This window comes from Chrysemys picta, chromosome 3 (assembly GCF_011386835.1).
Source record: "Chrysemys picta bellii isolate R12L10 chromosome 3, ASM1138683v2, whole genome shotgun sequence".
NCBI classification, from domain to species: domain Eukaryota; kingdom Metazoa; phylum Chordata; order Testudines; family Emydidae; genus Chrysemys; species Chrysemys picta.
In genome coordinates this window covers 94557845-94682151 of record NC_088793.1, presented here as the reverse complement: position 1 = coordinate 94682151, position 124307 = coordinate 94557845, and the positions used below count along the sequence as shown (strand labels likewise).

At 42.0% G+C, this 124307-nt stretch overlaps 2 protein-coding genes across 5 annotated transcripts; both read right to left on the bottom strand.

Moving 5' to 3' along the window:
• Positions 1-3283: 3283 nt before the first annotated feature.
• Positions 3284-7858, bottom strand: FABP7 (fatty acid binding protein 7). Its single transcript, XM_005280184.4, has 4 exons — positions 7560-7858; positions 6601-6773; positions 5863-5964; positions 3284-3639 (listed from the first exon to the last, which is right to left on the bottom strand). Exons 1-4 carry the CDS (start codon positions 7630-7632, stop codon positions 3589-3591), a joined length of 399 nt encoding a protein of 132 aa, XP_005280241.1. The 5' UTR covers positions 7633-7858; the 3' UTR covers positions 3284-3588.
• Positions 7859-32185: 24327 nt separating this feature from the next.
• PKIB (cAMP-dependent protein kinase inhibitor beta) lies at positions 32186-118937 on the bottom strand. 4 transcript variants are annotated; one of them, XM_005280185.5, is made up of 4 exons: positions 118532-118937; positions 42502-42566; positions 40349-40529; positions 32186-33124 (listed from the first exon to the last, which is right to left on the bottom strand). In XM_005280185.5, exons 3-4 carry the CDS (start codon positions 40500-40502, stop codon positions 33042-33044), a joined length of 237 nt encoding a protein of 78 aa, XP_005280242.1. In that variant the 5' UTR covers positions 40503-40529; positions 42502-42566; positions 118532-118937; the 3' UTR covers positions 32186-33041. The 4 variants fall into 4 exon arrangements, with proteins under 4 accessions (XP_005280242.1, XP_065444544.1, XP_065444543.1 ...); XM_065588472.1 differs by lacking the exon at positions 118532-118937 and adding an exon at positions 117976-118273; XM_065588471.1 differs by lacking the exon at positions 118532-118937 and adding an exon at positions 87934-88063.
• Between the last annotated feature and the right edge of the window lie 5370 nt (positions 118938-124307).

The window sequence follows — 124307 nt, the reverse complement described above, 5'->3', positions numbered from 1 at the left end:
TCCTAATATCTAACCTAAATCTCTCACTGTAGATTAAGCCCTTTACTTCTTTTCCTACCTTCAGTGGATGTGGAGAACAAATGATCACCGTCCTCTTTATAAAGCCCTCAACATATTTGAAAACTTATCAGGTTCCCCCCCAGCTTCCTCAAGACTAAACATGCCCAGTTTTTTGCACTTTTCCTCAAAGGTCAGGTTTTCTTATGCTCCAATACGTCTGTTAGTCTATAAAGTGCCACAGGACTCTTTGTCGCTTTTTACAGATCCAGACTAACACGGCTACGCCTCTGATACTTGACTCCTGTTAATACAACTCATAATGATGTATGAGCTTGCATGTATGAACTTGCAGGATCAGGGCCTAAATGTCTGCAGAATTGGGACCCAGTTTTGCATTGCTCCATTTTCCAAAGCAGAGTTATGGCCAAAGGACTAATCTATTGGTAATGTAGTATAGCAGTTTTAATTCTAAATCTTAATATGCCTTGGAAAGGATAGTCTGAAGCATCTTACATTCCAGAATGAATAAAACTCCAGTAATTATAGAAATACTAAAATTAAGCTAAAACCTAATAAGATGTGAGAGTTGAGATGTGTATTCGTGACATAAGATAAAGAGTGAGTAAATACAAATGCCTATCTGTTCATACTACAGGAGGGCTGTGATGCCATTTATAGACAGAAAAGTGAAAATTGTTTTCCACAAGGGAGAACATGAAGTTCCAAGGTTAGCTAACCCAGTGATATCGTAATAGCAGAAGATCAGAGAATTATGCTTTCCACTTCTAGGTCCTCTCTGTCTCTGTTCTCTAAATATTCAGTTACTCTCCAACCAGTGGATGTATTTATCTTTCTGTGTATTTTTCAGTGGTTTGCATTTCTATGGTTTGCCTAACTATATTATGAAATATTTACATCCATCCACAGTTGCAAGTCCCTCATGTCTGACTTTTCTCCTTTCCCTTCCCCACTCAGGATAACCCCACAGGCATTTCGCAAATGCCACTTCTCCTAGCCCTAATTTCCTTTGACATTCATAGTATTTGTTTGCCTTTGAGATGGCAAAAGCCTCCATCAGTAAAGTTGTATTGGGTAGCTGTTACATGTAAAACATATGCATACGGGGCATGAAGTGAAGGGGGAGGGGGAGTTGCCTTTGTTTAAATGTGTTTGTAATGCATATAAGGAGAGTAAACAACAGAAGGGATGGAGAGTTCCCTTGTTAAATATTTACCATTCAGGCCTTATGTGTACTCCAGAGCCTTTTCTATCCATCACCTCATTCCTTTCTGCACCAGTAATAAAGACTTTATTCTTTTACTTCGTGACACTATAAATCAGTTGTCATGGATATTAATGCCACTAGTAGAGAATCATGACTTCTTTCCATGGAGATGAAGCAAAAGCATCTGCTCCCAATTCTCTGGGAAAGGGATGGGTGGGAAAGGGGATCATGTGATTTGCATACATAAGAAGACAGCTGTGATGTGAGCCATACTGATGGATGACAGACATAATCTGTATTATTACACTGAAACTGAGGTTTAAATCAACCAATGCAAGCTCTGTAGTGCAGAGAAGAGGCTCTTTATAGCTGCACACATGGACAACAGAGGCTGAAGCAAACCAGAATCCAGTTCCACAAGCCACGAAAACAAGTACTACTTTTTCACTCCTGTTGGCCTAAAAGATCACTTTTTTAGAACTTAGTGCTAGTGCATTATGCTTATGAAAAGAATGCTCAGACTAATGTTCCTAAGGGACATTAACAACTTTAACTGAAGTCCATCGCAGATCCAGGAGCTCTGCACCTCTGTAGGTCAGGCCCCCAGTTTTTAAAGTGATTTATAGCTATCAAACCAAATATATTCATGATGGTTGAGAATTAAGGGGGCTTTCTCCTCTGCACCTAGATTTACAGTGTTAAGTCCCTTCAAAGAGCACTTCCCTGTAAAAGGATATTAGAAAACAAGATCTTGCATTCGTGTCTTTTTTAGGGCCAATTTGTGTCTAGACCCTTATCAATTGAGGTGTTCTTGTGCTCCCTGCACAGAAGGACCAGCCATAGTCGCAGTCGCTGAGACCAAGCACTAGTCCTCCATCAGTGTCCTTATGAAAGAGAGACACTATGGTGGGGAGGAACCAGAACTACTTCCACCACACCAGCTAGCAGATCTAAGGAATACCATGGTCCAGCATCAGGCCTGGGAGCTCAGGTGCAATTCCCCTCCTGAAACGCCTTTCTGGCCATATGCCTTTGCAGCATCCCCAATGTGGCCCACTGGTTAAATATCACAACCGTGTCACTGTTAAAAAAAGGTCTTAATCAACCAAAAGCAGATATGGCCCATGGATGCAATGTCCTAACAGAAGGGGGATTCTCTTTATATCTTTTCGTCCTAGTTACATATATGATGCCATGTAACTCTTTTTGGTTTTATTTGGCTCAGAAAACTGGGGTATAGAGCCAGTTCACACCAATTCTGCTTTTAAGATGTTTTATTAAAACAATTTTGATTTCTGTAAAATGCAATACGGCTCTTAGAAGAGATTACTGCCCCTCCATACAAATTAAGGTCCATAATGCACCATTGTGTGATAAAACGTACAAGAAGGGACTCCAGGAGGAGGTTCACATCATGGTGTTTCCACTCTATGCTCCCCTCAAGGAGCAAAGCTTCCTAACCCTGTGGCATCTGAGGGAAAGGCAAGCTATAACCCTGAGGGTGATCAGGGCCTGCTACATTCCTACTGCCCTCCCACCCCAATCTATGGAGCATTTCTGCCTTTTGGTTCTGATTTATTTCCCTCTGCACTGAAGATCATAGAACTCTCACCCACTTCCTCCATTAGCCACATTAACACACACACACACAAAATAGTAAAGGATTGATTCAAAACCCACTGAAGTCAGTGGAAGTGTTCTCATTGATGTCAGTGAGTTTTGGATCAGGCTGTCAGTAAAGATTATTATTATCAGAGAGGAAGGGGACTGTCAGTGGTTTGAGCCAGGGAGATAGTACCCATGTTTCCTATCACCTCTCTGCCCCCACTGCAGCACTACAAAGATGCTGCTCCTGAGTTTCTCAAGCAAAGAGAAGCCACTAAATTGGAGTGAAGTCACACCTGGTTTCCTGTTTGACCAAAGTGACCCCATATAGCCCAGCCTACTGTAGCATCTTGCCACCACCCCTCCTTGCAGTATTAACCCCATTTAGGAAATGTTTTTATATCACCTCCTCCAAAGCACTGAAACACTAGTCCATTAAATGCAAAACCAGCATGAGTTTAAAAACATTTTAATTTTAAGTTTGAATTGCATTTCATAACATGTCAAATATGTTCCATTTATTGTAAAAAACGAAGACAAGTGTTTCAGAGATTTAATGCAAAGTTCTACCTGTTGCATTTTACTGAACAAGAGTTTGCCAATTGATGGTATAAAGTAAAAATAAAAAACCAACAACCCGCAAGCTCTTCATTAACCTTTCATGCCAGTAATGTTCATGTCACTTAGCTACGTTCAGTTTTGGATGGCAGTTAAATGCATCCAGCAGGAGTAACACCTGGACAGGGGACAGGTAGGTTCTATGCTTTCTCATAGTGGCGAACAGCAACCACATCACCAAAGGTGAGAGTCTGCAAGTTGGAGAAGAAATAGAGAAGTTAAAACACCATACCACGTTTCATAACCATTTTCTACTTATTGCTAAATCTAAAGAGGTTGTTCTAATGCAAGGGTTCTCAAACTGAGGGTTGGGACCCCTCAGTGGGTTGCAAGGTTATTACATGGTGGGGGTCGCAAGCTGTCAACATCCACCCCAAACCCTGCTTTGCCTCCAGCATTTATAATGGTGTTAAATATATAAAAAAGTGTTTTTAAATTATAAAGGGGGGTCGCACTCAGAGGCTTGCTATGTGAAAGGGGTCACCAGTAAAAAAGTTTGAGAGCCACTGTTCTAGTGGATGTAAATCATATAAAAGTAAACAAAACATGATCGTGCACCCTTAATATTGAGTGAAAATATTCAGAGTTGTGGTTCCCACAGCAACCATACCTTTCTTATTGCTGTTTTCAATACAGAGTAACTCATGATACACTAGATCAGAAAGGGGACCAAAATAAAGGATGTCTGGGAACCAAAACAGAATTTCCTAACTTTTGTGCATTTAAACTCTCAGCCATAACATTGAACCTATATTAAAAAAAATTATGAAAACAAAAACAAACAGACAAAAACCATACTGATCCCATATCAGAATGTGCAATACACTATGTGTATATTTCAATGTTCATATGCAATACTTATTATATGTAGGGGGTATATGTAAAGGGAATCAAGTGTTCAAATAAATGTACCATGTCCACTGATTGTATATGTAATCACTGAATATGGCTGGTAATTCTAATGTATGGAACTCCCAATATATTGCCTCTTGGAGGTGCCAATCGTGAAGAGTGAAATTTTCCCAAGTTACTGGGTGGGGGCTCGAGCCGGTTTTGGTTACATTGTTGAAAAGGAACGCCCTAGATATTAAACCCTTCTTGCTGCCCACTCCCACTGGCAGAAGGGATAGCTGTTTGCATATCTGCAATTTTGCATCCCAAATTCCTGTTCAGATTTCTTGTAAGATAGTTTGCTGCACACGGGCCAATACCATCGTTACTTGCTTTATAACAAGCAAACTTAAGAACACATATTTCTCATTGACCAACTACATATTATGTCTGCACTTTTAAGTTTAAACTATCTGGAATTCTCCACACACAAAGAGAGAGAGAGAGTGTATCTGAACAAAAACAAGAGTTAAAGACTGATTCTCCAATGGCCAAGTAACAGAAAGTGAAGTAGCTGAACACACTTCTTTTTCATGCCAAGAACAAACATGAAAAATTTCAGCCCAGAGGCTACATTTCCAAACCCCCTTCCTCCCAGTATTATAAAGGTTTAGAACGTGTGCACTTTTCAGCCGTAGCTTTAGTATCACTGCCACCAGGGCCGTCTGTAGACTTCCCGCCGCCTGGTGAGTGCAGGGCACACCAGACCCCTGCTGCAGTGCCCAGGGACATAGCTCATGGGAAGGGGTGGAGTGGGAGCATGGCTGGGGATGGAGCAGGGGCGGGGGCTATGAGGAAGGGGTGGAGTGAGCATGGGGTGGGAGTGGCGGCAGCTTTCCTGGCCAGATCAGGCTGGCCATTGGAGCAGCACGCAGGTGTGTAGTTTGTGTATGGATAAGGATGGCCCTGACTGCCACAACATTATAATCCTGTTCCCAAAGCATCACTGGAGGTAGGTGGGTTAAAAGCATAAAATATTACTCTTTATGTGAACCTCTTCCCCTGGTCATCATTTTGGAAAATAATCTAAGCAGGAATACTCCATTCATTATGAAATGCAAAAATCCTCAAGATATATTACCCCAGAGAAATATTATTCTAAATAACTAGTTGCACATGGAAGTATAAAACAATTTTATTTTAGTGATCTAAAGTACCACCTGTTTAAAATGGATTGATGCACATTTAATCAAATAGTTCATATTTTTGCAGTTCCAGAAGTGTATTTTGTTTCATTTGGGATTAGTACAATGCTGTATTTTAATCCCCTCCCTTCAAAAGTCTAAAATGTCATTGACTTTCTGAAGACCGTTAACTAGAGCTGGTTGAAAAATGCTGAAAGTTTTCCATTGTCCATAAACAGATTCAGAGCAGCAATATATATATATATATGAACTTTTAAAAATTCTCAACCAGCTTTACAGATAACTAGCTCTAGATTTTAAATAAAAATAGCATGCTCTCGATAGATCTAAACAAATAGTTAATCTGATACATATGAGCTCAGTGATCATTTTACTTACCATTACCATTTTGCCATCCTTAATTTCTCTAACAAAGTTTGTCTCTTTGCCGTCCCATTTCTGTACATGAACTAGTTTGTCTCCATCCAGGGTCACAACTGACTGGGATATCAAAATATACAAAGAGAAGGATTAATTTAAAACAGTAGCAGATACTATTCAGATTTCTAGGGAATGTATTCAATAGCCTCTACTAGATTCTCTTCAGCAAACTTACTCAAACCTGACATAATAAACGAGTTCTAGGCATTTTAAATCCAAACCCATGAACCCTCCTTGTTTAAAATGAAAAGTCCATTTGATTCTTGTTTGTACAAAAAGGATTAAATAAATCCTGCTTTGTGTGTCCCAGTGACATTTAAATGATAATTTCACATTTGCTCTGGTTTAGCAACTTTTTAAAGCCCCCAAAGTTCAGGAAAGATGTACTTCCTCATTTCAGTTGAGAATGATGTCTCCTAAACTGATTTTTGGATTAAAGTGACTGGTACAAAAATATGGATGGGGCATCTAGCAGAATTCCTTCATACTGGAAGGCCAAAACATATGTCATAACATCCAGACATAATTTTGTGTCTCTAGATGGGTAAAATGTGGTCTTGTCTTTCCTTACACTCCCTTTCTGTGCTACAAAACTAAACTAACTGTGGCAAAGAAGTTGAATCATTCTCCCTAGTCCCTCCCCCACCAAAAGATAAGACTTTTCAAATGCTACAGCCTGAGAGGGTGTTCACTTACTTTGCAGTTTCTGTCATCTGGGGTAGTTTCCTCAAACTCTTCTCCAAGCTTGAAGCTGATTTCAGTGTTCTTGAAAGTGCTCTGGGTCCTGATCACTACTTTGTCCCCTTCATTGCTGATTATCACCGTGGGCTTAGTGACGTTCCCCACCTGCCGAGTAGCAAAGCCCACTCCTAACCCGCCAAATGAAAACAAAAATCCATCAGACCCTGATTTCTTTTACACCCTGTTTGCCAAACAATAAGGTGAAACCTCCTATCCTGTTCTGCTCCTTTCACGATCACACTACACTTTACACTTCTCTGCCCAGTCATCCATACCTCATCTATCCACCCTCCTACACTCTAGCTCACTGTATATATTTCTGAGTCCTCAGGTATCCACTTAAGAAACACAATATATTGCAACAATGACCCCTTAGGTCAACAGTGTAGTACATCAGCTTCTTGTCACTGAATTAGTGACAGTTACTTTTTGCTTATTTAGATGGCAATCTTTATCATTCCTGTACAATGAGAGGGACCTGTTTGTTTATTTGCAAGCAACTTTTGTTGATTCAGTTGATCTCATTGTCTTTTCCTAAAATAAAGTTTTAAAACAGGCTCAATGCATTACCACTCTGTTCCCCCGCCTTCCCCGCCCCGCCCCTTACAAACTCACCATGCAAATTATATCTATTTCACGTTAACTTTGATAAAGAATGAAACAATGATGGAAATAACAGAGCCGGCAAAGCCACGGCACTTTCACATTCACATTCTCTGCAGCAACATTCAGCTCAGCTAGACAATGATTCTTTTTTTGGTTCTACTCAGAAATCATTCAGATGCTTTAATCCAGTGCAAAATCCCAAATCCCACGATCACTCTCCAACCTATCTGTGCTGGAAAACATCATCAAAACTTCAGGAACAATTTCAGCATCTCAGTGGGTGATTAGCAATAGCTCCTTTTACCTACCCAGCGCCTTCATGTATTCATCAAAATTCTGGCTGTCAATCAGCTTCCAGGTAGCACAGAATGCCTCAACCATTGTGGCCGCAGGAAGGGTTAGACAGTTGGAATGAAGCTGGCAGGTGGGAGGCTGTGTCTAGTCCTGTTGGGATTTTAAACCTAAGAGAATGTCCTGCACCTCAACTACAGCTCAGCCCGCTTCTTATTGGGACTCGGAGAAGAGGCGGACAAAGAAGAAAGGACCTACATTGCCACCCTCGCCTCCTCCCCCCGCCCTCTCCCTCTTCCTTTGAAGTAAAGGCGAGGAGGGGCTGAAGGGTTTCAGTCCTCTCTGTGATTGGATCAGGCCACTGGGTCAGCAGAGCAAGTCTTGTGCCGCCCACCCTTTACCCTGAAGCCCTCTCCTGTCTAGGAGGGGGACGGGGGAGGGCTCTGCTGCTGCTGGGGGAGCTGAGTTGGGGGGGGGGGGAGAGCGAGAGAGGGCGTCATTCAAGTCCTACTTGAAAACTTGGCAAGAGCAATTTCAGCCTCAAAGAAAAGATGCACAATAAGAAATTCAGCTTCTCTTCCGTTGCACTCTAAACTGGTGACAATTTAAAAAGACACTAAGGAAACCGAAGTCTTATCCTCTTGCAAAGAAAACTCAGTATTTTCTCTTCCACATTCAAATAGCAAGGCATAAAAGGGAAGTGTAACAGGCAGGGATTCAGCAAAGAGGCTCTACAAAAGGGAGGGACCACACTCATGTACCGCCAGAATTATGTGTGCCAAGTCTACCCCAGAAGACATCCCAGTTAAGAGAGGAGACTATTTGAAACGGAAAACCAGATACTGAAAACAAAATAAGATGCTTGACTGAATACCCACAGCAGGACGAAAAAAGGGGTTCTGGCTGCATTTCACTTTATCTTTGTTTGGCAATTTTTGTATTAGGATCAGAGCTTAAATTTTCAAGCCCATTTTTACCCCCCAGTGCATCCCCCACATGAAATTGTGCCAGTGCTATCCCAGTTACATAGCAATCACTCCCCTTCGTTGTCACTGCCTGAAAACATCTCCTCTACTAAACTGACAGCGTTTGGAAACTATTTTTAAAAACTGATCTTAAAATTATTTCAGTTTAGCACTTTTTTGTTTGTTCAAGATACTAGGTGGTGACCTAATCTCCTGCAGGTTTCTCATAAAGCAGCCTGGTTCTGTCGGCCAAGATGATGTCAGCCGGTCAGACAGACCTAAAACTTGGAGGGATTCCAGAGCCCCCTGGACTAACACCTTACAACTTGTTAGGAAAACTCAGGGACTGAAAGAATGAGCTATTCTGTAATTCAAGGAAGTAAAGCTCGGGGACCCTCTGCCTTGTCCAGGGTTAAGAGCTTGTACCTTTATTGAGGTATAAACAGATTGGGAACAAATGGGGAGATAAGTTTGAATTCTCTGTAAATGGATTCTTTGTAAATGATTGGCATTTGTGTTACTTTCAGGCACTTGAAATACCGCATCGTCCTTGGGGCTAGGATCCCTAATTTGGTAAGTCTCTGTCATTCGGTGATCAGGTGTGTCACCCTTAGGGTATGTCTTCACTGCAGAGTTCCAGTATACAGAGTGCAAAGATGGCCTTAAGCCACCTTTGCCTTCCCACCCATTCCATTCCTGCCCCACATGCAGGACTAGAGTAACTGAGAACCAGGCCCTCAGCCTGGGGAGACAGACTTCAATCCCCCATTCACATGTCAGCTCTTGCAACAACATTTCAGGTGTTGAGACAGTGGGGCAGGGGTGCAGTACTGGGCAGCTCAATATGACTATCAGATTCACATGGTCAGGAGGGTTGAGAAAGAGGTCCACTGCCTTGGGTTCTTGCTTAATTACCTTGTTGGGAACTTGATCTATTTGGCCAGTTGCTTAATATTCAGGTTGCTGAATATATTTAGATTGGAACAGTCACTGTCCAAGATTAGGCTTACTCACCTTCTGCAGCATCTGCCTCTAGAGTCTAAACCAGGGGCGGGCAAACTTTTTGGCCTCAGGGTCACATCGGGGCTCCCCAGGCTGTGCCTCCCCAAACAGCCAGGCGTGGCCCATCCCCCGCCCCTTATCCCATCCCCCTCTGCTTCTCGCCCCCTGATGGTCCCCCGGGACCCTGCCCCATCTACCCTTCCCTGTCCACTGACCGCCCCTGGAACTCCTGCCCCTGACTGCCCCTGCCACCCCATCCACCCCTCCCTCCTTCCTGACTGCCCCCCCGGAACCCCTGCCCCCATTCAACCCCCCAGTTCCCCGCCCCCTGATCGCCCCAACCCCTATCCACACCCCCACCCCCTGACAACCACCCCAAACTCCACTACCCTCTATCCAACCCCCCCTGCTCCCTGCCTCCTTACTGTGCTGCCTGGAGCACCAGTGGCTGGGCGCTACAGCCACACTGCCCAGAGCACCAGGACAGGCAGCCGTGCTGCCCGCTGGAGCCAGCCACACCACCACGCAGAACAGAGCACTGGGTCAGGCCGCGGCTCTGCAGCTGCGCTGCCTGGCAAGAGCTCGCAGCCCTGCTGCCCAGAGCATTGCACCGGCAGCGCAGTGAGCTGAGGCTGCGGGGGAGGAGGGACAGCCTCCCGGGACAGGAGCTCAGGGGCCAGGCAGGACGGGCCCATGGCCAGATGTGGCCCATGGGCCGTAGTTTGCCCACCTCTGGTCTAAACCAAAGATTGCAGAGAAATTCTAGCTGGAGCTGACTTGAAGGCAATGACCTACAGTAACTCCTCGCTTAACATTGTAGTTATGTTCCTGAAAAATACAACTTTAAGTGAAACGATGTTAAGCAAATCCAATTTCCCCAAAAGAATTAATGTAAATGGGGGGGTTAGGTTCCAGGGGAAATTTTTTCACCAGACAAAAAACTATATATTATATAGATATATACACAGTATACGTTTTAAACAAACAATTTAATACTGTTCACAGCTATGATGATTGTGAAGCTTGGTTGAGGTGGTGAAGTTAGAGGGTGGAAGCGGGGGGGATATTTCCCAGGGAATGCCTTGCTGCTAAATGATGAACTAGCACTTGACTGAGCCCTCAAGGGTTAACACACTGTTGTTAATGTAGCCTCTCAGACAAGACAGCACGAACACGAAGGAGGGGAGACAGCATAGCAGACAGAGACAGACACACACCTTGTGTGTGGGAGAGAGAGAGAGATGCACACTGCCCCTTTAAGTAAGCTGACCCACTGTTAAGTGTATTGTCTTTTTAAGTGGATCAGGAAGTTGAGACAGCAGCTGCTGCCCCAGGCTCTCTCTGTCTCTCTCTGTCCGTGTCCCCTCCCTGCTCTATATGGAGAAGGGGTAAGCGGGGTGCAGGAGCAGGGGGGAGAGGGACACCCTGACATTAGCCTCCACACTTCCCTCCCTGCACAGCAAGCAGGAGTCTCTGAGAGCAGCTCCAAGGCAGAGGGCAGGAGCAGCACATGACAGTGGGGGGAGGGACAGCTAAACTGCCCAGCAATTGATAGCCTGCTGGGCAGCTGCTGCACAGGGAACTTAGGAGAGCGGGGAGCTGAGAGGGGGGCTGCTGGTCCACTCTGGTTACAAGCCCCCACCAGCTAGCTCCAACGGGCTGCTCTTCCTGCAAGCAGTGGACAAAGCAGGTGGCTGCCAAACGACGATAGAAGGGAGCATTGCACAACTTTAAACGAGCATGTTCTCCAATTGATCAGCAACATAACAACAAAAAAATGTTAACTGAGACGACTTTAAATGAGGAGTTACTGTACCTGGTTACCTTCCCTGCCTTCTCAGCAGGACAATAGCCCCAATAAAACAGAATCATTTCACTAGTTGGGGTCAGACCATCCTTTGTAGGTGGTATTTTTTTAATTATTTGGGTATCTTTACATGTTGTAAGACACTTTGATAGGACAGTGATGGCTGCATTATCTAAACGCATCCATTATACAAAAAATTTACTCCATTTTTCCTGTTTAAATTCTGCTGTTAATGTGTTGTTTAAAGCATAGCAAAGCCTGCCTAAAATGAGACATCCTGGGACAAAGAAATATGCTTTCAATTCAGATTAAAATTTGATGCATTCAGGAGAATGACACATATTTTCTATTCCCTTTTGTCTTGGGCATGCTGCCAGACTCTCACTCTGCAGCATTTCTAGCACACATTTTATGACTGGAATTTTTTCAAACTCTTACTTGAAAAGAGGAAAATGTATTTTTAGATTATTATTAATGTAACCCATAAAGAGCCCAGTTCAGATCAGCGCCTCATTGGTACCTCAGTCACCAGAGATGCAGAAACAAGGGATGGATTAAGACAGGAGCTGTGGATTCATGGAGTTGTGCTTTGGGCTGTGAGGATGTCTGTGTATCCACAAAGCATCCTGCAACTTGTGCTATATGCGCACAGGAGTCTGCCTATGTCAAGGTTCCTTCCCCACTCTGAACTCTAGGGTACAGATGTGGGGACCTGCATGAGAACCTCTAAGCTTAACTACCAGCTTAGATCTGGTTTTGCTGCCACCACCCAAATTATTTATGAGTTATTTGGGAAACTCTGTCTACCTCCCACCCAGAGTATCTCCCTCCCAAGTACTATAACCCTTCCCTGGGTAGCCTTGAGAGACTTCTCCACCAATTTCCAGGTGAACATTGATTCAAACCCTTGGATCTTAAAACAAGGACAAATCAAGCAGGTTCTTAAAAAGAAGGCTTTTAATTAAAGAAAGAAAGGTAAAAATAACCTCTGTAAAATCAGGATGGAAAATAACTTTACAGGGTAATCAGTTTCAAAGAGCCCAGAGGAACCACCTCTAGCCTTAGGTTCAAAGTTACAGCAAACAGAGGTAAACCCTCTAGCAAAAGGAACATTTACAAGTTGAGAAAACAAAGATAAAACTAATACGCCTTGCCTGGCTGTTACTTACAAGTTTGAAATATGAGAGACTTGTTCAGAAAGATTTGGAGAGCCTGGATTGATGTCTGGTCCTTCTTAGTCCCAAGAGCGAACAACCCCCAAAACAAAGAGCACAAACAAAAGCCTCCCCCACACCAAGATTTGAAAGTATCTTGTCCCCTTATTGGTCCTTAGGTCAGGTGTCAGTCAGGTTACCTGAGCTTCTTAACCCTTTACAGGTAAAAGGATTTTGGTGTCTCTGGCCAGGAGGGATTTTATAGTATTGTACACAGGAGGGTTGTTACCCTTCCCTTTATAGTTATGACAGCCTGCATGGAACATTTTCAAAACAGACTTAGGCTCAGATCCTCAAAGGTCCTTAGGTACCTAATTCCCATGGAGAGTGAATAGAATTTCGGAACCTATGTAACTTAGGCACATCTGAAAATTTTAATTTTAGTCCTTTTGAAAATGACCCAGCCATAATTGAATTGCTTACTCCTCTGATCCGTATGTTGAAACACATAATGGGTTTTCTTTTGAATTAAGGTGTGTGAAAACATTCTGCATGGCTGAATACATGATATAGTTCATATCTTTTATTGTCTCCTTGTTCAATGGCTCAGCCCATTTTCAATACTTTCAAACCTGGTTTGAATCTCTGTTGTGAATCTCAGTATAGTTTTATTGTGAGTAAAGAATGCACATAAACTGATTTTAACAGCAAGTTTGGAGCATACACCCATACAATAGGAGGACAGAATTGTGTTACCTGAGTGCTGAATCTTATTCGATCTCATGTTCTGCTTTTCACTTTGGTTGCAGACAGAGAATCTTGTGAAAATCCAGGCAGTAAAAGTGTCCTCGACTGAAATTATCTCAAGTACCTTCCAGTTGCCTAAGCGATTGGCTGATTCCATTAATAAAGATAAATTATTTCATTGCTGCTGATGAGTCATAGAAAATAACACGGTCTAGCTTACTGATGTGCTGCTCTTTTGAAATCCAAATTTAAACACAGACAAAAATGACTTATGGACAAGGCAATATGTGCTGTGCAATTATACAGCTGCACAAGTGATCATATAATGCTCCCGTTTATAAAACTGCTGCATAAATCCATTTTTGTGCTGCATAAATGCCAGCCAAGGGGTGTGGTAGAAAGAGGACCAGACAGAGGCCAAAGATGCTGAAGAAAATGCAGATGGAATGGGAGTAAGGCGGGCGGGGAGGTACTTGCTTTGCAGAACCCTGACAGAGCAGAGTCATAGCTAAGGAATTTTGCAGGAGAGGAGAGGAGCTATCTCTTACCCACCATAGGCGTTCCCCTGTAGTGATGCCAAGGGAGATTAGCAGGAGCGCCGCCATCTTTTTTGCCGCCCTAGGTGGCGGAAGGTCCCGCCTCCGAAATACCGACGAAGACCATGGTGGCCGAAGATCCGGCTGCTGCGGTCGCCGTCCCCCAAATGTTAGCACCCAAGGCGACCGCCTAGGTCGCCTAATGGATTGCACTGGCCCTGGGGATTAGCTAGGAGTAGGACAGGCTGATCCTTATCTTTTGCACTATAATTCTGGGTCTTGCTAACTCTTGCTGAACCAAATTGGTTAATGATGATGGTATGACCTCTAAGCATCCTGTGAGGTTACAAGTTAAATGGCACTAGGAATTCCTTGAAAAGGAAAGAAATGGCATATATGAACTTCCAGACATTTGTTTTGCTCAGTCAAACTAATGGGACAGTAAGGGTTGACCATGCCTCTTCCAGATATTTTAAAGAGGGAAGCATAATGGGATGTTTAACATCTTGAGGATCTTAGAGTCCTGGAGGTCCTCATTTCATCCAACAATTAAGCAGCATCGCCTTCCTGGCTCTCTACACCACCTTCCTGAGATCCAGATATTTTACCATCATAGCACTGGGCCTTCTTTTTGCCTCATCCTGAAAGCTGTTCTGACAAGACCAAATGAGGCAAGAGAACCAGATGATACCATCACCACCACCACCATTAGGTTGGCTGAATCCTAAGAAGCTTGTAGGATGTAGTATTTTAATTTCCTGTCAGGCCCTTCCACTATGTGTCACCTTCATCGTCTTCCTGTTCTGTGAAAGAAAGAGGAACTTTCCCAGAATTAATGATCATTTAACTTTTGAATTCCAAGTATTTTAATGTTTTGTTTTGCTCTTCTTTTCCTGTGTTTAAATTGAAAGCAGTAATATTTTTTTAATCTAACAAATGGAGAAAAGGGAAAATGGATAACAATGGATATAAATTGGAAGCTAGGAATTATAGAAAATTGATAAGGGAGCAGAAGGACACTAGGAGAAATATGTGGCCAGCAGAGTTAAGGACAATAAGAAGGCATTCTTTTAAGTATATCAGGAACAAAAAGAACATAACAATGGTATTGGGCCACTACTAGATGGAAATGTTAGAATTGTCAATAATGCAGAAAAAGCAAAAGTGTTCAATAAGTATATCTGTTCTGTATTTTGAAATAAAGCCAAATGATTATTAAATATTTTCCATGCCAACAGTAACTAAGTAAGATGTTAATCAGCAGCTACTAAAGTTAGACATTTTTAAATCAGTAGGTCCAGATAATTTGCATCCAGGAGTTTTTTAAAAGCGGGCTACAGAGCTCACTGGACCATGAATGTTGATTTTTTTAAAGAAGTCTTGGAACACTGATAAAGTTCCAGAGGACTGGCAAAAAACCCATGTTGTGCCAATATTTAAAATGGTAAATGGGATGACACAGATAATTATACTCCTGTAAGCATGACAACAATCCCAGGCAACGTAATGGAATAGATGATACAGGACTTCCTTAATAGATAATTAAAAGAAAGTGATATAATTAATGCCAATCAACATAGACTTATGGAAAATAAACCCTATCAAAATAACTCGGTATCTTTTTTTGATGAGATTACAAGTTTGGTTGGTAATAGTGTTGATAGGATATATCTACGCTCCTGTCAGACATTTGACTTGGGACCACACAACATTTTAGTCAAGAAACTAGAACAATATAAAAATCAACATGGCACACATTAACTTGATTAAAAAGTGGTTAATGGATAAGGCTCAAAATGTAATTGTAAATGGAGAATCATCAAACTGATGTGTTTCTAGTTGGATCACACCTGGATTGGTTGGTTCTTGGCCCTACTCTATTTAGCATTTTTATCAATAGCCTGGAAGAAAACAAAGTCATCACTGATAAAGTTTTCAGATGGCAAAGATTGGGAGTGGTAAATAATGAAGAGAACAGGTCACTGATACAGAGTGACCTGGATCACTTGGAAAGCTGGGCACAAGCTAATTATATAAATTGCAGTGGAGCCAAATGTAAAGTCTTATGTCTAGGAAGAATGGATGTAGGCCAGTGAGCCTACCTTACCGGAGGGGGTACTCTGATGTGGGAAGAAGTGACTTAAAACTTGGGGGTCAGAGTGAATAATCAGCTGAACATGAGCTCCCAGTGCAATACCTTGGCCAAAAGACTAATGTGATCCTCAGACACAGGAACGGAATCTCAAGTAAGGCCTGGTCTACACTATGACTTTAATTCGGATTTAGCAGCGTTAAATCGAATTAACCCTGCACCCATCCACACAACAAAGCCATTTATTTTGAAATAAAGGGCTCTTAAAATTGATTTCTGGACTCCACCCCGACGAGCGGAGTAGCGCCAAAATCGATATTGTCATTTCGAATTAGGGTTAGTGTGGCCGCAATTCGATGGTATTGGCCTCTGGGAGCTATCCCACAATGCACCATTGTGACCGCTCTGGACAGCAATCTGAACTCGGATGCACTGGCCAGGTAGACAGGAAAAGCCCCGCGAACATTTGAATTTTATTTCCTGTTTGCCCAGCGTGGAGAGCACAGGTGACCACAGATAGCTCATCAGCACAGGTAACCATGCAGGCCGATAATCGAAAAAGAGCACCAGCATGGACCGTACGGGAGGTACTGGGTCTGATTGCTATATGGGGAGAGGATTCTGTGCTAGCAGAACTTCGTTCGAAAAGACGAAATGCCAAAACTTTTGAAAAAATCTCCAAGGGCATGATGGAGAGAGGCCACAATAGGGACTCAGATCGGTGCTGCGTGAAAGTCAAGGAGCTCAGACAAGCCTATCAAAAAACAAAGGAGGCAAACGGTTGACCCGGGTCAGAGCCGCGGACATGCCGCTTCTACGCCAAGCTGCATGCAGTTCTAGGGGGGGGCGCCACCACTACCCCACCTCTGACCGTGGATTCCGAGGCGGGGGTAATCTCATCAGCTACACCTGAGGATTCTGCGGACGGGGAAGAGGAGGAGGAGGAGGAGGAGGACGAGCTTGCAGAGAGCACCCAGCACTCCGTTCTCCCCAACAGCCAGGATCTTTTTCTCAGCCTGACTGAAGTACCCTCCCAACCCTCCCAAGCCAGTATCCAAGACCATGACTCCATGGAAGGGACCTCAGGTGAGTTTACCTTTTAAAATATAAAACTTGTTTTAAAAGCAAGCGTTTTTTAATGATTACTTTGCCCTGAGGACTTGGGATGCATTCACGGCCAGTACAGCTACCGGAAAAGTCTATTAACGTGTCTGGGGATGGAGCGGAAATCCTCCAGGGACATCTCCATGAAGCTCTCCTGGAGGTACTCCGAAAGCCTTGCCACAAGGTTTCTGGGCAGTGCAGCCTTATTCCGTCCTCCATGGTAGGACACTTGACTGCGCCATGTTTGCAGCAAGTAATCTGGTATCATTGCATGACAAAGCCTGGCAGCGTATGGTCCCGGTGTTTGCTGGCATTCAAGCAACATCCGTTCTTTATCTTGCTGTGTAATCCTCAGGAGAGTGATATCGCTCATGGTAACCTGGTTGAAATATGGGAATTTAATTAAGGGGACAGAGGTGGCCGTTCCTACTGGGCTGTTTGCCTGTGGCTGAAAAGAAATCCTTCCCTGCAGTTAGCCAACCGCAGGGGGGGGAGGGAATTGGCCCTGAGCTTTTCGCGTTTGGCTAGCAGGGATCTTCCCTAATACCAGCCACGCGGTGTGGGGAGGGGTAAAGCGATCATCCCAGAGAATTCATGGTGGGGTGGGGGTTGTCAGTTTGGTTCCTGCAGGGATCTTCCCTGATACCAGCCACGCGGTGGGGAGAGGGATAAAGGATCATCCAGAGAATGGGGGTGGCGGTTAGTTTGTCTTCTGCAGAGGGCGCAGAAGCCAAAAGACAATGGCTTACCATGGCCGCATGCAAGCCGAATTCTGTTGCCCGGACCTGCGTTTGTGATCTCTAGCAGCAAAGCCACAGGCACTCAATTTTAAGAGGCAAAATGTGACCTTGCACAGAAATCACATGTGCTATGTAATGTGAATAGTGTTGGTCACCATGAAAGAGTATAAGCATTGTTCTGCAAAATGTATCTTTTAAAAAAATTCTCTCCTTTTTTCCCTCCCTCCAGCAGCTGTAAATGTTTCAAGCCTCCCTCCTCCGTCCCGAAGGTTATCTCAGATAAGGCGTCGGAAAAAGAAGACGCGAGACGAGATGTTCGCAGAAATCATGGAATCCACCCGCAGTGAAAGAGCTCATCTGAATGAGTGGAAGGACACGGTTTCAAAGTATAGGAAAGAAGCCAGTGAACGTGAGGACAGGAGGGACCAACGTGAGGACATGAGGGACCAACGTGAGGAGAAGAGAGACGCTCGAGATGAGAGGTGGCGGCAGGAAGATCAGAGGAGGCAGGATGCAACGCTGGGGCTGCTGCGTGAGCAAACAGACATGCTCCGGCGTCTGGTGGAGCTTCAGGAACAGCAGCAGGATAACAGAGTGGCGCTACAGCCCCTGTATAATCCCCCTCCCCCCTCCCCATGTTCCATAGCCTCCTCACCCAGACGTGTAAGAACGCGGGGGGGGGGGGAAGGCTCCGTACACCCTCCCATTCCACCCCAGTGGACAGCCCAAGCAAAAGGCTGTCATTTTTTTAACCTTGTTTTAGTGGCCTTTTCCTTCCCGCCGATCCTCCTCCCAAACCCCACCCGGGTTCTCTCCCTCTTTTTATAATCAATTAATAAAGAATAAATGATTTTTAAACGATAGTGACTTTATTTCCTTTGAAAGCAAGCTGGGGGAAGGGGAAGGGTGGATTCCTTACAGAGAATGAGTCAATAAAGGGGTGGGTTTTCATGAAGGAGAAACAAACAGAAATTTCATGCTGTAGCCTGGCCAGTCATGAAACTGGTTTTCAAAGCTTCTCTGATGCGCAGCGCTTCCTGGTGTGCTCTTCTAATCGCCCTGGTGTCTGGCTGCGCGTAATCAGCAGCCAGGCAATTTGCCTCAGCCTCCCACCCCGCCATAAAGGTCTCCCCTTTACTTTCACAGAGATCGTGGAGCACACAGCAAGCAGCAATAACAATGGGGATATTGGTTTGGCTGAGGTCTGAGCGAGTCAGTAACGATCACCAGCGACCGGTTATTTTCTGGTCCGGGAAGTAAGTCCCTTGCTGCAGCTGTTTAAACAGATTAGTGTTCCTGAAGACGCGAGCGTCATGAATCCTTCCCGGCCAGCCCACGCTGATGTTGGTGAAACGTCCCTTGTGATCCACAAGTGATTGCAGCACCACTGAAAAGTACCCCTTGCAGTTTATGTACTGGGTACCCTGGTGCTCCGGTGCCAAGATAGGGATATGGGTTCCATCTATCGCCCCACCACAGTTAGGGAATCCCATTGCAGCAAAGCCATCCACTATGACCTGCACATTCCAAGCCTTTCGTAGCAGCAGCTCAGTGATTGCTTTGGCTACTTGCATCACAGTGGCCCTCACAGTAGATTTGCCCACTCCAAATTGATTCCCGACCGACCGTTAGCTGTCTGGCATTGCAAGCTTCCACAGGGCTATCGCCACTCGCTTCTCAACTGTGAGGGCTGCTCTCATCTTGGTATTCTGGCGCTTCAGGGCAGGGGAAAGCAAGTCACAAATTTCCATAAAAGTGCCCTTACGCATGCGAAAGTTTCGCAGCCACTGGGAATCCTCCCACACCTGCAACACTACGCGGTCCCACCAGTCTGTGCTTGTTTCCCGGGCTCAGAATCGGCATTCCACGGATAGAACCTGCCCCATTAACAACATGATCTCCAAAGTACCGGGGCCCGCAGTTTGAGAGAATTCTGTGTCCATGTCCATGTCCTCATCACTCTTGTCGCTGTGCTGCCGTCGCCGCCTTCTCCTCTCCTCGTTTTTCTGGTCCTGGCTCAGCATAAACTGCACGAGAACTTGTGAGGTGTTTACAATGTTCATGACTGCTGTCTTGAGCTGAGCGGGCTCCATGCTTGCCGTGGTATGGAGTCTGCAGTGTTCACCCAGGAAAAAAGGTGCGAAATGGTTGTCTGCCATAGCTTTCATGGAGGGAGCGGTGAGGCTGTACCCAGAACCACCTGCGACAATGTTTTTTGCCCCATCAGGCACTGGGATCTCAACCCAGAATTCCAATGGGCGGGGGAGACTGCGGGAACTATGGGATAGCTATGGGACAACTACCCACAGTGGAACGCTCTGGAAATCGACGCTAGCCCTGGTACATGGACGCACACCGCCGAATTAATGTGCTTAGTGTGGCCGCATACATTTGACTTTATACAATCTGTTTCCAAAATTCGAATTATGTAAATTCGGATTAATCCCGTAGTGTAGACATACCCCAAGAATAGGGAGGGAGGGTGTATTGCCTCTGTATTTGGCACTGGTGCTACCACTGTTGGAGTTACTGTGTCAACTTCTGGCACCTACACTTCATGAAATATTTTGAAAAATTGGAGAGGGTTCAGAGAAAAGCCACAAGAATAATTAAAGGATTGGAAAAACTGCCTTATAGTGAGAGACTCAAGGAGCTCATTCTATTTAGCTTATCAAAGAGAATATTAAGGGATAACTTGATCACAGTCTATAAGCATCAACATGGGGAACAAAAATTTAACAACAGAGGATTCGTCAATCTATCAGAAAAAGGAGTAACGTGATCCAATGGGTAGAAGTTGAAGCTAGACAAATTCAGATTAGAAATAAGGTGCACATTTTTAACAAGGAAGGTAATTAATCCTTGGAACAATTTAACCACTGGAAATTTTGAATCAATCTAGTTCAACCAGAGCCATTGGACTTGAAGCAGGAATTAATTCAGGGAAGTTCTATGGCCTGTGTTATATAGGAGGTCAGACTAGATGATCACAATGCTGCCTTCTGGCCTTGGAATCTCTATATAAATGTTTAAATGGGTTTCCTAGTGATGTGCTTGCTATGGTAAAAGCAGGCTAAAGTCTCCCGACACCAAGTGAGATGTTTAATGAATGTTGTATTAGTAAAATGAGGCTTCTAGTAACATCTTCACACCTTGGAGCCAATTACCCCTTCATCAGTACAGCATCTTAAGAGATCTACGGCTGACATTTGCTTGGTCTGCAGAGTTTCTAAGCTCTACCAGAGCAGGCAATCTGTTATGGCAGAGCTCTGAAGCTTTGCAGTACAGGAGCCTATTCCTGCAAACCTCCCCCATGCCTAATTTTAACAGCTCCTAAACTCTGACTCCTTTCGTAGGCTTCCTTGCATCTGACTATTGGCCTGATCCAAAGCTCACTGAAGCCAATGGGAGCCTTTCATTTCACTTCAGTGGACCAAAAGTCGTGTGAAACAAGGAAGGTCCTCAAAACAAAGAACTAATAATTAATAATGGAATAAAGCAGAAAAAGTCTTTCATGTGTTCATTATGCCAAAAAGGTATATGCTCAGTGGTTTAAAAATCCTGGCTCAGCTGCTCCTTGCTGCCCCTAGAGAAGACCAAGTTGCCCATCTTCTCCACTACAGAGCAGACGACTGCTCACTTCCCCTGCCCAGGAAGAGAATGTCCTTCTTCAAGTCCTAGTCGAGCCCTGTTGCTGGGCATAATTTATTAGTACAATTCCAAACCTTAGAAGATCCCTCCAAGTAAAATAAACACCCAACCCAAAGTAAAACAAGTAAAAAGGCAGTAGTTCTTCATCCTCACTCCTGGGACATCATCTCCCAGTCACCTACCCAAAAGTCTACAGGTGGTTTGTTCCCTAGTTCTTCTGCCATTATTCCAGGGCCCATTCTCCAAACCATCTACCTGAGTGTGAGCAAGCCCATCCTGTAATTCCTGTCCCCCTGTTCCAGGCTTTCCACACCACTGGCCATTCTTCTAATTGCTGTTCCAACCACAACCCTCCCCTCAGAGCTATTACAAGAGGGCTCCCTATATGATTCCACTCCCCAGACCCCTTTGTCTATGAGTCCTCTGAGCTCATCCAGAATTACCATCTTCATTTTAGGGTCAGCTAGCCTGTGGCTGAGCCACTTCTTCCCCTGAACCTAGTGGCCTCTGCACAAACCTTCTGCTTGACAGGGTTCCTCAGCTCTGGCTAGTACTGTCCCACCAACACTTTTCACTGTTGTCTTTGTGCCAGCTCTTTTCATCAGCAGCTCCCAGCTACTGTTCACTGGTGCTGTTCATGCAGATCTCCCACGGAACTCTCACTAGTGCCCTGCTACTGCTTCCTGTTCCTCCATTTACCACCTGGCTCTTTATAGAGGCCATTGGCCTTTATCAGGGCCCATTGGGAAGCAGCTAATTAGTCACCGGTGAGCTGGACCTATTATCTCTGAAGGGGCCAGGCAACTGTGACACTGATCCTTCCACAGTTCATCTGAAAGGAATCCAACTCTGACTCATCAGTGAATTGGGTATCACTGGTGAACCTCCTCAGGTTTGCTGGAGGTGGGGAGAAGGATATGGGAAGTTGAAGGTTGGGGGGAAGACCGGGTGAGAAGCACGGCTGGAGAATGATGGATATGGCGATATCTGTGTAAAAGGAAAGGGTTGTGATTAGAGGTACATAGAGGATGGAAGTTCTGTTTCACAAAATATTTTGAGATTTCAAAATCTGTCTTCATTCCAAATCAGAGCAAAAACTGAAAATTTGGAATTCTCCATGAAGGAAAATTCCAAAGTATTTTCATTTCACATTGAAAGAAACATTTTGTTTTGACAAAAATCAAAACATTTAGTTTCACTTTAGACTTTTTAAAATTTTGTATTATGATATATAATAAAAAACAAAATTTTAAAAATTCAGAAATAATGTAATTTCAAAACAAAGAATTGGAACATTTCAACACTACCAAAACTTTTTCCAATGATTTTTGTACTAAACAAAATTCCAGTAAAATTGACACCATTTTGCAGAGCATTTTGATTTTAATAGAATCCCATATTCTGATGTAATTAGCTGCCATCGAAATTCCTCCAACCAGCTGTAATTGTAATGAAAAAAAGTGAGTAACTTTCTTCCATTCAATTTTAAAATCTCTATCGTGACCTGTGTTAGAGACATGATGATCATGTCTGGGTGATTTGACTTGAGGTTGTGTTACTGTTGGTTAGTTACAGAGAGAAAAGGAAGAAGGTGAAATTCTCTGTGATGGACACATTTCAAATCTGACTGATCAGTCATTGTTTTTTGTTGCAAACGTAATCATTATTTTTTGAAAAACTAATAGAAAATTAAATTGTCTTGGACCAGAAATTGTAGTAAATTTAGAGATTAAATTCAATCCCTGAACTGTGAAATTGAGGGATTTTAAATCCTGCTTTAGGTGAAAAAATTAATATGATTAAACTGTGAAGTCAATAATTAATGTCTCCTTCATATGTACTCCTGGCACATGTAAGATGTGTTAGAGTGCCCTCTGCAGACAGCTGTATTGCATTTCTTACCTTAAATTCCTAGCCAAAATAAAAGAAGAGAATCTAGCTGCTCTCTCTCATTTATTCTCTGCCATACTATGAGTTCATTCTTTCTTGGTTTTAAACTCATACAAAAGGAGTTTCAAACAAATGAGAGAGACAATGTGTGTGAGGTAATATCTTGTATTGGACCAACTTCTGTTGGTGAGAGAAACAAGCTTTCGAGCCTACACAGAGCTCTTCATGTCTGAAGAAGAGCTTTGTGTAAACATTACCTCATCCACCTTGTCTCGTTAATATCCTGGTACCAAAATGATTACAACAACACTGCATACGTTCAAACAAATTGTCACTTGATAAGTCATCTCAGACATTGGAATAAGATTCCCTAGTCTGGATGTGAAAAACATTTGGATCACAGATGTAGGTAAATTGCGGTGTAGCCATCCTGCTGCTTGAAATGTGCTTGGAGTGCCACCTAGTGTTTGCTGTCATGTATTCTCCTGGTGCATTGGGCACTGGTTCTGCAAATCAAATACAGCTTCATCGTTAGAGCATTCCTGATTACAATGCAAATGTGATACTTTCATTTCAGAAAGAGCATAACCACATATGTCAATCAGACAGTAATGAACTGTGGAAGAAAGATATTAATATGGAGAAGGGATCTACTGTGGTTTTGTTTGTTTGTTTGTTTGTTTGTTTGCTCTGGTTTATGGTAGTTGCTCATTATGGCATTGCAAGAGCAGATCCATGAGGATACATATATGGATATCCATGGGTGTACACAGAGACACACACACACAGACCAGCACCAACAGCACCAGCATTAGATTCACAAGGCTATGATGTAGCTGTGATAGCACTTAGAATCGACTACCATCTTGAATGGTCCCTTGCAAGTGTTCTTTCTTCAGAAAGAATCAGTATGGGAGAATTTAGGTTTCTCAAAATTGCATCTTCCAATCTCATTCATGGTTGGCCTGGTGTGCTACTACCTTCCACCTCAGTTCTATACAGCTTCTGTAAAAGGGTACCTTCTTCTACATGTTGGACATGAATCCTACCATTGCAGTTGTCTTGTTCTCAACAGATGCAAGACTGGAATTTGCCAAGATCATCTAAATATCTCTTTGTGACAAACTCAAACCAACAGATGTTAAGAATACACCATAACTTTTAACACTGAAAAATGTTTAGTTTCCTCACTTAAACTGTTTTTAATGACCATGTTTCGGCTCCATATAACAGGCTTGTCATCACCACCACAATGAAAACTTGTATATTAGTTGTCACACAGACCTGTCACTATCCAAACAGAGGCCTTTCAAGATGCTGAAATGCCATTGACACAAAACCAATCTGATATGACTTCTTCATATTTAGAACCTCCTACTATCAACCGACTACTCAGATAGATAAAACTATTCACCCATTCAATGCCACTGCTTTCTACGTGCAGTGTCAGCATGCCATTTGTTTCTGATTTATAGGAGGCATGCACAGCTTTGATTTTATCATCATTGATCTTAAGTCCCACGGAATCTGCAGTCTTTCACAGTTCTTCCAGCATTAGCTGTAGTTGGTCGGCAGCTTCCAAGAAAGGCAATAATCCATATACTTGAGATCCTCTAAAGATGAATCTTTAAATTTCACACCTCCTACTCATACACCTCAGACAATTTTGTCATCAGATAGTCTATTAGAACATTACGTAATGTAGGTGAGAGAGTGCATCCCTGGAATACTCCTGATTCAACAGAAAACCAGTCTGTAATACAACTGTTGACCATCACATAGCTAAATGGCCTGCGGTACAGTTCCTCCACCAGGTACATTAAGTCCTCTGGCACCCCGTATTGCTTTAGTAATATCCACAGTGCTGATAGATGCACTGAGTCAAAAGCAACTGCAAAGTCTATAAACACAATGTTATATTCCTGTTGTTTCTCTAGCTGTTTAACATTCCGCAGCGCATATATAGTATGGACTGTAGATTAACCTGTATGGAAACCACACTGGTTGTCTCTCATTTTTGGGCTGAGACAGTATTTCAATCAGTTCAGGAGTACGATCATAAACACCTTCTCAGGGATTGACAGCAGGGTTATTCCCCTAGAGTTTGAGCAAGCTGATCACTCTCCTATTTTGAAAAAAGATTTCCAATCTTCTGGAATGTTACCAGTTTCTCAAACTTTTAAGACAACTCTATGAAGGCAGAGAACTAAATCCAGGCCTCCACTCTTTAGCAGTTCTGATGAAATAGCAAGACAACTGTTTGACCACAAGCATCACTTCCTTTAACGTCACCGGCCTGTTTTCTGCTGGATTCATTTTTTGATCACACTGTAGTTTACCTGTTGGTGGGGATCTGTTCATTAATTCACACATATGCTCACCCCAGCATTTAAGTTGTGTTTCAATATCTTGGCAATATTATCTATTTTTGTCCTTAACTGGTGGAAGGCACAGCAATGGCCGGGCATTTAGCACCTTTAACATCTCAATTACACATTTCTGGTCATGTCTTTCAGAGGCTTCCTCGATGCACGGCACCATACTATTTACACACACACTCTCAGGGCTAGTCTACACTACTATGCTACATAAAACCTTTATATCACACTGCACCATCATATATTCTGGGTTCATGTCTCTGTGTGACGGTGCACAGACATTTAGACAGACAGGGTGGGTGAGGTAATATCTTTTATTCGACCAACACTTTGTCTCTCTAATATGCTAGGACTAAACACAGGTACAATTACACTGCACATATCCAGACATTGTCACTATATGGGAATGATAACAAAGGATGTATAATGCCTTGTTATGTAACTCTGATCTTCAGCCATTAGGACATCATGACATAACCGTGAATATGTTGACAATGTGAAAATTGCTGTAGTAATACTAATTCCAGCTGTGTGATGTTTACACAAGAGCATTCAAACATTTTTTAAATGACCTGTCAGTGTAAATGCTACTGACATAAAGTAGTAACACAGATTGTACAGAGTATACAGTACATCATCTGCCATTTATTTCAATAGCATCCATTCAGGGAAGATAATAGGATGATATTGATTTCTGTTGAGGTGCATTTCAAGATTTATTGAGGAGTATGGTAAACACAGACTTAAGCAAGGTTCAGAACTTCTTAGCCAAATCACCCTTCTTTGTATTGTACACTGTTAGCAGCCATTTTTATCTGTTTAGAACGCATATAAGGTTTAAGCCACCGCTACTACTATATCTGGGTTATGATCCCTAAACAGCAGCTGCAATTACACCCCAAGCCAACTTTTATTGTATCAATGGGCAAGACTTCCTTTGACTTCATTCCCTGGGAGCTGAATGTGACCTTTAGTTAGATATAACGTGAGCTAGTCTGGAGTCTCTTTTGAAATGTACTGCCATACAAACCTTGTGTACTTTGCCCATTCCATCAATCACCTTTTTTCTAAGCATGGTGGATACAATACTATACCAATACAAAACATATGGCATAAGTCCAGCTGAGGAATAGATCTATTAAGTGCAGATAAGTTGCTTTTTAGAAATTCAAGAATTCTACTCATTAAGTTGCCCTTTCTAATTTGAGAAAATTATAATAAATCTCCCCAAAAGTATATATAAGTATATTGACCATTTATTGCCATGCAGGATGTAAATGGAAATATATCAATTTATACCAGGAGAAGATCCAGCCCAATATGTTTGCTATATATCATATGTGTCTTCTGACAGCAAAGCAATAGGTCATAGAGCAAGGACCATTAGCTTTCCAATGAGATATGTGAGTGTTCATGGCTGACTCTGTAAGCACTCAAAATATCCAAAACATATTAAATATATCTACAGCATAATGAACTAATGCTTTTTTCCTATTGAGTAGTTGAAAATGAATAATTGCTCCATTAAACTCTAAAAGCCACATCAGAATAGATACATTTTTCCTGCTTTGTAGCAGAATTGCTCTCTTTGCTCCATAAATCCACAGAACGCCATGCATCATTTACGCTGACAATAAGGAAGCTTACAATAATACACAGCACTTGGACCAAATTGGCTGGAGTGGAAATTGGGTTCAATGCTTTGCAATATGTATCAGACTACCCCTAATAAAGGCTTAAGGCTTTGATTCAGCCAGGATCTTAAGCATGTACTTAATTTTAAGTATGTGAGTAGTCCCATTGACTTCAGTGGGATTAGTCTCATGCTTAAAGTTAGGCATCTGCTTAGAAACCTGGCTAAATCAGGGCCTTAAAGTGGTTACTGTATAAATGAGAAATCCCATTGCTGACTGTTAGCAATGTTGCTCCTTGTATATAAAGCTGGCACCAAATACTTTCCAGATAGATTAAATATGTTGACCCTGTTGAATTTAGTCATGTTAAAAAAAATCCTGTTTTGTTACTGTTTCATTTTTTCTTCTCCTTAGATGAAGGTAACCAGTTTTCTATTTTAGATTTACTCCTTTCCCTTGTTTATTTCTTTACTACATTTTCTCAGTGGCATCTGTACCCTGGCAGACCAGGCGCCAGCTCATGCCAAGGTCCCCATGTCTCAACTGAAGACTGACAGATACGTAGCTGAAATCTGTCTGGTTCACTTGTGGTTTAATAGTGATAAAATAAGTATTAGAATGACAGGAAGTTTTTAGTCTTTGGACTCAGTTGAATATTTGTGAGTTACTGTGTGCATTAACTTTAGTTGTAATATGTGTATTCCATATTATAATGTAATATTTGGGCGGGTGTAGTGTGACCCCCCTCTGTGACTGTATGCATAACTGTACAGGAGAGAGACATTAATTAGTGTGAAGAGCTGCTCTTCTACAAAAATTGTTGCACCCCCTCCCGAAAGAGGAGTCCCGTCAATACCAGACAGGCTATTGTTGGATCTTACAACTGGAAACTCCCTACTTCTGGTTTGAGGAACAGTCAGCAAATGGACTAAAGACTCTTATTGTTCTGATCTCCTCCCGATGAATGTGAATCATGCAAGTGGACTCTTCCCACCACCAGAGTGTGCAGTTGAGAGCCCATGGCAGGCGTGGGAGTAAAAACCCCAAACTAAAGGAACTAAGGATCTCTCTGGTGCTGGAATTCTGTGGGGGGCAAGGCATTTCCTAGACCTATGCAAGAAAGCCCCAGCTGGTTAGCTGGGGTGAACCCTAAAGAACAAACAGAGCTTGCTGATTATAGAAACCTCTTTTACCATTTAAAACCTATAACTCATTCATGTGTCTATATTCACTTCCTTTACCCTTGTAAATAACTCTCTAGTTTCCTTTTCCTATTTAATAAATCTTCACAAAATGTATTATAGGATTGGCTACAAACCTTGTCCTTGATGTGCAAGGTACAGCGCAGTTGACCTGGGGTAAGTGACTGGTCCTTTGGGACAAGGAATAACCTGAATATTACTGTGAATTTTAGTTTTAAGAGCCATCCATCACAGAGATATGCTCATGTGGGTGACAAGACAGACTGGAGTATCCAAGGGGACTGTCTGTGACTCCATTGTGCCCCTGAGGAGTTTGCACTTAGTGCAATTGGTTGGTGAAATCTCAGTTTAGAACTCATGACCAATTTGGGGTTTGGGCCCTAGTTTTTTAACAGTCTGCCCTGAGGTTGGTACCCAGGCTTTTGTGTCCCTCTTGGGAACGCCACAGCATCTTTTTACGCATCCCAGAGAAATTAGGGCCCAACCCTGCAAGGTTCTGAGTGCCTCATGTGAGTTTCTGAGCATGATCCTAACTTTACACATGTGAGCAATTATGGGACTACTGTCATGTAAAGTTAAGCACATGCATATGTGTGTGCCGTATTGGACCTTACGTCCCATTGATTCATTTCATTAGCATTCTAATAGAAAACTCCTGAAAAACACCTTCGGTTAATGAAAGCATTTGTTTAGCATCAATGTACGTAACCCGGATTTCACTGTCAATGTCAATGTCAGTGATTCTCAAACTTTTGTATTGGTGACCCCTTTCACATAGCAAGCCTCTGAGTGTGACCTCCCTCATAAATTAAAAGCACTTTTTAATATATTTAATACCATTAATAATACTGGAAGCAAAGCGGGATTTGGGGTGGAAGCTGACAGCTCGCGATCCCCCATGTAATAACTTTGCGACCCCCTGAGGGGTCCTGACCCCCAGTTTGAGAACTCCGGTCAATGTACTGTAAGGTGCAGTTTTCAAAATAGCCAGTGCTCCAAATGTGAAGAAAAAGAAGGAGAATTCATATAGGCTAAAGCACCTGCTTCACTTTAAGCATGTGAGCAGTCCCATGTAACGGTACTTCACTGCTTAATTTCAATGTGACTTCTCAGGTGTTCAAAGGTAGGCACATGATTAAGTACCTTGCTAGAGCAGGCTGTCATAAAGGCCTGAAATGGGGACTGGAACACAGAACCAAGTCAAAGCAGGCATTGCAAGTGCAATACAACTTTGAATTCCTCTTGTCGAATCCTTCTGCTTTGCTTTTCTGTTGCCATTTCCTTTGCTCTTTCAACCTTTGGCAGTGCTTTTATCTTGTTTTAGTGGAACAGTGCTTTTATAACTTGTGAAAAGCTCTAGGACTTAGTTCCTGTTGGACAGGGGTCGGGGGGAAGTGGCAGAGCTCAGCTCCCACTCAGTTCAGGGGAAACTCCTCCTTTGCTGAAAGGCCCACACAAGGCATGCCTGGACTGGGAGGAAAGAGATGTGAAGGCACAGTATTTGTGCAGGGGTGCCTCTGCACACTCTGTGCACCAGGAAAATGTGCTCTGTGCCAGCTAGGAATGAGCTAATGTGGAGGGAATATAGTAATTGGGTTATGGAAATAGCAACTGAATCTGCACTTATGTAGTTCAATGGCCAGTGATGTCTGCATAGGGGTTGCACAGACACAGCAGTCACTACTAGGGCTTGGCAAAGTTTTGGGGAAAATCATTTGTTTGCTGAAAAATTCAGTTTTTGTTGGCCAGAATCTAGTCACCAATTCCATATACCCATTTTGGCAAGGGAAGAGATTTTCAGGTCTAGCAAACAGCATGTGTCCCCACTTTATAAACTATAGCCCAATAGCTAGGGGATTTGCCTGGGATGTAGGGAAATCTACGTTTGAATCCCTGTTCTGAACTAGGGATTTGAACTTGGAATTCCCCTAACCACTAGGCCGGGGTGGCCATCCTGAGCCTGAGAAGGAGCCATAATTTACCAATGTACATTGCCAAAGAGCCACACTTTGCGCTAGCAACCCCCCATCAGCTCCCCCACCCCCACTCCCAGCACCTCCCACCCACCGGCAGCTCTGCTGATCAGCTGTTTTTTGGCGTGCAGGGGGGAGGGGAGGGAACGGGAGGAGCGAGGGCATGGCAGGCTGAGAGGAGGGGGTGGGAAGGGGTGAAGTGGGGGCAGGGCCTATGGCAGAGCAGTGAGCATCCCACAGCACATTGGAAAGTTGGCGCCTGTAGCTCCAACCCCGGAGTTGGTGCCTATACAAGGAGCCACATATTAACTTCTGAAGAGCTGCATGTGGCTCCGGAGCCATAGGTTGGCCACCCCTGCTATAGGCTAGTCTAAGGTGAGCTGCTCTCAGTTTCTCCTGTTGAAGTTGTTCCACTTTGTAGAAATACTTAAATATACATTGAACCAAAAAGAGAGAGAGTGTGAGAATGATTCCGTATAGGGTTACCATATGTCCGGATTTTCCCAGACATGTCCGGATTTTTGGTCCTCAAATCCCTGTCCGGGGGGAATTGCCAAAAAGCCAAACATGTCCGGGAAAATACCCCCAGCTTTGTTTTGCCGGCACCCCTGCCCCAGTCTACTGCTCACCTTAGAGCGGCTCCAGGAGGCTGCGAGCTGCAGGCGGATTTCCCCGCGGTGGCTGCTGCTGCTGCTCCCCCCAGACACCTCAGCTTTGTGTAGCTGAAGAGCCACGCTGCCCGAGCGCTACTGGCTTCACGGTTTGCCGGGCAGCCCCCAGACCTCCAGACCCTGCACCCCTGGCCGGGCGCTTCCCCAGCGCAGCCGGAGCCCGGGAGGGGAAGCACCCAGCCGGGGGCGCAGGGTCTGGAGGTCTGGGGGCTGCCCGGCAAACCGTGAAGCCGGTAGCGCTCGGGCAGCTGTTTCATGTGGCTGGGAGGGAGGAGGGGGAATGAGGGGCGCTCAGGGGAGGGGTTGGGGCAAGGACTTTGGGGAAGGGGTGGAGTTGGGGCAGGGCGGGGAAGAGGCAGGGCCGGGGCCCCGTGAGTGTTCTCTTTTTTTAATGTTTAAATATGGTAACCCTAATTCCATAGCCTGGTGATCAAGGCATTCACCTGGGAGGTAGGAGATGTGGATTCAAATCCCTCCTCTGAATTAGGCAGAGAAAAGATCACTTTGCCATCTTATAGACTGGCCTACTGACTGTGATGCAGCTCTGCATCTTGTCTCTAGGCTAGGGTGTGCATCATGCCCCTATCCCTCTATAGGGCAGCCAGTACATAAAGCCCCATTACTCTGGCTCCATGTGGGATTTATGATCATCATCCTTTGAGTACTGCCAATACCCATGTATCATTAATACCTCCACCTGTAAGCCATACTCCAATAGAAACACACTATGCAAATAGAAGTGCCTGATTATCAGAATTAGCTGCACTCTATACCTTTGTAAGAATTTCAAATGACCATTGACTCCGATTCCAACACAAGTGCATGCATTTATGTGACTCTATATCCTGAATAATAAAGGGATCCATACAAAATATTTTCAGGAATACAATCTTTGTAACAAAACATGAATGATCTTTTAGTGCAGGCAGAGAGTCTTTGTTTAAATATGTTTTAGTAAACCCAGAATGAATGGAATAGCTCCGTCATAAACGGACAAACCAAAAAATCACAAATGAAACAAAAACATTGTGTATTATGGTACTTCTGTTTCATTCCTTGCCATACAGGAGAGACATCAAAGATTCAAGAACACAAAAGAAATGGGATCTATTTAATATCCAGGATGAGAGTAAACAATTTAAATCACTTACAAATGTTGCTATTTTATTTTAAATACATCTGAACAAATAGAGTATTGAGGCTGTGCACAGAGAAGACAGAAGGAGTATGATTGTTGGGAATAGAAGAACCCAGAGATTATCTGCCTGGGGATAGGGCTGAATAAACTGAAGAGATTTTCAAAAAGTTTTTTGTTTTTGTTTTTTAAGAAGAATATAGAACATTTTGGAAAAGAGGAGGAGAAAAATGGTTTTGTTTCAGGCTTTTTCACCCCTTTTCTATTCCCAAAGAGAACAAAACCTCTGAAAGTTCCAAAAGTTTGTACATCATGGATGTATGTGTTTCTTCTATCTTTAAAGGTCAGAAAAATCCCCTCCCTATCTGCATCCCAATACACTTGACATAATCTCATCTTGGATGGGAAACAAGACTTGGTGTCACTGAAAAAAATAATTTGGAAAATTAATCAGGAGTTATATTTAGCACAGTTATTGTCTTTTGTACAACTGTTAACCATAATCATTGAAATGATCAAAAAAGGTTTGGTTGGATTAGTATCAATATGGTGCAACTGATAACAATTAAAAAACACCACATACATTCTTTAGCTTTTTCCTGGTTGTGATTTGTAGATTACTTGCTTTTTAATGGACTACAGTAGAAAACAGCATGAAAACCCTAAGTAGTAGCTGCAAGTTAATGTCATCCAGATACAATTGTGTTGAATAGTCCTGCCCAGAACACTACAGTTTCTACTAGGGCTTGGAACCTGTGAAAAGCAGAACATTTGTAAAGTCTGTCGATGGACATTGTAAATCCAGCAATCTCTAGAGATTAGGAGGCACTGCTTTTTCCTTCTATCTCTGGGTTTTCCAACATGGCTTCAGATGATATTTCTCCACCCTCTGCTTCTTCATCTAAAGAGACATAAATACATGATAAAACACCTAGCACATGTATTCTCATGCAAGAGATTGGCTATTTAATCAAAGATAAATATTTATTGATCAATGCTAGTATCAAGTGGCTCTTAACTACCACAGTGACAGATGTTTTAGCAAAACCATTCAACAGCTAGAATAGATAGTTTAGACAGATAGGACTTGCATTTCATTTTCCAACAGCAATTCCCTGTTGATGCTGAGTTGCTTGTCCTGTGCTTATACTGATCAATGGGTATTTGGTTGTAAGATTAAAATTGGAGATAATTTCTTTGATTTTTCTCTTGTCATTTCCAAAGATAAGAAAGAATTTCATATCTCTGAGTGTTGCTTGGTTGCAGATAAAGAATGTTACAATGTATGGGGGTGCCAGTTATGGTATGACTTTTCTTAGCATTGAAATGCTTCATAGACTCCACTTTGCCTTTGCAAGGTGAAGATTTTCTTTCTGATTTAGAAAGTTCACTCTTTCATGGACTGGGTTAGAGTGATTGTTTGAATACAACAAAACCATGGTAGCCTGAAAAGATAATTAAAATAGAATTCCACTATATAACTTCGGATGTATTATACTGTTAATTCTTTACTACTGATTAAATATACAAGTAAATGTAAACTGCCCTCTGTTTTGTTTTCTTTACTCAGCAACTGTTTCTAAAACTATACTGCCCTCAAGCCACATGTGGCACAACCACTGATGTCAATGGGATTTGCACACCCAAATCTAGGCCAGACTATGGCTTTTAGGGATCTATTCAGACCAGGTAGCTCTGATTTAAACATACAGTACTTGGCCGTGGAGCTCTCTGAGTCTTATGAAGTTTGACTGTCAGAACCTAAGGGGTAAATTTTCAGCAAGCAGTCCTGAGAATTTGCCATAACACTAGCATTAGCAAGAAGAACTGTGTATCTTATATCTGCCAGAGTGAAAATATGCAACTAAGCATCATTCCGGAGCCAGTGCTCCCTAGCATCACAAGCTCCATTGAGGTCATCTGCCAGTAAGAAAGAACTTTATTGAGCTGACCACTAGGTGGTTCCTTCACAGGAAGCCAATTTCTAGGTAGGCACAGAATAAGTTACTCCCACAAAGGGGAAGAATCTGAGCATTAACTTGATGTGATCTTTACAGCATACTGGGCTACACCATAGACCAATGTATGCAGCTCCCATCCTTTGCTCCATTTGGAAGAGCATCTGCAGATCCCATTCTTGGCTTTTCACCAGTATTACAGTGGTTTACAGCATCCTGGAGACAATGTAAAACTTATGGCCCACAAGCATTAAGGAAGGACAAACCTATTTGGATAAAGTCTCCAAGATCACCACCCACATTTAAACCCAAATTGAATTTCCTTTCAGGTATGGAAAAGTATGGCTTGCTTTAAAAAATAAAATCATTCCCCTCTGCACTTCTCCTCTCAGCTGGAAAAGAGGCTGTTCTTGAAGTATTTCTCGCACAACTGGATGGAGGAATTGCCAGAAACCTTGTAAGAAAATCCTTTCATTGTGAAATTTCCAGCTCTGTTTTACAGACACAAAAGGTGCAGATGAGGATCCAAACTTTTGGGTACTTGACCCTAAAAACTTTCTGGCCATTGTCTTGTCCTAAATTTACTTTCCAACAGTGTATATGGGCTACAATCTGTTGCATACATTGAGAATTCTTGAAATGGGTTTATGTGGCATTTACTAGAACGGGGTCGGCAACCTAAGGCACACGTGCCAAACACGGCACGCAAGCTGATTTTGAGTGGCACACTGCTGCCTGCCGCGGTCCCGGCCCCCGGCTCCACTCAGCCCCCCTGCCCACCGCTCTCCCCTGCAGGGGCAGGAGGCAGAAGCTTGGTCCTGTGGCAGCCAAGCTTCCCCCTCCCCCGCTTCTTCCCCCAGCGTGGTGCTTTCCTGCCCCTCCTCCTCTCCTTCCCTGCACCGATCAGCTGATGGCCCTTGCGAGGGGGAGGGGGACGAGTGGCAGCATGTTCGCTGTTCCGTAGAGGAGGCAGAGAAGAGGTAGGGACGGGGCCTTGGGGAAGGTTGTGGAACAGGGCATATCCCTTCCAGCCCCCTGCCATGAGCCGCTCAGGGCAGAAGCCTGGGAGCATCCCCATGAGCCGAGTACCCCAGCCTTCTGCCCTGCACCTCCACCCCCCCGCCCTCTGCCCTGACCCCTGAACTCCCCCCCACCCAGCCTTCTGCCCTGCACCTCCACCCCCAGCCTTCTGCCCTGCACCTCCACCCCCCGCCCTCTGCCCTGACCCCTGAACTCCCCCCCACCCAGCCTTCTGCCCTGCACCCCCACACACCCCCAGCCCTCTGCCCTGACCCCTGAACTCTCCCCCACCCAGCCTTCTGCCCTGCACCCCCACACCCCCCCAGCCCTCTGCCCTGACCCCTGAACTCCCCCCCCACCCAGCCTTCTGCCCTGCACCCCCACACACCCCCAGCCCTCTGCCCTGACCCCTGAACTCTCCACTCACCTAGCCTTCTGCCCTGCATCTCCCACACACCCCCAGCCCTCTGCCCTGACCCCTGAAACCCACCCCAGGACTGGGGTCCTGGCTGCCAGCCCCTTGACAGCCGGCGTCCTGGCCGCAGGCCCCGCTCAGCCCACTGCCGACCTAGGTGAACAGAACCCCAGGCTGGAAGCAGGCTGAGCAGGCTGGCAGTGTAAGATCAGCATTTTAATTTAATTTTAAATGAAGCTTCTTAAACATTTTGAAAACCTTGTTTACTTTACATACAACAATAGTTTATATAATATAGACTTATAGAGAGAGACCTTCTAAAAAACATTAAAATGTATTACTGGCACGTGAAACCTTAAATTAAAGTGAATAAATGAAGACTCGGCACACCACTTTTGAAAGGTTACTGACCCCTGTACTAGAATGATACAGAACCATTCTGTAGCTAGTGTCAGGGAAACCCTCTGAGAACTCTCTGCTCATACAGCACCCCTGAGTCATCCCTAAAGTTAGAGCCAAATTGACCCCCATCCTGTGCAAACTTCCTATTACCTCATTTTCACCATTGCAAATTACTGATATCAGAAATGGAGGATTCAAAAGCAGCCCTTTTCAGAAACAGCACTGGTCTACAACAGTGTTAAGAGCAATTGATAATTCATTGTTCTTCCAATCTCTGCAGATTACATCCCTGTATTCATGTGAAAGAAGCAGCACATTTTGCTGGAGCTACTGTATCTCTGTTTTATTTGTTCTTAATAATAGATTGGATGGGCACCAGGAGTGGATGATTATTCTGTCTGGAGGCCTAAATACTTATGTCATTTTGTGTAATGCCTTGGCATTTCTTTTAACAAGGTGATCACTCTTTCATGTTCATTTGCATGTGGTAAAAGACTAAGGGGAGAGGCTCTGTGCTGTAAGAAGCCCTTTTTTTTTTCCAACAACTAAGCTTTCCAGAGGCTAAAATGAAACAAATGGGAGGAATCTTTCTTGATCTCCAGTTGTTTTGTTAACTCTATTTTATTCAAGTTAGTTATGTGTCTCTGATTGTGCTGAACTATATAAAGCTTAATAAGATTTTTTTTAAGCCAATGAATATTTCATTGGGCTTGGCTAATGCAGTGTTTCCACCTCCACAGCTCCAGCTGTGAATAACAGCCCAAATCCACATTGTTCTCAGCTACATCCCATTCAGTAATGGAAATGGCAGCTCCCCAGTGGTGTAGTGGTAAAAAAAAAGAAAAGCGGGTAAATGAACCTGAACTAAACTCTATATTCCCCAAATGTGAAGTTGGTAATCTCCATTTACCTGCATTTACCCTCATTACACTATTGCAGCTCTCCTTTCCCCAGTCTGAGCATAAAGGGAACCATGCTGAGCTCAGAGTAGAAAGATTTATCACAGTTCTTGTCAAATGAAATCTTATACGTTGACCAACATAAATAATTCTCATTATAATATGTATCAAGGATGTGGTGGAGTGGACTCGTGGGGTATGTCTACATTGCAATTAAAAACTCATGGCTGGCCCATGCCAGCTGACTCAGACTCAGGCTAAAGGGCTGTTTAATTGCAGTGTAGATGCAGGGGCTTGTGCTGGGGTCTGGGCTCTAGGATCCTGTGCGGTGGGAGGGTCCCAGAACTTCAGCTGCAGTCTGAGCCTGAACATCTACACTGCAACTGAACAGCCCAAGTCAGCTGGCACAGGCCAGCCCTGGATGTCTAATAGCAATGTAGACATACCCGTAGTGCTACAAGTACTAAGGCCAGCCTCTTTTATAATGCAAATGCCTGCAGGGAGAGGTTAAGATCTCAGTTTCTCTAGAGGTCTGATCCAGCTCTCACTGAAGGGGAGTTTTTCCATTGACCTTAGGGCCTGATTCAGTTCCCATTACCTGCCTTCACTGCTGTCAGACTCTTAGGGCTGCCAGCACTAAGGCCTCCGCTGCCTTCCCCTAAACCTAAGGCAATATCTTTGGACCACCCCTACTGTCTTTCCCTTCTAGCTAAAGCAATCTTGGAACCATCATCAATTATCTTTGAAAACTCATGGAAGACGGGTGAGTTCCCAGAGGACTGGAGAAGAGCAAACATAGCACCTATCTTTCAAAAGGGGAACAAAGGGGACCCAGGCAATTACAGACTGGTGAGCCTAACTACTGTACCCGGAAAGATATTGGAACAAATTATTACATAATCAGTTTGTCAGGATCTAGAGGATAATAGGGTTATAAGGAATAGCCGGCACGCATTTGTCAAGAACAAATCATGCCAAAACAACCTAATTGCCTTCTTGGACTGGGCTACTGGTCTAGTGGATAGGGGAGAAGTAGTCAAGTCAGTTACTTGATTTTAGTAAGGATTTTGACACATTCTCACATGATAGTCTTATAAGCAAATTAGGGAAATTGGGTACAGATGAAATTACTACAAGGTGGGTGCACAACTGGTTGAATTACCACACTCAAAGAGTAGTTACCAATAGTTTGTTGTCAAACTGGGAGGGCATACCTAGTGGGGTCCCCTGGGTCAGTCTTGGTTCCAGTTCTATTCAATATTTTTATAAAGGCCTTGGATAATATAGAAGAGAATATACTTATAAAATTTGCAGATGACACTAAACTGGGAAGGATTGCAAGCACTTTGGAAGACAGGATTGGAATTCAAAATGACCTTGAAAAATTGGAGAATTGGTCTGAAACAAACAAGATGAAATTCAATAAAGATGACTGCAAAGTACTACACCTAGGAAGGAAAAATCAAATGCACGACTACAACATAGGGAATAATTGGCTAGGTGGTAGTACTGCTGAAAAGAATCTGGCAGTTCTAGTGGATCACAAATTGAATATATGTCAACAATGTGATGCAGCTGCAAAAAAGGCTAATATCATTCTGGGGTGCATTAACAGGTGTGTCAAATATAAGACATGGGAGGTAATTATCCCGCCCTGCTCAGAACTGGTGAGGCCTCAGCTGGAGTATTATGTCCAGTTCTGGGCACCAGACTTTAGGGAGGATGTGAATAAATTGGAGAGAGTCCAGAATAGAGCAACAGAAATGATTAAAGGTTTAGAAAATCTGGCCTATGAGGAAAGGTTAAAAATATTGTGCATGTTTATTCTTGAGAAAAGAAGATTAAAGGGAGGACCTGATAACAGACCTCAAATATGTTAAGAGCTGCTATAAAGAACTCCTTGTCAGAGGATGTTGTGAAGGCCAAGACTAACAGGCTTCAAAAAAGAACAAGATAAACTCATGGAGGATAAGTCCATCAATGGCTATTAGCCAGGATGGGCAGGGATGGTGTCCCTAGCCTCTGTTTGCCAGAAGCTGGGAATGGGTGATGGATCATTTGATGATTACCTGTTCTGTTCATTCCCTCTTGGGCACCTGGCATTAGCCACTGTTGGAAGACAGGATACTGGGCTAGATGGAACTTTGGTCTGACCCAGTATGGCCATTCTTATGTTCTTATATTCTAAAGAGGACAGTGATCATTTGTTTTCCATGTCCACTCAAAGTAGGACAAAACGTTATGGGCTTAATCTTCAGCAACGGAGATTTAGGATAGACATTAGAAAAACAGGTTGGACAAATACCTGTCAGGGATGGTCTAGGTTTATTTGGTCCTGCTTCAGCATTGGGTGCTGGACTCGATTACTTCTCAAGGTCTCTTCCAGCCCTACATTTCTATGATTCTTCTTTCTGTGCCCATCTCTTTCCCCCTCTACTTTATAATGCTCTGCCCTTTAACTTTGTGCTTCTGTTCACCAAACACATACATCCTAAATTTCTGATTCTTTTTCCACCCTTCTCGTTTCAAGCCAGCAGGTGGCAAATTGATACCTTTTTACTCCTCTACTCAAGTGCTCTATCTTCCTGTAGGATCTGCTGAGAAAAGGTCTGCCTGTTCATTACCCTCTCACAAGTCTCCCGTGATCCGCAGTGGGTTAGAAATATCAGTTATAGAACCTCAGAGATATATGAAACTGCAGATAAGACAACCATGGAAAATAAATAATGGGAACAGCTTCTCTCTTTGAGAGCACCAAAGGGCCAGAAACTAGCTGAAAATCCCCTTCGGTTGAGCAAATTCTCAGCTGGGGTAAAGCTGGTGTAGCTGTCTCCTCACCACTCCTTCTCCACCCTGGCAGAGGAGGACAAGGCAGAACACAGCTCTCCTCCACAAATTTACAGCTGGCATATGGTCTCCTGGGGTGATAGGTACATCCCTAGATGGCTCGATTTATGCTTGAGTTGGGGCCAAAGCTGCGGTGGTTTTGGAATTGGGGTGCTGTAAGTGGCTTCCTGACACCTCTTGCCCTCCTGTGCTGAGACCCCAGTGCAGAAGAGAATCTGGCACATAAGGCGAGTAACCAACTAACAAGATGATCGGAGGCACAACAGTGTTGTGGTGTGGGTGGTTGTTTTTTGTTGTTGTTGCTGCATGGATTTGGAATTCATCTTTTAATTCCAGTTCCCCAGCTAGTGAACAACAGGCATAAGGGTGGATATGGCAAGTTTAGCTGAAGTCTGGTATAAAATTAACCTTTCCCAATTAATGGGCACAACTAATGGCTGCTTTGGAAAACAGATGCAGATTTAGTTCTAGCTAGAGAAGAAATACTGCCATTGCACTTGACATCATAACTGAAAGAAGTGGTAAAAGTCTTGAGAGAAAATGGAGGATAACTGCATGTTATCTCACCAATTTGTAGGCATTACCTTTTGACACAGAAAGTTCAGCTAGTTTGTGTGGCAGGTCTGAAGTCCCTGCCCCAGCCCCAGCTGGAGAACCCAGAATATCTGGTAAGGCATTTCGGCGGCCTGCCCTTCCCGATGCTGCAAAATCTGTGACCACAGGCTCCACATCAGTCATTTCTAACTTCTTTCTTCATAGCAACATCTGCAGACAGAACACACACCAAAAAAAAAAAGCTGTAGTCTGTTTTGAAACATGCAGTAATCCTGTTACTTAACAATGGAAGGTAGTCAGCTTCTGAACAATCAAATACCAATGGCTTGTGAAAAGTGACTAACTAGTGCTTTCTTAATAAATGTCACATACTTCAATACCCTGCTGCCATAACTTTATCTATGATCTGAGAAAACATTTCACTGTTCATTTCCTTCTGTTTCTATTTGTACTTTAGCATCACAAACACAGACTAGCATAATGGATAGCTCTCAGTACCAACAAGGTACCTATAAATAGAGGCAGCCTTTCTATGAGCCACTTGTATAGGGTGTGTGTGTGTGTGTGTCCTGATCCCTTTTCTTTTTTTTTCTCTTTGTAGATGGTTTTACCACACAATCACTTGGAAGGGAATTGAAACTCTGCCTTGCGATGTTGTCTCTGAGGAACAGTCAGTGGGTTGTATTAATTAATAATTAATCATTATTATTATTGTCCTTATTTAGGCTGAAACAAAATCCTTCCACAATTGGAGCAAGGTGTAAAGAAAGGACTCTGTGCTTTAGTTCTGACAAAGAACTAAACATAAAACCTCTCAATTCCACAAAAGTCCTTTATCCTGCAAGTACAGGTGCTTTTACTTTGCCCGGTTCCCATAGAAATACTTTTAAGGGTAGGTTTAAATAAGACATGTTGTCTCTTACAAATAATGTCCTTGTGTAAATAGGTAGAACCAGTATTTCCCTATGCACTAGAAGCCTGCTTCAAAACCCACTGAAGTCAGTGGAAAGGCTCCCATTGACTGCAGTGGGCTTTGGATCTGGCCTTAGGGGACTGAGAAAAGTTATTTGCATGCAAAAGTGTTTGCAGGATCTGGCCCTAGCATATCAGCTGAGGTGGGAGTGTCTGCCCCCAAAGGGGCATGACAGGGTGGGGTGGGGGGAATAGTGTTTCAAAGTGTAATGTGTATGAATAGTTTGTAACAATTACAAATAATAACTGAAATTAACAGCAACAAAACAATTTGTCCATGATATAAATAATTTGTGGTAACAATAAAAGTAATTTTTATCAAATACTAATTGCTCCATTTAAAGTAAGATTTACTTCCTTTTGGGGAGTTTGATGGTCTTTTTTATAAATATGGTCAATACTTAAAATGGGGAAGGGAGAGGAGGCGTGATCTGAAGACTAGGAATTTTGAGGTTCTTACCCTGACATTATTCATGGCAATTGTCCCTATTTAAAGAGATTTTTTTAAAGGAAAATATAAATCATCTTGCCACTCTGTTTCTCCTGTCTAGACTGCTGCTTATAACATGTTTCATTTCTATAGCACTTTTCACTTCAGAAGCATCTAGCATTTTACAGTCACTAGTACTGTCAGCCTCACAACACCCCACTATGGTAGGTCAGAGTTAGTATCTCCAACTGAGGCAGGTAGATTAAACATGATTTGCTCAAGGTCACACAGGAAGGCTGTGGCAGAGCCAGAAATAGAACCCATTTCACCTGACTCCTAGTCCTGTGCTTCAGCCACAAAGGTTATTCTTCCCTCCTTCTTGTAAACTCCTTGCAGTTGTTTAGCTTCAATTTCAAGCATAAATATTCTAAATTCATCTTTACATTTGTCAAGAGCTAAATATACTTTAAAAATTAATGGCCAGTAGTGACAGGCATGAGCAAACGGTTTTACACAACATGAATGTGTAAATGAACCACACTATTTAAACAAGTGCAGCCACCGTAAGTGCAGGTTTGGTGGGCTAGTGGAACCTCCCTGCCTTGAATGCAAATGGTTATAGGTTCAAATCCTCACCAATCTTGCCTGGATATGATTTAAATAAATATAAACTGATATAATTATCTATCTAATATGCTACCCTGACAAGAAATACTGAGAGGAGAGATTATGTATTGCATATACATTATTCATCACAAATATTTTTCTGTTTTTACTTACTTCCTAGAGGAGTTCTGAAGTTATTGCTCATGTGCTTAGTCTTCTCATGACAGCAAGGAAAGAGGCTGGAAATCAGATTTCAAAACAGAAAAGAGCAAGACTCTAATCAGTGTCTTCCTTAGCCATTAAACTTTTAAACATTGTTACTTATTCCTGGTGCCCAGCCCACAATACCACAGCAGCTCCTTCCTCTTTTGAGCTAGCCAGTCAGGTATTGTGGTGGATCTAGCCAGTCCAGTATTGTTCCTCTTTGACTGCTGTTTTTTAAAGATAAGTAAAATAAAACAGATGCAAACTGTATGTCAAAATGCTTTCCAGAGTTACAGAATACAATTACAGTCATGTTGGCCCCAGGATATTAGGGTGGCAAGGGGGGTGAGGTAATATCTTTTATTGCACTAACTTTTGTTGGTGAGAGAGATGAGTTTTCAAGCTGCTTAGCTCAAAAGCTTGTCTCTCTCACCAACAGAAATTGGTTAAATAAATTATCTCACCCACATTGTCTCTCTATTTATTTAAAGATGCAGTTCAAAATTGGCCTCTGTTTTTAAAGGCCACAATGGAGGTCTTCCAATCTATGTCATGTACCTGATCTCTCTACTCTTTTCTCTCAGGAACTGGCACCTCTGTCCCCCAATATAATTTGTGTATAGGAACCTCCCCAGCTACAGCTCCTACCATCTGAAACAAGCTTCCTGTATGGTATAGTCTCCTTTCATCTACCTCATTTCAAATTTCATCTGAAAACCTTTTTTCTCCATTATTCCCTCTTTTTTCTCCCTGATACAGTTTATCTGACTGTAATTGTATTCTGTAACTCTGGAAAGCATTTTGACATACAGTTTGCATCTGTTTTATTTTACTTAGATTTAGATTTATACATTCAATAAAAATGTATCTGGTCTCTGCTCTAGGCACTTCTGAAAAAAACTGAAAACACAGCCCCTCAGTGTCCACCAGTCCAGCATCCTGGTTTTGTGGCCAGTGTATTGCAGTGTAGCCAGCCAAAAATTAATCAAAAATACCCCATGCTACCCACAAACACCTCCACTCATTTCCTCCTCCCTTTCCAGCATTGCTGAAAGGTCAGTAGATTTAGGATATTTCAGATCAAAGGGAGGAGTGAGCCAAAAAGTTGAGGGCCACCCAAAACTTCCTGCCTGCAGCCCCTTCTCTTTTAACCCCAGGGTGCTCCAGCTCAGACTCCTTCTCTAATTACAGCTGTGGTTATATGGCATGAAGAGAGAGGTTGTCCCTCAGGTAGGCAGATTCTAAACTTTATAGGCCAAAACCAACACCATAACTCCACCTGGAGACCAACAGGCATGTATGAAAGACCCTATTCAGAATAATAAGGCATTGTATTGTGTAAAAAAGCCCATATTTTAATATTATCAGAGATTTATTTTCCTAACTCTTTTTTACCATAATGCTTTCTGTGGCCCACTTCCTCCCCTTCCTATGGTACCCTTGTACCGCTCTATTGTCCTAGCCTGTGTAGGTAGAGCTGGGAACTACTATGTCACTATCTATTGTAGCCAAGTATCTGAAAAGGTCTGGTGTACCGTAATGTCTCAGTTTCAGTCTATGGGCGGGGGAAAGAAATAGTCAATTACAGTGTGATTTGTCCATAGTCCAGGTAAAATTCATTATTGTAGCGATCAGAAGTTTAAACAGGCATATTTTGGATACTTGGACAAAATATTGACAGGCTGTCATAACTATAAAGGGAAGGGTAACAGCTCTCCTGTGTACAGTATTATAAAATCCCTCCTGGCCAGAGACTCCAAAATCCCTCTACCTGTAAAGGGTTAAGAAGTTCAGGTAACCTGGCTGACACCTGACCCAAAGGACCAATAAGGGGACAAGATACTTTCAGATCTTGGGGGAGGGGGGAAGGCTTTTGTTTGTGCTCTTTGTTTGGGAAGTTGTTTGCTCTTGGGACTGAGAGGGACCAGACATCAATCCAGGTTCTCCAAATCTTTCTGAACAAGTCTCTCATATTTCAAACTTGTAAGTAAATAGCCAGGCAAGGCGTGTTAGTTTATCTTTGTTTTCTCAACTTGTAAATGTACCTTTTGCTAGAGTGTTTATCTCTGTTTGCTGTACTTTGAACCTAAGGCTAGAGGGGGGTCTGCTGAGCTCTTTAAGTTTGATTACCCTGTAAAGTTATTTTCCCATCCTGATTTTACAGAGATGATTTTTACCTTTTTCTTTAATTAAAAGCCTTCTTTTTAAGAACCTGATTGATTTTTCCTTGTTTTTAGATCCAAGGGGTTTGGATCTGTATTCACCAGGGAATTGGTGAAGAGTTTCTCAAGGCTTCCCAGGGAAGGGAATTAGCTTTGGGAATGGTGGCAGCGGACCAGATCTAAGCTGGTAGTTAAGCTTAGAAGTTTTCATGCAGGCCCCCACATTTGTACCCTAAAGTTCAAAGTGGGGAAGCAGCCTTGACACAGGCAAACAACCAATATTCTTTTTTAAGTGAGCTTGCTGGCTTATTGTTACTTAGCTGCAGGACTTTCTGTCAGTGGCATACCCACCATTCTAGTCTCCTGAGAGAAATGATTCACAGAAGCTGACAGGGTTTATTAAAAACAAATGCCAAAGGAAGAGACCAAATTACTTTCTTTAAAGTCAACATCACTCTCAGGATCAAGAATAAAGTGTTTCATGGTGAATGGGAGTAATAGATGCCCTGATCCATATTCACTGTCAGCAATGTCTCTCTCTCACTCTATCAGGAAGCAGACAAATCACTGATACACATATTTTTGAAGCCTTTTTTTCTCCCCGTCTTTTCCCTGAATGCAAGGCTTACTCACAGACACATTACTGTGGTTATTCTGCTTGGGAGGACTGACTAATCCTCATGAAATGTCATAGTGCCTGACATTGGTATTGCTGCCAGTTCACACAAGAAACAGAAAGAAAAAAACCGTCTCCACTTGGTATTCTTAAACATGTCTGTCTTTTCTAAATCTTCACACCTGGTTCTTAGGAAAATACACTTTCTGCCCACCATCAAAGAGAGAATTATATTCCTTAACACTGTCATCTTTTGAAAGTCCGTTTTTTAAGAAGCCTTCCTGTATCAGAGAACTACACTCAAGAACATCTGGAAAAGATGGTATATAGTAACTAAGAGTTAATGGGCCAGAGCCATATTAAGATTTATTCTGTATCTTGATGGACTCTCAATGCATGGTCAGCATCATTTAAGTCATAATTTATTCATGAAAAGCTTTGCATTGTTTTCATTTGTAAATAATAATAATACTTTGTGCTCTTATAGCATTTTTCTCCAAAGTTCTCTGGCTACAAGAGGGTTTTCATGTGACAGCAGCCTAGGCCCCTATTAAATGATATACTGCCTGCAGTGCAAATGAGAGGAAAATGACACCTTCTTAGCTATGCAGTTCCTGTGTTTTCATAACCTCTTGTGTTGTGATACGCTCTGATGGCATTACTACCTACTCCTAAGAATTTCTTCTATACTTAGGACTCCCTCATAATATATGCTAATACTATTGCTGATGGGAAGAGGGAAACATTTGAAGAGCTTGCCACCATCATTGTATCTCCCACCATATGAGGAGTCTGCTATCAAATATTCCAGTTAGACTGTATCCTGGGAGTTTGTCTCAATTCTTCACTCTTTCGGGACGCCAAATTAGTTACAGCTGCCAAAACCCTGTCACCTGAGACCAGTAAAGTGGCTGTAGATGATGGCTTAGCCAATTCTAGCCATTGTGACTTCCAGGCTGGGTCCATGCATCTCGCTGTACTTGGCAATGAATGTCCTGACCTTAAAAATACTCTGATTGGTCCAAAACACAGCAGCCTGGCTCCTAGGCAACACCGGCTTTAAAGAGCTCATCAACCCACTGCTCTGTTCTCTCCACAGACCTCCCTCCCCATAGAAAACCAACATATTGACCCTCTTTTTTAAGACCTTCTATAGCAAGGAGCCAATGTGTGCTCTCAATAAGGGACCAAGACCTCCCTCAGTGGTGACATTCCAAAGGAACAATGACATTTTCACCCTTGAAGTTGACACTCACAAGAAAAGGGGAGAGATTGGTCTAAGCAACTGTCCAAAGACCCTGGAATTCCAGAGGAGGGAAGAATGATCACAGACCTCAAGGCCCTTACAAATAAATGTAAAACTTATTTCTTTATCCTAATCTTTCCCCAATAACACCCAGAGCAACACCAAAGAAAAAGAAGAGAAGAAGAGAGGAAATTACTTTCCAGCATCTTCCTATGCAGAAGGGAGAGATTGAGCCAGGGTCCAACAAATGAGTTCTCATTAGTTCATTTGGGGGAAATATTCAGCTATCTATAGTGATGGGTACCAAACAGGAACCTAGACAGATAGATATGTGGATAGCACCTTTCGTCAGAGGATCTCAGTGTGATTTTCAAATGTGAATAAAACTCACAACACACTGGGAAAGAGAGCATTGTAACTATTTTACAGATGAGTAAAGGGAAGCACAGACAAGTGTAAGTGACTGGCACAATGTCACACATGGAGTCAATAACCAAATCCAGGTGTCTTGAGCTATGCTAACCACTGAACAACACCCTTCCCAATAACTAACACGCAAAAGTGACTCAAACCACAGAAAAATTAAAGCAGAAAGGAAAATAAAACCCTCAACTTGGATTTCCCCCCATCCCTTTAGTTTCTTAATGAATGACGACAATGAAATCAAGGACATGGCAAAGTGGTTTTCCCCACATCCTGAGCGCTGACCACATGGGCCTCTGCACTCTACTTCGTGACTCAGAAAGAGAAAGCACAAGTGCCATTCCACACAGTGAGACTGAATTACATCCCTGTGTCATCCTTTTCAATCCATTAACAATGAAGCAGCATGTATGAGTTTTTCCACAACTCCTGACATATTCTTAGTCTTATGTAGTTATACTGGTTACTTATGAGCTTGGGGATAACATTTAACCTTTGTTATTTGTACTCAAAAAGCTTTTCATTTCTTTTGGCTCCCTCTGTTCTCTGAAGCTTGACATGTTTGTGTTCGTGCTTGGGTCTTACGTTCTGGACCTGACACTTACTTGTTATGGCATTTGTGCACTGTGGAATTTCCAGCTATAGGGCTTCTTTTGGATCTGCTCCAAGCTGACGGAATGCATTTCCATATGATTCTCTTAGTGTTTTTAAGGTCACACTTAAAACATGGTATTGTTGGTGTTGCACTCCATATGTTTTATGGAAATATGCTTATGAGTATGAATATGATGTAACTGGAATATGCTTTATGCAAAAGGCCTCTTGTAATGTATCATAACAAAGGTTATAAACAATTCTTCCTATTTGCATGATTGTATCATTCTTGTATCTGAAGCTAGAAATATGAAGTATAACTCTGAGGTTCTATTGTAATTATGCAAAGTGTGGGCCATTAATGGTGGTTTAGAATCTTAATGCTCCCACTGACTAGAAAAATTGGTTGTAAATGGTTTATTTACCTGCATGCCTTATTGTGTATGTGTGGGCCAACACAGGAAGAATGGAAACTAGGGGTCTTACAGTGACATGTGACCATGTCACATGATACTGGAATCCATCTTAATCCTTGTACTTTTCCATTGATGAGGCGGGGGTGGGGACAAGCACAGAGAAAAGATTCCCGCCTTGTGCCAAAGCTATAAAAGGAGATGGAGCAGGACAAAAGGGGCGGCCAGTCATGAGAAAACCCCTGCTTACCACTTGAGAAGTCTGCTGGATTTAACAAAAACTGTACCGGGGAAAGGATTGGGTCCAGACTAGGAAAGAGTCTAGTCTGTGAAAGTAGCTTATTGGAACATCTTTGAGGCTGAGATATTACCTGTAATCAGTTTCTTAATGTATTAGGCTTAGACTTGTGTGTTTTGTTTTATTTTACTTGTGACTTACTTTGTTCTGTCTGTTATTACTTGAAACCACTTAAATCCTACTTTTCATACTTAATAAAATCACTTTTGTTTATTGATAAACCCAGAGTAAGTGATTAATACCTGGGAGAGCAAACAGCTGTGTATATCTATCAGTGATATAGAGGGCGAACAATTTACGAATTTACCCTGTATATGCTTTATACAGAGTAAAATGGATTTATATGGGATTTGAATGCCATTGGGAGCTGGGTGTCTGGGTGCTGGAAACAGGTAACCTGCCGAGCTGTTTTTAGTTAAAGTCTGCAGCTTTGGGGGCGTGATCCAGACCCTGGGTCTGTGTTGCAGCAGGCTAGCATATCTGGCTCAACAAGGCAGGGTTCTGGAGTCCCAAGCTGGCAGTGGAAAATGGGCTCAGAGGTAATTTCAGCACATCAGGTGACAGTCCCAAGGAGGTCTTTGTGACCGAACCCGTCACATTTGGTAGTTGTCCAGTCCTCTCAGCTGGATTACAGCAATGCAAAATACCTGAGGACTTCAGTGCTTAGGAAACTCCAGCTAGTACAGAACTCTGCAGCATATCTCAGCAACGCTGGCTACTGTGAACATATCAGGCCTGTCTTCTGCTCTCTACACTGGCTTCCCATAGAATGTTGAATCAAGTTCAAGCTCTTAGTCCTTATGTTCAAGGAGCTGCTGGGCCCAGGGTATCTAAAAGAATAACTAAAGCTCAGGGATGAAGACTGTGGTCAACAACTTTCACACCTCTGGCACAATGGACCTCTCTAACATAAGGGTAAAGCTTGTCTGTACGTGAGACAGCTTCTTGCAGATCAGTCCAAGACTGTGGAACGAACTCCCCTGGGAAGTAAGGACCATCACAAGCTTCAGCACATTCTGCTCTAAGTGCAAGGCACATTCCTCTGACCTGTCCGTCTCTAACAGAAAAACACAGCAGAGAGAGAGAGAGAGAGTGTGTATTAGGAAAAAATTTTCAAAACAAAACACTCCACTGCACACACACTCCCCCTTGGGGAGAGGATGATAGAACAAATGCACGACAGATGTGTGGTCATGTTGCTTAATGCACTACTGGAAGGCACACAGATACTACAGTGATAAGCATGGTATAAAAAATCCATATAGAATAGAATAGGTTCAGTGTGGGTTGTGGGTTTGATATTTGGTTTGTATAGCACTGATACACTTTGAAGTTACTAATGTTATTTCATTTTATAAAGTAACTGTCCAGCTTTTCCACTGAAAAAGAAAAAATGGGGAGAGGCATGATGCTGAAAATTATTTCACAAATGATTGTCAGTAAGTAAAATTTAGGCTAAATACAGTGACATTTGCTGAAGACAGTCAATACTAGCCGAGAAAGCAATCACATTCCAAATGACTTTGGAAGGGTACGAGCTGTGACAGATAAGAGCCTTAGTCACATCCACAAGTGAGGTAATGCAGCTAGAGAGAAAAACAAAAAACAGATAAAGCCTATTGTATTTGCACATGGCTGAAAGAAATCATTCACGCCCAGACCCTGCTATATAATAAGAAATTAAGCCCAGTGGCAAACCGAGCCAAATGCTGTCTCCAGTGCTGTGGCCATCCAGTCTTACAGTGTTTCTGTTCCCTATTGAATAAGTGGCATAAATATATAATGTGCTACCTATGCATGTATCATGGATTTATAGGGGCTGTGTAATGCTCCCAGCCTTTCAACCACCTCCCAGGAGTAACCCCATTAGCATGCCAGAACCCAAGGGTCCACCCAAAATACAAGGGTGAATTCCCGAGCTATCTACATCCAAGATTGTACCTTTCGGCTCCAGCATCCTTTTTTTCTCTCACTCTGTGGCTCTCCCCAGTGACTCCAACTGAGATCAGACTGCTGAAAGAGGTTTTAGCCTCTGAGGGAGCAATGCAACCCAGCAAGCATCTGCAGCGATACTAGGCAGCCTTTTCAAAACAAGGTAGTATTATTAGCCAATAGGAGCATAGCATGCAAAAATTCTAGATTAATATGGAAAAGCCACGCTCAACTGGGAGTCCAGTATTAGTAGAAGAAATGGCCACACAGTGGTAGGCTCATCTGGGAGCCATCTTGGCTCCCTGTCTCTGTGTCTCTCTGTCTGTGAGCCCAGATCTTAACAGCCACCGGAAACCTCGTTCCTTTGTTCTCCTGACTCCAGCTATGCTGTGTTCACATGTTCAGCCTGCTTTGGCTTCCCGGTTAGAAAGCATTTATGTCCCAGTCATTGGTTCTTTCATTGTCTCCTCTGAGCCGTTCATTCATATACATTGATTCCAACCAGTTCTTGTTAAAGTATCTGGTATCAACCCAGATAAAATATATGACACCTTGCTATGCCTCATTCCCCTCTCCCCTAGGAGAAGTCAATCCATTTATATTCTGTGTATAGCAATACAAAGGGGTGGGTAAACTAAGGCACACATATGGCTCCTAAACATATTCCCAAAAATTCCTACATTCATCACAGCACAGAATACACTTCTTGAGTGTATCCCAAAGGTCCCATATCCTTACTCCATTCATGATCCACCTTTGCCCTGATTCCTATTGGAAAACTTGCTGACTGGCAATGACAAGCTTGAGGAGTAGTTTGGGAATCATTTACATGTCCTATTTAATAGGCCAGATTTATCAGGATACTCTGGATGCTATAGCCAGTCAGCTAAACTAGGCGTGTGGCTGCTGTGCATTGCCAGAGCAGGACAAAGCAGCCAGAGAGTACCACTGAATTTGGCCTTATATGTATTGCATTTATTTAGCGCTGATAGTATACTTGTGTGTGTATGTACATATATAGTGCGCCTCAATCTGTTTATTTGTCTATTGTTGCTTTATGAACTCCTTTGGGCAGGGATTGGGCCTTCTTTTCTGTCTGGAAAGCGCCTAACTAAGATCTTGTGGATGCTGCCAGAAAATCAATACAAAGATCCAGCAATGAGTTATACCATGATTAGATTTCTTAATATATGCAGCAAATGCCACCATTCTCAAATTAGCTCACTCCATTGCTGGAGAAAAAAACCCTACCAAACAAGATGCTCCACTGCATGCAGTTTTCTCCCTTGATGTGACAGATATTAGTCATATCACTTAGGCCCCAGATCCACAAAGGGACTTGTGTGCTGCAACACTGAATGTCACTGAATGCCTAACTTTTAGGTACCTACAAAAATAACAGAAACGACACTGAGATCTACAGAGTCTGAGCTAGGCAACTAGACTCCCTATATAATTAAAAGGGAAGAGCTAGCTAGCACCTTAGACTGTGATCCACAAAGCCAACACATTAGGCGGAGAGCCGCCTAAGCTAGTCAATGGGAGATGCCGACCAGAGGGGTGTGTGCGAAGACTCACCCTATCATGGAGATAGGCACCTAAGTCTGGGCTGCAGAGGGATGCTTATCTCTGCTTGCAATCCACAAACTGGGGGAAAATATGCACTTGTCCAAGTCACGTGAATCACATCCTAAGTATTAGCAAAATAGCTATTTCAGTGCTTGATCATCATGCTTACAATAACATGTCGGTAACTGGCCCAGCATGCCCACATACAGACATGTAAACCTGAGGACTCTGTATTGGAATCACAGGTAGAGTCAATAACCTCAAGAAATAATTGATCCCATCATTTTATTAACTGTTCTTATTTAAACCCCAGCTGTCATTTGCTATATTTTTCAGAGAGAGAGAAATTATTTCATAAGCATGGCGCATGCTGCACATTCCACAGTCTGCATCCTGCCTACAGAGTCATCACATGCCTGGCTAGCCACCGTAAACAAACGTTGAACATCCCCATCACAAAATCAGACAGCTCCCCCTGCTCATCGATGGATGAGGTCCTAGTCAGATGGAAAACACATTATGAAAGCATGCTGAACCACATGCCTTCTGACAACTGTCCAGAGCTACAGGTCTGGGCAAACTGCACAGCTGAAGACCCAGGAATGAACATTGATCCTCCGTCACCTGAGGATGTGCTGCTGGACCTGATGGTATTCCACTTGAGCTCCTCAAAAAAAAAGGTGACTTTGGAACCAGTGAGCATCAGCTTGCACCAACTGTTCTTAAAAGTGTGGGCTTTAAGAAAAGTATCAGCAGAATGGAAGATGGCATCATAGTGTCCTGTACAAGAGTAAAGGATCCCTCTTCGAGTGTGGCAGCTGCAGGCCAATCTGATAGTTATTGCTCCCTGGAAAGGTCTTTGCTCAGATTCTGCTTGGTGGGATGCAGCCACTCCTTAACAGACATCATCATCCACAGCTATCAGGTTTCACTGTTGGGTGGTCAACAATGGATGCTGTCGTTACCTTCCAGCTTCTGGATGAGCTGCACCGAGAATGTAACTGCCCACTTCACGTTGCATATATTGACATCAAAGTGGCTTTTGATTCAGTCAATGGGCCAGCATTTTGGCTCTCACTGAAAGGAATTGGCGTCCCAGATGTTCTGCTAAATCTGATGCATAATCTTTACATTGGTACTGGTGCAAAAGTGTTGGTTCCTGGCTTTAACTGCATTTCTATACAACTTTAGGTGTGCAGCAGGGATATATTCTTGTCCCGGCACTATTCTGTCAAGCTATCAACTGGATATTAAGACTCACTGCTCCACAGGTCAGACTCAAGATTGGCCAAGAAGCGTTCACCAACCAAGATTACACTGACAATGCTGCCTTGCTTGTGGAGAAGAAAGAAAAGTCTCTAAGATGCTGCTCATATTACAGGGTTGAACATCTCGTAGAAGTAGACCAAGGTCAAGAATCTCAGAATTGGGCCATCAGCTACACCAGTGCAGGTGGGGTTGAGTACCATGGAGAGTGTTGATGAGTTCATCTACCTAGGCTGTAAGCAGGGTTCAAATAGTCTCAGCAAACTGGACATTCTTTGATGAATAGGTCTTGCTGCCTCCTGCATGAAGTCCATGTCTCGCTTAGGGATGCAAAAACATCTTTGCACTGAGACAAAGTTTGGGATCTGTGAAACCTGTGTATAACCTGTATTGCTATTTGACTTTGTGCAAAATGTCATAATTTCACAGAGATCTGGCCTTCCTTCAATGACTCATTATATTCAAAATTGGCATGGCATGCTCTTTGGCTGCATCTCCAAGATGGACAAAGACACCCAGAACATTATGTTCTCAAACTCTCCATTGACACTTGAAGAGGTGAACTTTCTGACCCTACCTGGTGCCACTCACAGGGCCACCCCAGAAATTTATGGATGCACAGGACTGAGCCAGATCTAGGAACTTCATTACACAATGCCTAGTGCAACGCCATCAACTGTGATCACATTCGCTGGTGCAATGGTCCCTTAGTAAACTATGCATGTTCGATGATAATGCACATGTTGACATGTCATTTTCTACTCCCTTAAATTGAATATAGTTCTTGTGAGAGATGCTGGAGTTATAGCCCTAAAAGTGAAGTCTTCTATTGGTCAACAGAACAGGAAGTAGCAATCCAAGTTTCTGCATTATTGTGCCTAAGATCTGTTCTGTGGAGATTGCCTTCAAGGATTAGAAGATATTTCATTCTCCACAGCTACCCAGTCCTTGCCCCCTCTTCATCGTGATGCTTCCTGCAAGACTCCCAACTGTGATAGTACGTTTTATGAAGTGGATGCTTTCCATTATGAAATGGACTGAGAACATCAACTCATTTCATGTTGGCCACCAAATAGTGATCAGAGAATAATGATTCTTATTAATTGCCAACCTAAGTAAGTTTGAACTAGTAATCTAGGTGTGAAAGCCTCTAAATTGCTCATTACTGAGCCATCAAGCCCTCAGATTAATTTTTATTTTAAAACAAACAAAAAGCATGAACCCTTTGTGGTTTTAATCCCTCAAATTAAGTAGATCAAGCCCAAGTTCATGGCCAGATAAAATCTGACAGTAAAACCTATCACATTTATGATCCTCATCAGCAGGTTGTTGGGTTTTTTTATATGTTAGAATAAGAATTCTCCCTGCACCAATTCAATAAATTACATAAGTAATCTAGGAGTGGGTTAATATTTTTTAAAAAAATCTAATTATGGGATTGTAATTATATTTTGATCAGTGAAGATATTTACTGCAGTTTAGTTGGTAACATTGATGATATAGTTAAAGTATTAGAAGTATTTAATATATTGGTTTTGCTCATGGATATCTGTTAAAAATATAGGGCCAAATTCTGCTCTTGGATATTCTGTTGTAAATCCAAAGTAAATCCACTGAAGTCAATGGAGACACTTTGGATTCACATTGGCTCAAATGAGAGCAGAATTTTTTGCATAGTGGTGAAGTATTCTCTCATGTAGAAGCTGATCCAAAGCCCACTGAAGTAAACGTCAGAGGGCTTTGGACCAGTTCATCCTTTCTCTTATTCTGGGCCCAATTCTACTTACTGATGTGACAGTTCTCATCCTCAGTCATCTTTACAATTATGTCCTTTTAAGACCCCTTTGCCTGAAGAGAGATAGGGAGGAGAGAATCTTTTCCCTCGGGTGTAATATTTTGTGTCTTGTTAAGCACATTAGATGGACACAGGTGTAACTAGATCTATTATACTGGAGTGCCAACTCTGCTAGAGGGTAAGCGATACTTTTGATTCAAAGTTCTCATCTTCTCATTCTGACTCCAGCATAGGGTGGGCACACTGAAACAGAAACCCCTACACCTGCAGACTAAGAATTATTCACCACAATTATTTGGAGAATAAAATTAACACATTTGAGAAGGGAAGATAATTTGATTCAGAAAGTCACAAGCTGTTCTCAGACAGTTTGAGGTGTAACTTCTCAAATATACTGTTCATTATCAATTACTCACCCAGTTCTAAAGGAGAACATGTAAAGGACTGGCAAGCTAAACCATTTCTGGTCTTTACAGTCCAAGAACATAAGCATATGGATGACTTTATTTTTTAGGGCAGCAATCTGCTTACACCCCCTTGTATAAATTAGTTTTTTAAATCTAAAACACTTCTAGATTTTATTGTTTGGCCAGATTTCATGAGAATCAGCTTTATGGGTAAAGTGCTGGCACTTGTTACATTAATGGTTCACAAATTCAAAGGATCAGTGAGTGTGTCTTCATCATCAAGTTATGATCGTTTGTTGTGCATCACTCCAATCTCTTCACCCCCATCTGAATCCCTCCTCTGTCTCCCTCTTCTCCATGGCATCAAGTTCATGCTTCCTGTTCTCACTTTGAATGCCCTACAAAATTCTCTGCATCTCTAATTATTTGTTCTTGTCTCTTACAAGCCCCACCCCTTCTGCTCCATCAATGATATAGGCTTCACTGCCCCATTTCTCTGCTTGTCCCATTAATGTCTACAGAAACCCTGAAAAAGCCAATTTATTTTGCTGCTTTAGGAAGATAGGGCATTGGACAGCGATCCTGGCATTTCATTCATGTTGTAGAATGCTAAGTCAGTGGTTAATAAAACATTGACCGTCCATAAAGTTGACGAAGACCCTTGCCTTTGCATATAGAGCTGCGCTTAAGGAGGACAATTCAGCTGGATCATTTTGGTGCAGTTGGTTCCTGGCAAGAACTCACTGAAACATGAACCAACAGGGGGTCATTGTGCTGGTACATCTGACCTGAAGTGTAGGAAGTCTCCTTTGTGGAACCAGCCCTGATAGAACATGTCCATTTGGAATGTGAGCCCTGTAATAAAGGCAAAATGGGACTAGTGTTGCTGTGCCAATCACTTCAGTACACTGGAGAGTCCCTGTGTGAGCTGATGAAGTTTCTTACTGTTGTGACATTAGAGGCACCGACTCTGACTTTAACATTCATGTAGATGACAAGTAACCAGGAACATATAAGGCTGATTTAGGCCACAGTCTTGTTGCAATTTCCATAGGCTACACTTCAGGAACTTCTGTGCTAATTCTTTTTTGGTTTGTTTTGTTTTTTGTTCTGAAATCAGCTTTCAAACTTTTTTTCTTCAGCCCTGCTCTATAAATCACATTTACACTTTGGTTATATTTTAACACATTTTATATATCTCAAACCCAGCTGTTGCTGACTATCAAATGAATCCTAATTTATAAATGTTCCATTGTTTTCCTGCATACAGCATGTGTACTCTGCCTAATACAATTGCACTCATTACACACCTTCTAAATCATTTTCATTTAATCTCCAGAATCTCCTGCTTCAATCATTTTAATAAAGTTAACCATAGAAAAATCGGTCTCATACTAGGGTGACTAACCCATGAAATTTGATTTCAGATTTTATTATTCAAAATAGCCTAATCAGAAATGTGTCTATGCAAAGCCTCATAATTTGAATTAAACAGTTTCAGCTATCCTTGACTCACAGATCTTTAAATCATATTTTTGGAGAGTTTTAGCTACAGATAGGAGAATATGTGCAAACACTTTCAAACCTTTTGAAACTTTTGATAGATGTCCCCATGAGTACAACTTTAGGCTCTGATCCTACAATTATGCAGTGCTTAGCTTCACGCATGTGGCGTCAATGAGTAAAAGTTAGGCACATGCCCCTAAGTGTTTGCAGGATCAGTGACTTCAGTGGAACTGAAGCACATGCTTTGCTGAATTGGAGCCTCAGTGCCAGATCCCATGGGCAGCTTTAATTCAAGCTTTTTCCATTCCACATATGGGACTGGATCAGATTTTCATGCGCCATTATTTTGTGTTGAATGGATGCACAGATATTGGTCCTTGGGAGACTCCAATTCTCACATGGAGGCTCTCCATCGGATTTGCATCATGGCATCTGCCATGGGCAGTTTACAAGGGATATGGAATCAACATCATCTTAGTATGACAATCAAGTTCAGAATTTATTTGAGCTGTATCCTTCCCATACTGTTGTACGACTGCGAAACATGGACACTGCACTGCTCAGACTGTACAAAACTGGAGGCTTTCCACACAAAATTCAATGTTGTATATTGGGCATATAGTGGAATGACTTCATCTGTGATGCAGATGTCTATGGTCGCTCGGGTCTACAGACTACTGGGGCCATTGTCCACAGGCAGCACCTTACGCTTTTCGGACATGTCACAAGGATGCCACAAGACGTTCCAGCAAACGCCGTTCTACGGGTGGCTTGTAACATCCGGGATAAAATTCCACCAACCGAGGGGTGGAGGCGGCCCAAAGGCAGACCCCCTATTACATGGTTTCATCAAGTCTGTTCCGATGTTGGACTCTCAGGCCGTCAAGCCTTTGCGGTTGCAGGTATGGACCAAATTGTCTGGCTGAGTGTTGAAGAGAGAGAGACTCTGGGTATCTGCAGGAGGGATTGATGATTCATTTGCAATATGGAATCATTTACAATTAAAGAAAACCAAAATATCAAGCTAAGCGCAGCGTTTTGGATGGTCATCTTGATGTGTCCCCAAGTTACGCAAGGATGCAGAGGTTGCAGCAGTTTGTAGTGACAGGCAGTAGGGATAAAAGATAGTAGTTCCAGTCCCTAAGCAAGTCCACAGCCATGTAAAACTGTATGTGTATATACAATGCGTTGAGATGAGGGAAGAACACAGCTCTGATGCTTCCTGGCTCCAGTCTAAATGCTGTCATTTAGAAGAGAGCAGCCTGGAAACTCTACTGATGTAACAAAATAAAAAGAAGCACATGGGTCCCTCTGGAAATACCTGATGCAATTTCCTGCTTTTCAGAAGAAAGGTTTTTTTTTGGTGGAGGGGGGATCAAAAATAAACTTCTTTAATATTTAACTGTAATTTGTCCAAAGCAATTTTGGTTCTACCCAAACATAAAAAATTATGCAACAAAGCTACCAAAAATAGTAGGCCTCCTGATATAAAATGTGTATGGGCTATCCCTTCCACTGTACATCAGAATACTAGCTGCCTTTGCTTATTCCCCATGTAAAACCAGAACTCTCGAGCCCCCTTCTCTTACACAGCCATATCTCCTGACATCTATATCAAATACCAGTATTTTGGCAACAATGAATTTAATTACCATGTCTCCCAAGGTTTCTGTTCTTCTTTTCCTTAAATCACTCCACTTCAGAACTTTCCTTTTGTCCGATGGACTTTTTTTTTTTTACCTCTTTTCTCCATCTAAATTTTCAGCCTCCTCAATCCTCCACTTTTGTCCCATTCCAGTGTTGTTATTGCAGGTGTCTCACTGCTAGACATGGTACCTACTAAAGGCCTCCTCCACATAACTTATTCTATTTAGATTTTACTCTTTGTGTAATAAAGGGTAACTGCAATGCCCTATTTGCTCTTCTCTTTCCATTTGTAGATGACATCCTTTATTTCCTAAATCTCTTCTTCCTAAGCCTCCTTAATTTTTATCATATTATCACAGTCTCCTCTTTTCCAAGGGCAACAGACCTAATGGGCCAAATTCACCTGTTATAAATCCAAAGCAGTGGAGTTACACCTAGGATTAATTTGGTTTAATTTAATTAACCTTTCACCATACCATCATTTTAAGAAGGTATGAATCATTTTGATTACTCTCTGCTGCCCACACTCCAGGCCATTACAGATCCTGTCCTAGCCTTCCTATCATAGAGCTTCCATTATAGAATACGTTGATGAAATAGTCAGTCTTCAATTAAAATCCTTAGTAACAAATATTTAGGGAATTATTTTAAAGGCTCCCTATGCTTCTTAAGGGAGAGAGAGAAATTATTGTCCAAACAAAAGCCAGCCCTAGCAAACCCTAAATTTAAACAGTATGGCCATCAACTCAGACAAGCAGTCATCCCACTGGCTTGTGGAGGACTGCCTCCACACAATCTACACATGTTCAAATTAATGTAGTATGAAATTATTTTAATGCAAATTAGTTCTAATTAATGCAGATGACTTTCAACGAGCCTTTTCCCTTTTGGTAAATGATCCTTTGGAAAAAAGTAACCTAGTATCAAAATACCTGAGTAAGTATTCTAAATGGGGACTGAGAATACTAAGCAGGGTGCAGAGCAGAGCAGTACAAATAGGGCCATTTGAAAGATGAAAGGGGAGAAAGAAAAGGCACTAGTTGAACTTGATTCAAGTCATTTATAAAAAGTTAGTCTCTTTATGCTACTTTTAGCTGGAACACAATCAGGCATAGAACTTTTATTTTGCCTTTTTTTTTCTTCATTTACATGGACCATTGAGGCTTAAAGGGGAGGAAAAAAAGAACAGAGCAAAAAGGCAATTGGGTCTTCTCCCATCTCATTGAAAATTAGATTAATCCTGTCTCTGTCATACAGGGTAATCATACTTGGCAGCCAAATATATTGATCTCTCTGGTTTCTTTTCTTAATTTCTTAACATTTCTTAAATTTTTTACTCATGATTTTTTATTGGATATTCATGTGCTGTTTGCTATATTCTGGGTTACATCAGTGTTTGCTCTGGCATACAAGACCAGAGGTGTTCTCCCATACATGGTCCAAGGAGCAAGCAAAGAAGGTCCCAGCAAGTGTTTTTACTTAGATTGCCTACTGAGTGGTTCTTCAATGTTTTCATTCAATCACTTAATCAGACAAAGGTGCTTTTCCTGGATGATTTACCTTCCAACATCCCAATCAACTAAGTCTTGAGGGTCAAAGAGTTTCAGTCTATTAACTACCAGTGATTTGTAGAACATAGTTTGGGGGGCTTACAAGATTTTCTCAGAAGATACAACATTCAGGATTCATTTCAGCAAAGCATTTAAGCATGTTGTTAAGTCCATCTCTAAACTTTACTGATTTAATGGGATTTAAGCACATGTTTATGGTTACGTGATCAAGTGCTTTGCTGAAGTCAGACCTAAAGTTTTTGCCATACAAGATTCCTGTCCCTAAAGGTCTAACCAAAGAGAGTAGCATGGGAAATTGCATCTCTACTGCAAGACCCATCGCCTAAGAGTCCCAGAAGGATCAATTCTCTCTCCATTCCTATTCAGCATCTACATTCAGCTGCTAGTTGGACTGATCAGACCACATGGACTTAAGCGCCAGCAATATGCAGACAACACACGGTTCTGCCTATCTTTCACCATGCAAGCCCATCACTACCAATGATTCATTGCTTGGATGGGAACAGCTCATGTATGAAAGATAGCTGGTTGAAGCTGCATCTGAACAAGACAGAGATTCTGTTGGTGGTTTGAGCTACTTTGCGCCATGGCTGCACACTCTCCAGTCTCCTTTGGCTTATGGTACACACCTACAATTGGTCAATTGATTTTGTAGTTTAGGAATGCTCCTGGATTCCTCACTGACCCTGTACTCTCACATAGCAGTATCCATGAATAACACTTCATCACCTCTCAGCTGGACTACAGGAATGCATTATATCTGTGCATGGAGTCATCAACCCTTAGGAAAACTCCACTATGTACAGAATGTTGCAGCACATCTTTTCAGCAACACTGGCTACCAGGACCAAACCAAGCTTGTCTCTGTTCTCTACACTGGATTCCCATAGAATATCAAGTCAAGTTCAAGGTCTTGGTCCCTATCTTCAAGGTACTCAGTGTCCTGGGCCCAGCATTTCTACAAGATCAATTAAAACATGGGATGAAGACCATGGTCAACAATACTGCCTTTCAGGCACAATGAAACTTTTTAGCATGTGCAGGAGATAGCATTCTTGGGGGCTGGTCCAAGACTGTGGAATGAAATCCTGCCACCCAAAGAAGTAATGACCATCACAGACTTCACAACTTCCTGCCCCAAGTACAAGGTGCACGTCTTTGTCTTTACTTTCTAATATAAATGTACAGCAGGGTATATACACAGACACACACGCATGCTCAGAAAAAATACCAAAACAAAAACTCTACCTAACACACACAATTCTCCCCTTAGAAAGAGGATGAGAGAAAGAATGAACCATACATGACAGATGTTAGTCATGTAATTTAATGCACTACTGAAAAGCACTCAGATACTGTGGTGACAAAGCCAGTATAGGAATCTATATAGAGTAGACTTAATCAGTCTTTTTGTGGTATCTGTGGTATAGAGTTACCAATAAGACTTTATGTTAAATTCTAAGCAGGACCCTTGAAAACCACAATTAGGATTTTATGACTGTCATGAAGTTTAACCAGTTACAGGTACCTGCATTAATGCATGCTAGCTCAGTAACTCCTAAATGATCAAAGTTCTCTGTCCATCTGCTGTGACTATGACCTATTCCAACTTCTCTATAAGCTGTGAACATTTTCTTTTTTTAGCTCTGCCTGCATAATCTTATTACAACCTGACACCAGGCAATGAAATTCATCTGTCTTATTTCTTATGCACAACTCCACACAAATGGATTTTTCCCCATTGCATTTGTTAAATAAAGATAGGGTGGGAGGAGGGAGGAGCGATATCCTCAGAGATACATGCATCACCAGCTAATCTTTCTGTAAATTGATACTTCTGCTTTGATATAAACTGGATCCCACACAAAGTGAGCTGAGCGTTGAAGGACACATGCTGGAAAAAAGATTTTTCCCGCTCAGAAACATGTTCCAAAGGGCCCATATCTGCATTCTTTAGGGGAACGTTCAGAGGGGTTTCGGTGATTTATTACAGGACTCACAGATCTGCTCAAATGGTTCAGGAAAGACAATCAGCTTTTGGTATTCAGTTCTGATTTAGGTAAACACTTGTAGTGATTGCTGAACCTTCATTGATTTAAATATTGATTTAATATTTTATAAGAACCCAAGAGTAGTGGCTGATGCTGTTTTTCCAGCTCAGCTGGAAATTGGAGTTGAATACAGCCCTTCTTTTGGTATTTCTGCACTTCTGCTTTCACTCTTCATTAGTTACTGTGCGTGATGGAGGAAGGAGATGTGGTTTGGGTGGATTTTCCCTGAAAGTCACTACCTGTTCTTGAAAATTTTCAGAAGATCATAGAAACCAAGTGCAAACATATTTTCCTCTAATTTTCTTGCTACATTTTGGTGGCTCCATTTAAAACAGAGCAATAAAAAGTGTTGACTTCCTTTGTGTCCTGTGTTTTCCTCAATAAACACAAGAGCAGTTCTTAATTCTTACTCGTGTGCATATACAGAGTTTGTCTATATATATGATGGAGTAATGAGCACTGGGGATGTGATTTCTAAGGCATGCTGTGTTGCACATTAATAGGTCCTTGTAGACCCCTGCTGATGTGCACCAAATATTCCTTATTGCACTTGGGAACGTTTAGTGTGCACCTGCAGGGTCTACATGGACCAATTAATATGCATCATGGGAGTGCGCTTTAGAAATCACATCCCTGGTGTACATTACCCCACTGTATGATGATCCTTTCAATCCTGAGGCAGAACTTGAATTGGGCAGTTATAGGTAGTTATGTCATACCCACCCTTCTCATTGGTGCTGGTAAAATTCCCATTGACGTCAATAGGGTTAGAATTTCACCTTAGGAATTCAGATGTTATTTTTACTGATTCAAACCCCAAGTCATTTCCACCTCTCTATATTGCGCCTTAGCCAAACACTTTTTCCCCAGCCCTTTCCCATATATGATAATCTGAGATACAGCTTAGTTAGACTCATTTATATTGCAACAGGGCTGAAGTGCAGTTGGCTGTTTCAGAGATGTGACTGTGTGTAAGTGTGCTAATTTTAAAGACAACTTTCTTGCTAAGATAAAGACGTTAGGGTCTGCATTTTGCATTGGGCATTACATACAACTTTATTAAGGTGTGACTACTAGATAAAAAACAATTGCAAAATCTATTGTACTATTTCCCAACCTCCACCCCCAAAAAGTATTGTGTCAGTAAATGGTACGATAAAAGGACACATTTTAAGAGAATGAAATAATACAGCTTCCCTGCAGCTTTCAGCATTCTGAATCATTAGTTATTATGGTCTTGAGCCTGCCATTAAAAAGATAAATTTTATTGGTTTTGCTTTATTAGCATAATGCAGAAGATTTCAAAGATGTAACAACCTTTGTGTGATCTGCTTCGTTTATTTTTCATGTGTAGTTAGAAAGCAGAATGCAGAAAGGCTAGACTCATTAAAAACATCTGAAGAAACTCTTATAAATGAATGGGGCTTTTAAATGATATTGTGTAATACAAGACCAGTTTTATTATTAGAAGTAATCAAAAGAGAGGAAGTACTGGGTTTTCCAACTCTGGGACAATCCTCACTTTGTGTAAATTGATATAGCTCCATTGCAGTCAATGAAGCTACACTGATTTACACCAGCTCAGGATCTGGCCCATGTGAACAAAGAATTAACAATCAAAGCTTTGAAGCATGTCTTTATTCTGAAATTCTTTCTGTGCACATGTGCCCTTTAAATATGACATTTCTTGTGTTGATTTTAGCAAGATTATGGTTATTTTAGTTCTGGAGAATGAAACATGAAGAGACTATTGGTTGATACTCACTTATCTCATTTAAAGTTCAAATGCATATATATATATTATATATATATATAACACATCCTTGCAACTCTCCAGGGTTTCCATTAATGCCAGCTAAAGGAAAGATTTCTTGACCTGTGACTGTAGCTTCTAAAACTGTGACTCAACAACATTTTCACACTGAGCAGTTTGCCATTTGGATTTTTGCCAGACACAGCAACTAGTCTATCAACTTCTTGTTTCTCAATGTGATGTTTTAAATAAAGTTTGCCAATTAAAAATATAGGAACAAATGCTATTCTTTCTTATACTGGTATAAATCCAGAATAACTATGGACTTAAGTAGAGTTACTCCTCATTATCCTAGTGTAAATCTAAATAGAATCCAGCTCATCATACAGATTACATAAAACAACTATTGGCTCCAAAGTTCCAAACAGAACTGTTCCAGGTTGAAAACAGCCTAATCTGGGGTGTCTTTACTTATTCAGACACAGTGCAAAGCATTTGTCATTCTGAAGCCTTTATTTGTTTCCCAGATAAAATTGCTCAGGTTCTGCCTTGTTGACTTCCTCCACGGTAGAAGGACCTTGTTGAGAACAGATGTACATAAAAATCTGGCTTCTCTCTGGCTGCTGGCTGTGCGGCTGCCCCCACTCCTCCTGAGTCCTCCAGCCCATGCTCGCAGGGCCGCATTCTGAAAGGGGCTTTAGAGATGCAGGCCAGGGCCCCGGGGCCCCCTTAGCCCAGGACCCTGCAGCCCCTAAAGCCCCTGCATTCCAGGTGGCCCTGCCTGCCAGGGGCTCCCAGAATCGCGGCCATGGGGGCGGTGCCGCGTTGTGCAGAGCCACCTGCACACCCCCTGCACCAAACAGGAGCTGCCCCAGATAAGTGCTCTGCACCTCCTGCCTGCCCTAGCCCTGAACCTCCTCCCGCACCCTCACCCTGAGTGCCCTCCTGCACCCTAACTCCCTCCCAGACCCCGCACACCCACCCTGAGCACCCTCCCACATCCTAACTCCTTCCCAGACCCTGCACCTCAGCCCCAGGGGTAAGCCAGGGGCACCTCCCCACCACAGTACAGTACTGTACAGTATATAATGCCTTTTGTCTGCCCCCCAAAAATTTCCTTGGAACCTAACCCCCAGCATTTATATTCAATCTTATAAGAAAATTGGATTCGTTTAACATTGTTTCACTTAAAGTTGCATTTTTCAGGAACATAACTACAACGTTAAATGAGGAGTTACTGTATACAGATAAATGAATGTCACCAGAGTAACCTTGTTTGGTCACTATAGTAACCTGAAGCATATTATGGTGTTATCCTAGTTTCCTCTCAAGGCCTGTTTAGGCTTACAGAGGTTTATTGTAACTGATCTGAAGCTATACGTATTCTTTTTTATTGGCCTTTTCTTCTCCTCAATGACACTATGGTTATCTAAAGAGAAACCCACCCACTCCCTTTTTTATTTTTTTGGTAAACACAAAATACCAGCAGAATAAATGGACATATGTGATATTCTTGGACAACAGCGGGCTATTTGTCAGCCTGGTAGACAATATCCAACCATTAACTTAGAAAATATTCACTCTGGACTTTCAGCCTGTGTCCATAATGTACAAAAATAACCTTATTTTAATATGGCTGTAACCCATTTGTGTTATCACAGCTTTTTTCTTGCTTATGAGGACAGAAAATAAAAGGCATGTTACAAATATACTAAAGAACTATGTTTTAATCCTGCTAGATACCAGGGTCTGATTCTGATCCATCACTGGTGAAAATCAGAAGTAGCTCCACTTAAATGAATTGAGTGTCATCAACATAAAGGACATCAGAATCAAGCCGCTAGTCTAATATAGGTGTCTTTAACGTGGTCATAATATGTCCACACTGGCAAAAGAAAAAAATGTGGTAGTAGCACAAATACATTGCAATGTGGTGAGGCAGATCCTTAGCTGGTGTACATCAGCTCCAGTGAAGTCAGTGGTGCTATGTGCAATTTACACCAGCTGAAGATCTAGGCCACTTATTTTTGGAGTGTAGACACTGGTGAATTCTTGGCCTTACTGAAGTCAATGTGAATTTTGCCATAGATTTCAGGATTTCACCCTTTAAAGAACAATACGGTTCTTTCTCACTCATGGTTTCCTGAAAAACAGTGTTTTTTATGATACTTGGGGCCAGCACTAATGTCAGTCTATCAGTGGAAATCCGATAGAAAAAAAGAACCAAAAGGTCTACAAAGATTTACTAAAAGATCACAAAGATTTACTAAAGGTTTCAGGCTTAAAGAGGACTTGGAGATGGGGGAAAGGGTTTATGTCCTTTTTTTGCTGCTTTATGTTAGGGCCGTCAATTAATTGCAGTTAACTCGCGATTAACTCAAAAAAATTGTAGCCAGCATTGCAAGGTATTTATGTGCCAGATATGGTAAACATTCATATGTCTCTTCATGCTTCGGCCACCATTCCAGAGGACATGCTTCCATGCTGATGACACTCGTTCAAAACAAAATGGGTTAATTAAATTTGTGACTGAACTCCTTGGGGGAGAACTGTATGTCTCCTGTTCTGTTTTACCCACATTCTGCCATATATTTCATGCTATACCAAGCTGAATGATGATCCACATATTGTTTGTTTTAAGAACACTTTCACTGCAGATTTGACAAAATGCAAAGAAGGTACCAATGTGAGATTTCTAAAGATAGTATAGCACTCGACCCAAGGCTTAAGAATCTGAAGTGCTTTCCGAAATCTGAGAGGGATGCGGTGTGGTGCATGCTTTCAGAAGTCTTAAAAGAGCAACTCTCCAATGCGGAAACTACAGAACCTGAACCATCAAAAAAGAAAACCAACCTTCTGCTGGTGGCATCTGAGTCAGATAATGAAAATGAACATGCGTCGGTCTGCTCTGCTTTGAATTGTTATTGAACAGAACCGTCATCAGCATGGACGCCTGTCCCCTGGAATGGTGGTTGAAGCATGAAGGGACATATGAATCTTTAGCAGATCTGGCACATAAATATCTTGCAACACCAGCTACAATAATGTCATGAGCATGCCTGGTCTCACTTTCAGATGACATTGTAAACAAGAAGTGGGCAGCATTATCTCCTGCAAATGTAAACAAACTTGTTTGTCTGAGCAATTGGCTGAACAAGAAGTAGGACTGAGTGGACTTGAAGGCTCTGAAATTTTACATTGTTTTATTTTTGAATGCAGTTTTTTTGGTACATAATTCTACATTTGTAAGTCCAACTTTCATGATATAGAGATTGCACTACAGTACTTGTATTAGGTGAACTGAAAAATACTATTTCTTTTGTTTTTTTTACAGTGAAAATACTTGTAATCAAAAATAAATATAAAGTGAGCACTGCACACTTTGTATTCTGTGTTGAAATTGAAATCAATATATTTGAAAATTTAGTAAACTTACAAAAATATTTAAATAGATGGTATTCTATTATTAACTGTGCAATTAAATGTGATTAATTTTTTTAATGGCGCGATTAATCGCCATTTTTTTAAAATCACTTGACAGCCTTTCTTTATGTACAAAGATGATCTGAAAATTACGGGGTTTCAAATTTCCTGATGCTCATTTTTTAATTGTAAGTTCAGGTCCTGTTTAGCCTGGAAGACTACAATGAAATGAGAACTAGTGAAATGGCATCACAGAAAGCATGAGAATGTAAGCTGAGCAACTGAGAGAGGAAGGGACTTTCAGTCAAACTGTTTTAAAGTCTTGGTTTTAGGTTTGTTTTTGTTAGCACTGGGATGTTTAGGTGTTGCTGTAATACAAATAATTTTATTCAAGCCAAACCCAACACTAGAAATATTGTTCTACAAGAAACTGTTGAACGGTTTGCTAAAATATAATTTACTCTTGCTTGGTGGATATTTAATTAGCAAAACAGTGAAGAGCAAGGCATGTACAGGTGAGCCAAGTACCATATTCAGGTTCTCCTGGAGACAGGTGTTGCAAGATGCTTAGCAATATTTAACATTCCCTGTGAGTGAAAGTAAATGGGATTAACCAACAAAAAAAATGCCAATCTGTCTAAAGGACAGCTATAATTGTCTTGGTTGCTGCCCTTTCTATTGACTCAGTGTAATGAATATCTTATTTCCACAGGGCATATTTACATGAATTGCATATGACAATGAAAAGTTACCATTGTTAAAAGGAATCAATGGTGAGTTTTCAATACTGGCCTCAATTTTATCTAGTATTTGCATCTACCAAATTTTCAAGGGACAATAATTCTCCCGTGGTAATTAATAAAAAGCAGGTATGTAACCAAGAATTGGAAACACAGGCATAGTGTAACCCCATGCCAGCCTTCAGGGAAGTTCAAACATTATACACACATTTGTATGCCAGAAGTTTTGGACCACAAAGCATGAAAAACAACAAATGAGGTCAAATGTAAGCTGTTGGGTGTTCAGCACTTTACAAAACTGGGCCATTTAGTTAGGTGCTCAAATATGGATATAGAAGCCTAATGGTAGGCACTACTTTTGAAAATCATAGTTATCTTGTATGTCCTCCACTTTCATCTTTCCCATCATAATCATCATAGTAAGGACCAGTTTTCAGTCTCAAAAATGGGTCAGTTATTTTTGTTTGAAGTTTTTAAAAAAATTCACTTCTGAGAGAAGAACATATATAGCAAATTTCAGCCCCAAAATTACAACATTGGAAAGTGACTACAGGCACCTGAAAATGTCCCCTTAAAACTAAAGTGTTTGTACAGCTATGCACTGCACTCACTATACATGCATACAGTACTTTTTAATTGCTGCAGAAGCTCACTAATTTGCAGGTTGCTAATCCACATTTTCAATCTGATTTTTATCTTGGTTACATCCCCCTCATTTCACAGTTTTCTGATTATTTCACATAATTTCATTAGCCAACTCATTGTCTCAAGCTACTCACAGGAAAGTCTAGACTGGCTTTTTTGTGTCTCCCCATTCCTGGTATGGATTCTGACTATGCACATGACAAATGCTGCTGAAGAAATTTAGGCACAAATTTTCTGAACTTTAATCAGAGCCCAGTTAGGATAGAAAAGAAAAACAATACGCTTCAACGTTATCTTGTCTGTCATTAAAAAAAAGTTAAGCAGTAACAGAACAAGTCTACTTCTTAGCAAGAAAAATCTTAATAAATGTTCAGTTTAAGGTAAGTGGATTTGGCAACCACGTTGGGACTCCTTCAAGTGATTTAATTAACCTAAACTTCCCACACATCACAGTCAGGAGGAAAAAAAATCAGGCCCGATTTATGAAGTCTTATAAATAAACTCAAGCACATTTTCACAGGGGTGTAGAATCAGTTGAAGCCAATGATCAGGCAGGTGATGCTTTTTTCAACATTGGCCTCCACTTCACCAATTCCAACAGATGCTACATTAAGTCATAGATTTGTCTTGCCAGTGACTAAGCAATCGTTTTGCTCTCTGGAGCCCAGTGCTTTATTTCCACCTGGCTTTCAGTCTAAACAACACATATGTTTGTTTTTGGTTGATTTCCTGGTTTCACTCCAAGTGATATTTCCAAGATATTTGTGCTCTGGATGTGCCTTCCTTCAGCCTGAATGTAGTTGATCTCAGTCAAAGCCAGCACACTGGATCAGTTCAGTTCAGCCAAATGCACCCGCTATTCTATGTTCCTGCTAATTGCTTCTATATTTTCATTGGTAGCTATGGTTTTGAGAGTTCCTAGATTAACACACATGTTGTGGACAACAGAATAGCATAACTGAGGGAAACTGTGGCACAATTTTATAAAACATTTTCTGGAAAGCTGGGTTCAATTCCTGGATAAGTGACTCTAGTGATAATTTGGGTTTTCATCATAATGGAAATTTGTGGGCATCACAAAACCACCAAACAGCTCATCACAGCAATCTTGGCTTGGCGAAGAATAGCAGTGGTACTGCAACTCACTGTGTGCATCATCAGGCTGTGTGGGAAAGCCTGAACAGTGCTTTCCCAACAAATGCCTAGCTATGATCAAAAGCTCACCTGCAAACTGGCACATAAATAAATACTCTGCTGGTCAGTCCGTCAGATCGGAGACCCTTCTGAACTCTACTGTGCGTAGTTTTCCCCTTCTCTTGCTCTTTATACAGTGAGCTGGGGAACCATCTGGCCAGCAATGGGCAGGATGACTCAGGGAAAGCATGGGGTAACACCCAGTGGGTGCACTTTACTGCTGCTAAAAAGGAGCAACACACACACACCCCGGGACATGCATTTGTGCATTCAACTCAGCCCTTTTCTCGCTCCCTTACCAATTCTCTGTTTCAATTCCAGCATCCCTACAGTCTTCTGCACCCTGCCCCACACTCCAGTTCCTCTCTCCAGACAGATATGCAGTTCATTCATGTGATTAATACATAATATAGATAGAAGCAGACATTTGTGCTGGAACTAGGGATGCTGGGGGTGCTGCAGCACCCCCTGACTTGAAGTGGTTTCCATCATATACAGGGTTTGCAGTTTGGTTCAGTGGCTCTCAATACCCCCACTACACAAATTGTTCCAGCACCGCTAGAAAGAGATGACTTAGTTCATGTCTTAACATATGCAGCCAGGAAGAAGAGGGTGTCTGGGGAGGGTTTGAACAAGGAGCAGGAGCACCGCCAGCTTTTCTGCTGCCCTAGGCGGCGGAAGGTCCCACCCCGAAATGCCGCCCCCCACAGAAGTGGCGGAAGGTCCCGCTGCCGAAATACCACTGCAGTCGCTGCCCCCCAAATTGTAGTGTCCTAGGCGACCGCCTAGGTCGCCTAATGGGTTGTGCCGGCCCTGACAAGGAGAAACTAATAGCTTTGCAGACCTGCTCAGGAAGGGCATTCCATGTGCAGTGGTGGCATAGAAAGATGTGCAGATAGTTGTGGGAGAAACAGACAAACAGGACAAAGCTGGTTTCACTGGTGGAGCATTGAGAGCAAGGAGACAATGTGACAAGAGCAGATAAATAGGAAGGTTAAAACGTGATGTGTGATATTTCATGGTGCTGAGCATTTACACTACTTCCTTTTCTACTCGCCTCAGGGTACACCTAAATTGCAAAATAAAAAAAGTGTGTTCTTAACTCTGGTTAGCTAATCCATGTTAGCTAACTCAGGGTAGTAGCATGTGAGTTAAAGCCTCCAGGGAAGTTAAAAGCGGAATTGTTGTGTCTTCCATGCTATTTTAACCCAAGTTAGCTAGCACAGGTTAGCTAAACCAAGCAAAGAACACACCTTTTGCTGCAGAGTAGACATACCCTTAGTAAAGATTGATCATTTGAAAAATAATATCTATAAAACATGTGTGCAAGTGACTGAGAACCCATCGACTGTTAGAGCTAGTAGGCCCAGTATTGAAGGAACATCAAGATTTTGGCAAACTGGGGATGGCACCACGTACCCATCAGGGTTTGGTTTATGTATCATAGAACACATGGCAACCTAAAGCAGATCACTGCATAAAAACGAGCTCTCTTGTCCTGAGTGAAACTGACTCTGCATTTAATTTCAGTGCCCAAGTGGTGATTTTTATTACATGTTTCTACTCCTCTGAGAAACTCAACAGGACTGGAAGGAGAGAGGGCCTTTCCTTACACACAGATATCCTGAGACTCAGGAACAATGAGGAAAGGAAACAGAGAGTGAACGCAATAATATAGTCAGTCACAAAAAAAGATTTGTAACTGTTTTCACAGGTGAGGCGGGGCTTGTGGAAACGCCCGATTACATGGGTGCTGGAACAGTTTTTTATAGTGGGGGTGCTGAGAGCCATTAAACCAAACTGTAAACCCTGTATATAATGGAAACCACTTCAAGCCAGGGAGTGCGGCAGCACCCCTAGTTCTAGCACCTATGCCTGATTATATGCTCAGTGTTTGAGTTCTCCTGCCTGTTGTGGGTTAGGTTGGTATTTCCAATCCTATGTCCTTGTAAAGCCAAATGCAAAGTAGTCAGTGTGCTTGCTATTTCTTTACTCATCAATATCATCTCTAAGAGGACAGATGCTCTTGTTTACCATTTTCTCGTTTGTCAAACCCTCTCCATTATGGTTGTTGGGCTCCAACTTTTAGCATACAAAGCGGTCTCCTTTCTTCTCTTTATTTGTTTTTGCTACCCACTGCTATTGACAGATTGGTTACTGTTTAAATAGTTTCCATTTTGCATTTGGAAATATTCCTCACAGCTCAGTGAGCTCTCAGATTCTTAGGTTTAATTAAGAGTCAATGGGACAAGTGAGTTACTGAGGGACTGTAGAAAAACTCTTCAGTAAATGAGATACACAAAATGTTTTTTCACATAGCTCCATTATATTCACTTGAAGCTCATCTGTTCTTTAAGAATTTCAGGAGACATAATAGTTACATCCACCATTTCGTTTGGATATTGACTGTCTTCCAGTCACTTAATAAAGTGGAACTTGCTTGTTGTTAGATTGAAGGCAATTCAGTTTACAATGATGTAGACTCAAAAGACTGAACTGATTAAGTACATTGTAGTGCAACACAAATTTCATTCCCAGTTTTAGTAAAGCTGCTTCCTGGGAAGAATTACTTCACTGTAAGAGCACTAAACTGGATGGTTCCAGTTAAGAAGAGGACTTGACTATGTGCTTATCTTTAATTTGTCTTTAATAGGAATATTCATATGCTTAAAGTTAAGCACATACTTAAGTGCTCTGATCAGTTGGGGCCAATATCTTTTAATGGTTACATTATTTTATCTAGTATGCCATATTAATATCTATTCAAAACTTAGACCTATTACCAGGTCATAATTGGTCCAAATTTTAAGCTTTACAGCCCTAAATCTGCAAGCTGGTGCACACTTTTGACTCCTATTGAATGGGAACTGAGGGTTCTTGGCATTTGGGGGGTAGGGTTCTGTAAATGTAGGCATTTGCCAAATCTAAGACCGAAAGGAATGTTCCCACCAATTTATAAAATTCCAATGGAACTTTTGTTAAACAAATATACATTCCCCTGCTACTTGCAGCCTCTTGTTGCAAGTTCATACACAAGTAAGTGCATTCTTGCAAATCCAAATTATAGTCTTGGCCAAGAAAAGTAAAATTGACTAGAACACAAAAGTTAAAATAAGTGGCCAGTTTAATTGTCCAAATCACAGTTGCTATGAGCAGCTTTTAAAATGCCATGAACAATATTTCAAGTGAACTGGTGGGTCCCCAGTTAGCAGATAGTTCTGTGCACATTCTGGGGAGCTTTTTGGAGGTTTTGTTTTTTTCATCTTTAAAGATAATAAAAAAATAAGTGAAAATTCACCAGAACAAACAAGAAACTCCCCAGCATCTTTCAGACCCACCCGTATTCAAAAAGTCATTCCTTGTAATCATTTTGTTCACAGCTCTCAACCCCATGGCTCTGTTTCCTTCCTGGATTCCCTTTTTCCCATCCCTCTGGCTCCCCTGTTGCAGGGAGTGTAATTAACAGCTGGACCAGATTACCAAGCGATGTGGTAAATTCTTCATCTCTTGGAGTCTTAAATATAGACTGGCTGACTTTTTAAAAAGCAAATTTTTAGTGCAACTGTGAGTTATTAGCCTAGGTGCAAGAATGACTGGGTGAATTATGGCCTTGACAGGCAGTAGGTCTAACTATATCATAATGGTCCTGCTCACCTGAAAAATCTGTGACTCTGATCCTGCATATGCTTATGCATATGTTTCACTTTACTGCTGTCAGTAGGAATAGTCATGCTAGTAAAGTGAAGCATGTGCATAACCATGAAGCATCAGGGCCTTAACAAATATATGTATTAAATGAGAAAAGAAGGCAAGTAGCTGTGTGAAAAGTAAATTAGATTTAAAATATTTTAATTTTAATAATCAGAGATGCTACCAGTAACAGGGATACAGAATTCTTTCAACTATAACTTTTAACTTCACAATGTCCATATTATGTTTTATAGCGGTCTTCACAATAAAAACAACATTTTTAAATAAATAGTCTCACCTTTGTTTATAAACGGATATCTTCATGTTATGAATCTTGAGCCAGACTCTGATTTGTGGTACATCAGTGTAAAGTAATGTGAATGGAGTTACACTGGTGTAAATCTGGAGTAACTAAAACCAAAATCTGCACCCTTAAGACTAGAGTTTGGGGTGGATCCCTCCTTAAAGGAAAATGGGGAGAAAAACACCCCAAACACCAGCCCATAACTTCAAATGTAGGATATTTCAGGATACACAGGCGTAGTAACTAAGCTTGAAAGAGTAGAGGAAAGAGAATGTATAGAAGCCTGTTTATGCACAGCTTATTCTACTGTGCATTGGATTTTTGTTAAGTGCAAGTATACTCTATCATCCTATCTAAAAAGAGTAGTCACCATGGCAACCCCTAAATCACCTGGCACTGCGCGCTTGACACCAATCTGGCTTGAAAACATCTTTTTAAAGGCACACACACACACACACACACACACACACACACACAGCATACTTCATATTTGTGTATATATTGCAGTGGATCCAGTATAAAATAATTGTTTTTTTGTATTATAAAGAAACTGTTTCCTTATTCTGAAAATGGGAATTTTAAAATAAAATCATGTTCTTCACAAATCATTTCTGATTTCAGATCCTTTCCCCACTACCTGGATTTTCTCCTTATCAATTAAAAATATGAAAAGTATTTGGGTGTAGAGGAAAAGAGTGATGGCTGCAGTGAAAAGCTGGCTTGTTGATGTATCATTTTTTTCTGTACTGTAACTGCTGTGGGAGCACAGCTTCATTCTGTCTGCTGGAATGTGCACTCAGACTTTTTAGGGATCAAATCTAAATATAGCTTCCATTCCAGGGTTCTTCAGCTCCTCCCAAGCACTGAAAAAATAAAAACAACATCTCACTTTCTTTATTCTTTCCCAGCTTGCAGGAGTATCAGCTTGTTTAAGTTGGTGTTTATTTGTGTGTGTAGAACTTACCAAGGGAAATTAATTTAAAGAAATGAGGTTTGCATTTAGCACTGAAAAGGAGTTTTGCCTCCAACATGTGCCTTGTCCTGAGATGCAGTCCTCTGCTGAGCAACAGGCATCCAATCTGATACTGTGCTCGGAACATCCTAGAAGTTTGCTGATGAATCTTTCCAGTTTTCATGGCCCAGTTCATTCCTATAGTAGCCTTCAGTTCTTTTCCGGTTGTCCCTGTTACTTTCCGGTATCTTTGCCAAAAGCCTTGTCTCCCTTTTGTTCCTAGCAAGGACTGGCAACAAAGGTGAATGAAAACAATCCCCCACTCAGACCTACATACGGACCTCAGCTACCCATCAAAATATTTTCTGATGCACTGGGCTGGATATTTTCTACTTTATTCTTTCCCAAATTATCATCCCTTTTATTATTCCAAATAACGTTGTTTATATACTCAATTTTCTTTTCAAAATAATCATTGTGAGATGTATGAAGCATTACCATGTAAAGAGTTTGTACACACACACACACACACACAGAGGAAATATGTTCCTAATAAGTCTGTAGTAAGGCAGAGCTGACAAGCAGGTTTCTTTCCAGATAGGAGATAAGGTGCATTTCTCAGTCAAATGTGAGTTATACATTGTAAGTCAGATCTACATAAGGAATAAACAGGGGGATGGGAAGACCCCACAGACTAAACCTCAGGGGGTTGTCCTGTCTCTGGTGTGCAAAGACAATGAATGTTGGGGGTAGAAGTAGAAGGCACAAAGGTAGAGGTGAAAGTAAGCCGGTCCGGTCCGGTACACCGGCAACAGCCAGTACGCCGCGCTGGACAGGACTGGCTTCCGTGGCAGTGATTTAAAGGGCCTGGGGTTCCAGGCACTGCAGGGAGCCCTGGACCCTTTAAATCACTGCCAGAGCTCCGGCAGCTGGGTTTGGGCGGGGAGTTAAAGGGCCGGGGCTCCGTGGTGGCTGGAGCCCCGGACCCTCTAATTTGTCCCTGAGCTCCCAGCTGCCTCTGCAGCTGGTAGCTCTGGGGTGATTTAAAGGCCCTGGGGCTCCCAGCCACAGCCGGAGCCCCAGGGCCTTTAAATCTTGAAAGGCCCCACCTCTTCCATTTGAGGCAACGCCCCCCGCTCAGGACTCCGGCGTACCGGTAAGTCCTTTAAGTTACTTTCACCCCTGCACAAAAGGACACAATTTTATCCTTCACTGAGGTAGCAAAAAGCACAGCGCTTTTTGCATTCATGAAAGTTGGATCCTAGCCACATTGATTAGCAGCACTGGGAGCTTGCTTTAGGTGAGGATTTTAGCATGTTCAAGTTAAGTTTAGACTCTGAAGTGTAAAAAGCAACAGAGAGTCCTGTGGCACCTTTAAGACTAACAGATGTATTGGAGCATAAGCTTTCGTGGGTGCATCCGACGAAGTGGGCATTCACCCATGAAAGCTTATGCTCCAATACATCTGTTAGTCTTAAAGGTGCCACAGGACTCTCTGTTGCTTTTTACAGATCCAGACTAACACGGCTACCCCTCTGATACTCTGAAGTGTGGTATACCTTTTGTTTTATATGTAATCATTTTTGTTTCCATTATCCTTATTTGCTCTCTCTTAAAGCTTAGTCTTTGATAATAAACTTATGACTGTTTCATTATAAGACTTCTCCATCAGGTGATGTTATAGAGGACCTTATCCTGAGCTGTACCAATTAAACTGTTTGTATTCTTTTCCCTTGGGGACAGCAAACCTGTAATTTCTGGGAGTGTTAAGTGACAGGGGCTGGATACTACAGGGGGATGCTTTCAGAGGGGCTCAGGGGCTAGGGTGCATCTATTGTTACCTGCTAGAAAAAGGAAGGACTGGCAGAGCCCTAGGAAGATAGTTTGAGTGGCCAACAGACTGGTGCTAACAGGAAGCTGACATTCAATTAAGCACAAGCAAATCGGTCTCCCGCTAGAGGCAGGGAGGTAACAAAGTGACTCACAATCCTGTGTACCCTGAAAAAGTGTCACCAGGAAAATGACTGAACATGCACCAGGTCATTCCATACAATCATTCAGGATCACCTGGCTGCAAAGAGCCAAGTCCCAGTGTTAATAAGAGATTTGTTTGGCAATTTTTCTAGCATGATAAACAGTTACTGGAAACAGGATATGGACAAAGAAACACTTTAGAAACACTGGGACTAGATACTACAACAGTACAATAGTCAGAAACCTTTAATACTTCATGTAAAGACGAACAGATATCAAGATTTCTGCCATTCAGAAGGTGCTGTGACCGAGTATCCAGGGCTTATACAAGAATGAAATTGAGACGGGGAAGCTGCCGTGTTACCTTTTTACTATATATTGCACATAAAATGTTAAGATAATATTGTAATATACCATCACTTTATACACAAACACTGCCATTGCTGAAAGTCATGGTAAAGTGCAGGCCATGGAATACTTGTTTAGTTTAGGCAAAATGATATACTATAAAAGTGGAAAGGGAATGAGCTAGTATTCTGGCATATGTGCACGTCGCATACCCTGTAAGTATGCCCAAGAGCTTTCAAATCTGAGTAATGGCTTGTTTGGAAAAACTGGCCTCCAAACTGTAAAGTTTCATCCAGTAAGGATGCAGATTACTGAACAACATCTCTCGGACTACTGAACTTCGTTGAATATAAATATTAACTATAGAACATGTGCTGTTCTGAAACTACAGAAAGAAGAGCTGATTGTATATGAACATTTATGCTCTAAGGACAGAAAATCTACCAGAAATCATTACATTTAGAGTGCTGAGTTTGTTCTGAATGCCCCTTATAGTATTTTGCACAAATTAAATTTTGCACCAAAGCACCCAAGGGATTACCTAGGGTTACCATACGTCCGGTTTTTCCCAGACATGTCCAGCTTTTCGGCAATCAGACCCCCATCCGGGGGGAATTGCCAAAAAGCCGAACATGTCCGGGAAAATGCCGGCCGGGCACTTCCCCTCCCACGGCGGCTCTGCTCCTCCCCTGACTCTTTGGCTCTGTTTAAGAGCCGAGCTGCCCGAGCGCTATGGGCTTCAGGCAGCCCCCTTGCCTCCGGACCCCAGCTGCCGGCCGGGCACTCCCCCTCCCAGGCTCCGGCGGCGCAGGGTCCGGAGGCATGGGGGCTGCCCAAAGCCGGTAGCACTCGGGCAGCTCGGCTCTTAAACAGAGCCGAAGAGTCAGGGGAGGAGCAGAGCCTCCGGCCGCGGCGGCTCTGCTCCTCCCCTGACTCTGGCTCTGTTTAAGAGCCGAGTGCTACGGGCTTTGAGCAGCCCCCATGCCTCCGGACCCTGCGCCGCCGGAGCCCAGGAGGGGAAGTGCTCGGCCGGGGGCGCAGGGTCCGGAGGCATAGGGGCTGCCCGAAGCCCAAGCGCTACCAGTTTCACAGTTTGCCGGGCAGCCTCCAGACCCTGCGCCCCCGGCTGGGCGCTTCCCCTCCCGGGCTCCAGCTGCGTTGGGGAAACGCCGGCTGGGGGCGCAGGGTCTGGGGGCTGCCCAGCAAACCGTGAAGCCAGTAGCGCTCGGGCAGCCCTTTTCGCGTGGCTGGGAGTGGGAGGGAGGAGGGGGCGGAGCTGGGGCGGGGAAGGGGTGGGAAATGGGCGGGGCCAGGGCCCGTGGAGGGTCCTCTCTTTTTATTTGTTAAATATGATAACCCTAGATTACCATGCGATACAGATGTCCAAGGTTTCACCGAATGGGAGTAAAAACATTTGTGCCATTTGTGCAACATGCAAATGTGTGAGAGTATTATCACAATTTCCCTCTAGCTTTACAGTAAATGTATATATGCACTCTACAGGTCTGCTGTTATGCATAAGGTCCCATTAACTTTAATAGTGTGGGATCAGGTCCTGTTTGCATAAGGAAGAGTTAAAAGTTAGCATTTAAAAAAGTGTTATTTTTTGTATCTGTTTATCTTCCATAATAGGTCGCAATAAATTTTGCTGACAAAAAGACTATGAAAATTAGCTTCATTCAATTGTATTGTTTACAAATGTTCTGTGTATAGATATAGTTCTGTAGTAAACGGTACCTTAGTTTGGTAGCACATAAGAGCCTAGATAGAATGATATAACACAATATCCTAATATACTCAGAAGTCAAAGTAACAAATTATTAGGAGATTATTGGAAATTAATTTCTTGAATAGGAAATGGAATTTTAAAAAGTCTCCAAAGGCCTGATTCTGATACTTTTACTCAATGAATAGCACTTTACTCCATGAGAGGCCCCATTGCCTTCGATGGATATTAGAACCCAGCCTTTGCTAACATTTGTTATTGTGATCTTTGTATATTTCTTGCGAGTTTTAGGAGTTGGAGTATAGGCTGGTAAATCAGGTGGGATGACCATGAGGGATGAAGGGTAGTACGGCCTCCGGCTCTTCACTGACAGCGAAGAGAGTAATAGAAATAAACAAGTCCTTCCTCAATGATTTGTTATGGGACAACAATATAATGAGTGTTGTGAAATGCGCAAAAATAAAAATAGTCCCTGCCTTGAAAGAATTGAGTGGTGAATGACTAATTAATTACACAGCGCAATGTAGTCTGGAAGATATTTTAAAGCAAATACTGAGGAGAAGAGAATGCAAATCAAATCAATGAATAGAAGTTCACATTATATCAGCAATGTCAGAATGAAGATCCATTTGTTTTTATGTTAGTTCTTATATTTAGGGTCAATGTAAAAACAGTGAGGGTCAAAAATCTGATGAATGTATCCGTGTACCTTCTGTAATAGATGATAAATGTTGCTGACAAGACTATGAACTCTTCACTTTGTACAGTTGCTTTTGTAAATCCACCTTCACAGAATCTTTGTTAACACAGCAGTCTTGTAATGCATTGTAAGCTGCACAACACTTTATTTTAAGGTCATTGTCCATTGTTACTATCCAAATATACACGGCTGTTAGATACAAAAGTGTGGACAATTACATATGTTCACTTTGCATTTCTATGAACACACTTTATGGAAGCACTAAACTGCGACCTTATGTTATCCAGCAGCAACCGGTGAAGAGAAAATCACTGTAATAAATAGATGGCTAAAGATTTACTCACACAATAAAACTGGAAAAGAGCTTCTGAAACTATAGTAATTCCGTTGAAGTCTATTCGGTTACACAGATGTAAAACCAGCATGAGGGCAGAGTTAGGCCTGGTCTGCCTAAGAGAATTAACAGAACAGAACAAAAAGCTGTCTTCTGGGCTCCTCTTCTGGATTCAAATGGCAGCTAAGGATTTCATTTCCTGGGTTCTATCTTAGTGTTAATGCTCAGATACACTTGATAGATGTTTCTGTCTCATAGAGAATGCCAAAGCCAGTGATAAAGCCTGGATTCTCTGGGAGATTTATCTTTGAACTGTCACAGATGATGCGGAAGCTGCTTTGTTTTTTCTAGTTGAAAACAGCACACAGAAACAAAAAGAATTCTGCAAAGCATGAAGGAAGAGTGGGACAAACTCAACCCACTGCTACTGCAAAGTGGGGTAACTCAAACTCATGTGATTGCTTTGACTAAAAAATGAATTAAGACAAACAGAGTAATGCATTCCTAGAGGGGATCTACAGTATTCATTCATCTGGCAGAAGACCTGATGAAGACTGGTGACACCTTGGAAAGGTAACAGGAACTGTAATCTGTTAAAACTCTAACACACCTCTCCACAATTTGTTTGGGTAATCAGTGAAGGATCCTGCATAATTTATTAGGTAGTGGATGTTTCTTATAATATGGTAAATTGGAGAAGAGTAAGTGATACAGTCAACATGCTCTTTGCTTTTTCAATTAGAAGACCAGTCCATATAATTTAGCTATGATAAGCTCTCCTTGTTCAGCAAAGGCTTCACAGCTAAAATGAGGAAAGTATGTGGACAGCTTAACCTCACCTCACCTGTGTTTCTTGTTCTACAGGGGTTTGTGAAGATGTTAATGGTGTTGCACAGGTGTAACAGAAGGAGGCCACTGACCCTCCTGGGCCACAGAGAGATTGGGCTCTGGATAGCTGGAATTTAAAGGAAGGCTGGAGACAGAAAATGCAATTCATAGGTCCAAATTCAGACTCATCTGGAGTAGTGCTTTACTCAGCCAGCAGTCCCATTGATTTCAATGGCATTTTTATGGAGTAAAGTGCAACTTGACATGAGTAAGGGCATCACCGTCTGGCCCATAGTACACCTAGTTTAACCTGGCCATTGAGATGGTGAGTACTTTTCTAAGAGCTTGACTCTGTATAGAACTCACTTTTATATGGTTTATTTTTTTTCCAAATCTGGACTCTTCTGGTATCCATTGAAATAGCTTTGGTTTAATCCAAGTAAAATGAAATTTTCACTCATTTTGATGTGGCTGTTAGTGAGGCCTGTCAAAATATAGTAATAATCTTTTGCATAGCCTTCAGAACCGACTGGATTTATGTTTTACAGAGGATTGCCCAAACAAATATGAATATACTTTTCAGACTCTTGTCTGCCTCCCAGCCACTCCTCAGGCCTGGTTTACACTGCCACTTAAGTCAATGTCAGTTACGTTGCTAAAGGGGGGGGGGAAATCACATACACCCCCGCCCCCCGAGCAACGTAGCTTCCATCAACCTAACCTGCCAACTTACCTTACGCTTCTCAGGGAGTACTGAAGTTGATGGGAGAGCGCTCTCCCATCAACTCATCATGTCTTCACCAGACCAGCTAAATTGATGCCGCTGCATCGATCGCAGCAGTGCCAATTTAGCATGCAGTATAGACAAGCCCTAAAATGAAATACAAAAAGTTACTGAAATAACACTGGCATGCGGTGTGTACCACACACAGGCCTTGAATGGGCTAATGTGGGCCTGAGAGGTCAATTAACATACCAGGCTGTAGCCATGCTTAATTAAGCATAAAGATCAGCTAGGCAGGAACAGGCTGATAACTATAAAAAGAAGAAGTTTGTAGCAGAAAAGGGGCTAATAATTGTTCCTATCTACGGAAATAATGCCAGCAGGTATCTGTGTAACAATAACATTGATTCCGGTGCATATCAGAATACCTAGAACTGAGATGGCTGACAAAACCGTAAAACAAGCTCTAAAAAAGGAAGAGGTGGATATTAAATATACCTTTAGGTAAATAAGAATTTAAAAGTGTGGCCATGGAGGAGCTTGCAAAGGAATGGCAAGACCTACGGACTAAGGAAATGAAAGGACTAAGGTTTTATGATGTATGCTCAAAAAATCAAAGATAATACTGTACTCCACAGTCATGACAGAAAAAGTGTGACAGAGTCATTTTTAGAGTGGTAACAGCTCATTTTCCCTTAAATGAGAAGTTAAACTTATTAAAAAGACACAAAGATGGGCTGTGCAATGTGTGCAAAACTAAAGAAGCTTTTAATCATATTCTATGGCATTGTGGGCAATATTCTATGGAAAGACCGTTTCTTTCTGAAAAATTGAGTCAGCTTGGAATCAAAGACTTTTCCCTAAAGGGGCCAGTGAGAATATCTGAAACAAGCAAATGTGCCAAAAAAAAAAAGCCTGACTGCACTAGAGCAAAAGGATACATATAAAAAACAAACAACAACACCTGGCTAAAAATGAATGAAGAAAGTGGCAGTCAGAGCCTCATATGATGAGTCTACTGTGCCAAACAAAAGACAAAGAAAAGGGGTTGTAGGGAGAGAATCTGCAGTCACCCTCTGGGAATAGAGGGGTAATGAGGAGCAAGCCCAGGAGGAGAGAAAAAGTCCCGGGATCCTAGCCAGACTAGGAGAGGGCTGGGCAGAAAAGCTAGACTTCGGGGGAAGAGAACATCCCTGGACAGTGGGTCCAGAGAAAAGAGTAGGACTGGATGTGGGCTTTGAAAACAGAGTTAAACCCTGAAGGGCAAGGCTAGGAATGCTGGACTACAGAAGAAGGCTCAGACTACAGAGGAAAGGAATAATAGAGGGGTTTGCAGGAAGGAACTTGTACCCTGAAACTGTCGCTGAAGAGGGCAGCCGGAGAGAAGGAGACTCCTAAAGCAGGCCTGGGAGAAGAGAGGTTCCAGAGAAGAAGCCCCTGAGTGTCAGAGGCTTGGGAGGAGACAGAAGTCCAGGGAGAAGGCTCTGTAATAGAGTGAGGAGGAACTCTGCAGAGCCTGGGAGTGGGGCGAAGAGTGTGCAGAGGATTGATTCTGGGAAAGATAAGAGAGTTTTGTGTCCCTTTGAGCTGAACATTACTACCCCAGAAGGGGACTGAACTTTGTGACTTGGTCAGAGGGCGAGCCACGGAAGTTCCAGCAGGAGGCACTGAAGAGGAGGACCCCTTGCAGCATAGCACCTTGACACAGGGGATTGCTATGGGTGGTGAATATGTAACCTTGCAAACACATATAAGGAAATTCCAAATTATGGCTACTCTTGTCACAAAGAACACCATGTACATGTGCAGCCCTGGGCACAGATCAGGATCCAAATTGTGCCTCAGAGTCACAATCTGATTCCGAGTTCCCATTTGCATTAGGGTGGGGTGAAGTAATCTCTGCTCATTCCCTGCCCATGCCTAACCAGTTCCCATCCACCTGCACAGGATGCAGAATAGCAGCCCCATGGAGGAGGCTGTCCTCCTGCTGCTCGCAAACACAGGTAGCCTGGGCAAGGGACTAAGGAGATGCCTTACACATTAGGAACCTCACAAGTGAGCTCTTTGTTATAGTCAGCAAACACGAACTACAGGTCAGCTTGCATCTGTACTATGAGCCAGACTGTGATGCCCTTACTCATGTCAAGTAGCACTTTACTCCATAAAAATGCCATTGAAATCAATAGGACTACTGGCTGAGTAAAGCACTACTCCAGATGAGTCTAAATTTGGACCTATGAATTGCATTTTCTTTCTCCAGCCTTCCTTTAAATTCCAGCTATCCAGAGCCCAACCTCTCTGTGGCCCAAGAGGGTCAGTTGCTTCTTACTTCAGAAGGAGAACTTAATATTACATAAATGTACTCTGTAGGTTTCTGTTAGATGATGTCCCTAAAAGCGGTTATGTGTAGCCATTAAAGATCCCATGACCATTTTCATAAAAGGTTTATGTTGGTCTCCTTGGTGAAAATTTCATCTTTCTACCCTACCCCCACAGCTGCCCAATGTAATGTGCCCTTGGTGACTGCCTTCCCCCTCAGTGTATTATGCACATTTAGTTTGTGAAGATTTGAAGATAAAAGATGCTGTATACGTGTAAATTATTATTATAGAAAGAAAATTGCTTCAACATGCAGTAAGGACCTGATTCAGCTCCCACTAAAATGAATGGGAGCCCTTCCATTGACTTCAGTAGGCGCTGGATAGGGACTTAAGAGAAAGAGATTTGTGGCGATGGACTCCCAGCAGTGAAGAATTCTGGCTACAATCAGGCATGTCTGACCTTTCAGATGAAGCATCACCCTTTAATCCTCCCTCATACGGACTATTCTAAATATGAAGGATATTGGAAAGCCTGCTTTTCTGTATTGTAAACCCACTTTGAGGCTCTTATCTGCCAAGTGGATGGAACTTACCAATTCGCACGCTTTTGCCATTTCCAGAAGTGTACAAAGATATGTGCTGTACATGAAACCAGATAAAGATTCGTTTTATTTCTGAACTCATGTCATGCAAAAAAAAAAAAACACTACAACTTTTATCATGTGCATTATCTTCAGTGCAATAAACAGAAAAATTATATTTCCTATGTAGAGTAATGCTTTCATTGAGTTAATGTCAAGTTCTGTGTAGCTGATTGGTAGGTCAAGCTTATGCATAGACCAATTAAATAAAACTTGCAGGTCCCTGACGGGTGCAGTTCTGTCCTTTCCCAATAATTTTACAGGCAAGGTAGTCTCTTCTTTTCAGTGAGGCATGCTAGGAATTGCCTTGTGCTTTTATATCTAGAAATTGTCCCACATACGAGAAGACTTTGCCAAACAAACAGAGAGGAGAAATCCATTTTTCTCTTTTAAATCCCTACTACTAGCATCTCATACTCACGTAAATTATAGAACACATTTAAAAAGCTTGGAAGCCTGGAATTAGCCACCTGAGCAAAGATTTTCAGAAATGACTAGTAATTTTGGGCCTCTCCATTTTTAGGTGCTCAGCTGGAGACTGATTAAAGGGGCATGGTTGATCACCCAACTTCTGAAACAATCAGGCTGAGTTAAGGAGTTTCAAATAAGAGCTCCTTAAAAATCTTGGCCCTAAGTCCCTGTTTAGTTAACCACGGAGGGGACTGAGGGCTTTGAATGCTCAGCATCTCTAAAAATCAGAACACTTAACTACGTGCCTAATTTTAAGTATCCAGACTTGAACATTTTGGCCGATGCCTTTTATTTCTTCTGATTGTCAAATGTGTAGTTCTTTGCTAGGGTAGGAAGGTCATGCTTCCACTGTCCTCTTCTGAGTTTCTCAGGACCAAAACTCACAGAAAATCAACAGGAGTCTTTCCACTGATTTCAATGGGCTTTGGATCAAACTCTTAATATCTACTAACATGAGAGTGAAAAAGATCAAAACCCCTACAGTTCTTCTATCTATTAACCAAAATCCTTTGTGTGTATAAATCAAAGTGACTGTGTATCTATAAAATCTAATGCTCTGTATCTATCAGACTACTGTGCTTTGTTTTAAATTGAGCTAGTGTATAATCTTTTTAACTCCCTTCATCTAGTCCAGATGCCCAGGAAGGAACTTCTGGCAACTAATTCTGGATGTCTATTACTACAGAAGTGTGTTTTAATAAACAAGAGTGGGTCATTGATAAGGGGTGCTTATGGTCTAGTTATGTTCTGTGATTGATAAGAGCTACTTGTTATTGCAGATGTTTTTTGTGATTTATGAAACAATGACCCATGGAAAGATGTTTTTAACTTGTTAGGAATGGTTTGTCATCACAGCTGTTAATAATAATTGGATTAGAAATCTTTTTATCTTGTCAATCATGTAAACTGAGATATCAAAATAAATTCCATACATAATGAGGTAAATTAAGATATTGAAAACAGAACACATGGTGGGATCAACTGTCAGAAAGTAAATTTTCCTTCCCCCAAAGGAATTTCTTTGTCTCACACTCTGTAAAAGGAAAGTTTTGGGGAGTTGGCAACTTGTTCACTCCCAGCCTCTCTTTTCCCCAGGTACAGAGGAGGTGAAGAAGTTGCTCTCTCTTCACCATTTCAAGAAGGCGGGAACATATACTCTCTGTATTCTATACAGTGCTGTATAAATCGTTGACTAATAATCTCTGATTAAAAATTCTGGTTGAGCTGATTCTTTGACATCTCATTGTTTATTACTGGTATTAAATTCAATGCACAACACCTCTTAGGCTAGGTCTACACTACGGGGGGGGGTCGACCTAAGATACGCAACTTCAGCTACATGAATAGCATAGCTGAAGTTGCGTATTTTAGGTCAACTTAACACGCTGCCGCGCCGCCGTCAACTCCACTTCCGCCTCTTGCCGCGGTGGATTTCCGGAGTCGACGGCAGAGCGATCAGGGATCGATTTTATCGCGTCTAGTACCCGATCCGGCGGGTAGTGAAGACGTGCCCTTAGACTCGTATAGTACCCACATTTATACCCTTTGAGAGTGACTCAGCCACTACTCCCTCCAGCTTGTCCTTATAATCCAGTACATCCTAGCTCACACCAAACAATATTTCAGCAGTGAGGAGCATATTAGTGATTCTCTTGCCTTTACTCAAGGTGTTCTTGTATTCTCCTTTGCCAGGACTTCTGTCAGAAATGAACACTCTGCAAATCCCCACACCTGCACAGACACAATCTTTGCATTTGTGATCTACCATACTAAGCATTTCCAATCCCCCCAGAATCAATAAATAATAAATCACTGCTGCTCCCAATGCAGAAGGTGCTAGGTTGAGGCTGTTGGATGCTAATCTCTAACAATGTATGAATGTCTATGACAAACTCATCCTGGGACTTAAATACTAGATGAAAAACAAACTGATGTCCCTGCTGTGTTAATTCAAAGCAAGCTGAGCTACCTCCATGTACCAGGAAAAAAGTCCAATATGCATCAACAACTGTTGACTACAGCTCCATGCCTTTGCTTTGCAGATGCCTCATTGTGTCAGGAGTAACACACCTTGTCTTGGGTGTGTATGTGGGGGTGGGGGGATGTTCAAGTTTGGATTCTGTTCTCCCAGGGTGGGGCAGACTGTGAAGGAAGAATACTGGCCTCCTATGAGAGGGAGCCCCAGAAGCAGAGGTGAAAGTAAGCCAGTCCGGTCTGGTACGGCATACTGGCACGAGCCAATACGCTATGCCAGACTGCACCGGCTTCCGCTATGGGGATTTAAAGGGCTTGGGGCTCCGCGGTGGCCGGAGCCCGAGGCCCTTTAATTTGCCCCTGAGCCCCGGGGGTTCCCAGCCACCTCTGCAGCTGGGAGCCCCGGGGTGATTTAAAGGCCCTGGGGCTCCCAGCCACAGCTGGCGCCCCAGGGCCTTTAAATCTTGAGAGGCCCCGCCTCTTCCGATTGAGGCCACGTCTCTTCCAGGTGAGGCCACGCCCCGCTCAGGACTCCAGCTGTATCGGTAAGTCCTGTACGTTACTTTCACCCCTGCCCAGAAGCTATACGCCCTACTTCCACTGCATGCCCAGCTCCTACTGGAGCCGCCCACATAGTAAGACAACAAGATCCTATGTGGCCAGCAGAAGTCAAACCTGTCTGGGGTGGGGAAAAGGAGACATTTTAATGGAAAGATAGGGAGCTATCGGCTAATCACCCTCCCACAAATAAAATGCCACAGTTTTCAAATGATAGTAAAACAGACCCTTGCTAATTGTTCAGTTCCAGGCCAAAAGGCAGCATTAGAGCAAGAAAAGGGGCTCAGTCAGGAGGAGGAATGAAAAATGTCACATTCCTGTTGGAATCATGTGACCCCAGTACTCATTACGTCGAGTCCAGCTTATCTGGAGAAATGAAAGTTTCACTACATGGTAACCAGCCAGAGAAGCCACACTGCAGCAATCATTAAAAGCCTTGTGATTCGCTGGCAACAACAGCAGTCCTGTAACATTGCAGGGTGCTCTTCCAAAGCACAGCAATGCTAGCAATCGATTTGTAAGCTGTCTGTGTGAAGAGCAAGCTTATACAAAAGAAACTTAGAAGCAGCAGCCACCACTGTAAAGAAACACCACTCACACTCCTACCTCCATAGTCATTACTAACGTTGGACAGTCAGGAGATGATCGGTTATGCCCTATACCGGCCATAAATAAAGCAATCAGTCTATATGCCAGAGCTGAAGTCAGCAGTTTCAGTATCCATCCTCCCTTTCAAAAGAATGAATAGAAGAAAGAGGACATGAAAAGCATAACCCTCCATTATTGTGCACCCATGCATGCAGCTGTTCAATGCTTATAAGAGTTCAGTCTAAACAGGCTGCTGACATGTGCTACTGCCTGTCATTCTGGCAGTGCCTGCCAAAGGCTTCGTTCCTTTAGTGGTGTAGCCACTGAACAGCTGGTACCAAGGTGCCTGGCCCCTGAGCAGGTGCACAGAGGAGGGGTGGGATCAGAAGCAAGGAGTCCTTCGCCCCCTTGTGCTCCCGACACAGAGGCTAGACACAAATGCAATCCCAGTGCTCTCTCCTGAGCATCAGTGCTGCTCCTTGCTAGGCTCCCCCGAGGTGCCAGCAACTTACAAGGGAACAGAATGGACAACAGAGGAGTCGGGGCCTTGGCCCTAACCTCTCTGCACCAGTCAGCTGAGTTGCACCCACTGAAACAGTGTAAACAGCGGGCAAGCTACCCATTTGCTCTGAGGAGCTCTGGAAGGTATTGTGCTTCCCTGAGGGATAATCTTTCCTGGTACTCGCATGGGGGAAATGCAGCTCTACACCGTCACCTCTTCAGGAAGGCCCAAGATTTGCACTTCCATACAACCAAAGATCAGCTCCATCTATATGACTCAGATGTGTAATTGGTATCAGTACATGAGTGGCAGGACAGGATATGACCTTGGTGATAAGCCTTAAGAAACCTTTTTATAATTGCAGTCCCATAGCCCATGCACGTCCAGCAACATTACCAATTTTGCTGCCGGTTTCCATGCTTGAGAGACTTTTGAGATTCCCCCTATCCATTTTCAGATCTTTCCTGTTACCTCAGCATCTCTCCTTAAGCACCTCTGCACAAAAGCCTACTGCATTATTGGTGAAAGTAATTCACTCCAGCCATTCAAGTTCTCTCAGCCCCAATCACAACACATTTTGCTACATTCCTTTTAATCTAACGCATTTTGACTGATGACATGTCATCCTGTATAATCCTCTAGAGAGATCAAACTTCAAACCAAACAATCAAAGGAATCTCACAACATCTCAGAGCAGAAGATAAGTCATGTTTATGCTAACTAAAACAGATGGCTGTCTGTGTACTCAATCATTTGTGAAGACAAACTAAGGAATCCTAACCAATATTTTCTTCTTTCCTTTTCAGTGAGATATGTACTGAATCCATCTAATAGGAGATTATTGGTTTACAAAGCTTTTAACAGTTTGTAAGTGACTGTAATTACCATGAAAGGCGGTGGATATACATTATTGGAGAAAAGTCCCCCCAGATAACAACAGCATGAGAATAGCATAGGAAACAATGGTGGAAGCATCCACTACATCATTGAGCTAATGTGCATTCCTACTCTGCGCTTAACAGAGCATGTGCACAGGATATAATCTAAACATACTTCCTACTATTTGTTCATTATAATAACTTGATATTATTTTCCATGAAAATGCATTCACTTCAATGGAAGCAGATGGGATACAACAGACAGTGTTTGAAAGAAAAACAAATCATCTAGGGAAATTCTCTCTTCTGTCTTTATTAGGATGACTCAGATTCTGTCTTTTGAATATGTCTAACCCCTCCAGCCGAGTTCTCGACCTGTCTGTACACCAGTTCAGTTACACAAGAGATCAGACTCGATGATCACAATGGTCCCTTCTGCTCTTGCAATACATGGAATAGCTGTATGTATGCATATATGTACAATATAACCAACTATATTGTGGTGTAAATTGAAACAGTATACAACTGCATCACTAATTTAAAAAGCTTCCACACCAAGGGTTAAATCCTCCCATAAGGCCCTCAGTACAGACATCAAGGGAAAAAAAAAACAGAACCAACTGGCTTATCCCGGTTACAGTACATAAATGTCAATCTTCTGGGCATTCTCGTGCTTCAAACAGGGATTTGTTCAAGCTGGATATCAGGCATGCATTCAGGCAAACAATCCGCAAAAGTAGAGCATGACTTGGTCAGAAAGAAGGGGGTTTATTTATTATTGTTATTGTCATCCTGATGCACCCAATTTAGATTCTAGTGTCCCAAAGCTGCCGGAAATAAAGACCAGACAAATACCTTCTGTAGGATAACTGATGTGCAGCAGCCTCCTCAAATGCACATTGCAATTAGATAGCTTTACTGTAGCTTTATTCACCAGAGCTGGCAGGAAAATGAGATTTTTTCCCCCATTAAAAATGCCATTTTATCAAATATTTCATGGAACAGAATTGTTATTTTCCAGCCAGCCCTATTATTCACCATTACTTGGTGGTGAGTACATGCATTATTACTGAAACTGGGATTTTCAAATGACTTAGCATTGGCCTAGCTCTGCTCCCATTGAACTCAATGGGAGTGTTACCACTGACTTCAAATGGGAACAGAATTAGGCCACTGCTGAGCGCTCTTGAAAATCCCAACTCTACCTACTTACTATACAGGACTGGAAGAGAAAATTATAGAGCAGAGCACCTATGGACTTCTATATACATTTTGTCACAACCCCTGCCATAGAAGGTGTGATCAGGGGAAGGAGCATGGCTGGAACACTTCTGTGCTCCTGTGAATCCCCCACTGCCAAATGGTCCCCTAGGTAGCTGATGCAGCTGGGCATAATTTAGAGGAACGCTGAGGCTACTCTAAATCATGCCAGGGACCAAACTGAAAATGATGGTGGACAATCAGCTAAACACGAGCTTCCAGTGTGATGCTGTGGCCAAAAGGGCTAATGTGATCCTGATATGCGTAAACAGGAGAATTGAGTAGGAGAACAGAGGTTATTTTACCTCTCTTTTGGCACTGATGTAACCACTGCTGGAATACTGTGTCCAGTTCTGCAGCCCAAATTTCAAGAAGAATGTTGAAAAATTGGAGAAAGTTCAAAGAAGAGTCACAAGAATGATTAAATGATTAGAAAACACACATTCTAGTTATAAAGTCAAGGAGTTCAATCTATTTAGCTTAACAAAAAGACAGTTAAGAGGTGACTTGATTACAGTCTATAAGCACCTACATAGGGGACCAAATATTTAGCAATGGACTCTTCATTCTAGCAGAAAGAGGTATAACACAATCCAATGTTTGGAAGTTGAAACTAGACAAATTAGGACTGAAAATAAGGAATACATTTTGACCAGTGAGAGTAATTGACCATTGGAACAATTTACCAAGGATCAATTGGATTCTCCATCACTGACAATGTTTAAATCAAAATTGGATTTTTTTCCCTAAAAGATCTGCTCTAGGAATTATTTTGGGGAAATTCTATGGTCTGTGCTATACAGGGGGTCAGACTAGATGATCACAGTGGTTCCTTCTGGCCTTGGAATCAATGAAACTGGCCTCCAGCCAAGCGCAGGTTCAGAAGGGTGTAAAGATGGCACGTAGCCACCTTTGCCCAACATTGGCCCTTGAGTCCTGTGCCAAGCATAGCTCAGCCAGACTTGAGGATTGGGCCAATATGAGTGCAAGTCTCTCTTGACCCAAGGAGCTGTTCCTGCAAAAAAACCATTAAAAGCTGTATGAAAAGTTGCTTTTCCTTTACAATGGCCGCTCTGCTTTTTCTGCTCTCCTAAGCAGCGCCTAAAAATCTCACACAGATGAGTGCCGCACAAGACAACACGAAGAACGTTGCACAGAGGTCAGGAAGATGAGGCAGCATGTGGGATGGTCTGTACTTTTCCAGAATATGAAGGGGGATTCCTTTTAGCATCTGATTTAAGCCAGACAAACCATTCAGCACCATGAGCGGGAACATAGCCGTGCAAGTTCCCATTGAAGTAAATGAGATTTGTACAACTGACTTCTTGTCTAGGGTACTGAGTATTTCCCCACTCATCATCATTTCTTGTTCATTCTGGCATTATCAACAATTCTCAAATATGTGGAAAAATATCTGAGGACTAGGCATGAGTTCTGCCTACTAAAACATAAGAGCTTCACCACCAGGACTCCAAGAGACCAGATTGTTGGGCTTAACATTCAGGCCCTGAGCCTCTTTTACTACAAGATTCACTCGGCATCAGAGTTTCATCTGGTCACAAGCCACTCTCTGATTTTATGCCTATAAACATTTAAAGGCAAATATATGTTCCTACAAAATTGTGTGTTCATCTGCATTGGCAGATGCAAATCAGGTACCCATGTGGTCAAGACATCTGAGGTTCATAAGGAAATGCCACTTTGCCACTGTAAAAAGGGGGCAATTTGGTGGTGCATTTTTGCAAACACACAGATTTGGAGGCCGTAGCTTAAAAAACAGTGTTTGATGACAAAAATTGTCAAGGACTATAAAGACAGGGGAAACAGTCAAATGATAGTCAGCTGCCTGTATTGGTAAATGGCATCAAGTAGAGTATCACTGATATTATAAACACAACTACAAAAGAAAGCAAAGAAGTAGAATATACTGGTAGAGCCTTCCTGAGATTTCATACACCAAGAGAAGATGCGGAACCTGCAGATCTGGAAGAGCTGTATTTATCAGACTGTGATTTTGGATTGCTTATTAAAGGTGAATTGAAATAGATCAAGAGAAATGGAAATTCAGAACAATAAATCAAGTGAAATAATAGAACACCGGAGGTGCAAAGGTAGTATATTTGCTTTGCGCAGAATAATTTATGTATGCACCAAGATATGTTGCTTGGTTAATAAACTTTTTCAATAATTATGATTTTCCATTGGCACAACTGAATTCCGGGCACATCATTCACTCGCTCTTAAAGGAACAAATTCTGCCTCCTTTCAAGAATCTTTCTTTGCTATTCTGCATTTTGAGTTTTTGTCACACAGTTGAAAGCCCAGTGTCTTATATTCGTTTCTTGGCAGGCTGAGAACTATGCTGGGAACAGTAGATGGTTTGAAATCTACTGGTTAGCATATGCATGGATCACCACTACTGTTTGTGAAGAAGGCCTATTTTGCTTCTTGAGACTGAAAACAATATCTTTGGCCTCTGTGTTCTTCTGCATAAAAAAGCTGGAAAGCAAACAAATAAATTAGAAACCTGTATCAATTTGGCAGCAGCTGCTGGGCTACATTCTCTTCCCTTTTATGTGGCACCAGTGGAGATGCATAAAAGAGAGAGAGAGAGAAAAAAAAAGCAGAATTGTGGAAAAACAGGCTGGGGATCCATAAGAAAACCTGTCCCAACTTCACAGATCCCTGACCAGATGAATGGGAGAAGAATTCCATTTCCCCCCACCACACACATTCTCCTTCCATTTGCATTTTGAGAATGACATTTATTTTTAGGCCTGACTTGACACGAGTAATTGAACATGTGTGAGGCCTCATTTCTTGGGAGACAAGATTAGGGGAGGTAAATGGATCTGCAGGCAGGATACAGAATGTCTGTGCTAACTAAGATAACGGGGAATTCCCAGGGAACCATTTACAACGGATAAGATAACAACAGATAAGATCAACCTGAAACATAAGATGCGTTAAAGAGTAAATTGTGCATGGACAGTGTGTGCTGTACAATGACCAAGCCAACCCCAAAACGTATGAGGCGCTGTATAGTAAATCCAATGTAATGTGCAAATGTATATAAAGGAAGAGGTTTACTGTGCAATTTTGGGTGTGTGGTATGCCCTATATCCTATGCTTGAATCTGATCAACTCAGCATAGCTTTGCTGTATGCCAAATAAAGGAACCTGAGTGACAAGACTGGAGTTGAACTGAGTTCTTGGGGAACCAAGTGGAAGAGGGAACCCTAACATCATTGATTCTTACAGAAAAGCTGTAAGAATTTCTGACTAACTATAAAAAGAACAGGAGTACCTGTGGCACCTTAGAGACTAACAAATTTATTAGAGCATAAGCTTTCGTGGACTACAGCCCACTTCTTCGGATGCATATAGAGTGGAACATATATTGAGGAGATATACATACACACATACAGAGAGCATGAAGAGGTGGGAGTTGTCTTACCAACTCTGAGAGGCCAATTAAGTAAGAAAGAGAAAAAAACTTTTGAAGTGATAATCAAGATAGCCCAGTACAGACAGTTTGATAAGAAGTGTGAGAATACTTACAAGGGGAGATAGATTCTGAAACCTGACTAACTATAGTCCAAGTAAAAACTGGCTTATGCATCCACACAGGGCAGTAAGGGGAAGAAAGATCTTCCTCACCCAACAACCTGAACCTTGGGCACAGTGCATCGGAGTAAGCATACTTAAGAGGTACTCCCCTTCCAGAGCAGTGGGCAGGGGATGCATGGGGCCTCAAATCCACCCCGCAGCCCTCAATATGCCCGCCAGTCAGCACCACTAAGCCAACACAGGTTTGCTATAATTTGCTGCTGGTATGTGCCAACAGTAAAATTATTACACCTCATTATTACACCTCCCCATCCCCTGGGACAAGAAAGGGAATTGCGAGTCCATATACAATGTCTGCTGGGGCTACCTTTGGGTGTCTGAGCTCATGCAGCTCCCTTTCCGGGCCTTTAGCCCTAAAGGCCTGATTTTGCCATCCTTACTGACTATGATTACTACCTCACTCTGCAAGTAATTCAATTCAAATAATTAGGACAATGCACAGAGTAAGATACTACTCAATGTGAGCAAAGTTAGCATGATCAGGCTCTAAAATAATTACACCGAATTGATTACAGCCTCAGTTACTGAATTGCCCTGGAACAAAATGGTCTCATAGGGAACTAACAGGAATATTAAGTCTGAAATTACATTACGAGAAAGAAATATTCATACAGAGAATTGAACACAAGCTAGTCCATCACAGCTATAAAGGAAAGTATATTGATGGTGGGGAGGGGGGATGTGCAAGTGAAAGGTGAATTAGATAATTAGAGATTAGTATTTGGAGAACTGTTAGATGTTCCATACAAATAAAAACCAGATACTCCAAACAGGAGACAAATATAATTTATGTTGACGCAGAGCTCACATACAACAGTAAAGATGAACAAGCCAAGATTTCTCAGAGCCCATTCAAGATCAGTGAAGGCTGGTTGGGTAGCATTTCACCGAATCCAGCCCCCCAAAATTTAAAAAGTGTCTCAAAAAGCCAATTTGATAAATTCCTCTGAGCCTTTCCATCCGAGGGGTAATGAAAACAAGAGGGATAACTGACTGAGAATTAACAAGTAGCCTGCTGCCATGTTAGAAATTTCTTTTAATTGAATGAGTCTTTACTATTAAGTTATATAGTGATTCCTATACATCTCAATAGCTATTGTTGGCTTGGGGCTGGGACAAGAGACAAATCCATGAGACCTAGGATCCATTAACATGAAGAGCTGGTGGAGGGGAATAGGGCGGGAAAGATGACAATAACTAAGTCACATTTCTTGTGAGTTTCTAATGTTCAATTTCCAGTTTCCTTCTCCATTTGTTTACGTTTGTGCCGAATACTCACAGTTTTTGTTCAATATGCTGGAATCTCCTGCGATCGTTTGTTGAACTTACATAATAATTAGACACCCATGTACCAGGATGAAGAGAATGGTATAAAACTGAGAAGCCAGATATGTTAAAATGATACATGACACCTTCTCTTGCCCTAACAGACATACCCTTCATTTTATCTTCTGCTCACCAATAGATTCTCCTCTAAAATCTCCCTCAGAGAGACATGATAGAGGCTCTTCACACTAAATCCAAGCTACTGCATCTCTGCTCTGGCATTAAAATCCTTGGAGATTCAGCAGCCTGGCTGTGAGTAATGTATTCTAATTGAATATACCCATGAATAGAGGAGACCTTTACCATTTTTATATTACTAATAACAGTTTGAATAAGTTCTTGAAATCTTTGACTGTATTTTTGAAAGTGTCCTCTGCCTTGCAGACAAACGTGACAAACATGGCATTCTGATAGTTCCCAACAGGCTGCATTGGAGCAGTTTCCACAGCTCTTGAAACATGTGATTACAATTATGAACAATTATTGTCCCAAGGTACATTCATTTTGGTACCCAAAGTTCTCATAGTTAGACTGGAAAAATATCTGCAAGGGATTATTAGATCTATTCTTCACATTTTGGTTATTAAAAAGACCTTGACTGTTGCACACATTAAAATATAGACATTTCCCATTAGGCCTTTTCAAAGTGATATTATCTGTTCCATTTCCTAATAGCAACAAAGTTTGACATCAGTCTTCAAGCACAAGCATATTACAATGGATAGTTTTAAAAAGAACACAATACTGAAATCTTTTTCAAAGACTAGGGCATGAGCACAAAACACCCCTTCTCTCTCTCTGTTTATGACCACTACTGAATAAGTAAGGAATATTTTGTACTTATGGAGAACCTGACATCTGAGACTCTCGAAGCACTTTACTAGCAATAACCCTCACTTGTGTGAATAATTATAACCATTCCACAGACTGATAAACTGAGGCAGAGAGATCAAGATCACATAGCAAGTTAGAAAGGGAGCCAAGAACAGAAACTGTGGACTTGATCCCACAAGGTGCTAAGCACTCTAGCCCAATCCATCAGAAGACTTATGCACATTACTTCACATGTTTTACTTTAAGCATGTGCTTTAGTGTTTAGTTGGATCTGGCTACAGTGCTCAGCACCTAGCAGGATTAAGCTCTGAGTCCCAATTCCTGGTTCTCTAATGATAAGACAACTCTTCTGTACTTTGCATATTGTATAAATTTTGCATCAACAGTTCCCAAGCTGTGGGTCTAAAGAGCCCTTGCTGGTGGTCTGTGAAGAGTTAGCTAGTCATATAGCACGGGCCCCTGCCTCTTGTTTCCAGCTGCTTCTCCGAGGTGTGTCCGATATGTAGGAGGAAGAGAACAAACAGGAGCCAGCCTAACGGACTGGAGCCACCAGCATGACTGAAACTGGTAGCCACTATCAGGAGAGGAATGTAGAGAGCAACAGAGTAAGGGAACTCAGTAGCAGGAAGGAAGAGAAGAAGCAATAGCGGAGGAAGAGGACAGTGAGGCAAAGGGGAGTGGAAGAGCGTGAGGAACAGAACAGATGGAAGTAGGAAAATTAAATTAAAGAACAATTTAGTGATTAACTGTTTTCAAAAGGCACTAAAGATTTATTGGATTATTCAGGATAATTAAAATACATAATTTTTTTCCCGTGTAAGCACCTCTTGTAGTTGCCACCTGGAAGTTGCATGATCATGAATGGGAGAGGAACTTGGCAGCAGCATCGCAGTGAGGATGGTCCATGGGGCAATCCTTGTAAGAAGATGTGGTCCACACTACTAATTGGTTGAGAACCCCCAATGCTATACTCCTATGGTCACTATTTACCATGACGATTTAAAAATTACTATAAATAAAGCTCTCCATAATGCTCTGGGCCAGATTCTACTCTGGCAAATGGACATGCTGACAGTCCTCAGATAGGACTAACCTGGACTTTACTACAGTGAGTTCCTGTTACATCAGCTCTTCAATTTGTCCATTATTATTTATGATCAAAGCTAAGTCCATGTTAACCTGACCTTTTGCTTCAGTTCTCCACCTTGTATAATGAACCCTGCTGTCAAAAGCATTGTCCACAACCCCATGGGTTGATGGCACAAAACAAGTGTTCAAGTCTTTTTTGGCTTCTGCAAACTTTGCTGCCTGAACAACTTGTTCACCTGTCAAGTCAATGATGTGCTCCATTAAGATGTACTCTGCCCACTTACCAATTGCTTTCTTAGTATACTGTAATCTACAGGGGGAAAAAACACTGTTCAAATGAAAATGCCACAGCCTGAAAAGCACAGTCAGTTTTTTTAGAAAAAATAACATCTAATTTAGTTAGCAATTGCAGCACAATCAGAAAAACAATTTTAGTCATTTTTACCTCCTCCCTCTGTTTCTTGTTTTTCTGATTTGTAGAAAGGGGATTAGTGTCCTCCAGAAATCTGTGGCAACAGATATAGTGGTATTTTGTTCAGATACTTTGTTAGCAGTGTAAATATTTAAATTGGATTCCCAGTGACTGCATACTAAACGCTCACCGCAGTTAAACTTTGTTTTTTCTAGACGAATATCATTTTAGCTGACATATTTTTGTGGCAAACCTTATAAACTAACGACACAGTGTAGCACTTCTGTGTGGAACTACAGATCTAAAGCAGTTATCGGAAATGAGTTTTCCTGCTGAATGACAATCTTCTGCTGACACGTAATTAAAAAAAATCAGTACATAACCCCAGTGCATTTCATCTGCAGCTTCCATTTGCAAGCAGTTATGGTGCTCGAGTTTATCTTGGCCGAGCGGAGGCTCCTGTGCTTTTCCATGAGCACTGACTTCCAGAAGAGAATATACAAAGATGTGTTCCTCACGTACATAAAGGAGGGAGTGCAATCACTGGAATGCTGCTCATTCAAAGCTGCCGCTGTGTGAATAACTGATTTTTCAGTTTGCTGGCAGTTATGAAAAATACAAAAAAAATGTTTCAGGTCAACCTAAAACTATTTTTTTGACTCTTCTGTTTGCTGAAAATTTCAAAATATTGTTTTGAGTCAAACAAAATGTATGTTCAATCCAGAATGAGGCTGTAATGATGCTGCCTCTGGTGGGACACAACTGAAAGTACCAATTCAGGACAAATAGCTTGGAGCAGGCCAGTTACAGCCCAAAGCTGGGGTTTCTCCACCTTTAAGGCACACCAAACCAGCCAGACAGAGAGGACTTTGGTTTTACCCCACTAGCTAACCATAATCCATACAAGCAATTCCCTTAGACACTCCAGTTCCCCAGTATCACCACCAGTGCCACTTGCTGTAGGGATGAATGGTTATGAAAACCAATACCCCAGTAAAAGAAAAAAGGTTCTCCTGATCCCAAAAGACCAAGCCCCAGACCCAGGTCAATATACAAGTTAGATCTTATCAACAAATCATGCTGTTGCCAATCCTTTAGAATCTAAAATCTAGAGGTTTATTCATAAAAAGAAAGAAATATAAATGAGTGCTAAAATTGGTTAAATGGAATCAATTACATACAGTAATGGCAAAGTTATTGGTTCAGGCTTGTAGCAGTGATGGAATAAACTACAGGCACAAATAAAGTCTCTGGAGTACATCCACAGCTGGGATGGGTCATTCAGTTCTTTGTTCAGAGCTTCAGTTTGTAGCAAGGTTCCTACAGAGGTCATAAGCAGGACTGAAGACAAGATGGAGGGGTTTTCAGGGCCTTTTATATTCTCTGCCCATGGAAGGACCCCTCATTGTTCTTACTGTGGAAAATCACAGCAGCAAGATGGAGCTTGGAGTCACATGGGCAACTCTGCATGCATGACTCAGTTTGCAGGCCGACTGCCATCGTTTACATGTTAGTTTGAATGTTCCCAGAAAAGCTCAGATGTGGATTGGCGTCTCCCAAAATTCATTGTCAGTTAAGTGTCTCTTGATTGGGCACTTACTGAGAATAGTCCTTTCACAAGAAGCTGACCAAATGCTTCACTGAGGCTACTTGGAATCAAATACATTTGAGATACAAGTACATAGTCCATATTCATAACTTCAAATATAAAAATGATACACACATGCAGCTAGCATAATTATAACCAGCAAATCATAACCTCTTCATAGACACCTCACACGACAACCTTTGTACACTATATGACCTTGCAACAATGATCTATGCAATCACAGTTCATGTCAATAATGTCACAGAGACATTTCAATTTCAAGCATTTTTTAAACTTTCTGTTTTTTAATAAAACTGAGGAAATGTCAAAAGGAAAAGACATTTTAAGTCAAAAAATTGAAATGTTTTTGTTTCGAAAATGTCAAAACAAAATGTTTTGACTTTTTTGGATTTTGTTTTTGTTTTTTTGTGCAACACAAACAATTTGGCAAAACCAACAGGAATTCGTGAAAAAACTGAGTTTCCCTGACTCTGCACTTTTCACCAGCAGAAAAATTTCACCCACCTCTACTTCAGGAAAACTTATGCACCTTTTTGGAAGCTCGTATTCTACATATGTGTCTCATTGTGAGTTTTAGCAAACAGTGCATAGACATCAGACCTGGTCATGTTGTAGTATTCCTTAGCTTAATTCTTAACCAGGGATACACTCCCCAGTAGCATATATGCCTCTCAACTGTAGCAAGTTATAAGATACAGTTGACCACCCTTTCTAGCCCCTCTGTCCCACACAAACCTGCTATTCTCTCACTGAAACTGTACCAAAGAATTTCTATTCAATGTCATTTGGCTTTCTCTATACCCATACTGACTGAGGTTAGCACCTTTTTCCACACCATTTTGAGAAGGTGCCTGTGCCTTTGACCAAGTGATCCCACGCTATCTGAGATCAGGGTCTGGAGTTTCTCAAAGAAACATCTAGCAGTTTTTGCCTTCACTAAGGCAATAGTTACCACTGCCAACGGACTGAAATGCATCAAGGTTTATTTGATATGGATAATAAAAATCAAGACAATACAAAGGTGAAGCAGAGTAAAACCTAATAGTATGGATACTGAGTCACAGCCTAACTAGACAGGTCATATATTCTGGTTACAATCTATTGCTCAAGTAGGATTCAAAGTCTTACATCTTAGCAAAGTCTGTCTTCTCCTTTCCAATGCCATGCTAGTACAATAGGTTGCAGCATGCTTTTCCCCATTTTCAGTCTCTCTCTTCTAACAGCACAGACCTCCAATAAACATCCTTCTATATTTAACACTGACACAAGTTCTCCACGTTATACTTTGGGATGTAACAAGCAATCAATATTTGCTCATATCAAAGAGTACTTTAGACCCTACCAATTGCCACTGTTACCTTATGCAGCATCTGACCAACATCTCCTTTTTGTGAAGAGTTTAGTTTCAAATGTCATTTATGTCTCACCTCAACCTAAATTGCCAAACTCTCTGACTTTTTATACACACGGTTGAACAACTGGCTATCATTTATATACCAAATCATCCGATCACTGGTATTATTATATAAATTATTGACATCAGAAATATTGAATGAGGAAACAGATTATAGAAAATTTCATTCACACTAGAGAAAAGCATTAAGATAAGCTACATCCTCATGGTAATGCTTTTCTTCACTGTTACGTCTTTGAATGTTGGAGAGTTGGGAGCTACAAAAAAATCAATTTCTTAATTCCCACCAGGGCCAGTAGAAATCCACATAGTTGAATTAGACAGGGGCTAGAAGTGGAACTTTTTAAACAATCTTTCCTAACTATTGTTGATTTAGGTAAAAAGGAACCTAGATTAAAAAAAAAATCAGACCACATTTTGGTTTTTCAAAACCAAAATCTAAATTGATTTTTTTTTAAATGCTCATTGACTCTTCTGGAACAATAAATATAAAATCACAAAGTTTTGGACAGCTAAGTCTCAAGGGAGAAGTATAGAAATTAGGTCAGGGCATAGATCTGACCATGTATAAAGGGCCTGCTTCAGCTCTTACAGTTCAGAATGTATTTTTGAAGAATTTACAATTAAATCTCTCAATGAGTTCATCAGCATTAAGCATTTTTAAATGGTCTCCTTAAGAATTTTTTGTGTAAGCCTCATCTCCCCCCCCCCCGATCCCTCTAGTGATAAAAATATTGAATTCTGAGGTATGAAATTTGACTAACTTCTACATTTTATCACAGCTTAAGGTATGGGCTACTTTAAATTCACTAAGATGACAACTACCAATTTATATAACAGAGAACAGCATCAAAAGGAGGATGTCAACTCATGTGAACTTTGAAAATACACGTCTGAACAAATTGTGCAAGTTTTTTTAACAGCTTTAAAAGCTTTGGTTCACCAGTTACCAACATTTTGAAAGATGGACAGACTCCAAAATGATTTCTTTTTTCTTTGTGAAATATAATTTAGTTGTTTTTACAAAGACTGGCCCGTTGACCAATTAGTTCATCAATATAGTAAATATTGAATTAAATACATTAGGAGTTCCACTCAGAATATATAACAAAATTTCCATAATTATGTTAGCTTTTCATTTTTAGGCAAATCAAATCAAGTGACTGATTCAGTTTTCTTGCAATACTCTACATCAGTGGTTCTCATAGCCAGTCTGCCCGCTTATTCAGGGAAAGCCCTTGGCGAGCTGGGCCGGTTTGTTTACCTGCTGCGTCTGCAGGTTTGGCCGATCGCGGCTTCCACTGGCCACGGTTCACTGTTCAAGGCCAATGAGGGCTGCGGGAAGAGCGGCCAGTACATCCCTCAGCTCGCGCCACTGAGGATGGCAAGACACAAAGTTACTTGCTGGGCTATGTCTCAGTGAGGGGAGTGATATGACACACAGACTTTCAGAGGGAAGCTGAAACTCAGAGGTAACAAGCTGGGAGAAGGCCCAATAGCCTTCAGGTGAAGTACCTTACTTCACAATGCTGTAAAGAGTCACTTTCTACTTTTGTAACAAAGGCTCTGTCCTATTTTTGTTATCATATCTGACCAGATGTGTTTACTTGCAATTGTCATTTGATAGTTCTCTTTGTAGTCTACCCCAGGACAAATATGTTTTGCTTTTAAGGTAATCGGAACTGGCTGCATATGCTCTTCTATTGAGGACAACTGCTGGTAGGCATCCCACAGAGGCACCCCGCTTGACTTCTGACCTTAACAGAGCAGGAGCAGGAGCAAAATTACTATTTGGCCATTTGATCAAAGGTCAGGAAATTGTGAGGGAGCTGACAGTGTGAGCCTGAGGAGAGCTGAAACATCAAAGAGGCAAGAGGCCTGGTTACAGGTGCCCTTTGGGAGATGTGTTTCTTTGCTGTTCTACCTGCTCGCGTTTTTCATGGACCTGATCCAACACCTGTTTAAGTCAATGAGAGTCTTCCTCTCGACATCACTGGGCTTTGGATCAGGCCTTCTAGGCACAAATCAGATCAAAATTTGATCTCAAGAGAGCTGCAATACCTAGTCTCAACAGGGTGAGACAAGAACAGAATTCTCAGCTTTTCAGGGCTTTAAACAAAACCCTAAATTTCCTCTCTCTCTCTCTCACACACACACACACACACACTATAAGATAGAACTCCAATCACAGAAGAATATGCTCTATGTAACAAGTAAATCAGTGTCTAAAGAACAAGAAAACAAGACAATTGCTTCAGATGGTAAAAGGATCACGTAACACCTTCTACCCTGTACTGAGACACAGATGATTCAGCTGAGCGAGGAAGCATACAAAGGCCATTATTCAGATAAGAAGCACAGAATTCCTATATTACACTCACCAGGCTTTAATCTAGCAATGTTGACTCACCTCATTACTTTACTTACCTTCTCTCACTTAGATAATTTCTTTAATAAATATAGGGAGGTTGTAGAAGAGAGCGGACTTTCCTGACCCAGCTGCCATTGTTAAAAGTTTGCCATTCAGTTCCTAAGAACATAAGAATGGCCATACAGGGTCAGACCAAAGGTCCATCTAGCCCAGTATCCTGTCTTCTGACGGTGGCCAATGCCAGGTGCCCCAGAGGGAATGAACGAAACAGGTAATCATCAAGTGATCCATCCCCTGCCGCCCATTCCCTGTTTCTGGCAAACAGAGGCTAGGGACATCATTGCTGCCCACCATTGATGGATCTATCCTCCATGAATGTATCTAGTTTTTTTTTTAACTCTGTTATAGTCTTGGCCTTCACAACATCCTCTGGCAAGGAGTTCCACAGGTTGACTGTGAGTTGTGTGAAAAAATACTGTTTGTTTGTTTGTTTTAAACCTGCTGCCTATTAATTTCATTTGGTGACCCCTAGTTCTTGTGTTATGAGAAGGAGCAAATAACACTTCCTTATTTATTTTCTCCACCCCAGTCATGATTTTATAGACCTCAATCATATCCCCCATTAGTTGTCTCTTTTCCAAGCTGAAAAATCCCAGTCTTATTAATCTCTCCTCATATGGCAGCCATCCCATACCCCTAATCATTTCTGTTGCCTTTTTCTGAACCTTTTCTAATTCCAATATATCTTTTTTTGAGATGGATTCACTTAGATCACTACTTTATATGATGGGGACAGATTTTATATACACATGTGGGCTAATCCTCAGACATACTGATCACTCACATCCTCCATTTAAGTTATTAGAGCTTTATTGATCTCAGCAATTCGGGGGGGAGGATCAAGTCACTAATAGATATGAATTATATAGAACAGTGTGTAAACTGTCCTTTATGTAAGGATTAAAATGTATCAGAGCAGAAAAGTTAGCTACTAATTCTAATTAAGTTCTTTCTTAGAGACATAGTGTCACAGGATGCACCACTCACCACCGGACTGGTGCCTTTTCCTGGCACTCTGGAGATTAGCTCGAGGCCGACACCCCCCGGCCACGGTTGGCACACTATCACTCTGTCCGCCTGCAGCTCCTCCCACAGCCTCAGAAACCACAGCGTATTCTTCATGGCTCGGCCCCCCAGCCGCATAGCTGTCAGTGTTCCCCCCTCCTGTGGGAGGTTTAGCTCCTCAATACTCATAGGCACTCTTCTCTCTCACTGCCTCTGTGCCACTCGACCACTGGCTGGTAGGGGAACCTGGGCCCACCCTTTTCTCCAGATTCCGGCCCAGGGACCCTCAGCTCAGCAATCCGGGCCTTCTTTTGCTGGCCTCACTGCTCTATCCCTGGGCTTCTTCCTACTGCTGGTTCCCCTTGTCTTCCTGGGCCTACCAGTTCCCAAAAACCTCCTCCCTTTTCCCAGGGAGTGACTGTCATCTACAGTCTCCACTCAGTCCTCTCTTTCTCTTGGAAAAGTCTGCCTTTTTGCAGCAGCCCCCTTCTCCTTTCAGCTCCTGGGTTTTATAGGCCCCGCCTATTCCTGCCCAGGTGAGCCTCCTTAATCTGCTGCCTATTGGGTTAATTGGCCCATGTGGGTAAATGTGAGATAGTCACCCCATCACACACAGCATATTCAATTAAATGTTTTATTTTGTCCTGATCCAATGTTACTATTCATCATTCAGATGAATAGCCTGCAGCCCACATCAATACAAGAACATTCCCATAGTAACTGAGAGATGTATATTGTTGTTGGTTTTTTTTTATTAAACTCTCTTTCGTTCAGAATTCGGACTTTTCCTGCATACAAATGAGGCTCAGGTAAAAAAATGAAGATTCCTGTAATGTACACAGAACAAAGCCTCACCTTCAAATTCTTTTAAACTTCTAAACCCCTTTAAGGCAAACAGCCATGAGTGAGGCCTAGTCTACACTATAGAGCTAGGTTGATGTAAGGCAGCTTACATCAACCTAACTCTGTAAACGGCTACACTAAAATGTCGCTCCCACCGATGTAACTTGCCCACTCCACCTCCACGAGAGGCGTAGCACTTGAATCGATGTAGTTAGGTTGACTCAGTGTCGGTGTTAGACACTGCATTGCTTACATTGACTGTTGCTGCCTTTCAGAACCTGTCCCAGGTTAAATCAGTTAAATCAGTGCAAGCGCTCCTAATGAGGATGTGCACTGCCAGGGTTGTAGTGTGGATATGCAAAAGCAAATTAATTACTACGATGGCTGTATGTCAACGTAACTTAGGTTGACTTAATTTTGTAGCGTAGACTTGCCCTGAGAAGTTTCAAGCTACTGATGGGAGGAAAAAGAGGGGGCGGACGGAAGCAGCACCTGCTTACTAATGCAAAAGCTTTGTTATACCTCTCAGAAAACACATTTTCAATTACTTACCTAGGAGCCCCTGGGCACTCCTGCAATTTCACAACACAGAGAAGAGCTTTTGCCTGATGTTTACATAAGTGTGACCACATCCATAATAGAAGTAATCACTCTTCATGGAGGCAGCCTTAAGTCCTAATAGTATTAGTGAAGAACTATACTTTCTCTGGAGACTTCATTAGCATGAGCTTTCACTATACTTGAGCTCTCCTGAGAAGTCATTTAAAGACTGTGTTAAGAGTAAAGAACATGAAAGCTGCTCTTACTGAATTTTTAAAATTTGCTCTTCCCAGAGAAGAAAAAAATCACTTGTCAGATATTAAAAAACCACCAACCTTGTGCAGAAGTCCCTTCTTTAAAACCTAGACAATATCCTATTATAGCCTATGTCTGATGATGGGGGAAGTGATAGGATTAGCTTTTCATTTCTGAACATCAAATGTAAATATTTGATTGTGCTAACACTTCAGCAAAAAATATTTTTACAAAACCTTCACATTTTCCTAACACTGCATCTTGCCTTCAGGAACACTTTTAATGTAACAAAGGCTATAGTTTACAGAATACAATTGTGACAGCCTGGACACAGCAGGTACAGTAAATGCACATTTGATATCACACAAACAAGCCCATATTTAATTAATATAATTTATATTAGTGAATGTGACCCAGAGACCCCTTCATGCCAAATGGCAGAGGGAACAAGAGGTACATGGGGTTTTACAGGGATCCCTGGGTCAGATATATGCATAATCCTTCACCAAAAGTTGGCACTTGAGGGCTCTACAGAGAGCTAGTAGCCCACTGGTTATCATAATCATTGCAAAATGTATGTACAGATAATATTTAAGAAGTTATTTATGTATGCTAAAAACTATCTTCTTAAAGCCTTAGAGTTAAGGCAGATCACCAGGAGGTGAGACACCTCAGAAATGTTCCTTTCGGGCAGGAGGTAGCAGATAACTATCTCCCTGTCTGGTCATTTGTGTATTGTATGCCTCTCAATGGAGGCTTATTTGCCTACTAAGTCAGGGGCAGAATAAAAGACTGAAATCACAACAGAGAAAATGTACAGGTTGAAAAACACAGCAGGAGGATGTCCTGTTCATGAATAAATTACAAATTATTGTTCTGGCATATTCTAGAGTGCAAAGAAATACACAAAATCCTTCACCTAGGAGGCAAGCTGATAGCGTGCAGGTGTCATGAAAGGAGGGTCACAGCCAACCTGGCTGTAAAGCACTGCAAGGATTTGGGGTGGGCAATACTCTAAGACATGATAAAATCTTGTTAATTAAGTTTAGGCTCCAGAATACATGTTATGATGTTATTATATATGTAACCATTTGTTTCCAGTACTTCTTCCATTACTTGAGTCTCTGCGCTTTGTTAAATAAATGTATTCTTATTTCATTGTAAACAGACCTAAGTGCAGTGTGAGTTAAGTTAGGCAGAGCAGTGATCTGAGGTGGAGCTGGTAAGCTGGGGTGTACTGCTTCTTTACGAGCAGCAGATCGGTGAATACTGCGAGTAGGGTGACCAGACAGCAAATGAGAAAAATCGGGACGGGGTGGGGGGTAATAGGAGCCTATATAAGAAAAAGACCCAAAAATCAGGACTGTCCCTATAAAATCGGGACATCTGGTCACCCTAACTGTGAGTGTCCAGTGGACCAGGGGAGATCCAGGCTCAAGAGATGGGGTGTACCAATCACTAATCTGTAAAGTGGCAGCAGGCCTAGAGAGAAGTGTTTGCGTTGCCTGTGGCCAGTAGAGTGGGAAGCTGACCCAAACTAAGGGTACATACAAGGCTCCCTCATGCTAAGGGCAGATGGTAATGAGGTGTATCACAACTCTGGATACCCCTGGAAAATATCACAGTAAACTCTATAGAGCAGGGGCTGTCATTTACTAACTCTTTGTACAGTATCTCTCTAGCACAATGGGGCCCCACCTGGTTGAGATACCTAGGTGCTATGGCAATATAAAATGTTGTATATCAAATATTATTAAAAGTTCTATCATCTATCTTCACTTACACTAGAGAGAAAGAGTCCCTCTGTATGGGGAGACTTTGGCAAACCAGTAAAGTGCCTAAAACCACTATGGCTTATTGTTAAAAAGCAACCTCATCAGCAAGCTGTAAATTGGCCATTCAGCAATCTCAGCTTCACCAAGGCAGGACGGGAGGGGGTTTTGGGGTGCCACAGAAAGGGCAGCTTGACCCCGCGTCCTTCCTCATAAGAATTGTGTTGAAGTTGCTGATACATGCATTTTAAAAGAGTAAGGTATGCCCCAGGAATGTCTACTGAGGTCTCAAGGCTGCAAGTTCTGGAAAAACCCACACCTGGTTAATCAATAATCAGAAGGAACCTCTTGCTTGAAACTGCTTACTTAACACGGTTTCTTTATGGGACATGTCATTCTATTACTAATGTATAAATAAGGGGACTCCTTTGGGGGACTCTTCAGGACAGGTCTCTCCCTCTGGATGCATCTTGAGTTCCCCACTGGCAGATGGGCTGCCACTGTGCCACTCGAAAGCCATACTCATCTTTGGAAATTATCAAGGGTTGGGGGTGTTTTACTAATCTTGTTGCGGACGTGTGTAAGTTCTTGAGACTAGTAAAGTTTAGCTTTAAGTGAAAGCACTCTTGTGTTGTCCTGTTTGTGCCAGCCATCTATCGGTCGGACGGCCGTGTGTCCCCTGATTTATTTCCTGACACCTCCTCGCACAGAGTAAAGTTACCAAGAGCTTTGGGTTGAAAGAACCCCAGGTAACACCTCCCCTCATTTTTCATATTTCAGCCATATCTGACAATTGTAATCTAGTGGTAGGACAGCAATTTTGCACAGGACTGGCACTGAATTTATACTCCAGCAAACTGGATCTTCTCTGGAGAAAAATCCATCATGTTTTACAGAGAAAAAATTGGTAATGGAAGAGCCAGAGTTCCAGGATTGTGGACTCTAGTCGTCATCCCGAGACTCTGCTTCAGGAATGGAGTTATGTTCCAAGGTCTAACAAGGGCTCCTGGAGATGCAATAAATAGCTAATCTTAGGTGCCAACTCAGCTTCAGTAGATGTTCAATCTATATGTAGGACCTGAGGAGAGAAGAGCGGGCAGGCTAAAAAGTGGGCAGGCTTACTCTGAGTAGTTCCTGCAAATTACAGATGACACAGTTTCTTTTGGTTCCAATTATTTTTGGTTCTTTTATTTAGCAGATCCAAAAACTAAAATGTAGTGCAACAAAATATTATTTTGTTTTTAAATAAATTCAGATAAACACCAATCCACAGATTTGCAGGCACAAGTACAGTACATTTATTTACAGTAACTCGCAAGAAGGACCAATGTCCTCCATCCCCCTACATGGGAGTAATCTGGATATGGGACAATATGACTGGATAAGTGACTAGTTGTCCAAGGCCAAATAATGAACCAGGAATAGAACTTAGGTGGTCCTTGCTCTTATTCACTCTAGCAACTGTACTGAACTGCTTTCTAATATTACACGCTACGTTTTTAAATATTCCGGTACTTCAATTTAGCCTCTAATTTTACAGGTGTCGTTTTGTACTGTATTTAACTGAAAGAAAATGTGAGAGGCTTTATCAGCCTACCTGATTTGTGGGAGTGAACATGTTAATATCTAATTCTTATAATTGTGCCCAAAAATAATTGCACAGGCAAAATAGCTTTCAAAATGAGAACTAACATTATAGTTGGCACTAGGAATAAAACTAAATAAATATAAGTAACAAAAATTAATTTCTGTAAACCCTCAAAACAGGAAACCCAAACAACAACAGTGTTGGGAGATACTCATCTTATTTTTTTGTTGCATTTCTTCCACCAAATAGGACTTTCACTATATGTCATATATTAGTTGCTGGAAGAATTGGTGTTAGAAATTCAGCACTATTTACAGCAATAATCAGTGTGTATTTTACTCCTCAACCCCTGAGCTGTTCCTCCAGCCAGAATGGCACAGAAGGTTTATAAGGCAGCCTCAAAATTGTTTAGCTTAGGGCTTGTCTTCACTGCACGCTAAATCGGTGCTGCAGCAATCGATTTAGCAGGGTCGATTTAGCAGATCAGGTGAAGACACGATGAATAGATGTGAGAGCACTCTGTCAACTTCAGTAATCCAGCTCAATGAGAGGCAGAAGTTATGTTGACGGGAAAGCATCTCCCACTGCATAGCGCAGTATAGACACCGCGGTAAGTCAATGTAAACTACGTAAACTTAAGTTATGTAGGGCGGCCAGCACATCCCTCAGCCCACGCTGCTTCCCACAGCTCCCGTTGGCCTGGAGAGGCAAACCACAGCCAGTGGGAGCCACGATCGGCCGAACCTGTGGACGCGGCAGGTAAACAAACTGGCCCGGCCCACCGGGGGCTTTCCCTGAATAAGTGGCGGACCAGCTTTGAGAACCACTGGTGTAACTTACATTGACTTAAGTGTAGACAAAGCAGAGAAGCCCTCAACACACCAGCTATATCCTGGATGAAAATGAACTACTATAAGATTGTTTAAAATCTGATCATACCATCTGCCAGCTCAGTACAAAGCTATTTCACATCTGGTTAAGCCCTGGGGGAGCATGAATACATCCCTAAGATATTGCCAGGCAATATCCAGCCTTTACTGTGTACCACTGAGGAAACTCCAGCTGAGTTCCAAACACTATTTTCAGAGCTGCATGCCCAATCAAAAGCCCAATTTCTAGATAGATTCTTCCCCCTTTCTCCTGCTGCCTTTCCTGCTCAGCTCTAAACTACTATGAGCAGTCACTGGACATAGGAATCCTTTCCACAACAACATACATTTTAAGTTCTCCAAATAGTTACAGACCTAATCCCACAATTCCTATTCAATGGAAACTCCCATTGACGTCAGTGGGAGTTTTAGCTGAGCACGGACTGTACGATTCAGCCTTGTTACCTGTACTTACTAATTGCTTATAATATGTGGACAGCACAGTACATATGCCAAAGAACCAAAGCTAGATTGTTGCAAAGGACGAAGACTATAATTATAGGCTCATTTTAATGTTAACCTTTCCTGGGTCATAAAACACTTATTAATGAGGATGAAATATCTCACAGCTACTAAAGGCTGCAATTCTGTCCGAGCAGATATGATTTAGTGAAGAAATCCTAAATATCCACAGGCCCTATTTCCCTACCACAGGACTGAATAATACTGATAGCAAAGAGGGCTTAAGCTGGACTTAAATGGTGCATTGGCTCCATGCGGAGAGGTGAATTTCATAATGGTGTGATACAAAGATTTCATTGGCACCCATTTAGTATCAGCTGAATAACTCAATCATGGCTTTATCCCTTTTAAGCAATATGGTCATCACAAGTTCATTCAGTACCATATCATCAGGTATTCTCTGTAATGTATACGAATATACTCATATACAAATATATTCCAAATTAAACCTTTCTAGCAAGCATATAAGTGGTTTCCTTTTCTGAACTTTCATTATGTCACAGCAAATATTTATATCTCTGTCTCAAACTCATTCACATTCAAGTGTTCCACCACAGCCACAACCTATGTTCCCAGCACGCAAACTAAGATTTACTTCCTCTTTGATTTCAATCTTACACATTTTCATTTTTAGTATGCAGTTCCTTATCTTATCTAATAAGTTCCATCATATCAACAATGCTAAATGATTTGAATTCACAAATAATGTAAAATGATATAGCACTCTAGCAGGGCTATATGGTGGCATAAATTAACCCTCTTTATGTCTCTGTGCAGACTTGGATCTGGATGCTTAGGCAAAACCGGATGCTATGTACCCATTATTCCTCTCCCCTCACTCCTGGAGCAGATGGGCAAGGAGTGGGAAGGGAAGGAGTGGCACCTTGGCTCTGCATCCCCAATACACTGGCCAGCAGAGATGGGATACAGAGAGGGCAGAGATTTGGCACAGGTAAGCAGCAAATACTGTCCCACTGGATTAAGGGAGGAACAGAGAGGGAATTGTGGATCCCTGAGCCATGATTTCTTCCCTGGGATTCTCCCAAGGTAATGCAACAACATGCCACCCCCTGCTGTGGGTTGTGTCTTTGTAGCATGATCTGGTACTGAATTACAAGTGTCCAAGAGATCATCAAGGGAAGATCTGTAGTGTATATATTATACTCTCATATCCAGAGACATTTCCTTTGCATATGCTCAGCACTCACCATGTTTGACAAGCTAGGTGGAACAACCCTGATTGATGGTGAACTCGGATGTCTTTGCTAGCATCAGTCTGCCCGAGTTCCATTTTCAGAATCTGCTCTTGATGTATGCATTTTTAGATCCATTCATGCTTAATTTAAAAGGAAGTCATATATCTGCTTTAGTTCATAAAAACATTGACTTGCTTCTTTTATACCTTCTTCTAAGTAGTGAATGCAGAGTATCTGTACTGTACAGTACTAATTGACCAGACAACTGTCAGAAGATCCAACTAGTTAAAAAGGAGGAAAAATTTTGGCTACAGCTATCTAAGTACAAGAAGATGAAACAGAACAAATGGTTATGTGTATGGATATTCTTCTCATAGTCCACTCAAAATAGTTTTAATAAGTGGGCCTGATTCTCCCCTCATTAGTGTCACACTAGTGTCAAAGGAGAATAAGATCAAGTTTAATTATTGTACAAGCACAGCTGGTAGTTTGAGTATTTAGTGAACAAACACAGATGTTAATATTTAAATCATTTTTAATGCATGTTAAGAAAAGCTTAATGCACTTTTGGTGCAGATCAATATTTTTTTTTAAATAGCCTCTATTCTATAGTAAACTATTTTTCATCTCTCTCTCTCTCTCTCTCTCTCTCACACACACACACACACACACACACACACACACACAAAGGGCAAGTTCAGATGATACATATTCTACTATATTAAAGAAATTAGCAAATGAACTTACTGTCCCAGTGATACTCAGACCTCAGTGGTTCTGAAGCCAAATTAGTGATCAACATTACCCAAAAGAGCCAGGAGTAGTGTGAATTCATTGTTGCATTTTACTATAGTACTACATATTCATATTTAAACAGTATGACAGGGGAAATATTTAGTTTTTATTTATATATTATTCTCACAGCAAAATGACTAACCAAGTATTATTTTATCAACTACAATTATCATGACAGAAATCTTAATGTTATTTAAAGCATGCTTATTCAGAATTATGGGTTATCCATACTTCAAATGAGGATACTTCCAGTGTTGCAAAATGAGATTCAGCTTTCAAAAACCCAAGCGGATACATCTGACAAAAAATACTCCAAACACAAGTATTGACTTGGAGGGGGAAGTATGGAAGGCAGTAATGATAAAAGAAATGATGATAGTAGAGACTAAATAAAAGGGATTACCTTTTAAAAGTCAACATTTATCTGCAGTTATTACACAGTGGCAAATGAGATACCACAGTTATTTCCTATTCAAAATATAGGGAAATGTTATGTTCTCATAAATAACACTGAGCAGTAACTATTTATGAATGTTGACTTTCTGACCACAGTAAATAAGAGATAACAAAAAAGTTAGTCCAACTTTGGCCCCCCATCCATAGAAGTATCAATCAAGTAAGTAATAGGCCCCCTCTGTGAGCCTGTGGTACAACTGCACATGGAACATGGTGTTCATTTCTTGGAATCTCATTGTTAAGATAATTCTGGCAAACTGGAGTGCTAAGATGACTACTGGGAAGAGGAGGAATAACCAAACTCTACAAATCTTTGATGACACTGAATTCGAAGGAAGAGAAGATTGAGCATAATAAAAAAAGTAGCATAACTAGGAGTGATGGGATGAAATTAACAAAAGGAAAACTTAAACAGGAAAGATTTTTAAAAGAAAGCTATTAGCTTGTTGAGTAATCTTCAAGAGAGGTTGCTTCATCTGTTTAAAGCTAGACTGTACCAAACATTATTTGACCAGCTGTGTTTCGTAAGCAAATTGATTTGTGAAAATGTTCACAAATAAATTGTCATGTTTGGTTTGCTATGATCCTTGGAGGGCCATTTGATTAGTTGTCCAAATACTCATTGCTAACCACCACATACTCATGAAAATACAAATTCAAGTAGTTTCACAAATTTTAGCACAAATGTTCATTTATCCAAATATTTGTGCTGGAAGGATTTTGTTTGTTTATTTTTTTGTGCTTGGTGTTGGTCTCCCATTTCAAGGGTTTTAATAATCCAGGGAATAGAATACCACCATTCACAAAACATCAGTGTTGAACAGCAAACAGTAGAAGCAATCAGTTCACAAATACTCTGTAGGATGAAAATCGTTGAGCACAACAATGTACTTTTGAATAGTACATGTAGGGCCCAGAATGGGCTTAGTACCTGGCATTTGGGCATGCCTGCATTTATTTCATGCTGACTTCTTGTTCTCCAGAATCTAAGCTTACTTTAAAAAAAAAAAAAATGTCTAGCTGAGAGAGTCTCAGAAACATGACCTGAATCTCACTGATGCTATGATCTCTGCCTACATTTGCAAAAACTGAAACAATAAGTCTAAGAGCTGTGATCTGCCCTGTTCGTTTCAATGGGTGCTAACTCTGTTGCCCAATACTAATACTTTAAAAATTAACATTATTAACTATTTCACTGTTCCTCAAATCATGTAAAAAAAAAAGGGAGGGGGGAAGGTTCAAGTTAGGAAGATCTTCACAATCTACTCTGTGACAGCTCATTGTGTCATGGGCGAGAGAGTTGGGAGGTTACTGTCATTTTTTTGCCTTCTCCATCCACCCTCATCAAGGATTCATACCCAAGGAGCCTCAGCCAAGAGGAGCCAAACAGGGCCCTTGAGTCCCATCAAGGAGAAGCCAAACCCAGAGAGACCTGCAGAGTCCCTGGGTGTATTTGGGTCCCACTGAGGGCAAGCCATGCCCAAGGAGCACAGAAAGCATGCATAATAATATTTTGAACATCTCCACCATCTACTATGAGAAGCATCTCTTGTGGGCAGAGATTACAAGAATACATATACCTTTGCTTTTTCTAACTTATCCCTGAGCAAAAACATTTATGAAAATCAGACTTGCTAATGAATGATTCATTAACCAAACGTGGGGTTCAAATCTTGTTTGAAATAGATAATTATACTAGTCTATCAATAAATGGACAATAGGGGACATTTTTGTACTGACAGGCAGATAACTAGACGACCTAACAAGTCTTTTCTATCTTTGGATTCTATGGTTCACATCAATATCTTTCTTTGAGTTTGTCTGGATTTCTTAAAGATCATTTCTGTTTTTATAGCACATCGGAGTGAAAAAGCCTAACCTGCATGAACTTGTAACTGCTATGACATGATTAAACTTAATTAAACTGGATTGGTATGCATATTCCAACCTACATGGAATAGAAAGCATAAGATTAAAACTTTCATTCTTATGGTGCACTAAAGGATTGTTTTTTGGAAATTACTTGCATCTTTCTAGGAATGTTTTAATTTAGGTTTGTTTGTTTTTTAAAGAAGCTTTCATCAGTTACGATGCAGCATTTCATAAACAACAGAATATAGACAGACACTGTAGTCAATTATTTCACCACTTCAAAAGGGATATTAGCAATTCAAATGAAAAAAACTGGATCAGCTTGAACCCCAAGGTATCTGCAATGAACAGAAGTAAACAAGAAATAGTCCTTATTTTATCTCTGCTTTTGGGATTTCTGATCTGCTCAAACACTTCATCAAGATTTTTTTTTTAGCAGCTAAAAGCTTTGAAGACATAAACAAGTCAATACACAGATCTTCATATTCTTACACTGACACTGCTAAACCCAAAAGGCATTTTATTCTCTGCTCAGATTGTTGGAACAATTAGTATAGTCTACAGACTGAAAATTGAGTTAGTAGGGATGGCTGAAAAATAAAAATTCTGTTTCATGAAAATTTTGAGGTTTCAACATCTTTCATTCTGCATTGGAATGAAACCTAGACCTTTTGAAATTTTTCACAAAAACAACCACTCACACAAAAGAGACAGATACTTAATAGCCCAGTGATTAGGTCACACATCTAGGATGTAGAAGATCCAGGTTTAAGTCCATGCTCAGGCTCATTTGGAATAGGACTCAAATGTGTGTCTCCCAGGTGAGTAGGAGCTTCTCTCTCTCTCTCTGCTTTTTACCAGAATTTCAATTGTAGAGCTGAGAAACCTTCTGTTTTCACAAAAAGTTGCAGTTTCCACAAATCAGCATTTCTGACAAAAAATACTTTGTTGAAAAATTCCTGACCATCTGTAAGAGTTAAAACCTTCTTAGAATTACCAAGGTCTATTATTTTTATTATTATATTTTAAAATAAATCTATGGGAACTGAATGTGTCTATAGATACTGGATATACAATACAGTGTATTGTAGCTCATTTACATGCCAGTTTCATGTTAGGTGACCAAAAGAATCAATGGATTTTGCATGTTTTCTTATTCCTTCTTTTTAGAAAAACTCTTGTTTTCTGTCCAGAAGCCAGGGTGGTAATGATGGTGTTGTTTTAAACATTTGCACGGGGGGGGGGGGGGGGGGGGGGGGGAAACACCATAACTGATCCAGGGAAAGTTTCTCTTACTGCAATTACTTTGTTACCATTAGAAAGGAGAGGAAATTTATGTTAGCATTTGAACATTTTCTACTTGATCAACAGACCAAGATATAAAGAAATCTCTTTCAATCACAGATAGCTGATATTTTAAGATATATTTTATCCCATTTTCCAGAATTGTTGTTTGCTTAAAAAATGCATGTTGATTTAATCTATATAGCATCACTGTTCATGACACAATAGTTCTGGACTTCCAGGTTCAAATTTACTGTTCAGAGATTTATTTTAATTAATGTTATTGTATTATATTCAAATAAAGCATAACAAATAATACTTCTTGTTTACTTTCCCATATTTACATAACTGAAAACTGACTAACTTCAAAACTAAATTTGGTAAAGGATTAGAACATAATAGCTTTGGAGCACTTTTGACCATTTTTGCATGGGAAAATTTATTATATCTGATTGAGAAAGAATCCAAGGTACTTATGACCCTTATTAATCTAATATCTGAGCACCTCAAAACCTTTAATGAATATAGCCTCACAGCACCCTTCCTCAGATAGGAAAAGACTGTTAGCCCTACTTTACTAATGGGGCACTGAAGCACAAAGAGACTCTAAATAAGTGACTTGCCCAAAGTCACCTAGAAAGTCTAGGGTGCCTTGAACCCAGGTATTCAGAGTCCCTAGCTAGCCCCCTAAACACTGAACCATCAGCCCTATTTTAGAACCAACTGAGTCACCCTTCCCCAGTGCTTGAAGGGTAACTTTTTTCATGCCACCTTTCAAGAGAAATTTTAATTATATGAACCCAGCCTACATGTGTGCTAGTGCCTAACTGCTGCTGAAAAGATGGTAATAACTGTTGCAATCTTTTGATTCAATGATCTGTGAACCATGATGGATTTAGCCAATAATCAGTTGTCTGGAAAATCCATTTTTTAGTGACAGGATAGAGAGTCTGAGTCTGAAAACTGTAACACTTTCTTTCAAACCATTGTTTCCTGTGCTCTCAATTTCCATACACATATGTATTAATTTCCTGGGTATGCTATTGACCCAAGAGCTGCACCCATTTACTACAGCTTTTAGAGATTTTTTTTTTTAACGGTAACTAAGGCTATACAACATACATCCTTAAAGCACTTTGTCACAGAATGTATCTACTTAGGATATTGATTTTTTTGAATAAAGAAACAATTCGGACTAAAAACCTGTTGTGCCCTTTTTCTACTCTAAGGCCTGTGGGAAGTTCTATTGGAAATACAGTCTCAGCTCCCAGAGTCAGCCTGATGTAGACGTGTGAACATCTTAATGTTATTTCAACGTGAGGAGGGAGCTGTCCGTGGGCACGTTTTAGAGCCAAGAGAATAATTCCCGTAAATGACATTTAGGCCACAGAATAATCCTGGCAGCGGAGTTTGTGGGATTTTTGCAGATGCGAATGAAAAGAATCAAACAGAAAGCACATGTGGCTGGCTGTAAACAGAAGAGTGCACTGCTCTGAGCTCCTTCTCAGCCTCTCTTCATCGTTCCAGGATCAGCAGAAAGCATCTAATCAGCGATGGGGGGAGAGGAGGGGAGTCAGGTCCTCTCCCCCGATGTAAATTATCCGGTAGCACAACACGATCTGGGACCACACCAGCAGGCAACAGTACCCCCCGCCCGGGGTCCTTTCCCAGCACTTACCTGCCTACCTTCCAGGCTAGGGAAGGAAGGATCTGCCCCCCAGCTCCGGAGGAGCTCAGTGCCTGCTCTAATTGCTCCCCGTTTCAATCCCGTGCGGAGAGCCACAGCTGCGCCGGACTTCAGCACTTCCCCCAGCCCCAGGGAGACTTTTCTTCAGCTGGCATTTAACAAACCTGCCCGGCAACGAACCCAAAGTGCCACGCTCGGCAGGAGAGAGACGCTCCCGCGCTGGGAGCCGCCAGGGCATCCCCAGTTGTGCAACAGAGCGCCTAAAAATATGGATTTGCGTTGAAATCACCGGCTAAGGAGGCAGGCGGGCAGGGGTGGATTTCAGCACTCCGCGGGCAAGATTATGAAGAATCGAAGTATTTTTTTAAAAATCCACGACTCCCAACAGCTCAGCTGATGGGAAAGCTCAGTTACACGGCACCAGGTGATAACAGACTGTGGTGGTGGGTTTTAAGGGCGCGCTAAATGCAAATCTGAGCCCACCACGCAGCAGACCTTAAAAACTGGGGGACTTTGGCTTGTCCCAAGCAGAAGCCCCTGTACTCACCAGTCATTCGGTGGAGCAGAGGCGCACAGATGAGCTCCCAGCGGCGATCGAAGTTTCCCTGCTTTGCCCCCTTCCTGACTGACAGCCTCAGGCTTGCAGCCTTTCCAGTCCAAGGAGGGCACCGCGCAGCTAACAATCAGGGAGGAGCAGCTCACACTCCTGTGCCAGCTGGAGAAATGAGCATCGACGCGGAGGGAGGGAGTTACGGGGATGCACCCTCTCTCCCTCTGAAGATCCCACGAAAGCGCTCCAGTTAGCGCCCGGGCGAGTGAATTATATACCCTCCCCTTAACCCTTGAGACAGCGGCGAAGTCAGAACACAGGCCGTACCCATACAGCATGTATCAAGAGGTGGCAGCAGCCATCGGTCCGGGACTTTCCTGTCTGCTCTGACAGTTTCCTTCAATCTGCCCTCTCCGTCCCACCCCCAGTGTGTTATTAAATCCCAGGCTGATTAGGGGCGGGGCTGGATGAAAGGGGCTGTTGCTGGAATTTTTGAATTCCTGTGCTTCTAGGTGACAATGGGAAACTCTAGAAGGTAGAGATTAAAGAGACCAGGAAAAGGTAAAGAGCTGGACCCGCAGGCAACCTGGAGCATGTGCCACACACACACACACAAATGGATCTGACCCAGGGATCCTGCCTGAGCCGTCCAATTTTTGGCCCTCGCACCCCAAATTCCATGGCATGAATAGAGAATAAGTTTAGCCATTCCTAACACACACACACACACACACACACACACACACCTGACTCGGATATAGACAAAAAAAGCACCATAAAAACCTGGATCAATTTTTGCCCCCTTCCACAACACAAAGTGTACAATACGTTATTAAAGAACACAAATACCGCTGCACCTTGCATTAGTGGGAAAATGATGACCCTGGTGCATCTCCACCCAATAGCACTGAGAAAATATACCTGTTACTTGGATCCCTCTCCTTTTTAATTTCAGTTCACTAAATTCCACAGTCTTTGTACAATCGGGAGGATATTGGCCAATCAAAACCAATAGTACATCTCCTGGATCCTACATGATCAGAAACTTCAACACATTCTGCTACATGAGCAAAGCAAAACACAAATAACTGGCATGTAGATGTTGCCAGACCCAACCTTTTTTTTTTTTTTTTTTTTTTTTTGGCCACAAACCTGCACAGTCTACTACATGTACTATGAAAATCTAGCCTCTAGTACATCCTGATACACAAGAACTTGAAAAGTCCAAATATGGACCCACCTGCTTCCACCAAAGTGTAGATTATTTTTTCACTTAAACCCCATATCTCCTCCCTCCCCCAGATAGACAGCAATTACAGCCATCCTTTAACATCAAATAAAACCTATATCTAATTAATCATGTTTCAGTGAAATCTTAATAATGGAGATCCTCACATCTTGATCTTTCTCCATACAACCAAATTTCATGCCAATTGAACTTGTCTAAGCAGATGTGGATGACATGAGAGTTTAGCTGATCAGCTCTTGACTTAGATTTTCAAAACAGTCTAGGGGATTTAGACTCATCTTCCATTAATTTTAAACATATTAATGGAAGATGTGTATCAAAGTCCCCCTAGACAGCTTTGAGAAACTCATTGCATGGGATACAGATTTTTCTGATGTATTCCTCTGTCTATTTAGATCCAGGTACAGTAGGAGCAATTAACTTGTTCTCTATTCACACCATGAATTTTGTAGGCACTGGTCCAGCAAGACTGATGTGCTTGATCTGCATTCTTGCAATGTTCACACTCCAGAACATGTCAAGAGTGTGTGTGTGTGTGTTCTGTTTTGCTAAAGTTTGGGGTTTGAGACCAAAAACCAGCAGAATTCAACAGTATTCAGAATTTACCTTTTACCCTTTTCTGAAGTGACCTGGTATTTTAAATACTAGGATGATCCTAGAATTCTTAACCTTATTGTACTAGGTACAACACTACATTTCCCTCCATACCTAGCATAAATTGTAACACCTTGTGTTGTGATCACATAAACTAAGCAAGGATAGGCTGGGCCAGTATTTAGGGTGTCTCTTCACTGTGGAGTTAACTTGGGCACTTAACTCCTGTTACCCCAACTGCTTCCCTCCCCTCCCCCAACAATACACACACACAAAACTCACTCACCCACTTTTAATAACACTTTCAACCTGGGCTAGCTGTCTTATTTGAGGCTGTAGGCGAAAACCCGAGTGCAGCTTCCATTTGGGCTGGTAATCCACCCGTTTAGCACTGAGGGCACAGGCTAAATCATTCCAGTGCTGATAGTCCTCCAGTGATATTCCACAATTCCCCTTTGTGCCCAGAAGGATAAATTCTCCCACAATTCACTGGGGGGAAATGATTGAGCAACTCATCTTACTGCAGCAGAAAGAACCTTGGGATATGCCCTCAGAAGTCCTAGTGACATACATGGAAGAGTACAGCATCAGAGAAGACACAGTAACTCAAATATGGCTTTGCAGCATGGTTTTTTACACCCAGTCCAGGCTAACCTGGGGTTTGGACCAGTTTACTGATCAGCTCCAAGAAAGGAGCACTTATTACTCTGTCTGCAGCACCTAATGGTGAATCAGTTGGTGGCACTCTCCCATCTGATACAGACTTTGTACTTTCTCAGATTCATGGATTTTTAAGGCCAAAATGGCCCATTAGATCACTTAATCTAATTTCCTGTGTTTCACAGGCCATTACATTTCACCCAGTTACCCTGTATTGAGCCCAATAACTTGTATGACTAAACATATCTAGAAGCCCAAATGCAGTTGATTTTCACTGAGACTTAGGTTCCTAAGTGCCTATGTCATGTTTGAAAATATAATTTAACCATCTAAATCACTTTGCAATTTTGAGTGCATCAATACCTACCCACCTTTAAAAATCTGGACCCAAGTGAATAAATCACTTCTAAAAATGGGCCATGCACTCACTTGGGTAACATTTTCAAAAGCACCTATCTTCAATTCTGTTATTTGTTAAAGAAATCTCTGTATGATCATATATTGATTGGCTTGGAGTTATTTTATTCCTCTTACATATTAAAATACATGTGTTTTGCTTAGAAGTCATGTTGCTGTTCTCAACAAAACCTTTTCTCTTCTGGAGGTGACCTATTATATCAATTAGTTTAATTGATTCTTCCCTTTATCTTTTGATTTTATAATTTGGGCATGCCATTTGGTTCCTTAGAAAGACTTGTGTGACTGACTGCATTGTGCTGTTTTTCTTTACTTATGCAGACTGACAGGTTTCCCCTCCACACATCCAGGGTGCCACCTGATATACTGGGGTACCACTGAGCCCACCTGTTCCACCAACCTGGGCTCCCTTACTGTCTTGCTGAGCCAGGCCCTCAAGCATCCTCCAGCACACACACAGGTAGGGACACACCCAGCTGCAGAAAGACACAGACACTGAAATCAGTACTGCATGGGAGGACTCAGGGAATTGCCCAGCACTCAAGTGCACACACCTTCTGGTGTCTTGCATTGCACAGAGAACTATACAGCGTAAGCTCATGAAATTCGCTCCCTCCCTCAGTGTGGAAGAAGACGTGCACAGCTTTTTGCCCCCCAGTTATGAATTCCACAAACTGGTTTCAGAGAAAACAAAAACAAGTTTATTAACAACAAAAGATAGATTTTAAGTATTATAAGGGTTAGCAAACAGATCAAAGCACATTACTGAGCAAATAAAACAAACACACAAGCTAAGCTTAATACACTAAAGAAACTAATTACAAGTAGTAATTTCTTACCTTAAATGTTGTTTTAGACAAATTGCAGAGGTTCTTGAAGGCAAGCTGCTCTTGCCTGCAGCTTAAAACTCCAGGTATTTCTTTCACAGGCCAGATACCTTCCCAGCCTAGAATCATAGAATCATAGAATATCAGAGTTGGAAGGGACCTCAAGAGGTCATCTAGTCCAACCCCCTGCTCAAAGCAGGACCAATTCCCAGCTAAATCATCCCAGCCAGGGCTTTGTCAAGCCGGGCCTTAAAAACCTCCAAGGAAGGAGACTCCACCACCTCCCTAGGTAATGCATTCCAGTGTTTCACCACCCTCCTAGTGAAATAGTTTTCCTGATATCCAACCTGGACCTCCCCCACTGCAACTTGAGACCATTGCTCCTTGTTCTGTCATCTGCCACCACTGAGAACAGCCGAGCTCCATCCTCTTTGGAACCCCCCTTCAGGTAGTTGAAGGCTGCTATCAAATTCCCCCTCATTCTTCTCTTCTGGAGACTAAACAATCCCAGTTCCCTCAGCCTCTCCTCATAAGTCATGTGCTCCAGACCCCTAATCATTTTTGTTGCCCTCCGCTGGACTCTTTCCAATTTTTCCACATCCTTCTTGTAGTGTGGGGCCCAAAACTGGACACAGTATTCCAGATGAGGCCTCACCAATGTCGAATAAAGGGGAACGATCACATTCCTCGATCTGCTGGCAATGCCCCTACTTATACAGCCAAAATGCCGTTAGCCTTCTTGGCAACAAGAGCACACTGTTGACTCATATCCAGCTTCTCGTCCACTGTGACCCCTAGGTCCTTTTCTGCAGAACTGCTACCTAGCCATTCGGTCCCTAGTCTGTAGCAGTGCATGGGATTCTTCCGTCCTAAGTGCAGGACTCTGCACTTGTCCTTGTTGAACCTCATCAGGTTTTTTTCGGCCCAATCCTCTAATTTGTCTAGGTCCCTCTGTATCCGATCCCTACCCTCTAGTGTATCTACCACGCCTCCTAGTTTAGTGTCATCTGCAAACTTGCTGAGAGTGCAGTCCACACCATTCTCCAGGTCATTAATAAAGATATTAAACAAAACCGGCCCCAGGACCGACCCTTGGGGCACTCCGCTTGAAACCGGCTGCCAACTAGACATGGAGCCATTGATCACTACCCGTTGAGCCCGACGATCTAGCCAGCTTTCTATCCACCTTACAGTCCATTCATCCAGCCCATACTTCTTTAACTTGGCGGCAAGAATACTGTGGGAGACCGTATCAAAAGCTTTGCTAAAGTCAAGGAATAACACATCCACTGCTTTCCCCTCATCCACAGAGCCAGTTATCTCATCATAGAAGGCAATTAGGTTAGTCAGGCACGACTTCCCCTTCGTGAATCCATGCTGACTGTTCCTGATCACTTTCCTCTCCTCTAAATGTTTCATAATTGATTCCTTGAGGACCTGCTCCATGATTTTTCCAGGGACTGAGGTGAGGCTGACTGGCCTGTAGTTCCCCGGATCCTCCTTCTTCCCTTTTTTAAAGATGGGCACTACATTAGCCTTTTTCCAGTCATCTGGGACCTCCCCCGATCGCCATGAGTTTTCAAAAATAATGGCTAATGGCTCTGCAATCTCACCCGCCAACTCCTTTAGCACCCTCGGATGCAGCGCATCCGGCCCCATGGACTTGTGCACGTCCAGTTTTTCTAAATAGTCCCGAACCACTTCTTTCTCCACAGAGGGTTGGTCACCTTCTCCCCATGCTGTACTGCCCAGTGCAGCAGTCTGGGAGCTGACCTTGTGCGTGAAGACAGAGGCAAAACAATCATTGAGTACATTAGCTTTTTCCACATCCTCGGTCACTAGGTTGCCTCCCTCATTCAGAAATAGCCTAGGCTCAGTCCTTCTCGCCCCCCACCATCCTTTGTCTTCGTTTCTTAGATGTTTCCAGCAGTCATCCTGGGTGGGGATTCGGTAGAGAATGAACACTGATTAAGTCACTCCTTGACCTTAAATAGGTTTTATATATGGTGGGAACCCTTTGTTTTCC

Excerpts from the sequence above, each read along its gene's own strand:
- FABP7 (XM_005280184.4), bottom strand. The coding sequence starts at position 7,632 with ATGGTTGAGGCATTCTGTGCTACCTGGAAGCTGATTGACAGCCAGAAT. Across the intron at positions 6,774-7,559 it reads TGAATACATGAAGGCGCTGG|GAGTGGGCTTTGCTACTCGG; the intron begins GTAGGTAAAAGG and ends TTGGCGGGTTAG. Across the intron at positions 3,640-5,862 it reads AGGATGGCAAAATGGTAATG|ACTCTCACCTTTGGTGATGT; the intron begins GTAAGTAAAATG and ends TCCAACTTGCAG.
- PKIB (XM_005280185.5), bottom strand. The coding sequence starts at position 40,502 with ATGACTGATGTGGAGCCTGTGGTCACAGATTTTGCAGCATCGGGAAGG. Across the intron at positions 33,125-40,348 it reads TGAACTTTCTGTGTCAAAAG|ATGAAGAAGCAGAGGGTGGA; the intron begins GTAATGCCTACA and ends ATGTCTCTTTAG.